At 40.6% G+C, this 144,179-nt stretch overlaps 1 protein-coding gene across 1 annotated transcript; it reads left to right on the forward strand.

Moving 5' to 3' along the window:
• Positions 1-26,062: 26,062 nt before the first annotated feature.
• On the forward strand, positions 26,063-120,362 carry PRDM1 (PR/SET domain 1). Its single transcript, XM_067546759.1, has 7 exons — positions 26,063-26,078; positions 94,517-94,765; positions 101,805-101,924; positions 107,434-107,683; positions 115,316-116,421; positions 116,812-116,940; positions 117,218-120,362. Exons 1-7 carry the CDS (start codon positions 26,076-26,078, stop codon positions 117,791-117,793), a joined length of 2,433 nt encoding a protein of 810 aa, XP_067402860.1. The 5' UTR covers positions 26,063-26,075; the 3' UTR covers positions 117,794-120,362.
• Positions 120,363-144,179: the final 23,817 nt, after the last annotated feature.

Here is a 144,179-nt window from a genome sequence, read left to right on the forward strand (position 1 = left end):
TGGCCCAGCTGCATAAAGAATGGGAACATCTGTACTCCATATTCAGGCATTTGGTCAGTGTTCCAGCATTCAATAGACCAAATACTGGGGTTAGGTTTAAAAGTTTCTACATGGTATTAACTTTATTAAAAATGATATTGTAACTGCTTAGGAGTCAGGATCATCTGATAGGCTGTATGGGAGAACCTGGTCCTTGCAATGATATGGAAATGTCCATCCACAGGTGGAGTTCCTGATATATCTAAAGCAGTACAAGACTCTGACATTGCAGAGAGAGGAGCTGCTACAAAATATGTTTAATAAAGCCATTTTATAATTGCTGTCAGCAGTATGGTAAGGGCCATATACTACCCTCGTTCTGTGAATGGAATTACACTGGCCTCAATGGGAGTTCTGCATAACATAATGGATCCGATGTTCCTTTTCATACAATGTAATAAAATCTGAGTTTCCAGAGGACATAAATCTCATTAAAACAACAGATTTCTGAGATGGCTGTTTGCTGATTTCATGTGGTTAGGGAGGCAGACTTAGCACAGTTAATTAAGGGAGACTGGGAAACAGGGAGTGTAGAATCAACCTTGTCCCAGAGCATTTTCCTGTAGGTTTCCAGTTCTCTTCAGAAGGAAATGCTACTCACAGTGATGCATGCCACAGTCCACAGGCATACATCAAGCAGGAACAAGGATTGTGGGTATTCCAGGATAGAAATACATTTAATGTATCCTTGTCTTCTGGTTTTTAATTCTGGCAAATGGCAGTATTGCTAAATGGAAATCATGGATCAGCACATCAGACTGAGCCTTGCTTTAGTTCATCCCGAATAGGTTGGCTCAGTCACACAGTGCACCTTGACTGGCAAATGCAGGCCATTTCACCTTGGATTCCAATCCACTCTTCTTCTGATATGAGTATTGGAACCCTGTAAGTATGAGGTGCAGAAATTCCTTAGTCTGATAGTCACACACTTCTTTGAGACCCTTTTCCCAATGTTAAAGCAAAACAAACAAACAAACATTATGGATGTAACTTCATACATTTTAGGCCCAAGTTTATCATCCTAAGTACAAATGTTTTTTCTTGTTATTTTAAATATTTAATATAAAAACACTAGGTCAAGAAAACAAGGTTACATACAAATGAGTTAATTTCTTTTTTAAAACTTAAACCAAAAATTTTAAAGCTCCTTCCTCTCACTTTCCGTTGTGTCCTCCTTTTTCTTTTCAGTCTTCCATTCAGCTGAAGGTCGAAAGGTATGACAAAAATGCAATTGAGGAACAATATAATGTTCTTCCTAAAATAACCATGACCCTTGTGCTGTTTGACTAGGATTGTTTTAATCTTTTCACAAAATCAGATGATAGGCCTGACAGACTGCCTGACTCATCTATTCACTCTCCCTGCAGAGGTGTTTTATCTGGGTTGCTCTTGATCATGTTCAGTGTTTCAATTATTGTTAAGATATTTCCTTTTCCAACCTCAAGCCATTAGTCCTGTTTAGTGAGTATATTAAGATTACAGATGGAGGGAGACAGGAGCACCATATAATTAGAGCAAGATTCTGCCCGATACTCAGTGAGTAGTATCTTACTCTGAGTGAGCCTATTTATTTCATTGGGAGGTCTAGCAGAGTAAGATACTACTCAATGTGAGTAAAGGTGGCAGAATTTGGTCCTGTGTTTGAAATGGGAAGATTAAAGGATTATATGATGGAATTATGAATGGGATGGAGTAGGACTCTTGGGTGCTCTGAATGAAAGTTCCAAATATTAAAAGGACATTAGAGAATACTAAAATTAAAAGGTACTCAATTTAAAACAATTTAAAGGGAATATTTGTTTACACAAAACATAATTAATTAATGGATCTCCCTGCAACAGGATATTGTTGAGGCACTACCAAACAGTCCAAAAAACAAAAACAAAAAACCCAAACATTTATGAACAAGTTTCATTTTCAGTAACTAAGATACAAATGACAAAAAGTATCTAATGGTTCCAAGCATAAACTGGGTCAGAGAAAAAATATCCTATGGTAAAATATTATAATATATGTTATCTGAGATTTTCTGAAGTTGATGTCATTGACTAGTGTTGCAGATGGGAATCTATATTATATAGACTTTAGTATTTTCATGGCATTAGTGTACTCAAAACCATGATGCAAGGTTATTTTACCTGTTCATGGAGTTTAAAACTTTTCAGAAATTGCTGTTTCTCAACAGTAGTCTTATCTGACATGGAGCAAAATTTTAGTGCACTTCAGTGTCTTACAACATGCTCATGCCTCTGCTCACAACTTTACTGCTGTGTTTATGATGAGGTCCCAGGGGAATGTGGCTGAAGGCTACTTCATTAAAGGCGATGAAGGTGAGATGTGCCATGTTTGGCGATTGCTGATAGAATGACAGAAAGGAAGAATTTAGATAAAAGCATTAATAATCAGATGCCAATTGACTCACCCAAGGCATCATGTTCTCTCTGAATGTTGCATGTGAGATAATAATTAACAAAATAAGCACTATCATAGCTTTGTATAATTGTTGAGAAATATCCTCTCTGTTATTGGCCACTGACCTGACCACCTACCGTTATCAATTTAAATGTAGTGCAAGTAAGCGTAATTTCAGAGGAAGTGCAAGAATTGTTGAATGGAGGAGGGATACTGCCCACTTCAATTTCTTTCCACTCCCAGGAGGCTCCTCCTACCAATTGAATGCCAACAATTCAACGAAGGATTCTGAAAATATTTCCCCCTTAACACTTGATAAACTCAGTATACCATAAAATGAGGTCGCTTGCAGTGAAAAGAGGGAGAATCTAATAATTCCTTTTCCCATTTAAACAAAACCACTATGTCAGAACCAAGGAGGACATCTGACATACTTGTATTAAAGTGCACATGCTGGAAATATTTACACTTAGCTCCAAAAAATTATACTGGGCCAGATTCATTCCTAGTAGAAACGGGTCACTGAGTGTATTGTTAGAGTAGCATCCTGTTGGATCTGAGCAATCTTGGGTGTGCGAAGGGCGGGAGAGAGGTGAGGAAGACCTCGAAAAGAGATCTAAGGTACTCTTGCATGGGAAACCTTTTGAAAATATCTGATGCGATTTGCTATTCAGAAGGCAGAGCATTTGCTCTCCAGCTGGATTGTTATCAGCCCTTAAGATAAACCCTTGCCGGCAGAGATGATTAAGTAGTTTCCAGAGTCGGGGTGAGTTCCATCAGAAAGCAAGGAAATCATTCCAATCCAGCCTTCAATTTGGTCCTGGAATATTAATTAAGGCCCCCCCCGCAAGCTTCCTCCAGCACATCACGGGGAGGCTTCCCACCAGCAGGCTCCTATAAGTCTCCACGCCTCCTTCCACCCATCTTCCTTTTTTCCCCTTCTATTTAAAGTAAGAAAATGTGCTTTACTGCAGCAACTCCCAGCCCCAGGGCTGTAACCTCTGCGGGGGCAGCACAGCTAAGACGGTGCCACATGCAACCTCGCTGTGCGCCCGGGCTCGGGGAGCGGGCTTGTAGCTCCAGCTGTACTGACAGCAGGACGCCAGCTGGGAAGTGAGGGCAGTTTTCAGGGCTCATCACTCCCCATCACCCCGATCTTTTGGGGGCAATTTTTTACCCCTCCCCCCCCACACACCTCCTTGCTGCCCCAGTCCCATTGGACACCGACTCCTGCCCCCTCCCTAAGAGACACTGTCCCTTTCCCAGACACCCACCCGCGCCCAGAGGCTGGCACCACACCCACTCCTCCCCCTCCCCCTCGCAGCCAGCCGCCCTCAGCTCCCCTGGGATCCATCCTCGCTTCGCAGCGGGACCGAAGTGAAAGTGAAGCAGTTCCAGAGAAAGGGGGGGGGGGGGGCAAGGCAAGGGCCACGTGACAGCTGGGAAGCTGCCCAATCACAAGGGGCTGGGCAGGGTGACGGGGGAGATTTGGGGAGCTGGCGGCTGCCCCCCTCCCGGTCCATGAAGTAGCCGCGGGCCGGGGCAGAGGGACAGGCGCGCGGCGGCGTGCGACTGAGGCGGCGGCTGGGTGCAGCCAGTGCTGCTCTCGCGCCACCCCCCGCCCGGAGTCACCCCGCAGGGCAAGGGGCCGGTGCCCCCCACAGAGGCGAGGCGGAGCAAGCCCCGCCGCGGGGAGAGCATGAGAGCGCGAGTCCCCCCGGGCAGCAGCAGCAGCAGCCGCCGCCCCCCGCTCTGAGGAGGGACTGGTCCGCCCCAGGCTGAGCACCGGGATTGATCCGCTCTCGGGGGCTGTTTCGCTCCTGGGGTGGCGCCTGCTCTCCCCCGCCCCCAGTGGGCTCGGTTCCTTTGCGCCCGCTGCGCGGGGAGCGATGAGGCAGGGGGCTCCCCGTCCCCCGCAGCCGCAGCCTCCGCCCGCCCCGCGGGCCCCGCAGGTAAGTTCGGAGCGGGGCGGGCGGGGGGAGCTGGGGCCAGCGGCCAAGCAGGGGCAAGTGGGCGGCGGGGGCTGGGTGGCCCTAAAGCCCCAGCCCCCCCGCTCCTCCAACCACAGCCCTAGCTGCAGGAAAGTCTCTTGGCTCAGTCGCTCTGACAAACTTTCTGGAGCATCTGCCCCTTCCCAGCTTGTTCCTAGTGTTTTAACCCCCCCCCCCTTCCCCCCACCTCCCATTAAAGCTGCCCAGGGCGTGTTCCCCGGGGGAGGGATGTCATTCCCCTCTCCTCATTCCTTCTCCCTCCCCCCACCACAACCCCCTTTGCATTTATTTCTGGTTTCTGAGGGATTTCTCTCCAACCTGTCTGTAGGTAGGCTTGTGTAACCAGACACTGAGAGTAGCTGTCTGCTGGAGAATTAACTCCCCCCAGCTTCGTTTGCATTCAATAGAGGTGTTTGTTTTTCAGGTTTAAACCTCCAGACGGGTTGAAGAAATCGCCCGAAAGGAACCCCTTGGATGAGTTTGTTTCCTCCTGTAAAATCCCACTAGACTTGAGCAGGTGGGGGATGCTTTTGTGAGGGGCTGCCTGGGGGTTGGGGGGAATGAAAGTGGAGAGAGATGCTGGAGTAGTTTTCCTCCTCCTGAACGCAAGGAAGATAGATCAAGGTTTTTACTGTTGATTTTTAAAAATAAATAATACAGATGTTGGCAGATCTGTTAGTTTTAGAGAAGTGGATTATCTCCAGGATTAACGTAAAATGTTGATGTTTGAGGAACTGCTGTTGCTCAACCCGTAAATAAAGTGGAGATGTTGACAGATTGTCTAGCCTCTGGTAAAAGAGAACAAAAACATTTCATTTCTTAAAGGACATCAGCAGTTGGGAGGGTGGAAGAGAGAGGAAGGAGTTTAACTATTAACCTTTATCTGGGTTTATAAATGAGTTGAAACTCTTGTCACTGATTCTTTTTTTATATATTTGCCTTTCCATTCTCCCCTCCTCCCCCCAAAGATAGTGAAAGGCACATGAAAACGCTGATGCTCACATTAATTGGACAACGGGGTGATTTTATTGCTCACTAGTAAAAATAAATGTCACGGGAAAGTTGCTGTTTGTGGTTCAAACGGTGAGAAACTAGTCTGGACAAAATCTTAAAAAGTGGATGGTTGGATTCAAATTCTGCGCTGTTACAGTGGGAGTTTGTTTTTATTTTTCTAGATCATTCCCTTGAAAACGCTGGAGGACGATTTGCAAAAAGGTAAGACACGTTTTCACCAAAGATTAAAATTCAAGGCCATATCGTGTGGCTACATGGGTATTTGTCATGCAGCTGAGGCCCATTGTCTACGCAAAACTCATATATTTGTTCAACTGAACTCCTGATGAATAGGGTAATGCTGACCCATTACTGACTGGGCACTATTTGAACAAATGGGGTAATATAAAGTATTTAGCAAACATGTCGTTTGTTTTAGCTATACACCGGGATGTTAGTTAGAACTGAGGAATTCTTTCTGTCCAAAGAGAATACACTTTTTCTTTAACAAGGACTTAAAGATGATGAAAAACATGTTTTCATTGTTTCAATTGTTTTTCCACGCGTGAAATTGACGTCTAACTTCCCACACACAGTCCTCAAGATGTCTCAAATATACACTTAACTTTAGTTTTGGTATAAATTGAAAGGAACAGGTTGTGCTTAAAATACCTTCGTCGCAGATTTACAATGCCTTAAGAAAATACTTTGTATAACTACTGTACACTGCTTGGTAGCATCAATCTTATCTTGATTCAAATTAAAATAGAAACAAATGTGTTAGTTTTAATTTTTATTTCTTTTGAGGCGGCTTGATTTAAACTTAACTTGTAACAAAATCATTGGAATCACCAGGATTTTTCTGCTTTCCATAGTGAAAGCAAGAGGTTTTTTAGGGGGATGGTAAAAATCAGACAAAGCAACTGTTGGTTTATAATTGCAACTTTAAGATAACTGAAACTTAGTACTACTTTGTGTAAATGAATTTCAGAATGAAAGCCCTAACATTTTTATGCTTTCCCATTTTTACTATTTAGGAAGATAGTGTCTTTTACTTGACTCTGGTAGTTTTGCCTTTCTCCTCTCTACTAACCGAAAGCATAAGGAGTGCTGATCGTTTATTTTGAAAGAGAAGTCTGTATAGTGTGTTCAGACCCGAGGGAGTTCCTCTCTCTCTTTGCCAGCAACAAGTGCGTTGATACACTGATCTGAAGAACTTGGGCATAATGCCAACTCAAGCAATTTAAACGGCATGGTTATTAGTATCTATCCCGTCCTTATCACACAGTAGTTGTCTTTAATAAACTGAATGTCCTTCCAAGTGATAATCGTGACTGACAAATTAGTTCAAATCTTAACTCTCTCTTCCAAGTGAATTCTGTTTTGCCTTTAGTTGATATACATTAAAAATTAATTCCAACAGCTCTATCAGAATTTGCAAAATACAGAGAGCATTTTGAGGAGGTTTTCTTACAAAAAAGACCAAATTGCATTAATGACAAATTTTCTTTTTAATTATATTATATTTATAATGTTTTTACCTCTAAACAATTTATATTTCTGCATTTGCAAGAAGTAGTTGTTACTGAATCCCACAAATTAATACTTAGCCAAAAAAAAAATTAAAAGAGCAAACAATTTTGTTTGGAAAAAATATTTAAGCAGGTGTGACATGCAAAACGTAACAAATTGTATAACTTTTGTAAAGTGTTGTAGCTAGAAGAGATAATGAGTACAATCTATAGTAGCTTCACTTTGAATAACTAGTTGCACAATCCATATTTTAAAAAAAACAAACAAAAAAACCAGGGTTTATTTTCTTCATCACTCAGCTAGGAATGCGTGGTTTAAGAAACTATTAAATTTTCCAACTGAAATAACAGTGAATTTATTTCTAGAAAGCAATTAATAGAATTTCAGAGAACTATACATTTTTCTTTATATGATTCTAACCAACAATAAGAATTTAAAAAAAAAAAAAACACTAAAGGACTTATGGGGGCTGTAATTTTTCAGTATTCCGCATGTTCACATGTAATTTTTCCTTGTAGAATTACTAGGGAGCATTACAATCCAATGTAAAAGTATGTGGAAGGGGATGTATTAATAAAAGTAGTGAACTGTAAAATACAGAAATAGTAACTGAGCATAACTTAGGATATGAGATTTGTTACAGAAGTACCTCACTAATTCTCAATTTGCTGATCCACAAACTTGCTAAAGCTTGCCAGAAGCTTCAGTATCACTCATGTTCTCAGCGAATGGTTAATAGCAGAGTGCTGTAGTGAGGTCTCATGTTTCTAAATCTTCCTTACATTTACAAGATACACTACAGTACATTTACTATTATGCTTGGAAATAGTCTTATAAACAGCCTAAGTTATATTTTTTCAACTTGAATGAACAAAACTACATTTCTGTGACGCTGAATTCTGATTATGTGTGTACAGATACTTGATCTCATGTTTATTATTTGCAAAATTCACACCAGTGATTAGAAGACAAATGCAAATTAACTAGGTTCTATTATATGTCTTAAAAGCAGCAATGGTCAATTAATAAAATTTATCAATTACTTCTCTACAAACGGTGTATTGATGAAAGAATTTTTACCATATTTTTACCAGCTTTATATTAAGCTAATCAATCATACATAGCCACAACAAATGGTACAATTCTAAATGTTAACTTTTTTAAAAGTTTAAATCCAAAACAAAGTAGTTATTGTTGAAATACTACAATGAAATTCCTGGAACCCCCAAAATAGCACAGATAAAAGTAACTAGCATTGTGTAGCAGATATATTTATTTGTTTCAGTCATTAATGCTACTGATGCAGTGATCCCAAAGGATTTTTAGGAAGATAACGGAAAATATTTAGGTACTGCATTTACAACTGGAACTTTGAATATATTATAAGTTGCTACAATTTTTTTAATTAAAATTATGACCATGGTTTTCTAGCCTTTGGGTGCTTAAGTAAGTAAATAACTAACCATCACTGATATTTGGCTTCATTTTTTGCAAACCTCTGAGGGCTGGCAGCTAATTTAGTTTCATAACTGGCATCCTTTTCCATTTTTTGCTTTGAATATTAGACAAAATGTTTGTTTCTATAGTTATTATTATACTTTTCAGTGCACGGGATATATGCCTAAGCATGAAAACACATTGGAGCTGCTATTAAGAATTTTTGCCACTATTCTTAATTCCTTCACCTTATTCAAGTCACTTTAAGGGCACATCTTCACTAAGTGTGTCATACTAGAATCCATCAATAGTTCCATCCATGTTCACTATCATATTCTAACATGATAAAAATTTGCAAAGACAAGGCTTTAAAGATCCTCTTCTGTAGTGTCATATTCAAAAAAATGTATGTTAAGCCCCCCAAAACACATACAAAATGTATTTTGATCCACAAAAATGTATGTATGACTACATTGAGTAATCATACTATCATATCTCTGTAACTTGTGTTTTTCTGTTTTGGTCTCCTCTCTTGTTTGCCAAGTTAATCACCTGCTACAGCTTACAATATGACCATAGTTCTTGCTACTGTGAGGCACTCCACTGAAGTCAATGGGACTACTTTTGATAATAAGCAATACACTTGGTAGGATTTGTAGAATGGTGGCCCTTATACCATAAGATGTGCAGGGCAGAAACCTGTTTTTGCTGTATTTTCTGTAAGCCACCTGGCACTCCTGTAGGTGCTATAAAATAATAAATATTGATAATGTGCTTAGGTTTGTATCTTTCAGGGCACGTGCTTATAAAGCTATTTAAAGCAAAAAGAAAAACACTGCACAAAGTGGCTTCTAGCTAGAGCAAGATGTGCTTTAACTGCTATGGAAGCCTTGATTCTAAAGAAATCACAATTTTAATAGATAGTACCTTCTGTAAAACCATTGGGACACATCCTCAGCTGGTGTAAATTAGCATAGATCATAGAAGTCAGTGGAACTATGCCAGTTTACACGAGATGATGTTAGTGTCCTTCTGGCTTTGACAGTTTTCCTTTAATCTTCTTGTCACTTAAAGTTTTACTATAATCTACCCACATTCCAGAAGCATGGAAGAATGAAGATGGGACAACATTTTTCTTATTTCCCTCCTCCATTCAGCCTTTGGTGGCTTTTCTCCTATAATAGAGTGTATGTTTTATTAACCATGTACGTTGTAATCCACCTCAGAGCTCTTAAATGTATTTGTCCTCCTTAAAATCAGATATTTTTAATCACATCTGAATAGGAGTGTCATTGTATTTAGAAACATTCCAGTCTTGTCTAGTTTAGGATATGTAGGTGTGTTATAAATAGCTTCCTGATGATACTACATTTGTGATTAAAGGTTCCTAAGCACTGTTGTTGGCAACCCTCTTATTAACAGCTCATTTGATGTAGAGGAGTTTGGAAAGGGTGCCCCTCGACACCCACTTCTCCCCCAAAATGATTTTACTGTGTTTGCCAAATTCTTAACACTATTCCTAACCAGGCTGCAGCATCAGTAGTAATAAATTACAAATTTGAATCTGTACATCTTATGCATTAAGAAGAGTAAGCACTACTTTGTCAGTGAAGTGGAGAAATAATTTATTCTCTTTATCTGTCATCTGGCTAGTGAGCGTTTGTGAGGACTCTGTTACTAAAATAGTTCATTTTCAATGGTTCAGGCTGAAGTTTTCTTTCCCATTGAAAGTATAATGTAATTTGGCAGATTGCTGCCTACGTACTTTTAACAATGCTTTAGACAAAAAAAAAGTTATTTTTCTTAGCAAAATGAAGTATTACTACATGAAGTAGATATTGTCTTTAGACAGGTTGTCAGAATTCTTGGTTTTGGAGAGCAGACTGAGTTTCAGGGATTTTGTGTCCGTGTGTGTCCAAATTTGAAAAAGGGGTCTGGGACTAATAAAAAAAAAATCTTCCCCATTTTTTCCCCACCAACAGCCGTGTGAAGAGGGGATATTTCATAAATATCTACTTTTTTAAATCAGCCCCCAGTTATTCCTTGTGTTTATAAACAATAACAACTTCAAGGGAAAAAGTATAGCAAGATTAAGATACGGTGGCCCAGGTACCATAGTGATGAAGGCTATGTAAGTACTGTATAGGTAGATAAAGAGTATGCATAAAAACACTGTGATAGTAGGTGCTCCAAGCAGATATGAGCATACTCAGTGAGTTTCCTTTTTTTAAGCTGACTATCAGTTTACTTTACCCTTTCTGACTTTCCTATTCCTTCAGACTTATAAAAATATTATAATAATATAGTATTAATTAATTAACTTTAGCAAAATAATTTTAATAAAAAGTTAGTGAAATAATTATTAATCAGGAAATGTATGAAACTACAAAATTTCAACTGGCTGCATATGGAAATATAGATAACCAATACTATATGTAGTATATATATTTTTTTCTCACTCAAGTGTGACATGACACAGGCACATGTACAGATTTCCCTTTTCATTCTTAGTAAAAAACTCTGTGGGTAGAAACTGTGCTGCAAAAGGCCGTGAGTTGGTGCCTTTCATTTTTCACTTTAAACTTTTCAATGCATGTCTAGACTCAATTTTCTCCTGGTGATGTGGTTTGCCGGTGAGATAAAATGGACTTACTACATTCTAAATTTAAGGGTAATGCTGTCAAATTGATTTTGAGTGGGACAGTATCAGAAATGTCTGTCTTTTCAATTCAGTATACTTAAAATCTATTTAGGATGGGGAAAAAAAAGCTTTCAATCCTTCTTGCCTATTTTTTCTGTGAGTAAACACTTTGTGTGTTATTTTACCTCACTTACTTTTAAGGGAGCAATAGAACTATGACAATTTACATCAGCTGAGGATCTGCCCTAAGACATGGTACTTGATAGCTAAGGACCCAAGCCTGTTTACATTCACATGCAATGAAATGATACTTAGGTAGAGAACATTTTATTGTATGCAGAATTGGACCCTTAGATTATAGTCTAACACAATTTCCAGAAATCACTAAGGTATAAAAAATAATTTGATATCAAAGTGAAAGTCTTGTTATTTCATTATTTTCATGATTCTCTTGAATTTATGTATGTTATTTGGCATCCTCTAGTTAAGAGAGATCATGCTGGCTAGATTAAAAGTTAAGGGACATAAACTTGCATCATAGATTTCTGTGCTGACATTGTGTCTTTTGGCTGTAAAAGGTTGCCTTGGGATTTAATATGTATACTGATAAGATAAATCACTTTTGTGTTCAGTTCTTTAAGAATGTAACTGTAAGAAAACAGTAGCTGATGCAATGGAGAATAATTTCTATAACAGTGATACTATGAATGCAACTTTTTCTTCTCTTTTTAATTTATGAAACTACATGAATATAGAGGGATGTGGGAAATGCATTTTGTAATTGATAGTGGGTTTTTTTGTAAAAAGAGTAAAATTTCAAAACAAACAGCTTTTACAGAAAAATAGTATTTATTAAAATGAGAAATGATTAGACTTTTATGTGAATTTTGGAGAATACTTTTGAAAAGGTTTTTTAATTTTGGAAAGAAATGTTGAAGCCATTTTTTAAAAGTAACAGAAGAAATTATGCATCTAATCCCAGATTGCTTTTCTCTGCAATTATTTATTCAGGGATTGATCTTGTAGGCCTATATCAATTTACAACCTAATGGCATGATTCTCTAACACCCCTCTACCCTCCCACCCCCGCACACACACTCGTTCATATAATTAATTCTTACATATATAACCTGTGCAAGGCCCACTCCCAAGCCTCAGTCTTGTAAATACTCAGAATGAAATCTTGATCCCACTGTAGTCAATAGCAAAACTCTCATTGACTTCAGTGGGATCAGAATTTAACTCTTAGTGCCTCATTCTGATCTGGTGTGCTCCTGGCAATAGAACTTCAGCAGCTTGTTGTGCTCCTGGCAGGCACTTCCTCTGCTGAAGGTCCCTCATGGGCAGATGCAACGGGTGGTCCCCAAAAGCCAGACTCTCCTAGTGAAGCCTCAAGTGCTCCAGGCAGAAGGCGGCCATTCAGGTGAGGTAGGCCTTGGCAGCCACTGCCTCTGAGCAGCTATCCCAGACCACCTCGAAGCTGCTCAAGTCCCAGCCTTGGAGCTCTGGAATTGCTCTGCCACCTGGCACAGCACTGTGTTCTTCAGCATGGTTCCAGTTGTATGAAGGGGCCTAACTCTGGTGATTTGAACCCACTGAGGCACAATCATAAAGTTATTTGGGTGTGGATGTGTTTGCAGGATTAGAGCCTTGCCTTGTAACTCCTTCCTCACAATTTCAAAGTTAAAGCACATCAGATTCTAAAGAAAAGTTTAAAAAAAACAAAAAAAAAAAACAAGTACTTTTAGATCAATCTGTCATGTGTTTGATTGAATCCTAAATATTCTACTTGGATGCTTCTCTGCTGTTACTTACATGCTTTAATATGTCTTCTATGGAATTCATTAATGCAATAAAAGGAAATACCAGGATATTTGACTAATTGCTGGAAAGAACATTGTTCCATAAGATACCTAATTTAAAAAAAAAAAATTGGTATTTTATTGAGGTAAAAAAAAAAAAAAAAAAAAGGTAATAGCTTTCTTCTCTCCTTTAGTTATTCAAGGGGGAAAAAAATTGAACAATAGGTGCTGTTTACAGTCAGGAGCTACCCTTCTAACCTCTGCAGCTCTTAAAATGCCTGCAGGGGTTTTTAGATGGTGGCTTTTATACTTGTAATTCAACTTTTGTTTAAAAAAACAAATACAAAAAGAGTAATGATAGGAGTACAATACCAAACTGCTGATAGACATGGAATAAAATTGTTAGAGAGGAAAGTTGGTTATTGACTCCTCTTAGTGGTCTCTCTCTTTTCTCTCCTTTCCTGTATTGACATTTATTATTTCTGAGGTTTTTAAAAGAGAGGGGGAAAGTACTGCCCCCGCTATAAAGCAATTAAACAGGAGATTGACCTTAAAAAAGGTAGGCCCACATCTCTGGTTTTGTTTTTTTAAACATCCACCACCCAAAAGAGCAGTAGTTTCTACATGAGTCTTGGAAAATATGTTGCATGCTGTTTCTAAATAGTTTTTTTGTGTGTGTGTGTGTGTGTGAAGGTCTGTGGAAGTAGTCTTTTCTTCCCACGCCATTTTTTAGAGGTAGGAGTCTGAGTATCCATTTCCAAAATCCTTTCCAGTCGAAAGAGATGGGGACAGCATATTGTAAAAGTGGGCCAGCTTGAGGTAGTTGCTTTTTAATTACTCTTTCAAATATTCCTTTCAAATATACTGTGCATGAGTATAAGAAACTGAGGCATCTCAGAAGCATGTATAGAAGAGCACTTCTTGATACAGTAGGAACAATGATTTTCTTCTGTGTGTGTTATACACTTGGCGCTTATATAGTATTTCACTTTTTCTGAGCCCTGTAAAACACTATGTACAAACATATGGATGGATGGATATGAATATCCTTAACATTCACACAATATATTAAACTATTAAAAATAAGACTGGGGAGACGAAGTGACTTTTTTACCTGACTGTCTAAACTGTTGAAAACTGTTGCCTAAAAGGATATTTTCACATATGCTAAAGCACTCATCCATATTTCTAGAGGCTAACAGTGCCATTGCCAACTCTTCTTGAACAGACATGAGCATGTCAAGTTAGCCTTGAGCCCAAGTCTCCTCAATATATAAAATCCAATAGGCTGGCCCAGGAGCAGATTCTTTTCTCATGCTTTGCACTACCTTATTCTGCAAGTCGCTCCAGACTGTCTGCAAAGTAAGCTATTACTCAACGTGAGTAAAAGTAGTAAAACAGATTGGTCCTATCCTTGTACATTGTGCTTTATGCCATGTAATGTCAAACAGGCTGTGTGTGTTTAAAGTATGATACTTACGCTGATACTTTGTTTTCTGACACTGGTATGATCTGAGGCAAGAAAGGATCACTTTTTTTAAAGTACCGATTTTTCAGTGCAGATGAAGGCAGTGGAATGTAACAGTTTTAGGAATGTACACCTGTGAATATAATAGGAAAGTATCTGTTTGTGTATTTTCACCACTGACATTTAGATCAAAGGTCCTCAAGGTGTTGCTGTAGTGAGAAAAGGGAAAGGGGCCGCTGTGCAGCTTACCCACCCTGACCTTTCAACTTGCTCATTGTTGGCAAGTTTTCACTAGAAAACCAATCACAACTCTGCTTGGATTTGGGATGACTTTCTTTCAGGGATTTGCTTATTATGTATGTGTATTCAATTCAGGATGTGGCAGATTGAAGGCTCCTAAGTAATTAAAAGGAAAAAAAAAACCTAGCACAAAAACCTCTAGTCAAATATTGAAACTGATGCCTAATCTTTCAACGGAGTACCTTGACCTATTGTCAGAAGGACTTAAAACCATTTTGTTCAGAGGCAATGAACATTACCATGGTACTAATGATGTTAGAAAGGCTAGTGAGTAGCCTTTCACAAATATATGTGCAAGCTAAAACAAAATAGCTAAAGAGGAAACTAGCTTCTTGTATTCCAGTTTGCTTAAAATTAAAAAAAGCCTGTTGCAAAAAGGAGGAGGATTTCTTAGTTTCTTGCAGTAGTTTAATTAAATCACAACTTTCAAGCTTGCTCATTACTTAGCTTTCTGTTACTTTTTTCTCTTTCCTCGGATAATGGAGAAAGATGATCACGTGAAAGAAATGGTGACATTTGTTAAAACTTCTCCTTCCATTCTTTGAGTCGTATTTAAAAAAACTAAATTAAATTAGAGTTAAAACAATATGGTTATAACCCTGTTTCATTTCTTTTATTTTTCTATCTAAAGTATACTGGATTTGTGCTATTTAAATCTTTAAAATGTTTGACCAATACTTCTCTCTGTCCTACTCAAACTTACTTTTTTAAAGCAGAGGTTTTACCTATTAATTATTATTATTATTTAGCGCAAATTTTTTACACTTCACTGTCAAATGTTTGCTTGTTATGATGGTATGTCTGAATGGATTTCTATACAATATGGATATCTTACATGAGAATTGAGGTTGTTCACGGTCACAAGTGATTTCCTACTGGCATTACATCAGGGTCATTTGGCCATTTTGGTCATGATGGACTTCTGGACAGCTTTTGATGTGATTGATCAGTTTTTGTTGCTTCCGCAATAGGGCCTTGTCAACACTAGGAAATTATAGGAAAAAATTCTTTCCAAGTGTGGCAACATGGACTTTGAAAATAAATTCTAGAGTAGACATGACCTAAGGGAAACACCTTGTATGTCTGGAATTGTCCTCAAATGGTTCCAGACATACCTGCAAGGAAGGAGTAAATCGTGGTGCTTAGACAGCTGGATGTGCCATCACTCAGTATTTGAATTGCTGTTCTCAGCAAGGGTCTTTTCTACTTTCCATGTTCAATATATAGGAGATCTTTTGACAACTTTTCTAAACATTCTAATCATAAAACAGAGTATTATCCATGTGCTGATGATACACAACTTTGTCTTTCTTTCCCAATGAACTCTGCAAGTTCAGTCTCTGCTCCTGATGAATTCTTGGACAATATTGCCTGCTGGATGCATTCAAGCCCAGGAAATCTGGAGTCTTGCTGGTGGGCTACTGCTGGATGCTTTTCCCAAGGGGACTCTTTCAGACATTGTGAGTCAGATTAAGCATCTTGGTCTCACTTTTGTTCACATCCTTCCCATGGAAAATTCTGTGTTGGAAAATGATTAGCAAGTGTTTGTTTCAGCTGCTGCAGTCTGCATGATGCGTACCCATAGCTCATGACAACTTTGCAACAGTAACACATGTTGGTGTGATCACGAGGCTGGATTATTGTAATTCCCTCTTAGTGGAGATTTCAGCAGGGCTTCTCCATTGCTTGCCACTTGTTCAGAAAGCAACAGCATGTATGGTCACTGGCTTGAGCTACTGTAATCTTATTATGCCAACATTGGCTGCCTATGAAGTGGTGGGTTGACTTTAAGCTGGCACTACTGTGTGTTTTGTTTCCTTTTTGTTTGTTTGTTTCAAACCCTTAATATTGTAGGCCCTGGCTTATATTCAAGAACAGCTGAGGGGGCCGCTCAGTGACGTGATCGGGGGGGAGGAGAGGGATGCGCTAGGCAGGCTCATCCCCGAGAGCCCAGCTGCGGCTACTCCCCCACCCCCTGGTGCGCTGGGCTCCAAGCCCCTTGAGGCACGAAGCCTAGCGCAGGATGTGGAGGGTAGCCTCCCCACCACTTGCAGGGAGCCAAGCCCAGCTGTAGGCTACCCCCCCCCTTCCCCGGAGGCGCATTTAACGGTTCTATTTTAGAATGTTTAAACAGATTTTTTAATGGGCTTGCAAGGGCTGGTGTTAGATTTGCCGGGGTCTGGGGCTGAAGCTGAAGCCCAAGGGCTTCAGCCCTGGGCAGCGGGGCTCAGGCTTTGGCTTGGGCCCTGGGCAGAGGGGCTCAGGCTTACCAGCCCAGGGCTGAAGCCTTCAGACGTCAGCTTCATCGCCCCCCCACCAGAAAGGTTCAGGCGTCAGCTTTGGGCCTCCCCTGCTTGAGGCGACAGGACTCGGGCTCAGGCTTCAGTTCCCCTTCCCGGGATCATGTTGCAATTTTTGTTCTCAGAAGGGGGTCATGGTGCAATGAAGTTTGAGAGTAGCTGAGATAGGTTATCAACCTTTGCTGTGCTGGGCCCGAAGGTGCTTATTCTACCCAAGAAATCTTTCCGCTCATTCCATCTTTTCCCCTTACTTAGAACCTTGTTACTCCAAACTTGAATTCTAGTTTAATCACTTCTGGCACTCAGATACTTTTTCTTCCCCCTTTCAACCTTTTATTTTAGAACCTCTCTCCCACCTTCACTGTTTTTACCTACATTTTTAGAGGGTGGTGTTTTATTATGTGTCTGTAGACATAATGGGGAGGAGGCATTTCGTAAATTGAGTGCTATGGAAACAAGGTAATTTTTAAAAGCTTCTGTACAAACAAAAACAAAATAATTCTTGATGTCTCAAATATTTTCCTAAAATTCCTTATGGCAGCTAGGGACCAAGGCCTGATCTACAGATAGTTATAGTGGTACAAAAACTACGGGGGGGGGGGGGACGACTAATTTAAAAAATAAAAATAGTTATACCAGTGCATTCCCTTACGTGGGCACAGTTATACCAGTATAAAGGTGCCTTATACCTTATTCCTCTTTCCTTACCTGCTAACCTTTATACCAGTATAATTGCATCCACACTAGGAGGCTTGTACCATTTTAACTATGCCAGTATGATTAATACAGTATAATTTTGTATTAGACAAGCTCTAAGAACAAGCTTTCAGTCAGTCTAGCTGTACACTGCTGCAATTCCCACTTACTGTGAAAAACTTAGCAATACCAGGGACTGACACAGCTACAACACCAGCGTAGGCATTTCAGTTGAAACAAAAAAACTTTATTTGCACTATTTACATACAGTGACATGTTTTTTTCTGGAGGAATGTGCCACTGACATGTTTCATTCTTATAATAATCAGCAAAGGGAAAAAACCATGAGGCTGTGCCCCTTACAGCTTGTTAATAAACTAAGGAAGGTTTAAAACAGGTGTAGTCAATTATTTTTTGTCAGGGTCCAAATTTCTTAGTCAAGGTATAGTCAAGGTCCAGACTCCAAAGAAAATAACTTTTAAAAAAATGATAATCATAAGTAAATAAAAAGATTTCAGGGTCTGTTTAAAAGCAACTGGAGGTCCGGATTTGGCCTGCAATCTACCTATTGACGACACCTGGTCTAAAAGGTTTCTGCTTGTATGTTCCTTTTAAATATAAAAATTGTCAGGTTTTGTCTTTCCTGGTTTTGCTGAGGTGTCAGTGAAGGACCAGAGAACTAAAGTAGGAGTTTTCTCAGTCTGTAAGTGTGGGAATTTTGAATCTTTAATTAATAATGTGCTTTTCTTATTTTGGTCAGGAGTTTGAGTTAAATAATTGGCCAAAAATAACCACCCAGACAAATGAAAACCAGAGTTTTAAACAGTCTGATTACAAATCTCTTCTCCTCTCAATTGCTCAGATTTCACTTCCTTAATATCTATGATGTTAAAAAGCAACAAAATAGCTATTCATTCAGAGAGTCTTCTAGGGAAAAAAAAGAGGGTAGGCAATCCTGAATTTCTAATATAAAAATAAACCCAGAGAAAATACTTTTAAAAAGTCTTGCATCTTCTTTATACGAGAGAATGATACTAAAAAGCACACAAGCCCATTATATCCCTTTAAAGGACTTTGCTGTACTCTAAACGAGTGCACAATAAAAGTGATTTTTAGACTTAAATACATAGTTGGATTTCTCTCATTAGACAATCAGAGTGACATACATTCAAGAAATCTCTCTGCTTCATTTAAACATCCTACCTTATCAAAACTCCATTTGCATGAATGATGGATCTTGGCTCTTGATGGGAGAGTGAAGTATTCAATTACCTTATTTTCATGTGCTAATGAAGCAGAATGTGGCTTTAGGGGTTTTCTTTTCAGTGAGGTAGCCTGTTTGGTTATGCACATGCCGCCTTCTTATGTTTCCTTCCATGTCTCTGTCTACACTCAAATGGTGGTCTTAATGGGTAACAGTGGCTAATCAGTCTGCTTGACAACAAGCCTTCACCCTTCTCAGCTCAGCAGGAGCAGCACTGGCCTGTAATTAGTGGAGTCATCAAACCAACTGTTTGGCTCAAAGTGATTTCTTCTGGCACTTCTTACAACAACTTTAGATGCAGAAAATCTGTGACGTTTTTGCTTAATTTTTTTTACATGCCACATAAACTAAGGTAGACTGCTAAATCCTCAGCATAAGTGGCAGGCTTAATATACAAAAAAAACCAAAAAACTGAATAGCTGCACAAACAAGTGGAAATACAAAGCTTAAGTGCTGGCAAACATTACTAACTGAGATTGAAAGTGCAGGTGTACTAATGATTGAAACTCAAATGAGAAAGTCAAGAATTTTAAAATCATGTAACACTGACTTTGATCCAGATGAAGTGTATACAATACATTCAGGCAGAATATTCCTGTTCAGTAGTGAGGCCTGGATCCTGCAAAAACTTAAGCACCTTTTCTCCCATGAGTAGTACCAGGAAATGTATGGGACTACTCATGTGCTTAAAGCTAAGCATGTACTAAAGTACTTTGCTGGAACAAGAGCTGATTGCTGCTCAGCACCTTACATGACTGAGCCCTAAACACAGTGGCAAGTTCTGGTAGTACTCCATAATGAAGGAAAACACTGGGGTTTTCCTAGCAACTGTATGCTAGGAACTGTTATATCCGTTTTCACCACAATGGATGATTGGGGAAATAACTACTCTGAAATTACTCATTGCCAGTTATGAAGGTGAGGAATTGGCAGAAAGTGATGAATTTCCCTTTCCTCCTGCACAAGAAAAAAAGGGGAACAGGGAAAACTTTAGAAAGTACATGGTAACCAATATCGAAGTCTGAATTTTACTCATTTGAGTTCTAAGAAAGTGAGGAACTAGATAGTTGAGCTACTGACAAAATAAGTGACATAAATTAGTAACAGCTGTTGTCACAGAGGACCAAAGGTTTGATAGCTTGACATACACTGTTTGAAGATTTGCTAAGGATTATACTATAGCTCTGTGAGTCTCCAGTACCAATCATTAAAAACAGCTAGTAAGTAGAAAGATGGAATGTAATAGTAGAGAGTGGAGACAGATCAGCATTTCTGTAAGAACAAATCATGCCACTAATCTGTTAGGATTCTTTAAAAGGATAAAGAAAAAGAAAAGGGGAACAAATTAATATAATTTGAGTCTTTCAGAGGTCTGTTCATAGTCCTTCATAACAGACTATTAAATAAATGTAGTAAATACTGGGTCAGAGGTAAAGTCCTGTAATGGATTAAAAACAGGTTAAGGGATAGGAAGCGAGTAGTAATAGGTGGCCTAGTCTCAGCATTGAAGGAGGGGAATATAGAGGGTGCTGTAGGAAGCTGTGCTAAGAATGATGATCAGTATGTTGAACAATGACCTAGAACCCGATAACTCATGTTGGAAGGAACCATTTACATTATTTTTCTCCCTCAACAAACAAGACAAATTCTATGTTCCATTGTGACCCCTTTGCGCCACTTTCAAGTACAAAAAGCCATAAACCCAGCAGAATGGTCCACAGGAAATTCCTGTGGTGTAGGCGATATTTCCATTCTCCTCCCATTCCCTTCTACAGGAGGAATTCCCCAGTGGTATAGAACCTATGTATCAGCTCTGTGCTACCCCACCCCCAGCATAGGAGCATTCTTAGTAAAAATGGGATGTGTGTAGGGTGCTGCTGAACTCTGGCCATCAGAATGGCCTTTTTGGGGTCAGAAGCAGCTGGGCACAAGCTAGAGCAACCCTACTATCCCCTGCATAGCTCCTTTTGCCCACCCTTTCCTGCACTGAGTGGAACTCAACCAGAACAATTCCAGAGGAGTAGCCGTGTTAGTCTGTATACAGCAAAAACAATGAGAGTCCTGTAGCACTTTAAAGACTAACACATTTCTGCAGGCATAAGCTTTGTTAGTCTTTAAAGTGCTACAGGACTCTCGTTGTTTCAACCAGAACAATGTATCTGGTCTAATATCTTAGCTTAGACTCACAGTATTCTATAGCAAACTGTTTGAGAGAACTTGTGATACACTGGGGGAAAATAAAGACAAACTTCTTAGTGGAATATCTCCTGACTTGAAAAAATAAACTATTCCTGGACACTGCTGGGTTCTCATTTCGAGTTATAATGACTCAAGAGAGATTTATCATGAAGGACAGCTCACTGAAAACATATATCAAGATGCAACAAGATCTTGTATTAGATTAAAAGGACACTGTCAATTATAAAATCTGTATCTATAACTTTTATGTACTTACCTGCTTTACAGATAATACCTTATTTTACAAAAACTGACATTTAAAAGAACCGAATTCACTGCTGTTGTTCAGGCAGTTAATTTACTTTTTGCATTTCTCTCAATTTGGATAATACTGCTAAATTATGCATTTTCGCTCCTGTCAGTTTCACTTTCTAGTCCTCACACACTTAGCATAATGCTTCAATATTTGGGTTGCAAACACTGCAGGTGGTGTTTACTTTACAAATGTTTCTGTTGGAATTAAAAAAAAGTATGAAAACATTTCAATCAGTTTCATATTTTTTAAAAGTTTTGTACAAAATCAAAATTTTGCACCCAATTGTCACCGTAACATTGCTTTTAAAAAGGGGGATAGGCCCAGATCCACAAATTCTGAGATAGGCCCAGATTTAGGCACCTAAAGTACCTTTGTGGATCTAGGTCTATCCCCCTTTTTTAAAGTCCCAGTTTTGGCTCCAGTGTGATCTACAGAACTTCTGCTGAACCCTGTAGGTGCCTAGACTCACTCAGTGCCTAAGTTTTCAAAGTAAAAGTTCCCTCAGTGCCTCTGTTTCTGCCTTTGAACATGCACACTGCTGTCTCTCTCTAGGCATCCAGATGCTTCTCTTTCACCTAAGCCCCAGAGTGAGTCACAAACTGGGAAACACAGGCAATTGGTCACCTAAGTTATGTGTGGGGCCTAATCCATTAGGTGTACTCAGAAGTTACCTCATGGGTCAACTCCCATTCAAAATCTGGCAAGTGGTGCCCATCTTACACTTTTTTGCCAAGTGATTCGAGCACTTGCCTGAGATGTGAGAGATCCAGGTTCAACTCCCCATTCTCTGCCAGAGAGGGAGAAAAGATATGAACGAGGGGCCCCCACATCTCAGGAGAGTGCTCTAGCTATGGGGCACTGGAATATTCAGGAATGGGGCTCCTTCAGTCTCTCCTGTTGCATCTGCTCCACTGTGGATAAATAATGAGAGTGATTTGAGCAGAGGAACTTTATCCTAGGTCTTCTACTTCATGGATGGGTGCCCTAACCACTGGGCCACAATCTCTCTGTGTGAGAGTGGGGACTGAACATATATCTCCCACATCCCAGGCAAATGCTCTAATCAGTGGGCATGGACTGAGGTGCCTATCTTTGAAAGAGGGGCAGGGATTAGCACACACCCCTCTGGTTGGCATTTCCCATTAGCTAGCTTAGGTAGCTCCCCTTCCCCCCCCAGTTTGTTAGCTTTTGTGGGTCGCATGCTTAGGCACCTATCTCTCTCCCCATTAATCGTATACGGAGCCTCGGTGCCTAACGTGGCTTTGTGGATCACGTTGTTCCCATGATTTTTCTAGGAACCTAAAAGTTAGGTGCTGTCATGCTCAGCATTGCAACACCTAGGTTCCTGTGTGGATCCTATTCATAAAACATGCAGTGGAAAATATTCTATGATTATATAAATGGCACCTTCTCCTCCTCCTCACAGCCCTCACCTTGATTCTTGAGCTAAGTGTTGGGTCAACTTATTTCAAGGAGAGGAGTTAAGTTTATTTTACAATGGAATGTAGTATGTTTGCTAAGATTTACCCTTGTATATTTGAATTAACTACATCTGTTGGTGGACTTCAGGGTTGGAAGCAGTTATGTAACTGCATTAGTAGAATACTAGTAAAGTATAAGTATCTTTCTACAATACTTACAATTTTATGTGTAGTTTGCTTGCAATGTTCAGTGTCTGTTTTTAACTTTTTATATGTGTCTTGTGTGTATTTTTGCTTCATTGTTAAACAGACAAGCAAGCAGCCTGTCATCTGCCTGGTAATGTTGCCTGTAAAACTATTTCATGTTAAAAACATTAAAAAAATACAAAACAGATACCTCTCACTGACACACCAGAAATAGAAACAGTCCAGAAAACAGCATTAAAAATAATTAGAGGCATGTTGGGTATGGGAGAGTTTCCATAGGTGAGGTGACTACCAAGCTAGGATTAAGGCCCTGATCATGAAAACACTTGCATGTGATATGAATAACCTCATGCAGATGTGTAGTGCCATTGAACTCTTTGACACTGAGAGACAGTCTCTCTCATGTACCCCAGACCTTTAAAAACTTTAAAAATCAATACCACTGCCTTGAATTCTACTTGAAAGCACTTAGGCAATATAAACATAAAGCTCCACTTAATAAGAAGTCTGCCACGTTTTAGATTTTGCTTCAGCTTCTGAATTGTCTTAAGGTATAGCCCAAGTACAACACATTGCAGTATCCTACTCCTGAGGTGTCAATAGCATGGGTAAATGTGGCACATCCACATTTGAAACAAAAGGTCACGCTCACCTTATCGAGCACAGATAGCAGTTGCACTGAAGAGAGAGTTTTTTCTATCTGGATATCTAGTAGCTGCAGGCCTAAGAAGAACCCCAAAGTGCAAACTGAATTCATGTATAATGGTTGCATCATCAATTAGTAGTGTTGATATAATAGTAGCCTAGTCTTCCTGTTGCTTTCCCCCAGTACAACAGTATGATCTCTATCCTGAGTGGTTCAAGCATCAGGCAGCTAGCCATCATCCAAGCCCCAATCACCATCAGACACTGGGTCCCAGTCACAGCAGCAGCGATGATAAACACTGGGTAGCATCCATATTTTTTTTTACTAACCTTTTTAGTGGCCTTGCATACACATTGAAGAACAGTGGGGATACAGCAAACCCTGCACTATGCCACAGCCCTTCACGTGGATAAACAATAGCTGACAATCACCCTGTGGTTCTATTGTGTATGTATAAATTAAAAGCAAAAGGCAAAGCCACTTCAAAGCAGTTCCTTTTACTCCTTCTCCCCCAAGCTTCATCCCCTGCAAACCTCAACACTTTCCCCTCCCATAACTAGAACTCTGCCTTTCTCTACCCCTCACAATGAGCTCCACCCTCTACAACAACCAGCCCTTCCTAACCTTTGCAGAAAATTCTGCCCCTTCATAGCCCCAGCACTGCCTCCAGCCCAACCTCCAGCAGCTTCTGTTCTTCCTGCACTATCTGCATACCAGGTACTTGCGAGTCCCCTCTACTCCTTTCCCCATATACAACCCTGCTTTCCCCAGAGTCCCCTCCTACCTTCTGCTCCTCATAAGCTTTCTTTAAGGGAAATGACTGGGTTTTGGCATATCTAACTTGACAACATATGACTGGTCCATTTCTATCGTAAAACTTTTTCTGGAGGTTATATTAAAGAGCTTTAATACACATTAAAATAAAACTTGGCATAAAAGCCCAAGTGCAATTTTTTATAGGCAGCATGTCATATGGTGGATCAGTGATGGGGAGATTCACTCAGAGGCTTTAGCATAGGCAGCTCTCCTAAAAACAAGGTATGCGGCCTATATGCCTAATTTTCACTCTCCTCCCCATTACTCCTTCCTTTGTACTTCACCTCCACTTTTGCCCTTCACCTGTACTTTCTCCCCACTCTTCTTCTAGTAGTTGTATCACTTAGGAAAATAGTTCACTAAGATTCTAAAAGCAGGTTAGCTATTTATTAGACTAACCACTATCCTTGCAGTTATGCTAGCTAATTTAAACAGTTACATAGGTTTATGCTGCAAGGGAGAAGCAGAGTGCCAGCTGGGGTTAAGAAGGAACAACACATTCATAGATATCCATTATGCAACTGGCCAGGTGCAGTATGAGTTTCCCATTTGCCTCTAGCCTAAGGGTGCAATCCACTATAGCACCAACTGCAGTTTTATAAACAGACATGATCACCTTAACCATTTACAAATAACATGGTCCTGTTTGGTTCCATACAGCAACTTTCTGCCACCATAATTGTATGCATGTCCATATTCACCATGCTTCACTATGGTGATTTTATCACTGCTTTCTAGAAAAATCTGGGCCGCTATCCTATAGTGCCTCTGCAGAGGACAGAATGCCCGAGGAACACGCACACGATGCAGTACAAGGAACACAACAGGCAATCCACTCTGAAATGTCCTACTGGGCAGACATCTGGAAAGAAGGAGGGCCAATCAGACTAGTTATACTCTTCTGTACTTCTTTAGAAATCACTTTTTAGTTGTAAGAAATTATTCAACGTAACAGTCTGCCTGGCCACTCACACAGGGACCCAATGACACTTCAAAAGACACAATCATCTGGCTCCATTAAGGCAACAAAGTGCAACATTTGGACCTCAAAAGAGGAAGTGAACTTATAACTGCTAGCTCTTGCACCCCTGTGGGGAGTAAAATGCTGGAAAAAGAGCAGGGAGTGGTGTGGTTTTAGCCCTACCCCCCTGACTCATGAAGCAAGGCAGCTCACCAGGTAGAGCAATATTCAAATACTGTACTGAGGTCTCATGCTATTAACATTATATTTTTCAAAATGTAACAGTCTATTTACTAGCATATAAAATACAGTCTGAAGAATTAGTATAAATAATTACAACTACAGCTGTCACAATGAATAAAGTCCATTTTGTGAGGCATTTAGTGATGTATTTTGCTTTTTAATCATTCACTTGCTAATTCACAAAACGTTTGCAATGGGACTCCCAGTCATTAGAATGAATTAGTGAAGGCCCACTGCTTTAGGTGGACTTTTCTTATGTTTTTGTTTGTTTGTCTTAACTCAATTAAGTGTGAATTTAAAGATGTTGATGCTACCTAGAACCAAATAGCTCTGTTTCACCCTGATTGGATTAAAGGCCTCTCTCTCTCCCTCCAGTCCTGTTCTTGAGAGTGAGAGCAAAGTGACAATCAAATGGTAGGTAACATGCCTGACTTCTGATCTTAGCTGGTACAGTGGCAACAGGTGCGCTTTGACTTAGTCACTTTCCACAGCTGAAGCTGTAAACTATATAGCAACCAAAATAGGAAAAAGGTTCAGGGAGTTCAAAAGACAGCCTCCTGATCTGTGTGTAGTGGATTCCTTCTAACCCTTAAGCAGGTCTGCATTAAGCAAAACAGAACTCTTAGATGTCACTTGTCAACCAGTTGTTTTCCCAAGTGTTCCTCTCACTGCAACAGTAACACAAGCAGAGGGAGGCTGCATTTCTTCTTTTCTTTTACAAGGTAATAATGGCTTGGCTGCTGATTGAAATAATGTCCTGTTGCAAAAAGAGATTCACACATTGTTGCACTAATCCACAAAATCTTGTAATCTTTTCTTTTTAATGTTTTTTTTTTTTTAATTTTTGTTTATACACTAGAATTGTTATCCCTGTAATATATCCATTAAAATCCCATGCAGCCAAAGCAATTTGACTCCTTCTAGATCAGTTGCACAGACACCTCAGTTTGTAGTTTACATTAAAGATTTACACACACTACACAGTCCCCATCCACCATATGCTAAAAGTGATGTGAAGTAGTGATGGCTGGGTGGATCTGGGTTTTGTCCTTTATCTCTTTAAAGGACATGTGAGAAGCTGAGGGAACTACTAGCTCAGCTCTGTCAGCTTTGAAGCAGCACTGACCTTGTTTGTTTAGAACTAGTTTTCAGATTAAGAAAGTGTCTACGTTTCTTTCCTCTCTTTTTAGATTGATGGGTGTACGTTGTGCCTGCAATTTTGCTATTTTCAAAACAAAATATTTGAGCTGAAAGATAATATTTATGGCTGCCATTTCATAGAAAACACTCCTGCCCTGTGTGTGTGTGTGATGTGTGTGTGTTTTCGCACACAGTAACTCCCTTCTGGGTTTGACCTGTAATTGCTGTGACTTCAACTGACTTCACCTTTTATCCTTTCCCCACCAAAATGAATCATTTTAAGAAAGCAGTTAAGTTTAGCACAAGGGGAAGCCGGGTGCAGGGAAGTTCATGGCAGGACCTTGCCATTCTGACCCTGGGCAAATGTCCCCTCATTCCACAGTGATGGATAGTGCAGCAGTTCAGCTCATGTCAGTTTGAACTCTGAAGGTCATCCATGGGAACTTATTCTCTCTTTAGAAAGAGATCCCAAAGAGATGTTGATTTAGTTACATCTAGCAAGGATTGACCCTGTCAATCAGTGTGATAATGTTGTAGCAAGGGATGACATTAGCATTGGGTCACTAGATCTAAAGCAGGAGAAAATATTGGTTGGACTACATAAAACCACTTCTCCTGGGGATGTTGATTGGGCCTAGCAGGTGGGAAGAGGTTATTTTGGATTAGACAGCTGGTAGAAGACAGCAACTGCAATCTCCTTCACACCTCCACTCTACTGCAGTAGCAAGTAGTGCAGTTAAGTCAGAACTTCCAAATTTAGTTCCAAATGGGTTTACAAACTTTTTCTCAGGAAAAGGCATTGGTGTCCCTAGAAATGCCTAAGATAGCTAACTAACTAGCTAGAAATAGTTTGCATGAATATGTAGGCTTTGAACTTCAAAAGGCTTTGGTTTTGAAGAAACCTAATTTTCCAGTGTTTGAATCTCATTGTAAATCTATAGATGTGGTTTGTTTATGGGTTTTGCTGGAACCAGAAATGAGACTAGTGAATTTACTGAATTTTAAGGTGGAGACAGGAGAGGTGTTTTTAGGGAGAACACCTTAAAAAGAAATTCTCACACTATTAAAAATAAATAAATGTGGAGAGGAGCAGGAGAGTAGTATATGAGGTGGAATGATACCTACTGCAACTGTTGCTTCTGGAGCCAGATGGAACAAACACAGGCTAAATCAAAGACAATTCTGATTTCTTTCCACCATTCCCCAAAATTGGGATCAGAAGTCTTAACAAAACAGCACCTACCTGAGAAACTATGTTTCTGCTAGCCATAGATTTAGACTACTTAAATATAGAAGTGTATGTGACTTTTCACCAGCAAAATGTAACAAGGAACAGCAGCCTCAAAATGATCAGATATCTCAATACAGAAAAAAATTTGCATTTCACAAGCATTCCAGAATGCTAACGAAGGTCAGGTGAACCACTACTGGTTCACAAATCCAAGTCAAAATCTATACAAGGTTGATTTTGAGTAAGTTTAAACTGAATACTGAAGTAACCACAGCTTTATTTAGACTGGACAGCAGTGCATCTTTATTGCAGACACTTCAGCAGAAGGCTATGTACATTAAGTATGAACTTCCTTGGTACAGTGGGGAAAATTTCAACGGAAGTTTCATTTATTAGCTTTTCTGACAAATGAATGGATTCACAGTAATAGTTTAAGAAAACTGATGGGGAAATCAAGGATTTCTGCACACTGAAGAACCATTCTTGTGTGCTTGTAGCATTCTTGTATTCAGTAACCAAACTGAAATAAGTGCTACTCTCTTACCTGTCCTTTCAAGAATACAACTGACATGAAGATTTCTCCGCTCCTTTACCTTTTAACCAGGGGATTATTATAATTTCTTCTCTTTCTTGTAACTCTCCTTTTCTGCAAAGAAGATATAATAAAGTATAGACGTTTTACTTACTAAATGTACTAACCTTAACTTTGTCTTCCTTGAATTTCACTGCTTTTTTCATTTCTCCCTTTCCCTCCTTCCATCTCAATTTTTCATTCTCTCTCTCCTATTGTTTTCATTTCCTTTTCCTTCTTTTGGTCTAAAGAGTGCTCTTATCTCTCTCCTGTTCCTCTCTCTCTTTTATTCTTGAAAATAAGAAATTCTCACTGTTTTCTTCTTTTTCATTCTTTGTGTGCTTTTTTCCACTCCCCTTGTTCTTTCTTTCCTGTTTCCTCCATGTTCTAACATGTCTTCCCTTCCTCTTCCTCTGCTTTTCAACTGTTCTTTGACCATATCCTATTCCTTGTCTCTAGTTTCTTACCTACCCAGGCTCCATGTTTTCTCAGCCTCCTCACCTTAGTTTAAAGGATTTTGGTGTCTGGTCAAGCTGCTTCTACTAGGGCCCAGTGCTATTGGTGTGCTGTCTGCAGGCTGACAAAACATCCTTATCCTCTCAACCCTTTCTTGGAACCCACCCAAGCACAAATGTACTGCTTTCCTCTGTGGTGGCCAATTTTTCCTCTTTCAATTGGACCTCAATGTTGCTGTGTACATTATGGGACATTCCAGATGAATTCCCATGGAATAGCATTGAGAAAGTCTCTGGTGGATTCTCTGTACCTTGAAGTCTTTAAACCATGATTTGAGGACTTCAATAACTCAGTCATAGGTTAGGGGTTAATTACAGGAGTGGGTGGGTGAGGTTCTGTGGCCTGCCATGTGCAGGAGGTCAGACTAGATGAACATAATGGTCCCTTCTGACCTTAAAGTCTATGAGTCATGGGATTTTGCAGTGGGACAGGAGGTGGAAGGAGAGGAGAGAAACGGTTTCACAGCCTTTATGCAGATGCCTGGACTGTCCTGCAAAGTGAAAGAGCAGGCTACCAAAGAGGCATGCACAATGTGAGTAGGAGATGGAAGGAACAAGTGACAGAATGCTTTACTGATGCAGTGGTTTATTTTGAGCCCTTACGTAATTGTGCCTGAAAGTTTGCAGGTGGTGACTGAGGGGTCTGTGCTGTGGTGAAGGGCTATGTATGTTTAAGGTTATTGTGGGTGCTGGTTGTTTTGTGAGATTCATGTTTATTTGGGCCCAATTACCGCTTGCACAAAGAAACATGAATCTCACAAAACAACCAGCAATACAATTGTTTCATACAAATTAGCTGTAAAGTAAGAGTGATGATAGGTTGAGTAGCTTCTGATATCACAATGGTCTAGAACTCTTGCAGGCATAGATACATGTCATACTGTAGCTGCACACCACCCAGGTGTAATTCATAGAGTTAAAATGTCTGAGAACTTAAAAACTGGACAGTGACATCCAGTGAAACTGTGAAATCCAGCAATGATATTCTGAATAAAAAAATTTTTTTAAAAAGCCATCATCCTTGCTTCTAGCTGCTTCCATCACTTCATACTGCCTCAATAGACGTTTTAAGCTTCAGAGAGACATTCCTGGAATCTTATAGATGAGTGAAGAAATAGCAGAAAGGAAAAATATAAAAATAGCAGAAAGGAAAAATTACTTTCTTACAATTAATGTTTCTGTAAACAGAATGATTGATTCTGTAAACAAACATGGCAAGCAACTCCCTAAAGTCAGAAAACTTCATGTTTCCTGTAATAGTACTTTATGTTTATAAGGGGTCCCTTCTGGTCCTGGAAAGTGTTTGAGCAATACAAAATACTGGAAATCACAGGCTTCTGAAAGTCTTCTATCTTTCTCATTTTCTCAAATACTGCCCTGTATTTCCTGTGTCTCATTGTCACATTGTCATGATGGAGCCTTTCTTTACAATTGCTAATTATACTCAATCTTATATTGTCCTTTCTTTTAAATTGTATCTAGTATGGACATTCTCTACTGCAACAATGTTTTCCTTAAGTTGCAGTTTTATTTATTATTGTACTTTTTCCACCTCATTGCCATTCTTTATTTAAATTTCAGCAGTGCCAGTCATATTGGTGACCATTATGCTAGACACTGTCCAAACAGTCCCTGTCCCCAGAAGCTCACAATCTGAGTAAACAAGACACACAGAGGATGCGAGGAATGAAGTATTTTGCCTATTTTACAGTTGTGACATTGAGGAATAGAGAGATGAAAATCCCAATTCACAGCTCAGATGTAATTGAGAGTGGCACTGTCTGATATAAATTAGAAACAAGAAGGTTCCTGCTCTAAGTTATTGTGAGAATCATAGACTTATTAACGGGATCTGGTCAGACTTCTAGGTTGACTGGGTGGTATTTACCCCAGGGCCTTAAAGGTTCTGGACCCACACTGTTCATTGAAAGAAATGTGAGTTGGTACCAGTCTTTAGTTTATAAATGTTATTAGTACTTCTAAAGAAAAGAAAATATATTATCAAAGCTAAGTCTAAGAAGGTGGCTGTTTGGTTATAAATTCCCACCAAAGAATTTTACCAAGGTCAATCAAGTGTATAATTTAAATCTAGTTAAGTAGCTCAATACTGAATTCAAATTGTTTGATATCTGAACCACAACCTCAGAGCCAATTATTACAACAAAAAATAGAAAAGGAAAAATAAAATAATTAAAATTATAGGGAGTTCATAAATTCTTCAGCTCTCAGTCTTCTGAACTCTCATAGAATAGGAGCTGGAACTACAGCCAGCCAGATATTGGTGATCTGCTAGCACAGCAATTCTCGATAGCAGGCCTCCTTTGGGTGCAGGGAAAGATTGGTCAGAGGCTAGAGTGGCCTGGTTGTTGATGTCATGACTTCTTCTCCTCAAGGTGATCAGTCTTGGAGATTTGGGGATTCAGTCTTCCCTTGATGGCTTGTTGATTGAAAGGCATTGCTGTTGACAATTATGGTTTATGAATTTTATTTGTTTCACCTTGCAGCACTTCCTTCCAAAGTCTTTGGACAAATCAAGTGTGAGGCCTACCTTGAAGCCGTGAAACTCAGTCCAGTCAAGTTTGAATTAAGTCATCAATAGCAAGCATCAACTCGAAAGAGTCCCCCTTAACGTAGCCATTTGTTATTTTCCATATCATAGAGACTTAGTCCCAGATTTTTAAAGGTAATTAGGCATTTCTGCACCCAGCGTTGCAATGCCTAACTGATTTAAGAGCCGAAGTCTCATTTTCAAAAGGTATTTAGGAACTTGGAGTCAATTCTATTGACAGAAGCAATGCCTAAATAAGTTTTAAAAATCTGAGCCTTGGTAGACTGTGACCCCCACAAAAAAACCAGAAAAATAAAACCACTGTTGAGGAAGCTGTCATGGTCTCCTCTGGATCAAATGTCTTTTAGGGGGGAAAAAAGACATTATGTCACAAGTTTTACAGTATAAATTTTTTACCAGAAAATTCATTATAAACCCCTTGTAAAAATAACTAATGGAAAAAATCCTGGCACAACAAAACCAGTCGCTCAAATATTCATTCATCAGCAAAATAAAAATAAATTCAGACACAATAAATTTTATCATCTCCACTTCTCCTCTGTTAATCTAACAGACAAATATTTTTATTTGGTTTCCAAACAAGGTAATTCCAGTAACCTTCTTATTTTGGAATTCCATCTTATTCCATTTTATTCTCTGAAATCTAAATCTTGATAGAGCACAGTTGCTTTAAAGTCATCAAGACAAAATCTGTTTAATTCTATGTTTAATTTGATAAATTTATTAAGCACTATGTGAAGTAAAACTGTATTCTTTCTTTAGTTGTAACAGCCAGGGCATAGGCAACCAACCCAGTAGTGTCTGCTGGTCTGGGATTGAAGGCAAGAGTCAGAAATAGTTATCAAGCTGAGTTAGAAGGTCAAACTGGGCTAGGGTCCAAGGTAGGAGTTGGGAGCAGAACAGCACAGGACAAAAGGCAAAGTCTGTAGCAATAGCAAGCCAGACCCTGTATTGTTGCTCCCTATGCCAAATTCCTGGTTTAAATAATTGGTGTGGATCAATCAACTGGTCTGCAGGGTTCTGTTGTCTGGCCTCTTTGGGTGGGCTGTGGTGCTTATCCCTCCAGTAATTGTTGGGTGCTACTCCACGTAGCGTCCCCGTCACACAATGTGGAGGCACTGGTTACTCAGGACTTCTCACCTCTGGGTTCTAGCCCCTTGGATCCTCGCATCAGGGAGACCATAACAGAATTTATATGGAACAATGCTATGTGGTTAATGCATTTGGAAGGGCGGGAGAAGTGGGTTTATGTACTGCATGTATTAAGAGCAGCACTGTATTCTTTTATCCAGGTTAAAATGTTACTTTTAGCTAGATATAAACTAGGTCCCAATCCAGCAAACAGTTAATGCAGTTACTCATGGTAGCAAAGTTAAGCATGTCCATGTTTGCAGGATCAGGGCATTAGCGTATGCCATCATTCATAACTGTTTCTTTGTTTGCCCACAAATGCTATAGTTTGGGCTCTCTAATTCTGTGTTGAACATACATGGATGCAACTAACCTATGTTCTGAGATAAGAACAGTGTGGTTACACTTGGAAAACATGTCTTAGATTATGTTTTGTCTTGAAATTATCAATTGGCACAAATCAATGGCTGAGATCAATGGGACTGCTCACAGTAGCAAAGTTAAGCAAGTGCATAAGTATTTCTGTGATTGAGGCCTAATATAGGAAATCATCATTCTAGAGTTAGTTGTTTGGCTACTCTTGCAGCATAGTTTCAGAATGCCTCAGTGTTCTGCTTGTTAGCATACATTTTACAAATAAAGTACCTTCCATGTTTCTTGTTAATTTAATATTCCTGTCAGAAAACCATAGAAATTAGGGATAAAAAAACTATGAAATCATCTAGAACATCCTCTTTCTTTTGCAAAATTGTTTCCTTTATTCCCAACTTCCTCTAATAAAATTGTTCTGATACTTATATTTGAATATTTTACAGTATTTGCTTTTGTATATTTTATAGTTTTATAGCTTATCAGTTATCTGTCACCAAAAAGATAATTAGACAAAGGAGTTTATTTGGGAAGAATAGAGTCACAAAAATTCTTCAACTCCCTTAATCTCAAGATGTTAGTAATGTGATTAAAGTTCACAAAGTGCTGTTTTTCCTATAGAAAGGGACTGTTAGCTACGCTGTTTTAAAAGCTACCAAGAAGGCGTAAAACCCCATACAGTTCTGACTGTTCCTCCGTACGTGGAAAGTACAAAATAATTTAAGAACTGCATTTCTCTTTTTTACTCAGTTGATCTTCCAAATACGATTTTAGTTTTGCTCTTGTGACACAGCAAAAAATAACTGTCTGAAGACTGCCTTTTTTTTTTCACATAGGCATTGGAGTTACCCAATTAATCTCTGTAAATTCTACATTTCTTTGGATATTATTTGTTTGTCTGTCTGTCGTGAGCTTTCTGAACACACAGTACAAATTAGGTCTTTAAAAACAAAGTCTCTCTTAAGAATGGCTGTATTTTAGTTCTGACAAAAGAAGGGAAAACACAAGTGTGCATACTAAATCAAGTAGTCAAATGTGTGTAATCTGATGCCAAGTGTAAACATGTATGGACTTTATAGGCTTGCTGATACTAGATACTCTGATTTTCTTTATTTTAAAAATGTGCTTTGACTTCACAGAAGTGGTTACAAGGGATAGGCAGAATCCAAAAGTGAATGATAGCAGATTTATACAATCTGCTCCTGTAGAGCCACGGTAATTTTCGTAACGTGCACACTAGTTTCAACTTGATAGTGGGATGATTCTAGCTTGAGTCTGCTGTGGTTCTTTTCCCTTTGACTTCTTAGCAAAGAGTTGCTTAGATATATGTAGTACTGTAAAAAGTTACTAAAGAGTAAAAATATAATAAATATAAATATAAACCAACAAAACCATACAGACCTTTTCCTTTTTCACTAAAGAAAAACTGGACCGTAGAGGTTAAAAATGTACCAAATTAAAAAGCTGTCTTGTCTTCACTGGTATAGTATTAGATTACTATACCAAATCATAGAATTACTGCATCTGGGCAGAAGTTCTTCTGAAAAACTGTATGTTCTCAGACTACTTAACATTTGGACTAAGTTGTTTGAGCTATGTAAACTACATAACTGTAATAGCCACAACTGTAGCATCATCTGTGTATCTAGGTACTTATTTTGCCCACATCACTGTGGTATCTGAGTGCTAAAAATGTTATGTTCCAAGTTCAGTAAGAGGAACTTGTATTCTTCAGTCTTCACTCTAATTATGCCACACAAATGTAAAACAAAAGGGTGTTTCATTTTGTTCTCTGTCTAGAGGAATGTCACCAGAGCATTCTGATATTATTATTCTGGGGAGGCAAGTACACTGAGTTTGTCAGTGATTGACATAAACTTTATATAGCACCTTAAGCTCCTTGCCAGAGATCAATCTGGGTGGCACTCAATTTGCAAGGAGGCCATGTCCTTTTGGGATTTGCCATGATGATAATAAAGTGCAATGAGATGTTTATACCTTTTCTCTGAAAGTGGTAAGACCTTGGGTTGTCTTTATCTCTGGTGCAATGGTATATAACTAAAATGCAGCAATACGGTACTAACTTTTCTATGCAATAATACAAAATATTACAGGATGGATCCTCTGGGTGCTCCAGAGCTCCACCTGATGCACCAGAGGTGAGGGGAAGCAAAGATGATATTACCCAGTCTTTACAACTGCTATCCTAGGGACTGGTTCCGTCCTCTGTGTAAATTAGAGCAGTCACAAGGCTGTTCTAAATTATACCAACTGGAACAGTCCCTTTTAACTTAATTTTCAGAAGAGCTGACATCCACAACTTCAAATGACATCAATAGGAGCTGCAAGCACCCATCAGCTCTGAAAATCAGGTCCCTTTGGGACTGTTTCCATGGCACTGGATTGTCAGAGTGCAACATGCTCTGGCTACACCCCTGACATACTCCTTATGTGGGCGTGGGTAGAAAAGGGCTAGCTATGCTGGTTTTATACCATGAAGTAGATTTCCCTAGGGCAGAGGATTTCCCACCTGCCACTTTAGAGTAGCTAAGCTTGCTTTGCATCACTCTGGTGGCACAAAGAATACTTATTCTGGGCTACAGATCTGGGTCTCTGTGTGACTGAGGATGGAGGGAGCTACTAGTACCTCCTCATTAAAAGTGTGTGTATGCACACGTGCATGCACACACAAATTCACACACAATGGGTTAATAGGTCAGTAGGCTTTCTCAAGAAGATGACAACCAATAGAGAGGAGCTAGGACTAATAAGAGAGGTTGGCTGTTATGTTGCTGACCTCTCTTGCTCATTTTCCCAGAGCTGGGAAAGGAAAAGAAGATCATGGTAAATTCTGAAAGATCAGAGAAAATTCTTTGGAAAAATCTCAGGGAATTTCCTCTTCCCTCCTCCAGCTTCTTCCCATTGAAAAGGGGAGAGTAGCTACTAAAGGTCACTAAAATGCATATGCACCCTTGAGAGAGTCACTTGGCCCCAGGAATCCCAGTTTATTTGGAAAACTGCTCCATGAAAAAAGATATGAATATTTAGCTTGATTCAGAGGCAATGGAGAGAATTTCTTTGGCTTTGTGCGCTTTGAATCAGGCGTACTAGTGATGAATAACAAAATGCTGGTTCTGGTGCAGCAAACCTTTTTAAAGTCCTGTTTCAAAATCTGCTTGTAAGCTTTCAGGTCTTGGTGAAGAGAGGGGGAGGAAAGCAGTACAAGCTAGATTTGAGCCTTCAGTTTGTAATGAAATCTCTCCCTTCTCCAAAGTGTTTGATATTACTGCACTCTCTCTAAGGCTGGTAAGTGTTGTAATTTTACCTGGAATGCCAAATTTTTTTTTTCTGTTGCACATATTGTAGATATTTGTAACCACTTAGAATCAGAATAATGAGTAACTATGCCAAGGACTTCTGATGCTTTTCATTTTATTCTTTGATTATCTCAGTTACTCCAGTTAGTTTGGTCCTCTGAGCTCTCTAGGTCTTCACAGTCAGTATAAAAACTTACTGCATTCAAGGAGAGAATGTATATGAAATGTGAAGTTTGTCTAAGGACATATTTAATATATTAATATTAATAGATCACGTCTTCTAACACACTAGTGTGATATAGAAATTTGATATTACTTACTTAACACCTTTGCATCCAAATTTTTACAAAGTATAGTAAATACATACTGCACTTGTTTTGACACAAAACCATAGCCATCTCTGAGATGGAGTGGGTCTGTAGACAACTGGCCCAGAGTGCCGGCACAGAAGTTTTGGGGAGGGAAATCATTCTGAGCTAGGGTATCTGAACAAATCACTGCTCTTACAAAAATGTCATGAGAGTTTTAAAGTCAAGGCAGAGGAAACAGGACCTTTGTTTTTCTGAGCTCATCTCAATTATCACCAACCCCAAGCATTTAAAAATTGTAAGTCAGGCCACCAGTCAGGAGACTGGCTAAAAATCATTAACGTTGGGTTCTTTTTGTTAACCTTCTGTTTGTTGAGCATTAGAGATCACATTTTCAAGCTCTTCTCCACAGCCAGGGAGGGCTAGAAACTTACTTTTTAAAGGAAGCTGAAATTCCCACATACTCACATGGCTCCAGAAACCTGGGGCTTTACAAAAAGCACACAAAATCACAAAGACTTATATGCTAAAATCTCAAGAGTTTGCAACACTGGATTTGTATAAAACACTGCCTGATGGTGGCAGAGGGTGCAGGGGGATATCCAGTTTTTCCCAAACTCCCATTCTATCGATTCTGTGCTCCCCCCAGTATCACATGTGCCAGACTACAGTGTCACATCACCTGGCACCTGACATTTGCCTCCACCCCCAGTCCCACACAGTCTCTGCTCCTTCTGAAGCCCTGAAGAGTCTTCATCCCACCCACCACTAGGCCTGGCCTGCAGTTCCAAGGGGGAGGTCCTCTTATCCCCCTTCCCAGGCCTGGTGCTGCACATATTGAGAGAATGAAAAGGGAGGGGAGAGCTGAGAGAAGCTGACCCATTTGACACCAGAGACAGGGGAAGGAGGGAATAGAGTCACCTTGAGCTGCCGAACCCTTTTTACTCCCGCTTTCCCTCTCCCCTCTATAATCAGCTTCTCCCTTTCCTCCAAAAACTTCTGTTGGCTCCTGAGGGGAGGAGGAGGAGGAGGGCTCTTACAGCAACTGTAATTGATTGTCTTTCCCTAGGAGGCAAGGAAGTGGGAAAGGCAGCCAGTCGTAGGGGCTTTTCCCTTTGGCAGGTGTGGAAAGCCTATGAAAGCTGAAGCTTTTCAGGTGATCTAAGAGAGTTGGGAATATAGAACATTGCATCTAAAAGACTGAAACACCCACAAAGTAAACTGCATATAACTCTATTTACCTAACAGCAATGAAGGGCTCAACTGAGTCTGATGCTGGGACCAAACCTATGGTTTCAGAGAATGTAGATATTTCAAATATAAACCATAAACTACTAATTTATGACTTCTACTATTTTCTGTAGTCTCATGGCTAGGGCAGTAGGGCTTGATTAAGGCATAAGCACTGCAGGCCTATCCCTCACTCCTGGAGTCATGTGGTTACAGCAGACTCTTTGTTTTCATCTAAAAAAAAAGAGTAAGTTTCCAGACTTCCTGGTTGTGAAGAAAATCTTGAAAATGTGACCCAAGTATAATTAATACAGTGAAGTCATCATGAGTCTGCAGGAAACCTGAAAAATAGCTCTGAGATGTGTGAATTGCACGAGGCATATCAATGGGGTGCTAAGACCCAATCCTCAAGCTGCCCTGCCAATACCACTCCAGACTCTGCATGTTCCAGGAGGAGAGGCGTGTAGCAGGCCTAGCCCACCCACCCCAACAGATACAACCTGACTGCTGAGATAATTACTTGGTGGATCCCCATCTCCCTGGGGCCTCTGCTGCTCTCAAAGGAAGGTAGGCACTGAACACCCTCTTACGGGTGATAAAGGGACCCATTCTGATCCTAACTCTGAAAAGAAAGTCTCAATCCAAGCTTGGGAAAGAGGGGAGGGGAGTAAAGGAGGGAGAATCACAATGTGGGTGTGGGACCATGGGCATGGGCATGGTGTACCTCAAGCACCAGATTATCTTAATCCAGCCCTTGCTGGAATTGTTTCTTGGAAGCCCCTTATAAAAATATGTTCCCCAATTGGAGTATATATTTTTTTGGCTTTTATATTGTTCCTATCACCATGGTAACTAAGCACAACATCTGGGGTGATTTCCCTGCCTCTTGCAATGATTGTGAATCCATTCCTGATTAATGGCAAATGTGTTTTTAAAATGGTCTTTTTGCCTCTAGATGTCCAGTAACAGCTTGCTGTGTTATAGTAATATTAACATCCATTCTTTAAAACTTTATTTTCCTCAAAACAGAGGATTATTTGCCCTCTCCATTGTTTCGGAATAAAGCAGGAGTTTGTATTTGCGTGTAGTTATTGATAATAAATACAGAAATGGGGAGGCCTAAGAAGGGTAAATGAAGATCAAGATAATCATAAAGGAGATAAATGGTGAGAAGGGGTAAACAGAAAACTCTCCACTTCTGTGGGAAAACTTGGAGAAGCAAAACCACAAACAGGAAAGAAAATGCTGAATCTAAACATTGAGTCGAAGCAGTGAGTTGTAGTGAATGTGATTTTAAAGAACACAGCGTTCACAGCAGACATGCGTCACAGCTGAACATCAAATACACCAACAATGCTTCTCCATTTCCCCACACCCCATCCCTTCTTCCATAGCCCAACCTCTGCTCTCCACCGTATTACTTCAGCAGTGGACTTCATGCCATTGATTCAGTTCTCATTAAACTGATTTACTGGGCTCGCTGGCTCTGCTCAGCTTCAGTTTATTCCTACTTTGTTTAAAATTCGGGAAGTGCTGGGGGAGGGGACAGGACACTAATGGCTGCACTTGTGCAAATGGAGTGGCAGCTGATTTATTGCAAAGGTTATAAAGGAAAAGTATTAAGTGTGTTCCATTCTGCTTGGCAAAGCCATCCTGCACAATGTCCAACAAAACCCTGAAAGCACTGTTCTGCAAAAAAAAGGGGGTGGGGGGATGGTGAAAAGCTCCACCAAAGATGTGCTCTTCTTCTTTTGAGCATTAATTAAGACTGTAAATCACAGGCAACATGAAACAACTGTATCCGACAGAATGTGGACAGTTGTGGAGTTTCTGCTGCGCTTGTGTGATCAGCTTGAATACCTACACTGAAGCACTAATGGGAGGGCAAACTTCAAAGAGAAATTTTGGCATGAGGGAGAGGTCTGCAGGATCATTACATGGATAAAGTTGTAAAATAGACTCCTCCATGCAAATTGGATCGGGAGGGGGAATGAAAGTTTGAAAGGTTTATAGGAACTCAGACCTTTTTTTCTTTAAAGCACAAAATAAGTCCCATATTGATTTGTCATTAAACACTCTTTAGATATGTTTATTTATGTTTTGATTATACAATGAGGGGAAAAAAGAGAAAGAATCTGAATATGATAATCAGACATTATATTGATAGTCTCTAAAAATAAGTTGCTTTTCTATTTAAATAATTTGATAAGCATTTTCCACTGTTTTGGCACATTGTGGGCATAGTGGTTCAAAGTCTCATTCCTTTCATAGATTTATTGAATTTAAGGACAGAAGGAATCAATAGGATTATCTAGTCTGATCTGCATAACACAGGCCATATAATTTCACCCTGTAATTCCTGCATCAAGATCATGTCTTGTGATCAAGTTAGAGCTTATCTTTTAGAAAGACATACAGTCCTAATTTAAAGACTTCAAGTGATATGGAACCCACAACATCCTTTAGTAGGTGGTTCCAATGGTTAACTACCCTCATGATTAAAACTTTGCACCTTATTTTAGCCTGAGTTTATCTATCTTCAGCTTCTTCCAGTCATTCTGACTCCACTAGACTTCAGCAGAATTGCTCCAGTGTAACTGAGAAGAGAATTTTGGCCATTCCATCACTTACTATTCATTTTACTTTAGAGTATAGTTGTTTGTTATATGTAGTACATTGATGATTAATGGCTTGTCCTTAATAGTTAAGTCACACGTAACGTATTTTCCAGTACAACGTATTTTCATCATAAGTAAACTGTTGTCCAAATAACTAGTGTCCTTAATTCCTCAGAGCATTTTTGGTCTGCTAAGTGTGGTTTTTTCTAGAAATAATTTGCAACACTGGGGATTCCAGATTGGCTGATGAGGTTAGTTTCCCTTCTAATAGAACATTCCATTATAACAGAGATGTTCCCCTTAATTATACAGGATGTATGGAAAAAATTGTAAAAACACTTACTCTGGAGGGGAAAAAAAACATGGGATGATTTATAGTTAGTATATGGCATTCAGGAGACATCTTAGCAAGTTTCCAGTTGTTTGCAGTACATCCGTCACTCCCATTGAGCCTTGTAGTTTTATACCACTCATAGGACAACACTCTGACACCATAACAATACCCCAGGAATATCCATTTGAAAATATATATACAATATAATTCTTATAATTGTTTATGTGTAATGAGAAAGAACAAAGATTTTTTCCTAATATAGGAATGGCTATGCTAAAGGGTTTCAGGAGTGGGAATGAGAATACAAGAGCCTCAGACCAAAAGAAGGGTACACAGTTATTGGATTTATTGTAACTTGCTGAAAAAGCCAATCTAGGTGTACTATTTATGTTGTCATAGAAAGTACTCTTTGAGACAGAAAGCACCACGCATCCTTTCTTTTAGTATGACCAGGGTTACTTCAAAGCAAAATCCACATTGTATCGCTCACCTTAATGGTAGAAAAGAACACTACTTATCTTTTTACATTTAAAATAGCATTCTCGTTATTATTTGGGATGCAGAGCATTAGTGGATTAGTGTACTGTGCCTTCATTGGTGATATCTGAATATTAATAGTCCAATGCTCGGACAAGAATAAAAATATTCTTCTGTGTGTTAAATAGTAGAATCCTCTCCTTCTACTGAGTTAGAAAGGCTTGTGCTTTGATGCCTAGTTGTAAATATTTTAAAGGGTGCCCAGTGCTTGTATTGCACCATACTGGAAGAAACTTTGTCTAGCAGATTAGAACAATCTATGAGTTGTGCTATTTTCCTCTTTTCCTGCCCCAAAGTTGTTAAAACCTCTTTTTCAGAAAAGCAGTATACAGTGTCCTTAAAAGTGTTTCATTTGTGTTGTGTTCATAAAAAAGTCTCAAATGCATTGTGAAATTTGTGTAGTAATAATAAAACCCAGCCCTGCTATAGCATATTTCATCAATAGATCTGAAAACATTTTACAAGAGAGGTCATTATCTCTGTTTTACAGAAGAAGAAACTGAGGTACAGAGAGGCAAAGTGACTTGCATAAGGTCACCTAGTGCCATGACCAGGCTCAATGCCGGGGTAACTGTGAGAAAATTAATGGCCTTTGATATATAGGAGGTCAGACAAGATGACCAAATGGTCCCTTTTGGCCTTAAACTCTATGAAAGTAGAAAAGTGTTTTATAAGAGCTAAATAAATGTTGCTAAATTGCATTTTTAAACAGTTCAATTGTTGTTTATATTATCACAGAGAATAGATGGGCCTGATCCTGCAAACATTTATGCACATGAGTAACCTTACCCACGCAAGTGGAAGAATGGTCCAGTGGCTAGGGTACTGGTCTGAGACTTTGAAGACCTAGGTTAAAAGCCCAGCTCTACCACAGACTTCCTGGGTGACCCTAGGCAAGTCACTTAGCTTCTCTGTGCCTCAGTTCTTCATCTGTCAAATCGGGGTGACGGTACTGTCTGCCTCAAGGGGTGCTGTGAAGATAAATGCATTAAAGTGTGTGGGGTACTCAGATGCTATGGTAATGAAGACCATGTTAGTTCCTGATAGATGAGTGGTCCGTTTAACTAGGATTACTCATCTGAAGAAAATGATCTGTATGCATAAGTGTTTGCAGAAATGGTCCCTTAATTTGTACCAGTGAGTTGCTGTCACTTGCACTGGCTTCCTTATTTAGACATATCCCTTTTTGACTTATTTTTTTCATTGTTTGACAGTGACCCTTACTGAAAGTTAGATACTTGTTGATTTTGATCAGCATTAGCTATGGTCCACTCAGTTGTGAGATAGAGACAAGTTTCAGAGGAAAAAACTCCAACTCCCTTTTCACACAAGCCTTGATTTAAAAAAAAAAAAATTAAATTAACATTAAATGAACATTTCTGTTGGTCTTAGGAGCTTTAACTTACTATTGCTTTATGAAAATTTAGTGCACTAGTTTCCTTTTCTCTGTCCTATAATGTTCCTGGCTTTCGTAACTTGATAATGAATTTCTTCAAATAATAGACATTGCATACTGAGCTGGCTAGAGAAAATACATAAGTTTACTAAGGCCATATCAACACTGCAAAAATGAGTTGACCTAACTTACATGAGCATACAGCTGCTTTAGTAATTACATCGTTTGTGGGTGTCTACACTTTGCTCCATATGTCAGCGGTGCGCATCATCACCAGGAGCGCTTGTATCGATTGTACTGTCAGCATGACGCATTGTGGGATGGCTCTTAAAAGCCAGTAATAGTCAATGTAAGCAACGCAGCGTCTGCACTGACACTACGTCGACCTAACTACATCAACCTTGACTCTATACTGCTCATGGAGGTGGAATTATTAAGTCAGTGTAGTGGGGCAGATATGTCAGAAGGAGCGAAATATAAGTGTAGACACTTGCATAGTTAGATTGACATAAGTTGCCTTGCATCGACCTAGCTCTGAAGCGTAGAACAGGGGTAAGAAATGGCCTCATAATCTGAATTTATTTTCAGCTGTACAACCATAGCATTTTGGGGATGGGAGAGGCCCTATCAAACCATATGTCATTGTTCTTCTAATTCTGGGGCCATGGTTTCTATCAACTACAAAGGCCAGCCCCGAACAGGGGAAACTGTTAATAACCTGTGATCTTTGCAAACCAATTACATGTTTTCACTGCTATCTATTTTGTTGGCTTTGGTTTATACTTTCAAGGCTGTCTTCCCAGGAAAAGAGCTCAGAAAACTGACTAGTGTATTTTAAAAAGAAAAGCAGCAAGTTGTCCTTATGTGTCCCCCAGAGCGGGAGGGAATTGTCAGGCCCCACTGGCTTCTTTTGGGCTTTGTCCTGTACAGAAAGCTACTCGAGATTAAAGATGGACTTGAATAGGTGTGATCCATCTACGCCTAGGGTGGCCCATGTGAAAATGCCAAGGTCTGGGCAGGCCGCAAAAAGGAGAGCAGATTCTCCCAAACTTTGAGAGGAGCTGGACTTCCAGGATGATACAGTTTCTTCTGTTCTTTGATTTGAGTTTGAGTCTGGCAAGTTCTGCTTCAGCTGGCAGCAGTTCCATTCACCTCCTATCAGCTTCTTTTTCCAGCCGGGTCAGGGCTTCCGTCTCTTCCATTCAAAGTTCTGCCATTTCTCTCTCATGCTGAAGACACTGGCTGTCTCGCAGGGCTTGCAGTTTGATTGCTTCATATGATTGTGGATCATTCATCTTGACTAACTTTAACCTTTAACACTCTCAGTATCAAATTTTAAATTTGGAATAGCATGGGGTTCTGATCCAAAACTCAAATGATCTGATTCTGTGGATCCTGCTATGACTACGCCAATGTGACCCGTCCGTGCCTAGGGTAGCCCACTTGAAAATGCCAAGGTCAGGGCAGGCTGCAAAGTAGAGCAGATTCTCCCAGAACTAGTGGGCAACATGAAGTTAGATTCCCCAACCAGTCACAAACACTGATCATGATTTCCCTCACTGGTTATCAGAAAGCTACAACAAGAAATACACAGCCCCCTTTATTGCATTTCAGTCTCTGCCTCCCAGTCAGCAACTAGATCCAGTAAAGAGATAAGGTATTTAAACTCTATTCCTTTACCAAAATGTTCTCCTGATGCCCAAAGGGTCAGCCACATTGCCAGATCAATATAAGTTTGGATCTTACCCAAACCACCACGCTGCCAGCCAATCCGTTAGTAACTAAAACTAAAGGTTTATTATAAAAGGAAAGAAACAAACGAGAGAAAGTAAATGGTCAAAGCAATCAGATACATACAAATGATTTCCAAGTCCGTATATATGACATTCTCAGCAGAATTACAGTGGCGTACTGAGATGGGGGGCAGGAGGGGGCCATGCCCCCGGGCTCCAGCCAGGCGGGGAGGGGGGCATGCTGGCTGGGCCCTCAGAGGAGGAGCCGTCCCCCACTGACATCCCTGGTGGCCCTACCGACCCCAGCTCAGGCCTGCCGGCGGCCAAGGGTTCCCACTGTGGGGAAGAGTAAGCATCATCCTAGCCCCTTTGACCCCACGCTGGGCACAACAAGGAAGCTGTGGAGACCCTGGCCTCACAGGCACCAGGCAGCCCTGCCTCCACCCTTCATTGCTGAGCAGCTCGGCAGCATCTGCCCCTGTCATTCCCGCTCCCCGCCTCACCTGCCGCCCCCACAGCAGGGGTGTGTGGGGGAGAGCAGGAAATGGGCCCGCAGACCCCCCCCCCAACCCCACGGGGCGTTGCCGCTGCTGTCACCAAAAGGAGTGGGCACAAATACAAGTATTGCCTTCCAGGAGCTGAAGACCCACGGTACACCACTTCAGAATTGTGGAGTTTGCAGGCTTGTACATAGTTCCTCTGGTGTACATCCAGTACTGGATGGGCCTCAGTCCTTTGTTTCACAGCTTCTGATGTAAAGTAGTTGGTCCAGAGGTAGGAAGCAGGAATGAAGACAAGATGGAGATGGTGCAGCTGCATTTTATAGTTTCTGCCATGAGGTTTGTACTTCCTTTGTCCCAAACAGCCACACAGCACATGGCATGGAAAAGCCTTAGAGTCCTTTGAGTTCTTTCACTGGATTTATTGTACATTTGAGTTTCCTTGATGGGCCATTAAGCAGGCTTAGTATTGCTGCCATCCTATCTGCAGGTGTGACCCAGAAACATAGCACAAGTTTGAAATACTTATACCATATATTTAGAACTCATAATATAAAACTGATTAAACATGCTTATTAATCTTATTGAATCATGACTTTTCCATTGATACCTGGCATGGCATCTCTTGCAAGAATCATTGCAATTTTGTCATATTAGTATTATTATATTATAAATGGTTACTCATATTCCAGACAGCATCACAATGGGATTCTGGAAAATGTAGCTATTTCCAAATAGCCAGTTAATAAAATGTAAAGTGGATGGCCTGAAAATGCCACTGCCAACTAGAGATGGCCTGTGTAGTTCAGAATATTGGCCTCAGAGAGCCCTGGAATAAAAGGTCTCCTTAAAAACCCCAGGCCAATCCTTACTTAGATAATAATCATACTGATGCCCAAGGGAGTTTTGCAAGATGAAAGATTACAGGGTAGGGCCCCACTTTTTTAACACGTACTGCCAGCAACTGTTTTCTTTTTAGCTTTCAATATGACACTTAAGACTGTACGTTCCAAGTTGGATTTTCAAAAGCACACTCTGCTGGGCGAATAGTGTGCTCCCACTGCATTCAATCAGAGTTCTAGCATTGACTTCAATGGCAGCAGAGTTGGGTCAATGCTGAGGGCTTTCTGAAAAAGTCTCTCTAAATTTAGAATGGAGAAGTGCCCCCCTGAAAATGTTGCTGGAAAGAGGACTTCAATTTATAAACATAAGCCGCAAAGGCAGTCAAGCTTTCCATACATACACACTGTCCTGTGACTGTGAGGCAAGTCAGACCTGGATGGGTTGTTTCTATGGATATCTCAGTCTACATGCCCATCACTTCATGGTGCAGCTCCCGGACTAATTTTTTCCTCTACTGAACACTTGGCTCCACTTCTTGGCGTGCCAGGGTAGGATAGAGCACATCACTAATGTCTATGATTCTGTAATTACTCATGATTAGTTGTATGACCAAAACAGGTCAGATGTTACAATATTTGCCTTCTAAAACACACCCTTCTTAGTATGTCCCACATTTTCCATTTTCTTGTGTAAGAGTTCAAGGTAGCCACTTGGATCAGTGAATGTGGCCTCATTTCATCATCTAGAAGTTGACTGGTTAAAATCTAACCAGTAACTTCACACCTGATATATTTAGTAACACATGACAAGAACTGCAAGCTAAATCAGTTTCTAAAGGCTGTAAGAAGATAAAAATTCCCTGCTCTGTCATAGAATGGAAATGAGTATACTTCAACTGCCATCCCTCCTAATCTGTTAGCCAGTCTTTAGCAGCTTACCAAGCCTGTATTTAACCTATTTCCCTAATGGCAATTAAGAAATGTTTTCATTTCACAGAGAGAGGATTGCCAATGAAATCCCTTGTCCCCCTCTCTCTCTTGCACTTGCTCTCTCCGTCCCTCTGCCCCTTCGTCCTTAGCCCCAAGCATCCAAAGCATTCCTGGTGTGTTTGGGCAGCATGCAGTAAGGAAGAAATGATTAAGCAGCTGAATGTTTGAAATCCAGCTAAATGTGCTGATTATTATCTGCTTAGGGCTTTCTTATCTTGAACTGTGTGGTGCTTAATGGCAGGCCCATTGTTTTCAGCTCAAAGGTATTAATGAAGGAATCAGGGCAGCAGGCTGATGTCATAGGTGGCTGAAAGGTGACCTGTTGGACTGATATCTCTTACTCCACCCCTTTCTAAGACCTTCCCCACTATTTCAGTAGAAGGGTTAGTATTTTTAGACATTAAAAAAAAAGTCAGGTTGTATTTGTGTGTCTGGTAAAAGGATTGAAGAAGCTCCTAAATATCCTGCTTAAAAGATGTACTCTTAGCTTCTGCTCTACTTTCTCACTTGATAAAGACTCTCACAAGCTTGCATGTGGCTCAGTGCAAAAGCTGTCTGCCCCTGTTCACACCTTTAGTAGAAACTGGCCAGTAGACTGCAGTGACGTCCTGAGCTATGTGAAAGGTGAGGTTTACAGTTTGTTTTCACTTTGAAGAAAAAGCTTTTAAAAGTAGATGTTACCAACGACTTACTTTTTGACAAAGGAGTTTTTGCTTTTAGACAGTCCCTCTCCCTTCAGTAGATGATAGGATTAAAAATTGTGTTTACATAACCAAGTGTCAACTTTACTTTTTACAACTTCAGATGGGTAAAATTGCATTTGTTTCAAAATGTACACAGTTATTAAAAACATTTCAGTATATTTTGGAAGATCATATTCCTCCATTATATTTGAGGTTATGTTGTTAGTATAATCAATTTACCATTACATAACATGACCAGGGGGAGTGTGAAAAATCTGAAGTATTTTACAATTCATCCTGTATGGCTTTGTGTGTATTTTTACATACACTTTGATCTTTGTAATTGTGTATGTGACACACCATAACAAATCTTACCCCTCTTCCATTTATTTACACTTCTGTTTTACTTCATTTTGAACCAAACTAATCCATGCTGCTTATTCTTACCTTTTAACTTTGCACAATAACGCCTTCTTAAAAGTGATAAATATGAACAAGAAGACTTTATTAGATTTTTCCATTTACCTAGTTAAGAATTTTTTTTAAAAAATGTATTACCAAAAGCAGACATCTAAGTTCTTGTGGTCTGGAACTGGAACAAATAAAGAACAAAATTATTTTTATGTTGTGGTGTCATAAGGTAGCAGATCAAGAGCTTGTGTGTGTGTGTGTATGTGTGTGTCCAAGTGAGCCTCAGACCAGAATGAAAAACCATGCATCTTTCTTTTTTTGCCTTTTAATGAGACAGCCTTTTTCTGTAACACATAATTTAATCTGTATCTTTGTAACTACACTTAAAGTTAATGTCTGTGCTGGTGTGTGATTAGTGAGCTAGCTAGGGCTTTGTCTTATATAAATGAATGAGTGAAGAGTCTACTCCTTTTTTGGTTCTTCCGTTTTAGTTCAATTTCAGCCTGTTGAAGGTTTGACCACCCATTGCAAAACTTAGTGCTCATTTGAAGGACCCCTCTGCTCATTAGGAAACACTAGATAGCAGAAGAGAAAGTGGAGGCAGGAAAAGAGAGTGGCACTAAATATTAATAGGTGAGTAGAAGCTGGCCAGATTAATACAACATGTTTAATAATAGCTTTACAAAATAGTCCAGTGGAATTATTTGTTTTTTATATGACAAGGAAAGTAAAGAACTGGATTACAATAGATTTAACTTATTTTTTTTATAATTATTTCTTGCATTTGTTACCAGAGTGTCTACAAATTACCTTCTATCTGTTCACATTTTAAGTTAGACAAATGAAAAGAGAGAGGATTTAAAAAAATGAGTCATTGTGGATTGCAATCTATTAAAAACATTATTTTAGGCCAAATAATAACTGATCAAAATCTGCAATATTCCATGTCTCTCGTTTAATCCTATATTTTCCTAAGAATCAGCAGTAAAAAGCTATTGAAATGTAAGATTACCAAACTGAAGCAATCAGTCTGAAGCAATTAAGGAAGAGGACCAGCCTTTTTCTGAGATGACCAAAAGTCATCTTAGTCAGAGTTTCTTATCTTGAAACAGTTATTTCACAACTGGGTTTTAAAAAACAACAACCAAAAACCTGTTTTTCTTATTAATTAAAATCTGAGAAAGCATACTTTACATCATATTTACTATTACCTTAGCATCTAAAATATTGAATCAGTATTTCTTCACAAAATTGCATTGGGATTTTCAAAGGAAAAGGTGCTTTATTACTTATTCAGTAGTTTAACTGATTATGTATCAACACAGTTGGTGAAATTTTTGTCTCTTGAATTTATATTAAACCTAAATAGGGAAGGAAGGTTCAAGGTAAAGGTCAAAATGTTTCAGGATTTGAATCTAATGTAATTTTTACTTCATTCCCCTACTCTACTCAAGAAGTGAGACTTAGAAGTTTTTTAAATGTTTTACGTTTTATTTAGTTTGGATTAAAATAATTTAAATAATTTTAATTATTAGATTAATTAAATATCAAAGTAAATTTTACAGCATCCTATGTACAAAAATATCACTCTGGGTAGACATACCACATTTGGGGTGGAGGGGAATTCGAGAGCTGGCAAAATTCAATAAAGATATCTTAATGATAATTAATGTAGATAGTATCAAACATGGGTGCTTGGTGCCTTACAGGCAGTTAAGACCCTTGTTTCTGCTTCAAAGATTTTATAGTCCAAGGCTTTGATTCTGCAAGCATTTATTCATGTCAATAGTCCTAAAGAATTCAATTAGACTAATCTGTGTAAAGTTACTCACCTGCATAAGTGTATGCAGGATCCAGCCCTTAATGGGTGTTCATGCACAGTATACATCCTTATTTACATTAACTTTTAATGTATTTAACTGATATTCAGTAATCTGGCTGTTTATAATATACTAAATATATTGAAGAATTGTTATGATTTGGGATTTGAAATTAAAATACAGCTGCTTCTTTTCCTTAAGCAAGTTGAGGACTGTGTGGTGTTTTTAGCTTGACAGGGTACATACAGACAGACTAGTTCTGGTTATTTTCTTCTGTGTAAGGAATAACTGTCAAGCTGACTTAGTTTATTTGAAGTTACATTTATTTGCTTATCATTCAAGATGGGAAGAAAACAGGGATGATCAAATTATGTGATAATCTGAAGGGAAAAGTGTTATCCCCTTCTTCATTTGTCATGATGCTGGTCTTGGGTTAAATTAAGAGCATTGCCACTGAAATTACTTTCAAGTCTGGAAAATTTAATCAGCAAAGGCCTTGGTAGCTATAAATTTGTGGCAGCAGTCCCTAATTCATCTTGTAATTCTATGACAGGCTCCCAATTGCCCGTATTTGGACAGAGATCACCTCAGTGAACAGTTAATGAAAGAGTAGAGGGAACATGAAGGTCAATTGTACTGAATTTTTCTCAGTTTTTATTGTAACAGATATTGATTTATTATCATTTATTTAACAGAGCTCCTTTTGTTTCATAGATACTGAAAGGTGAATTATTTTGCTCTTGGTTTATGTCCCTTTTTTTTTCCTCCCCGTATTTACAAAATATTCCAGACTAGAAGCTCCCCATAGTCAAACTATATACCTCGAAACAGCTAACCAAAATCACACTTTTAGCCTGATAGCTTTAAATTTCTATCTTTATTATGGTATAAAAATAAAACTTTCACTGACTGCATTGGATGTTGCACATGCACATGTATCTGACAACAGAATTTGGCCTAACGTGCATGCATCTGAAAACCAGCTACATGCATCAGCTGAATGAATCCACAAACCTCAAAGAATACTTTAGAATCCCTTGTTTAACTAGTTACATGGTAAAAATTTTAAGTGATGAATCCCCCATTTGAGTAAAAGTAAATCAAGAGATTCTGTTCAAACTAACAACAGAAAATGGCATTAGGAAATCCTAAACTCTGATTGGGCAATATCTGGGTCAACTTTTGTTTACTGAGCCACATCACAAGTGACCTCCACAACTAATGGCTGCTGACCAGACAAAATGCAAGATTTTTCTAGTGACCTTTATAACACGATGGTTCAATTTAATAGTGGGTTATTAACAACCGTTGGGTAAATAATAACGTCAGGTGACCTTGTCTCTTTCCTGCAATATATCACCTTCCTGCTTTCCTAGTTTGGGTGTTCAAAAATGTGAGTTTGTTAACTCTACTTTCTCTTTTTCAGGATCCCTTCTTTCTCTGGATGGCAACAGCCTTACCTCTTCTTCTCCCTAGTTAGCTCTCCTCCACCAACTCCCTTTCTCTCTTGCTCTTCTCTCCTTGGCTTCTTGCTCTCCTGCTTTTATCCTTTCAGCTTCCTCTTGTTGCGCTTCTCTTCTCCTTCCATTTGGATTCCACTCCTTCCTAGAAGGCTTTTTTGGTTGATTTTTTGTTTTAGAAGTGCAATACCTTACCACCTCTGATTCACTCTGTGTGTGTGCATGCACATGCACAGGTGTGCACATGCTAAGTCAGTGTTTTGTCAGAATGGGTAATTGTGGAGCTCACCACAACTGAAGATTTGTTGGTAGCAAGTATATTGTGTGACTGGAAGAGAAACACTGGAAAAGTAAAAGCAGTGGTCATTCCATGCTTCAGCTTCAAGGGTCAATTCAGTCACAGCAAGAAGCCCTGCTACTTCTGATGAAGCTGAATCAGGAATCTCTTACCAACTTCAGAGTCAGCTCTCGTCCTATTAAATTAAAGCTAAAAGTTACTTTTCAGGGAAAGATGGAAGGTGAGGGACGTGAGTGTAGAAGGCCACTTTCTTCCTGAGATGCAAAGAAAGCTGTGAAGAGAGTTTAGAGTGAGTTTATTTTTCTAGGTACATGTAATTTACCTTCCCCCTAAGAAATATATTTAAAAGGGAATGGATAATTTAAAACAAAAACAAAAAAAATGTGTTTCTTTTTCTCTCAAAATTATCCATTATTCAAAAAAGTGCAATGTATTATCCTTAGTATAATACCTTAGTAGGGTGGATATAGCATCATTCGTTAGTTGCAATAACACACAACTGATTGGGTGTGACATAATTGATATTATTACTTCAACCTCCCAGGCTATGCTGATACCCTACCACAACACATCTTCTGTTGTGTCCTATTGGTTAAGTAAAGATTCAGCTTTATTCCCCAAGGAATCTCTCTCATACAACCTGCAGCAGGGACACAGGGACTAAAGAGATGAAAAAATTAACTATAAGACTTGTCTGTTGTTTATCACTGTAGTTAGTGTGTAGTCAAGGGTTACCTCCATGTAAACTCTTTAAAAATAGCTGTACACAACAAGCTCTCACTGCTGGTGAATTTAGAATTTCACTTAATTTTTTAAATAGGCTGTTGAATCACACACAAATTTACCAGCTCTAGTACAGCGGTGGTCATTCAAGGGTCAACATTCACCAACGGTTACCATGCCACAGTGTCTGAGACAGAAGCAGAGCTGTGCAGGTACTGGAATGTCTTTTGTGGGAAATTATGTGTTTTCAAATTTTGTTTAGTTCTAAACTGGGACAAAAGCAAGGAATTTCAAAATTTCCTGAAAAATAAAAAGTCTTAAAATATTTAGTTTTTCGGTCAATCTAAACAAGTCACTTCAATTTTGACATTTAAAAAACATAAAATGAATACATAATAAAATACATTTCTAAATGAAAAGTCATTTTGAACCTAAAAATCAAAACATTCCGTTCCAAAAATGACAAAACAAAATGCTTTGGCTTTATCAAAATGCATTTCTTCAAAATAAATAAACAGACAAACAAACCCCAAAATGAAATTTTGTTGAAAGTGACACATCCCACAGAAATTTTTGTTTAAATGAAACAGCATTTTCCAGTGGAAAAACTCAGTTGGGTGACCGTCTCATCCCTTGGGCACCTACTATGTATATTGGCACATACCTAATACAACAGTCATACAAAAGAGTCTACTAAAAAGATCTACTCATCCTACCTTCAAATATACATGAATACATATCTATCAGCAAATAGAATAATAAAACAAACTTGTAGCACACAAAATAAACCTACCAACCCTCAACCTGTCCCTTCCCTAAAGCTTGGGGGAAAAAGGATGGGTCTTGCAATGAGATCATAAGGGTAACAATTCTAAGCTCTGGCAGACCAAGGCAAGAATGAATTCCTAAATCAATGATCCCTCATAGAGAATTCCCAGCCTTTGTCACCTCATTTATATAAGGAGAGCTCCAGTTCAAGTACATTTGTGGATCACAGGTGGCAGTGTGGCATGAGAAGAAAGGTAGTCCCTTAGGACCAGTCCTACAATTGAATCTGCACTGGTGAAGCTTTGTGCCTGCATGGAGCCCTTTAGAAGTTAATGGCACAGAGGTCCACCCATGTGAACTCAGTGGCAAGACCGTGGCCTTTGGTAGTAAGGATATACTGCCCTTGATTCATACATGCAACCCTCAGGAGCTGCACAGACTTAGCATTGTCTATAGCCCTATATTGGCCAGCACATTATATCAATCAAATCCTTGTTGATTACAAATTATCTTTGTTCTGCTTCAGGTGAATGAGAGGAAAGTGAAATGTTATTGCCAGCTCACCTCCTTACCGCATTAAAACATGGCTTTATTCACTGATAACATGTATCTTCAACTATGCATCTCCTGAATTCTCACAAAAAGCCAGCCTAAGAAAGTTGGGAAACCTTACTAGAAGTGACTAGGATCTGTGCATCTCGTTCTTGCATATTTTTGTGTGAATAGCTTATAGCATTAGATCTTTTATGTAAAGTTAGTATGAAGAAATAATTTCAAAGTAGAAAAACTGCTTACAGAAAAACTTAGAAATGTTTTGTTTGTTTGTTTTGGCACCCATTAACTATAGCCTTAAATAAACACCTAATGCCTTAACACCAGTCACTTATAAAATAATAATTCATAAAAAAAATAAAAATAAATATTCCTCAGTGTGAGAAGACAGAAAAGTATCAGTGTTGATACTGGCAGGGTTTCTTTTTACAAGCTGATTCCTCTGTGGAATGCTAATCAAGTCCATTCAGAAAAGACTTAATTAATTTAATTAAAATCTGTCAGATCAAACTGATTAGCCTGACATCTCAGCCTGGATAGAGGAAGTGGGCTTCTGGATGGTGCTTCTGTTGCTGCTGCTGTTGAAGTGGGCTTGCTTTCAGCAGTTAAAGATGGATAGTCTCTAAAGTGATCAAAGCACTCTATCTTTCATTACTATTGGAATAAATGTTATAGTTCCCCAGGCCAGTGATCCAGTTTCTTTTTGTTAGAGAGCATTCTATAATTCAACAGGACCAACAGTTCAGGTAATGGCAGGTAGCCAGCTCTAGTATGATTGAAGGAAAGAGAGGGGTGACCTTTCTTACCCTTTTGACAGCTGGAATACAGATTAAACATTTTTCATCCCTTTGCGATCCCCTGTCTTAATCATTGGCCATGACCACTGCCACACTTGCAGGAAAGAGACAAAGGCCATGTCATGTGACCCTCCTGCTATTACTATTGACACAGAAGGCTTTGAGATCCCCATTTTAGAGTGGCAGAACAGTGAGTGGCCTCTCTGCTGTGAAGAGGGAAAGCATTGCTCAAGTGCAGCGCTCTCCTGAATGCTCTGGGGATCAAATACTATTAGAAGCTTCTTGAGGGGAAAAGTGAGTATTCATCTGACAGTAGGCAATGTCCTTTTTCCATCTATGACAAAAAACAAGTGGGAAGGAAGAGAGGGAGGAGAGTGAATTTTCTATTTATTGAAGGAGGTAATCAGCTAACAACTTTCTTCTGTATCCTGACTGATTTCTGTAATCCACTATTACAGTGAAACATTTTATACTCGTAACAATGATAAAAAGTGAGCAGTACCAAATCAGTACATGTGAGCTTGCAAATTTTCTTTGCTTCTTAGTAGATCAGAAATATATTGTGGAATTCTGAGTAAGTAGGGAAGACACAAGATAAATACTGAAGCCTGATTTTTCCCCCCCTAATAATACAGGCTTCCATATAACAGTCTGTCTGACTGAGATGTCTACATTTACTAAAATGCATAATGCTGAACATATTAGGACAACTAGAGTATGAATAAAATATCCATTAGGATGTATTTGGAAATATTGCTAGATTGTTCTGCTTTACAGACATTTAAAGTATTAATTTGGGTTGATAAATATATCCTTCTCACTTAAAGTATACCAGTGAAAGTTTAGTTCTAAGCTGTTCTTTTATTTTATTTACTTATTTCATGTGTTTAGACGGAGGATGGGGGATATTACAATTATGCAAAATGGAGAAATAATTTAACAGTTTAAGGAATACCTGTTGTGTTTCTCAGTTTTTTTCATATACAAGTTGTTGCAAGTGTGTCTATGTCAGAGCTGTCCACTGCAGAAAATACTTCATGCACATGGGGAAATAGTTTATCTTAATTTCAGAGACTAAACCGAGCTTGAAGTTGAGGAGTTGCATCCTTTAAAATTTGATTGAGCCTGTCTACTGAAAATGTGAGCTACTTCTTCAAATACATAAAGCTTCACAATCCTACAGCTGTTAATAATGATTTGTAGTTTCCATGGCAAACATCAGGCCAGTCAATACATCTGTTTTTCTACCCTTCTCTCCCTCCACTCGCCTTGTCCAACATCCACACTTAGCACTTACATTTTTCATCTTCAAAGCACTTTGTAAACATTTTTATATCCACCAGTTATGGGCTGGATTCATCAAAAGGATAATGGCTGGTAGCTCTTCAGAATTTGGGCCCTGATTCTGCCAAGATTTGCACTTGTGTTTTAACTTTATGTACTGCACGTAATTCCATCAGCTTCAGTGGAACTACTCATAGCTCATAAAGTTAAGCACATATGTGGCCTTTGCAGGATGGGGGTTGTAGTGAGTAAATAGTATTCCTATTCAGTAAAAAATCTCAGCCTAGATAAAATAATTCTATTGTGTACCAATTTACTCTGTTTATAGAAAGCCAGCACTTCCCGGCAAGGGTAAAAAGTTGATATTTAGGAAGCACCAGTAATATATAAATGTTTGTAATTATTTGTTGGGATGATTCATCTACTTTTAGAACTTTAATGATCAGAAATGCCATTTGTATAAAAGTGGAAGCTGTCCAGTCAGACGAATACAAGGCATGTAGTATTGTGAATGGATGCTCAAGTGTTTGATAGAAACATAAATAACTTTAGTACTTGGGTTTAAACAAGCTTTTTGTCAATATAATTCTACAGCTGCATTGTTGGCAAAAGCAGAAATATGTCTATATTTCATCTGCAGCTATATTCCCTGGCTCCTAACTTTCTAGCTTTATGGCAGTGGCAGTCTAATTGATATGGATATCTTTGAAACAAGCAAGGTAGCTTTAATTTGAACAGCGAACCCTGCAGTGAAGAGAGTATGTTTGGTCAGGGTAAGATCTTATCATGGGAGAGACGTGTTATTGAACATATGAGGGTCAGAAGGGTAGGGCAGGGAAATGCCTCAGAAAGTAAAGAAATTGGTAAATGTATTTATCTTTCTTAAAACATTGTATTCTTCTTTGAGTGCTTGCTCATGTCTATTCCCAATTAGGTGTGTGTGTGCCACATGCACTGGTGCTGGAAATTTTCCCCCTATTGGTATCCATAGTGCTGGCTCTTCCGCCGTCTGCAGCAGCATGCGTGCGCCAGTATATAGGGTGCTGCCGGCTCCCCTCCCTCTCAGTTCCTTCTTCCTGCTTGTGACAGTGCTGGAATGTTCTCTTGCTGCAGCAGTTTTCCAACCTAGTGATTTTCATCATACCTAGTGTATGTAGTTTAGTTTGCTAGTTGTTCAGTGTTAATGCAGATAGTTTTAGGTTAGAGTTCGCCCAGAGATGGGGCATTCCCTGGTCTCCAGGTTTTTAAACCCTGGGCTTTAACCCCAGCCTTAAACCCTAAGAAGCCTATGCCAATTAATGACCCACAGCAGAGCTGCTTAAAGTGCTGGGGAGAGGCTCACGTGTGAGAGAAGTGCAGAATTTGTAAAAGCTTCAGGCCCCATACCAAGAAGGATTGGGACATTAGATTAAGGTCACTTTTAATGGAGTCGGCACTTAGAACAGCATCAGAACCAGACCGGATGGACTCAGCGCTGAGTACGTCGGCTTGGGTGCGGAGTACCCCTTCAGTGTTGTCATCTTCCCGGCACCGATCGCCATCTCCAGTGCTGAAGAAGAGAGCGAAGAAGACGCATGCCGAATTGTGGGGGCATTTGCAGGCGCTGAAGAAGGATAAGAAGGACACAGGGGATCAAGCAAGACACACACCAGGCTACCTGTCCCCACAAATCCTCAGGGTGCCCTCACCCATTCGGGTCTCAAGCCCTGCCCGGGGCCCACTACACCAGAGGCATTCCAGACAGCGAAACACCTCTTGGCAATCCCCATGCCTCTGGCACATTAGGAAGAGAGGCCCCTGCACTGGGACCAAGAGCCATCTTCGACCGTGGGGCCCTCCACTCCCACTGTAGTGGAGAAGAGCAAGCAGCTTCGGCACCTCCATGATCCCCAAGGAGCAGCTCGGACTCTGAAGGGGAGGAGGTGACCCTGTCCAAAGGGCAGTTTGCTGCTGCAGCTGAGGGCTTCCCCGTGTCACCCCCAATGGAGATCTGGCCACAAGGACAATGGCTATGCCGTGGCTGGATTAGAATCCATGAGGATTCCCTCTGGCTGTAGGTTCACAAAGACAATCACATTCCAGAGTCTTGGTGCCACGGTCATCGGCGGCCATTTGCCTGGCACTGGATCTGGATGTGGAGTCGGACCAGGAGGAGGTTCCCACAGTGGACCCTGAAGGGACTATCTCAGCTAGGGATGATGACCCCATTCCTCTGTCTCTACCAGCCTCCTTCTCCTCCTTCTCCTCACCTGATGAAGCCATGACCGGACCCTCTACCACAGTCCCACTTGATGACTTCAGGGCTCACCAGGAGCTGCTCAAGTGGGTGTTGTCAAATCTGGGTCTCAAGGTGGAGGAACTAAAAGAACCTGCAGATGACCTTTTGGCATCCTGTTAGCAGTATCCCCATCCAGAGTTGCCCTCCCGGTCCACGAGGGAGTGGTAAAATTGGCAAAAGCCCTGTGGCAGACCCCAGTCTCCCAGCCTCCTACATCTAAGCGGGCAGAAAAAGAATTACTATGTACCTGAGAAAGGGTTTGAATACCTCTACACCCACCCCTCTCCAGGCTTGTTGGTGGTGACAGCGGCCAACAAAAGGGACAGTCGGGGGCAGGCAATTTCCACCCCAAAACACAAGGAGGCTAAAATGCTGGACCTTTTTGGACAAAAGGTTTATTCCACGGCAAGCCTGCAGTTATGCATATCTAACCAACAATCCCTGTTAGGTAGAAAATTTTCAGACTCCCTGCCTCACACCTCCAAACAAGAGTTCAAGGCTATCATGGAGGAAGGAAAGGCAGTAGCCAAGACCTTCCTTTAGGCCGCCTCAGATGCGGCTGATTCTGTGGCCAGAAGTATGGTGTCTGCAGTGTCATTGAGGAGGGTGTCATGGCTCCAATCATCTGGCCTTTCGTCAGAGGTCCAACAGTCCATCCAGGACCTTCCCTTCAATGGTGCAGCCCTGTTCATGGACCAGATGGACACCAGGCTTCACAGATTAAAAGACTCTAGGGATACATCCCATCATCCACCAGATGGCATTTTAGACCCTAGCAGCCACAGAGATTTGGGGGCCAGCCTCAAGGAGACCCCGACATAAAGAAAAGGGGTTATAAGAGGCGCCCGGGCTAATCCTCAGCCGCTGCTCAGCAGTCAGGCTCAAGCCGTTACCACCCTGGGGGCAAATGGAACTTTTGAATGTGTGCTGGAGAGCAACCAACCAGTCATTATCCAGGATCCAGACTCCCCTTTATTTTCATACCACCTCGTTCCTTTCCTCCCAGCCTGGGTTGGTATAACATTGGACAGTTGGGTACTGAGCGCAGTAACAGCCAGGTATACCCTTCATTTTACCTTGCTCCCTCCTTCCTACCCACCGTCCTCTCTTCAGGGATCCTTCTCATGAGCAACTCCTCATTCAGGAGTTTCAAGCCCTCCTGCGGTTAGGTGCTGTGGAGGAAGTTCCTCGAGAACTGAGGGGAAGAGGATTTTATTCCCACTACTTTTTGATACCAAAGGCAAAAGGGGACTAGAGCCCCATTCTGGATTTGTGGGGCCTCAACAGATATCCCAAGAAGCTTGGAGTTTTGTATGGTCTCTAGCCTCATCATCCCCTCTTTAAATCCTGGGGACTGGTACACTGCCCTCGATTTAAAAGATGCCTATTTCCATATCTTCCTAGGCCATTGGAGTGTCCTATGCTTCATAGTCAGCAAGCAGCACTATCAGTTCACTGTGCTCCCCTTTGGCCTATCAACTGCGCCACGCGTGTTCATCAAATGCACGGCAGTGGTTGCAGCCTATCTCAGGTGGCAGGGCATACAGGTCTTCCCTTAGCTGGACAACTGGCTCATCAAGGGTCGCTGAAGGATGCACGTACAACACAGTGTCAAAGTCATCCAGGCCGCCTGCCAAGCAGTAGGCCTGTTAATAAACTAACAAAAGTCAAAGCTTATTCAGGTACAGAGGATAGTTTATCGGCGTGATCGTAAACTCCAACTGAGCCAAATCACTCTTACCAGAAGCCCGGTTCCTGGCCATGACGGAGCTTATAGCCTGAGTGTCAGCCCACCCTCTCACCACAGCAAGAGGGTATGCCTCAGGCTACTGGGTCATATGGCAGCCTGGACTTACATGGTGCGGCATGCCAGGCTGCACCTCAGAGCTTTGTAAATGTGGCTGGTGATGGTATATTCCCCATCCAAGCACCATCTGGACATGGTCCTTACAGTCCCTCCACTGATATTTACCTCCCTATCGTGGTGGACAAAGCTGCATCATGTACTGAAAGGAGTATATTTTGCGGCCCCGTGGCCAACACTGTCGCTGGTCTCAGATGCTTCAGATCTGGGGTTGGGGACTCACCTCAGTACCTTCAAAACTCAGGGCCTCTGAGCCAGGGAAGAGCTGACATTGCATGTAAATATCAGGGAGCTCAGGGTGATCTGACTGGCCTGTGAGGTGTTCCTCCCTCAGCTGTCCAGCAAGGTGGTTCAAATATTGACAGACAACACAGCTTCAATTTACTATATCAATAGGCAAGCAGAAGCCAGGTCCCCGGCTCTTTGGCAAGAGGCCCTGTGGAGCTTCTGGGTGGATCACAACATCCACCTAGAAGTTGTGCACCTCCTGGAGGTCAGGAATACATTAGCTGTTTGCCTCAGCAGATCCTTTTCCTCTCGCCACGAATGGTCCTTGCATCTGGAAGTGCAAATTCATCTTCCAAAAGTGGGGCACTCCCCAGGTGGACCTATTCGCTACCAGGTGGAACAAGAAGTGCAATCAATTCTGCTCCCTGCAAGGGCTCGACAACTCGCTGTCCGACACCTTCCTCCTGACATGGTCAGACTAACTCATGAACACCTCTTACTAATTCCACTGATCCACAAGGTCCTCATAAAGATCAAGAGGGACAAGGCAAGAGTCATCCTGGTAGCCCTGGCGTGGCCGTGCCAGCACTGATTTGGGATGCTGCTTGATCTGTCCATAGCCCATCCTGGGACACTCCCTCGTGACTGGACCTCCTCTCTCAGGACCACTGCCGACTGCTTCATTTGGACCTTGCCTCCCTACACCTAACAGCATGGATTCTCCATGACTAAGCCTGGAAGATCGGTCCTGCTCTGCACGGGTCCTGCAAGTCCTGCTAGAAAGCAGGAAACTTTCCTTCAGAGCGTATTACCTGGCCAAGTGGAAATGCTTCACCTGCTGGGCAACTCTCTGTAATATCTCCCCATCTAAATTGTTGATCCAGGGTATATTAGACTACCTCCTCCATCTGAATCATGAAGGTTTGACCCCATTGTCCATTAAAGTACACCTAGCGGCCATATCAGATTTTAATCCCCCATAGAGGGCTGGATGGTCTTCTCGCATGAGATGATGGCCAGATTCCTCAGGGGCCTGGAAAGGCTCTTTCTCTCAGTGAGGGACCCAATCCATCAATGGGGCCTTAACCTGGTCCTATCTAGGCTCACTGGGCCTCCCTTTGAGCCCCAAGTATTCTGCTGCCTTTGGCACCTGTCCTGGAAGGTTGTGTTCTTGGTGGCAATTACGTCGGCAAGATGAGTTTTGGAAATCATGGCCCTGACCTCTGAGCCCCCTTACACAGTTTTTTATAAGGACAAGGTCCAACTGCGACTGCATCCAAGTTTCCTGCCAAAGGTGAGATATCTTAATTTCTTATCAACCAGGCTATTTTCCTACTGGTCTTCTTTCCGAAGTGTCACAAGTCCAACGAGGAGAAGCAGCTCTACACTCTCGATGTCAGGAGAGCTCTGGCATTCTACATCAAATTGCCTAAACCCTTTCATAGATCCACGCCACTCTTCGTTGCAATTGCTGAATGAATGAAAGGGCTGCCAGTGTCATCCCAGAGAATTTCATCCTGGATCACGCCTTGCAACTGACCGAGCCTGTTATGAACAGTTAGGAGTTGCACCTTCGGCGTTGCTGACAGCCCACTTAACAAGAGTGCAGGCATCCTCAGCAGCCTTCCTGACCCAGGTCCCAATACAAGATATCTGTAGGGCCACTACCTGGTCTTCAGTACGTAGCTTTGCATCCCATTGTGCCATTATGCAGCAGGCCCGGGATGACGCTGGCTTTGGTAGAGCCGTGTTACATTCAGCACGCCCATACACTCATGCCCCACTCCAGGGACACTGCTGGTAAGTCATCTAATTGGGAATGGACATGAGCAAGAACTCAAAGAAGAAAGAATGGTTACTTACCTTTGTAACTGTTGTTTTTTGAGATGTGTTGTTCATATCTATTCCACAACCCACACTCCTTCCCCTCAACCGGAGTTCCAGCAAGAAGGAATTATATACTTATATTGGTGCATATGCGTGCTGCTGCAGAGGGCACTAGAGCCAGCCCTACAAATTCCACTAGGGGAAAAATTTCTGGCACTGGTGCATGTGGTGCACACACATCTAATTGGGAATGGACATGAGCAACACATCTTGAAGAACAGACCTTCGTAACTGTTGTTCTTTATTTTCCTTTCTCTGCTTTATAATGATGTATTTCTGCCACGTCGGGAAATCTTGGAGTCTCTCTGTGGATTTCTGAGGCCCTGATCCTGCAATGAGCTCTGTATGAGCACAGGGACCCAGCCACAAGGAACTCATTGCACTAAAGGGGATTAAGTTGGTAGTATCTTCAGTGATGTCTACTGATGATGGCTATGTTTTGGCGTGAGGAGTTTGCTCTCACTGGCCCCTTTTGGTGAAAGAGATAAGTTTTGGAGCTTACACAGCGTTCTTCTTCAGTATTTAGGTTTAACTAACCACATGCACAAACAAGAAGCTGGTGTCCACGCTTAGTTCAGTGGGCATTTGTTTGCAGTATTGTTGTTTGTGATTTTCACTGTTGGGCACTGTGATTTTTCAATATGTTGTGCCAATTCGTTTATGTGCTGCCATTCTGAGTAACACAGGTGGTTGCCCTAAACTGCACATGAGTTTAAAAACATGTTAACAAGCACACATTGCAAGTGTAATTTGATCACTATAGCATTTTGTTAATGGTTAGCTGTCCCTACTGAACCTGTGCTCCTTAAACAAACACGGCTCCTGTGAGATGAGCCACTTTTCTCCCTCCCCCCTCACTGCTTTTCCCCCAGCAGAGAGACCTAGCAAGGCTGGGAGACTGGGGCTTTCCTCTTAGCACCCAAGTAGGAGAAGACAGCAGCAATGCAGCAGGAGGGCTTTCACTGTCTCTTCAAAAGATAAGGAAGGCATCATGTTCCTAGAATTGCAGGCTAGTTCTATAGGCTACAAAATAAAGACAGGAGGGATGGGTGTGCCGGGGTCTTCTATATGTCCTGAAATTCACAGGGTAACTGACCTCACTCAGCTGTTCTTTTGCTTGTTTAATTGACTGGTGTCTGAACAGGTGCCCAATGCAGTAAAAGGCTGATTGGGATAGCTGGCATAACTTTGCTTTCACACTTCAAAAAAAAGGGAAAGAAAAAAGCAAAAACATGCTTTGCACAGGAAGTGACTGTGTAAGGGGCTATATAGTGATGAAGCTCTGCACTTTCTATATATATAGGTCAGGTAAGTTGAAGGTCTGTGGAACTTAAAGCTATTTAAAGCTGTTTGCTATGAAAACAAAGAGAGGCTGTGTGCTGATTATCAAATAATCATGTTTCTTGAACTTATTGTATATGATGGCAGAACTTCAGAACTCAGTTACAAGGGAGATTTCCCACCAGACTACATTTTTGAACAGCAATAGCATTGCGTTACCAGCTTGCTCAGCAGAAGAGGTTTAGATAAGGGGTTGGTCTGCACCAAAACCCAGTCTGAACAACCCTCAAACTTTGCAGAAACCTTGGATCTGGAGCTAATTGTTACAATTTAGGGCTATCTTTTAGTTAAACTTATTTTTAAAATAGAGTAGTAAATCAATTTTACACACATGAAATAAGGAATTATGATTCTTGCTTAATGTTTCCAAACTCTTACTTTCTATATGTAATTCAATGTGAAATATCACTGTTGGCTTTAAAACAGGTCTAGGATAAAACCAGTGTATTTCAGTCTTTTTAAAATTTTGGCCAAAATAATTTGGTGTTCCAGCTTTGTGATTTTGGGTAGTGGTATAGGATAGAGCTCAGCTAGCCTGCAAACTACATCCTATATTTGCTTATGACTTCCTGACTTTAGACTGTATAGCCTAAAATTATAACTATGTAGCCTCCACAACTGACAAAAGAAACAGCTTTTCAGAAGAAAACTTTAAAATGTAATTGGAATTTGATAAGTTAAAGGCATATTTACTATCAAGATAAAAATTCCTTGTCTGTTAGTATGCTACAGTCTGAGGGCCTGATTCTTTTCTCGTTTAGACTACTTGTATAACTACATTTAATTCAATGGAGTTACTCCTCACTGTTATTAGTGAGAAAATGATCAAGTCATAAGAAAATAATAAAATATCTAGCTTACTTTTCACAATTTATGCTGTTTATTTACTGTACTCTTCATTTCACTCAGTTTGCACAATGAAACTAGACTGGTTGGTTTCACTATTGTTAATAGTTTTACTCTCTATTTATCATGTTATTGACGCTACAATGCTCACAGTGAATGTCTAAATAACACTTTTAGAAAGCAAAACCTAAATTTGGGAACCAAAATTACTTTATGGTAGAATCATATTATCTGGACAGACTATTCATACATGACTTATTTAATATGACGACTAAAAGCATTGAATTGATGTAAAATAGAGAATGAAATAAAGGCAAATGTGTGTATCTGACGTGGATCAAACAGGATTATTGCCAGTCCTAAAACATAACTGATCTTTCTTTTGTTAATTACAAGTGATTTTTGCTTAATTTAGGAGGAAGACATAGTACATTATTCAGGAGATATGCATTATTCTATGAGTTTCAGATTTAGTTTAAGTAAGTTTGTACAATAAGGGTAATGCATGAAAGCAAACTAAAGTGAGTCTGAGATTAAGAATCTGAAATAAGAAAATGTCTTTGGCCTAAATATTTATTTCTTCTTTGTTTATTAAACAAATCGATCTTGAATCTTGATCCTAATTTTTGCTATTTAGCTCAGAATTGCAATTTATTAAGCATATCTTTAAAGCATGCTATCTTGAATACTGTTCTGTCTGAGGCCATTTTACTTCGATTAAAAAGAACAAAGTCGAGATTATTATGGAAATTTACTTTTTGAATATAAATGTCTTTACTAACATTTGTTTTATGGCTATTTCATTATTTGCAGTGTACCTTCCTAAGATTTATAATGCTTTCCCTGGGTGGAAAGTTCATCTGAAATCTCTAACCTTCACAGAGCAGAGAGAGGTCCTAAAGACTGTCTGGAGTACAGAGGTTATGTACTGCTTTAAAATATCTCCAGAATAAAAGTCCACTTAGGCCATGACTGCAAGAAAACATCACTATTAGGTTTGGACACTTCTCTTCCTTCACCCGCCCACCCCAAATGAGATTGCATGTTCTGAAGAACCTTGCTGGGTCTAAAAAAAAACAAGAACAAATATGAGATGATTGATAGAGCATCCCTTTACAACATTTTCTTTATTGAGCTTAACACCATGAAGAGTAACAAATGCATTCCAGGTACTGTATATGGGCCTCATCCTGTGCCCATCGGTCAATGGAAATCTTTCCATTGATACCAATAGGATTTATATGGGGCCTAAGGCCCAGATTTTTAAAGGCATTTAGGCATTGCTTTGCTCACCATTACAAGGCCTAACAGTGGGATTTTCAGATATGCACTTTTGAAAATTCCACTATAGCCAATTTAGACAGCTAAATCCCACTTTCAAAAGTGCCTTGGGCACCACTGATTTCAGTGGGAGTTAGGCACCTAAATACCTTTGAGGCATTTTTAAAAATTCCGTTAGGCGTCTATCTGCATTCTTGGGTGACTAAACACCTTTTAAAAATCTGGGTTTAAATATACATCTATTTGGAAAGCCCTCTTGCAAAGGAGCTTTATGACCCAGAGACAACAATCATTTTCCATAGTTCTTTATAAACAAACAGTTCTATGAGTTCATTTGCTGTTTGCCACAAGCATGCAAACTTCCGTAACACATCCTCTTCTGCCCCCATTTTTAATGCTCCAGAAAATAAACTTGTGTCTGGTAAAATTTTATAAATAAAACCTGAGTGGAGGAATTGCATGTCCTTTCAGTTTATAACATAATAAATATCGTTCATCTCCCTTTACTGTTTTGTTGGGAGAGGAGGAGGGAAGTTAACTGAAATTTAATATAAAGTTCTAAAACAATCTATTTGACAGTAGCAATATCTGTACACCAGCTAACACTTTTTAACAGTCAGTAATTGATCACGTGGCCTCTTTAACATAATATGGTCCTGATCCAAAGCCCACTGAAGTCATTGACTTCAACGGGCTTTGGAACAAGGTCTTTAGTGACCACCTGTTAAATCTGTCCCTCAGAAGTAGATGATTGATGATTCCTCTGTGAACGTACGTCTCAATGCTGGAGGGTCCTGAGTACCCTTACCAACATGATTCAGAGTTCTGGGTGCTAAGCATCTTACAGGATTGGGCCCATTAGTTTTAAATTAAAGGGTCATTTTGTGGAACATGCAATTCCCAGATATGTCTGCTGAGCAGTATAAATTGGAATAGGAGGGATAGTATGTTCCATGTAAATCTAGTTTTGTTGCAGTTGAGGAGCTTAATTTGCAGCGTCTTAACCAAATGTGGAAAATTGCTATAGAAGGAGGTTTTTGATAATATTTAGCCCTTATTATTTTAACACCGCTTTGCAACATACACATTAATGAATGAGTAGCTCTTAAAGAGACTCTTAAACACCAGTTTCTTACAGACCTCTAATCTAAAGTTATTCATTCAGTTCTGTGAATATGAGTCCTGCAGAAAGCAAGTAGAATGGCACATCAGCGCTAATAATTCTTAAAGGGCTTTGTGTCCCCCAGTGCTTGCCAATATCTGTTTGTTGAGTGATGCAACAGTTTGCTAATTAAACAGCTCACAGTGGTGTTTGGAGCAGAACTTGTGGACATTTAGCCAATTGAACAATTTATTGCTGTAATTGAGGAGGTTAGTTGGTGTTTATTAACTAGCCTTCCTGTCATGTTTACTGATGAATCATGGGAATAATCCTTGGCCCCTGACTTTTGTATTTAAATGTTCCATAGGTATTATTGACATTTCAGTCGTCAGTATTCGAAGTTGTTACTCCAAGGTCACACCTTTATTTAATCCCATTTTGCAAATTCAGCAAATGTATTTGCTTGTTTTTGCTGGAGTGGAGGTATTGTATGAGATGGGCTACTATCCATTTTAGCACAAAAAGGAGTTTTTATTTAGAAAAACAGTAAAAATCCCTTTTGCTGGTCTGGAGATTGGTCGGGTTTCTTTTTGACAAAGCTGAAACTGCTTATTGTTGGGAAAATTAGTTTTAGTCCACATAGTCTTAATGTAGCGGTTTATTTTCCTTATTCAAGCACTGTCACTTCTGCTATCTCCATCATGATTAAAGCGATCACATTTAACTCACTCAATAGAACGCAAGAGAAATTGATGGGAAGGAAGTAGGCTTAATACAGTCAGAATACTTGCTGTCAGTTTCATAGTCAGTAAAGGAAACATTTGCTTCCTTCTTTGTTTTTTTTTTAATTAGAAAGCAGGGTCAGAATTATTCTGAATTAAAATTAGAGATGTAATTCAATTTAATTGATTTTTCTCATGATTCTATATTCAGCACTATGGCCCATTTCTTCCCCAGCTTTCATTGTTTGTTTATTTTTGCATTTAATTTTTCTTCATCCCACCTCATGCTGGGCACACTGCCAAGTATAATGGAGCCCTGATCCCTGACTGGGCCTTCTAAGCTCAACCACAATACAACCATTAAATAGTGATAATTAATAGGTTTCTGGTATTTGGATTCAAGAAGTGCTTGAGAAACTTGGGCCAGATCCTCATCTGCTATAAGTTGGTATAGCTGCTTTGCAGCTTGTGTAAATCAGTTTAGCTCAATGGATTTGGGCCCTTGAGTTCAGCAAAACATTCATTATGAATTGCTAACAGAGTTCAATCTGAATCTGCAGACAGCTGTGCTAAGTGAGCTTTATCCTTAGAACTAGACAAGGAAATTTGTATTTCCTGTTTTAATTAGAAAGGACTTTCACAATACAAGAATAAAAAACAAAGCCTACCCCAAAGACATGCATCTGTTTTACATAAAATGAATACAGTATAAGTGTGATAAATTGCTCAGAGATGGTCTTGATATTGAGAATATGCAGTGTATGTACTTCATAGTCAGCTGTGGCTTTCTTTGCCAATAAGGTTAGGAACGTCTATAATTTTTAGTCTGCTCTGAGAAGCGTGTTAATGATACTTCCAGAAGGATGCAAAAGTCTAGACTTCTGTGATATTTCTTAGAAGTGTGAGAAGGTAGGTGAATAAAGGAAAGGGAGCTGCTCCCTTTTTTAGGTTTAGAGTAGCTTCGCAGCATGGCCAGCCTGACCGCAGTGACTTTGTTGTTGTTCATGTTAGAAGGCAGGGGCCAGAGGTGTATGTTTGCCTATGGACCAGTGAGGGGTTAATCTGGCCCTGGTTGTGGGAACCAGATCATTCAGCTTGATGTCAAAACTAAGTAAAAATGATACAGTTTTGCAAATTGGTGACTTAAATTATCTGAATTACCCAACACTGAATGAAAAGCTTGTTAAAGCCCCTGTGTGTGAACTGTGTGTGGTTGTCACTTACTACATTATGTTGCTTTCACCTCCCCACTCTTATTATATGCAAAAAATGGAGCACAATGAAGACCTTTGTTCCCTCTTGTTTAACCCGAAGGAGTTTATGTAGGTTTTAATCATAATTTGATAATGTTTTCATTCCTATTCAAAACTTCGGTATTAGCAAGTTATTTCAAACCTATGTGTGCAGTAATATTTCATAATTGCATTAAGATGTTCTTTCTCTTACAATTTTGGAAAGTAATAATAATAATGAGGAAAAAAAACCTACCCCTTCTTGCTCTTACTCATTAACAATATGCTCTGGCTTCTGCCATCTGAGCAGAAAATCGCTGATCAAAATAAAATGTTATCTAAATATGTATTAACATAGTATTGATGGAACGCTGTAGCTACTCGCAGTGCAACTGCAAAGAAGCAAGAGAATGAATAATAGCTACCACTGTCCTGAGTTTGAAAAGTCAGAGGAAATGGCAACAAGAAAAAGCAAATGAAGATGGATGAAACCCCAAAAGGGTGAAGGAGATGTCCTCCACAGTGGACAAGGATGGACGACTGACTCCTGGGGCACCTCAGCTGTTGCTTTTCATAGTGGTGTTTTGAAAGGGCAGTGTTTCAGAGGAGTGCTTCCTGTGACCGTCTCACAGCACTTACAAATTCTGTGTGTCGGTCAGTCAGAGGTCACTGCAAGTTGACTCAACACCTCGGATGGAGAGAAAGCTCTAGGGAATAAACCATTTAATATCACTGTGTCTCAAAGGCACTCTGATAATTCAGATACACTTATTTAATATTTTTTCCAAATAAAGTTTTTTTAATGCTAGGGACCTATGGTCTAGTTCTTTGGCTTCTCTTTCTGCCGAAAAGACTGATCCAGAATTGATTTGGTTTCTCCTAACTTCATGTTTTGTTTTTCTCTTTTAGAGATGGATAGATTTATTTTCTTTAGTTTGTCCTTTTGAAACTCTGGGGCCAGTTCTGGCCTCTGTTGCAGCCCTGAGGTGGTACTGTGATGGCACATGGGGGTAGATCCCGGTGCAGGACTTTTTTAATCCCGCCCTGCTCCGCAGTACCCCCTCACCCGCTCCCAAGTTGTTTCTTCCATTTTTATAACACTCCCACCTGCAAAAACCTTCGATTCTGCAAATCCCCCAAGAGAGACAGACTTCCCCATGCTATTTTAAAAAAAATTTGGTCAGTTAATATTTTATATATGTAAATGGCATTCAGACACAATTTTTACCACTAAAATAATAAAATAGGTCTTGCTTTTGTTTGAACCTTTTAAAAAAAACAAACTTGCTTTACATTGCTGAAATTCTATTTATGACAAACTGCTGTCATGTATATATCACACAGAATATCAAACAAATTGCACCACAATTTTGCCTTAAAAGGTGCAGTTTTTTTTAATGATTATAAAAAGTAAGTTGTTTAAAAAAACCTGGAACTTTAAAAAATGCTTAAGCACCATTTTTAGAACTTTGAAATATACCATTCAAGTTATTTATATGTCAGGATTGTTATTGCTTTTTGTAAAACATTTAACAGAATGTTAATTTAAAATACATTTTAAAAAGATGCTCAAACTAAATGCAGGTTTATGCTACTGCTTAAATTGATCTAACTTACGTCTTTCAGAGGGGTGAAAAAGATACCCCCTGAGCAACACAAATTACAGCAAGCTAAGCACTGTCCACGCTGGCGCTATGTCAGCTGGAGATGCTCTCCCGTCAACATAGCTTCCTCCTCTCGTGGAGGTAGAGTAATTATGCCGACAGGACAGCACTCTCCCATCAGCATACAATGAAGCTCTTCTAGCGTAGACCTGCCCTAAGCGATTGATAATAAGGTCAACTTAAACAGCAGGGGTAGCTAAACGTGCATTTTGTTTTCCTGCAAATTACTGCAGTCTGTTTTTTTTTTTTGCCCACCCAATCCTGCCCTCAACAAAATACATTTTACCCACACCTGCTATTATGGCAGCGGGTCTTGCAGGACCCCCAGGATCCCAGTCCTGCTGCAGAGTTCTACTTGGGGGCATACTAGAGCTGTATGGGGCGAGTGGGGGAGCAGGAGCAGCATACCCTTCACCTTTGCACCTAGACAGCATGCCGGGCCAGAGTGTATCAATGGCAGCATATAGTGCCTAATGCTAGAGAAATTCTGAACAGCTGTGCAAGCCGTAGACAGCCTTGAAGAGGTTGCCATAACCCCATACAGCTGCCCAGAATCCAGAGTGCGTGAAGGAGGTGCAGCACACTCTATATTGTACTGTATGTAGAAAATATAGACAATTAAAATGTAGGTTGTAAAATTATGAAATCAAAATTAGAAATTACTTGTGCTGTGTCTGATCTTTGTGTATATAATGAAAGTCCCATATATGTATTCTGTGGCAAGCCAGTCTAGATTCTGCAGCTCTTTTATGTTGCAGGCTGGAAGTAAAGCAACTTCATTCAAATAAAATAAAATTAAAATAATAAATAAATAAATATGAAAATAAATGATAGAAACAGTACAATACGCTGTTACTTACTTTTATATCGATTTCAGTGTATTTTATACTGCTCCCTCATTTTTGATTTTCAATGTGTTGAAGCCCTGGTCCAAATGGGGCCCTAGGTCGATATCGCTGCATTGATTGCTATTGGGTCACATTCCACAACCAGGAGGGCTAAAGACCTAATTTGTTACAATATAAACTTGGGTTCTAAACACGAGAATTGGAAAAGTTTGGATTCTGAAGCAATAGGGTTGAAATCTACAGCGAAGTCTGCTGTTCACAAACTACACTGTCCCTGTGAGTAACTCTTTTTTGTAGGTACTGTATATGTACATAGATCAATAGACACTTTCAAAAATATTTTCTTGTGTTTTCAATAAAAGTATTCCATTAACTAAACTTCTTCAGAAAAAAAGCTTACAAAATGTTAGACTTCACATTTCCTTGGCAAATTATTTATAGGGGAAGTAACAGAGCCTGACAAGATTATGGTGTTGATGCTGTACATTTCCTTTATTCTTGTAGTTAAAAGGAAATTATAACATGTTATTACGTCAAAGCATGGCCTGTGAAGTTGAACTAAAAAGAACTTTTTTTTAATGGACTAAAATTCCCCTTTTGGTAAAAGAGGAAAATGCACAGCAGAGACACAGGATATCTTTAATTTAAAAAGTTGGTTTAGGTATATTAATTTGAGTTCAAAGCATCTTTCAAAGAGTATGATGCCCACATTTTTAATTTTACCTAATACTGAGCATCTGGTGTGGACTAGTTTGTGGTACTGAGAACAAAAGGAAATACATTATTCATAGATGAAAGGAGTCAGAGAGAATCACTGTCTTGACTAAAAATAGCTTTTTTCCACCAGTTAATATCAGCTGGAGGTTTGATTAAACAGTAAATGTCTAAAAAGAGACAATAATTAAGTGTAACTGTTTCCTCTCGGACGCCAGGCCCAGTGGTGAAAGTTAAGTATTGTCCTTCAGATAAGGTCCTGAAAGCAGTTTTCCTGGATGTCCATTCAGCACTTCTGTAAAATGTCCTCTCTGGGTGCTGAGCTGCAGACAGACATAATCCAGGCCTATTCACAGGGCAGCAACAGCTTTTGGAGATGTAACACTGGAGGATTTTATGGCTACATATCAGATGCAAGCTGCCTCACCTCTTTGGCTACAACGCTAACCAACCAGTTTAGATTCCAAGAGACAAATGGGTTTAAATTAAGAAATGGCACTGATGTCTATAAAAATCAGAGCATGTCTAGTAGGCAACATGAGTAATAAGACTATAACATTATATCTAAAAGGGATATTGGAAAGCTCTCTATGAATCCAGCTTCAGGTGTGGATCTGCAGGATCAAAACCAAGGGAAGGGGAAATTAGTTAAACAAGCTTTTCCTGTTTTATAGTTCAAACTCTTACAATATTTTTTTTAAATGTATATTTTGCTTTCAGTACAAATACTGTGCTTTACCTTGTATGCCTCCCAATATTCCAATGCACAGGTAACTGGCACAGATATTTTTAGATACAGTGATTATACTACTTAATATTTCTGTAGTGCTTTCTCTCTAAAGGACATCCTAGTGCTTTATAAGCATTAATATGTTGCACTTACATAGCACTTCTCATATTACAAGTATTTAAAGATCAACTGATTAATCTTTGCAAAAACCCTCTGAGCCAAGGAAGTATAAATGCTCCTGTTTTACAGATGGGGACACTGAATCATAGGGAGGTTAAGTAACTTGCTCAAAAGCCACGGAAAAAATCAGTGTTAGTACTCCGATTAAAAATTAGGACTTCATGATTCTCAAGCCTGATTTTAAACCGCTAAACTACACTGCTCTCACAGCACTTCTTTGAGGGAGGTAAGATTATTCCCATTTTATAGATGAGGAAACTGAGGCACAGGGAGGTTAAGTGACACACCAAAAGCCACACAGGAATTCTGAGCTAAAGCTGAGCACCAATCACAGATCTGAATTCAGGGCCTGTGTTTTAACTACTAGACTCTATGCCCTCCTGTTATATTATAAAGTATTCACAGACAGGGTGCCTATTAAATGCAAAAGTAAAGACCCATTGTTACTTGTGCCAGTGTTTTCACGCATTCTCATTAAACCTGAAAAAAAGCTCATTTGAACTCTCATCTATACCTATAGAACTTAGATCTAAATTTTTCAAAATAGTTGGCTTGACTGTGAAGGCCAGTCTGGAAAACTTAGTAAAACTCTAGCCTTCTGCTACCTACAGATCAGAAGGATAAAATCTGAGAATGCCCACTGAGAATATAATTTATGTCTGCAGGGTGTCCAAAGATTTCTTCACCTCAACAAGCTATTGGGTGTTTAGAACCTTTGGAACCTGGGACTCTCAATGCAGGTACAGCACATTATGCTGTACATATCTAAATTAACAAATACTGACTACTTTAAAAAGTGGGAAGGGAGACTGAAGGCTGTTAAATAACAGTGGAAAGGTGATTAGTTTGTCAGTTTCCTTAATGTTTGTCATCCAATTATATGTCATAAGGTCCTATTAGATTTTGAAACAATTTTCGAAATGCATCTTTTTAATTACTCATGAAAAGCAAATATTTTACTGGGCTTCTCACTCAATAATCTCTTATAAATATTGTTGAAAATTACATTATTTCATCTATATTTATCAGCTTATTTGAATAAAATCTGGGTCAATAAGCCCTCGGATAAGAGGTTAAAATAAAGGAAGATTGAGGGTCAATTGCTTCCATATTTTGAGCCTATGACTTCCAAAATCAAAGGCCTGCCCTAGTAATCCTAATGGATTGACTTCCAAAATTCCTTGGATTTGTATTGCTGGACTTGCCTCTCTCTCCAGGGCTTAGCTGGATCCCCGCAGATAGATTTTCAGGTTTATATGCTGTAATACCACTTAGTCCAGCTGTAAATTTGTGGTGGCTAAATTAATACAACGTTATAGGAAAGACCCTGGTATACCTAGGAAAGTCCTAGCTTGTATTTCAAATACACAAGGGAAAAAATGGGTTTTTCAATTAGTTGCTTGTGTGGCTTGATTGAAGAACAGCCCCATGGCTAACAAAGCTTTGTCTATAGTATCAGCTTGCTCCTCAGCCAACAGGACAAATAGTGATTCTGTGGTTGGTCATTAACGGGCTAGCCATCGGGTGGGGGTTTTGTTCTTAAATGGGGACTTTGTCTTATCCCTGCTGTTTAAGCCCCCTCCAAGCCCTCCTCACCTGTCATATCTGTCATACATTTAATTCATCACGCTCTCTGGTCAAAAGCTACACTGATAGTATCAAAAGGCGAGGAGGGGGCTTCTTATAACTTTAGTGATCAAAGAAGATTACCAAGCAAATAAGATTTTAATGAAGGAGGCAGGTTTTTTAAAAAGAATTTACTGTGTTGTGATTCACTAACGTATAAAGGTTCATTTTATCCCTGGCATTGCAAAATTGTATTCCAAACTACTATGAAACAGGGGTGGTTGGATTTTGTTTGTGATTTTTAACTGAAAACTGGATTGGACAGGATAGGAGACAGGTTTATTTCCACTACTAAAAACTCCGTTTTTTGGGTTTCTTTTTCTGTAAAAGTGTAAGCAAACTCTTTAAAAAAAATAACAAGTATGTTACAAGGATGACAAAGGCACCAGCAATAATTTGCCATCAGACCCTCATCAGCATGCCCATACTCTCTTTGCTCTTTGGCCTAGCTTTCTAGAATATTAGTCTCAGTATCTATGTAACCTTGGCAACACTGTAATCACTTCAGAGACAAACCAAATGGGCAATTTCCAGTTCCAGACTTGGGCACCAAGATATTGCTGTGATGAGTACATTACAAAGCCCACAGATGAAGAAATGTACCTTCTGTGTTTGCCAATATTTTGTCAGGAAATTAATCTTATAAAGAATAAGTGAGGGTATTGGGTGCCTTTTGCTTACCTGTTTACAATGGAAAAGCACCATCAGCATTCTTGCTAATTTTGTGTGCTTTTTAGTAAGCTCAAATATGTAATATTCACAGTACAGTGATTCAGGCTTCATTTCAACTGAAATTTTAGTCTTTCCATCGTGTGCCTACCTAACTCTAGGCTAGCACTCCAAAACAGTTTACTCCATTTTCTAATAATTTTAAAACAGCCATTGGTGGGTTATCTATAACAGATGCTGATGCTGCTACTTGAGTGGAGTAGTAGAGTACTGAGTGGCCAGAGTCATTCAAAAATTCAATTCACTGCAGAGATATTAAACTGAAAATGTAAAACGGAGATTCTGTAACTATTTAATCTCACTACAGTACATTGCCAAACATGCATGTCAACCTCAGAACTACTTAATTTATTTTAAAGCTTTGCATTGTGATAAATAATTATCTAAATGCTAAGTGTAAATAAAGGAAAGAACTGTTACGTGTACTACCACAATGGTTATCATCTTTTATGGAAAGATGGGTAAACTTATCGAATAGTCTCTATATAGAATTTAAAATATACAGTCCAGATCCTCAGACCTTGAAATCAATAGAGCTATGCCAATTTACAACAGTTGAGGGTCTGGCCCATGTAGTTTTTTAATGTGGTATTGTCTAAGTCTAGTTAAATGTGTGAGGAATGTGAAGGAGGGGATAATGAAAGCCTTGTGGGGCTTGTCATTCCTTATCATTTCAGGGGTGGCAACTTTGATTCTCACTTTCCATCCAAACACACTCAGAAACCACACAATTTGCAGGACTTTAACCTGAATATGGATTACTTTATCTATTTAAGGGTTTAAACTTTGTGGACTAAGGGCCAGACTTTTAAAGGTTAGGTGCCTAATAAATACTTCTAAAAATCTGGCCTCAGGTCCTCAGCTCATGTAAACTGGAGTAACTTCAATAAGATCAACAGAACTATGCTGATTTACCCCACCTGAGGATCTGGACCTAAACATCTTGCTAGATTTGTTGCTGACTTCATGTGATTTTGCTGAAGCTGAAACCTAACTTGAGTCAACTGCTATGTCAATTTTCAATAGCTCCTGGAAGGCCCTTTTACACTATAAATGAAACCAAGTCTCACAGTGGCTGCTGTAAGAGGTATGAAAAACTGTACTGTGGCCTGAGTATCTGAGCCCTTGTCTGCAGTAGGGAATTTTATCCATAGGTGACAACAGGTACAGCTGAACCAGAACTGATAGTAGTTTTATTTATAAGTATTTACAAGATCAAACCGTGTTCAGCACCATTTCAGAAATCATGGTTGAGCCGTACTTGGAGTAAGGTATACTGGGTCTTTCTTATAATGTCACACTTATTCAGCTGCCTCAAGTTTATGGCTGAACTAAGTGGAAGCAAGGCATGTTTTGGTCATGTCTACTCTCGCAGCTAAACTGTTTCCAGAAATGGTTTAGCTAAACTCATTGCTACTAATAATGTATGGATGGGAGGGCTCAGGGATTTTTACCACCATGTCAGTCAGACCTGCTTAGAGTAAAGCCGTGTCTCCATGAGAATACTATGGATTAAACTAAATCAGTTTAGATGAAGTTCAGAAACTGATGTGATCTAAATAAGAGCGTTTACACAAAGGGGTTGCACCAATTTTAGTCAAATAGCTTCTAAACCAATGTAGTTAATAAAAAAAATTGTGCAGACAAAGGCTAAGCTTAACTAACACAGAAGCTGCCAGAGATCTGTCTTCACTAGGGTTCTCACCAGCACCAACACTGATTTAAATGAACTGGTATTAGCACCAATGGGAATTGTTCAGTAAAATTATCTGATGTAAACACAGACAATGTGTGTGCTAGCCACACACACAATATATTTAATAAATGCAGTTGTATGGATTTTCCAGCTTTAATTCACAAGGAAAACCTATTTTCTTTTTCTAAATACAGTATATGTAACGGCACCAGTGTTTAAATTACAACATAGATTTCCTCATTCTCAAGTTAGGAGCACAGTTAAGTTACATGGTACTTTGTTTGTGGACTAACAGTCCTAAACTCTTTTGTTCTGATTGTTGGTCTTAATAAATATTGGCAGGACTGAACTATTTATGTTAGGGAGTGCCTTTTAAAGAAATGAAAGTTTACATGTCAACATATAAAAATCAAATGACAAAATGATTGACTTTGCCTATATCTACAAACTTAGTCTTTTTCAGTAAGTTCCTAAAATGTTCTTTGATTGGAGTTTCCTGGAAGGACTTTATTTTAAAATCACTTTCTCGCCAAGTTAAATCTATCTACAGAAAATGTACTCTGTGTGTTTTGAAAACTAAAAAGAAAGTTTAATCATATATCTGTTCAAAACAATAATTTACCCCCCAGCCAGGAAGGGAGTGACGTGGTTTGAAATTATCTTCTGAAATTAGGCAAAAGTTTTCTTCTTCAGCAGAACAAAGTCACTGTGCCAACCCTCAGTAATGCAACCCATCAACTGTTCTTACAGGTCATACTTTATTCTCTGTAGCAAAGCTTTGATGGAGGGAAAAAAAAAAACAGAGAGAGCGAGAGAGAGAGAGACAAGCTCTTCAGAGCCTTTAATGACGCGTGCCAAACACGTGGAAGGTAAATCCCCTAATTCAGTCTATTCTTCCAGCATTCCCTGGCGGGCAGCCAAGCTAAATATTTCTGCTGGATAAAAAATGCACTCTTGTGCGCAGCACTCTCTTAACAGGGTGGCTGTCTACTGTAGCAGAAGGAGCTTCTCCACGGGGAAAGCACCGCGAGAGCCAACATGTGTGTTCTCTTATCTATTTATTTATTTTATTAAAAGGGGTCTTTATGGGCTGTGATTGGATTAACTTATTGAACCCTGGGGGAAGAGAAAAAACAAATTGGGAAACTGGTTTAGCGCCCCCACCTTTTTTGTCATCTTCTTTTGGGATTTCCTGGCTGGCTGCCACCTTGAGTTTGTTGAATGTTCTTTAGATAAATCAATTAAAAAGGCTTTAATATTTGGGTGATTGGAACACAACATATGGACTGCTGATGCTAGTGTCATGTGGTGCTTGCAGTTAATTGAAATGATTTACAGAGGTGTTAGTTTCTTTAAGACAAATTGAAGAACAGAATATAATTGGAAGCATGGACTTTAATACCATTGTTGCTGGAGCGTTTTTAACAAATGCCCCTTGAAGTTATTATGCTTTTGTAAAAAGTTACTATATGCAGTGATGTGCAGAATACCCTGTGCTATAAATTGGGGAGTGGGGAGAGGGGGACAGAGTTTTTATGTAAATTCATCTGAAAAAATAACTTTTTAGGGGTGAGGGAAGGATTATGTTTCAGCAACCAGCATATGCTCTAAGTTTGATATTCTGTCATCTTTAGATCCTTGTACAGTGATTGGACTTAATAATGAGGTTGGTAAACCAGTTCACTTGTGGGGCTACAGCATACAGCGCTGGGAAACCTAGCTCCAGAATCTGAACTGGATTTCCAGAATCTGAACTGGAAGTCTCTAGGGCTTCTACTGGTGTCCTTAGTGGAGCAGTGCCCATTTACACCTGCTGAGGATCTGACCCACCAGTTTCTAAGCATGCCTCAAAGATAGCAAGAACAGACATTTAAGAGTAAATGCTAACTAGGCTGCATTACTGAACACTTTGTCAGTTTGCCCATGGTTTGATACCCACTGCTGCTGGCATCTTTTCCAGAAGGAGCCAGATGTCTGTACTGATGGCTTGCAAAGTAGTGAACTTTATTGCCAGAAACAGACATGACATGGGATAAATTCAGGGGGTTAGAATGAAAACATGTCCTCACTTAGGACTGATCTACATATAGATTTTGTACTGATTTAATTATCTTGATTAGGAGTATGATTTTTACAAAACTAGTTAAATCAGTTCAACCCCTAGTGTGGATGCAGATATACCAGTTGAAAGGAACTTTATATTCGTACAGGTTATTCATCTTTCCTTGTGGAATAAGAACCTTTACCCGCTATAACTGCATCCTCATGAGCAGGGGTTATGCTGCTTTAAGTATACCAATATCATTTTGTGTCTAGACAAGCTCTACGTACCAGCTGATTGTTTTACCAGTTATAAATACTTTCCTCTGTATCTGTGTCTATTGTATTGGTCGTGACTGGTGAAATTCAAACTTCATCTGAACCACAAAAGTCATTTGTTGGTTTTAGCCAAAACTTTTGAGATTTGTTTTAATTCTTACTTTCACTTTGTGTCCTGATCTCAAGAGAGAGAGAGAGATCCACAAAGTTTCCTTTCCCAACTCTTTTCACCTGCCTTCTCTCTTCCTCTTTCTGTCTGCTCATATCAAGCTTTTGGTTGTTAACCCGTCCATCGTAAGATCTGGTAGTGTGGCAAATCGGCATAAAACTAGTTCGCTGTAAATCTTACACTGAAAGGGCTTCCCCAATCAGAGGTATCCCAGAGTTAATTGCATCTATTATGTATATACCTCTCTGTATATCTTTGGCTATACAGTAGCATTCTTCACATCAGCATTCTACATGCTAAACCTGTAAATTAGGCCTGTGTAGTGATAGTCCATAGTGAATTCTGCAATCCAACCTTTCCAAGTTCCAGAGAGCTCTCTGCTTGTTCTTCCTCCCCACCCTCAAATCATTATTTTGATTACTATGGGAAAGATTTAGAAAAATGGCAAATACTGCAGCATGCTGTAAAAGCAATTAGACTTTGGGTGAATGTAATTCTCCTCTATGGCCTCATGTAGACTAGGATTTGGAAGGTGCCAGCTATCACATGTTAACACTCCATGACCAATTTAACACATGTAAAAAGCATACTGCCTTGTCTACACTAAGTTGTTAACATGTCCCAAATCCTAGTCTAGACAAGGTTTGATAGACCATTTCACAAGAAGTTAATCTACTTGACTGAGAGTGCTGTATTTTCAGATCTCACATGCTTTGCCCTTGGTTTTGCTACCTGCCTTGTCCAAGAAGAGAAAAGCTGTCCTGGTTAACCATGGGTGGAGGGTTACCCTCAGATATTGCTGGTTTGTGATCTATTGGTGGCCTTGAATTGGCATCAGAAAGGACGTGGCAGCCAATGGAGGGCATGGAGCAGTGGTGCTCTGTGACTTACCTTGCTGAAGAGGTGGACCACCACGAAGCTAACAAGAGAAGGTCAGAGAGTGTGAGACATTCACATCAGGAGCATAAAGGCAAGAAACTGTCTGAGCTGCTGGACTCCACAATAGGAAGGATAGGGAACAGCTACTACAGAAAATATTTGCTTATGGATTATTTAAAGAGTGAAGGGTGTGACTTGAATAGGGGGGTATGGATCTGTTAGAAGTTGTATAGATAAGAAAGGAAGACAAGACAGGAGATGGGATTTTCATCCAAACAAAACCAAAAACATTCAGATTTAGGAAAACACCTAAAATTTGAGATTTATTCTCATAGAGACTTAAAGCCTTGTCTTCGCCTTTGCCCACCCTTTCTCTAATAGGAGAAGCATATTCATTTAAAAAAAATCACATTTTAGGTCAGAACTGTCCTCGTGGAAGACACTTGCAGATCATCTTATTGTTTTTGTTTGCATATCATAGAATCAATCACAGAAGATTAGGGTTGGAAGGGACCTCAGGAGGTCACCTAGAATATGAAGGATAAACTATTTCAGACTAAACTTTTGAAACCCTTTTTAACTAATCATTTCGATGGCAAAATTGGGCATTTTAGGACACTGATTTAGCAAACAGACTTCTGCTATTGGATTCTCATTCATTTCAAGAAATATATTATTTTACTTTACGAATATTAGCACTTTGACTGCATCCCTGTGATCAGGTCAGGAGTTTATTGGGCTACACTGACTTTTCTAAATATTATTGTTTTTACGTATATTTTGGGAATCCTCTGCCATGGACATAGAAGACACTTTTTAAACAAATATTTAAACATTTTTGGTTAAACAAGAAAGCAGAAATTAGTGCATGACCACGTTTACTTTATGACTTTATGACTATTATGTGAAGGTTAAAGTACTAAAGACTCAATTCTGCAATTTGATTCATGCAAGTTGGTTCTTATGCCCATGCTGAGCAATGGGGCTGTGCAGGAGTCCACAATAGTTATTATAGGATTGTAAGCCAAAATTGAAAACTCTTTGAGGCTGGGAGCTTCATCTCCTATATCTGTGTATGGAACCGTGGAGTATTTTATAATTAATCTCACCTAATTCTAGTGTGTTTAACTGAAACTATAAAAAGAAGACTAGCAGCCTGAGGAAACTAGATTTGTATATATCCAAGTCTTCCTATTGTAAGACCCTGCTTTCAGTTATTTATAACTGTGCTAATTTTTAACCATTTGGTCTGAAAGTTTCCATGCTGGAAGTCTGCCTCAAGATGATGGGATTGTGGGGGGAATATTTCAGTCAAACCAGGTCAGCCATTTCGGAGAACAATGGAGCAGATACTTGACACTGAGGTGGCCTTTGTGTCAGGGATGTGCCTTTTGACCTCCTCCTGAAAATCCACCCAAATTTGGCCAAGTTATAACTCTTTGAAAAATTGCAGTTCACTCATGCTCAGTAGTGACTTAGATTTTAGCAGCTAAATTCCTCAAACATTCTGCATGCACCAGGTATGCTCCAGCCCAGCACTGATCAGGACTTTCCCTGCAATTGCACCTCTTGTGCTGATGCAGACCATGTTGGGTCTCAGTCATGGCACCTGATCAGAGAGGAGGGAAATTGTCCTGTCCTGTCAGTGACCCCGATTAGGCCCACGCAATGTGGAGGAGGAGGAAGCTGCCTGATTTCAATGCAGAGGGAAAAAGAGCAAGATCTAGGGGGAGGACAGGGGTGAATACATTGAGATAAGGAGCCACAGGGTTGGACAGGTGGAAATTGGGAGTGGAGGCTGACAGGGTCGGGGAAGAAGTAACTGAGAGTTGGGAAGAGACTGCGTTTGGCTGGACATGGCAATGACTGAGCACTGGGGACAGAAACTGAGACTGGGAGCCAGGAGAAGGACTACAACTGACTGGACAAGGAGACTTGAGACTAGGAGCTGGGGAGGGGGATGAGGACTGAAAGCCAGTAGTTGGTGGGGAAGGCTGAGATTGCATGAGGTGCTGGTGAGACAGGGACTGGCTGGACAAGGAGACTGAGAACCAGCGGAGCAGGGGAAAGGAGGTAAGATAGAGGGAAGACAGATCTGACAAGGAACCAGGATGCGAGGGGGAGAACTGTGACTGAGAGCAAAGAGACTGAGGCAGTGAGCTGAAAGAAAGGGAACACTGGGATTGGGTGAAACAGAGAAAGAGATTGGGACTGGGAGTCTGGGGGTATGTGGAACGTGAGTGGGGAGGACAACTGGAGCCCGGCATGGGTAGAGAAACAGATGAGGAGCTGAAGTGGGTGAGGTTTGGGAATGGCTGGGCCAGGGGACAGGGAGCTTGCAGGTGAGGAAGGGGAAACTGGGAATGGGGTCTGGTTTGCAGAAGTGCTGAACACTCACAGCTGCTAATAAGACAATGGGACCTGTGCTTTGAACATACAAAGTGTTATATATTGCTTAGTACTCTGAAAAATCAGGTTTCAGGCATCTCAGATTGGGCACCCAAAATTAGTGGATAATTTGAACTTAGTCTCTGGTCTCCTGCTCCCCATCTGTAAAATGAGGTTAATAATAGTCCCTCATTTCACAGGGGTGTTGTGAAAATAAATTCATTGATGTTTTTGATGCACTCAGCCACTGTAGTGACAAGTGACATAGAAAAGCCCAGAAGGAAATTTATAATTCTGTCTTCATAGCATGGCTTGAATATTGGGCAGTAAACAAGGTCTAGTGCCACACATTGAATAACAAGGAGAAAACAAAATATTGAAGAGCTGCTGATTTAATTGAATACTATCATATATGTATATATTCACAGAATTAAAGTTACACATGCAGCTGTATATCTGGCATTTCCTAAATTTTGAGTGCTTTTGACTCAGCAATGCTTTTGACTTAGCAGCCTTAATAATGTCCTTTTAATGTAGTTTTTTATGTGTAATTTTATTATAAAACATGGCTTTTTATATTAGGCTACTCTTTTACACATCTGATGGCTAATTACAAGTCTTTATATAACATTGACTCAAGGAGGAAAAAGCAGAAAAATTAACTGCTGAAAGTTGAAACTCCTCTTTCCTTGTGTTTGTGCAGTCCGCTTTATTTTTAACCCTTTTGAAATCACACTTGTTGATGTCTTTCTGCTCAGAAAAATACCTTTGTGCAAATATTGTTGACTCCCGATGGAAATAAAATCTGTAAATTAAAGAAATACACCTACCTTATCAGAAGATGTACAGTTGCAGCAGTACTCTGACAATGAGAGTAGTAATAAATCCTTTAAAAAAGGACTTTAGCTTTCCATTCCTTTTACATTTTTTTTATTTCAGTTGTTGCTGTAGTTTAAATAATTGGTGAGATGACCTCTTAAAAGACACCTACTTCATTCAGTTTATATATATATATATATATTTGGAGGCTAGAATATTCATTCAATCTATATAAAATTGGAGTTGAACAACTGTCACAAAACAGATCACTTAATCAATTCTGTTTTGGTTTTTTGGTTTTTTTTGTTCATGAATTCTCCGTGAGCAGATTACAGTTTTCACAAACATATTCAAAACATTTAGCTAAATAACTAACAATCATTTGTTTGGTCTGGCGGGTATTTGTGAATAGTCGTTGCGAGTATTAAAAATCTGAACCATTAGTTAGTTTTGGTTGGACACATTGATATCATGTTTCTGTTCCCTTAGTGCTGAGCATCACTCTTAGAATTTTGTTTTAACATGTTTACCAATTCAAGATTTGCTTCAGGCAAATATCCTCAATGGGCCTGATCCAGAACCCAGGGAAATCAGAGGGTTTTTTCAGCAATTTCACTGGGCATTAGATCAGTTCCTCTGATGTTTTTGTGACATTCCTGACAGTCAAGTCATTCAACTTTACTAAAGTATTGGTGGAAAGTGAATGGAAAGCAGGTGCAAACACAGCAGAACAATTTTTGAGGCATTAGCCATCAGTGCTGGGCCATGGGTCAACAGGTAGGGAAAAGACAACTACTCAAACTCCAACCCATATTTTACATCTCACATTATATTCTTTGGGTCACCAGATAGTTCAATACAGAAAAAAATATATGTAGCATATGTGTATTAGTGTGATAATATCTAAGCAACTGTACACTAATATATCAGTGAAAACAACAAGTATAAGACAGTTGAGCCAACAAAGACATTTTTTATCTTTAAATTCAGAAAAGATATTTTTAATTAAAGGTGTTATTGAATAAATCCTATTGGTCATATAAAACAATGGGGGTAATTAGGTGCAAAAAGGGTATTGTGCAATTTTTTAATTTACCTTCATTTTAAACCGTCTTGCAGATCTTAAAACATTATGACAATCAGAATTATCAGGCCACCGGGATGAGAGGAGTTTGTTTTGTTAATTGCTCTTGCTAAGCCTAATTACTTCATGGGGTGGAGTAGATGTGAAGGGGAGGGGAAATCTGCTAGCAAGAGGAAATTCTAAAATCCTAGGAGCTGTTTCAGGGAGGGTTAGATGAGAATGTGTGTGCGAGAGTGAGAGCGCGGGTGTGGTGTGTATGTGGGTGTGCATGTGAGTGAATGATAGACATTCCACGGAGACTAAAATCCTGGGATGTACAAACTGGAGACTGGGAACCTGTTCCGGGTAGATACATGGAGGTACAACTAAACAAGATGTGCTGTATTTGTTTTTGCGCATTAGCTAATATCATGTAACATTATGACTACCTACTTTAATATTAGTTTCATGTTTAGTTTCATGTTAGAAAGGCCTGTTAAATGATGTACTGTGATATTAACTCTTGATATTACTGAGTTGCTGGGATTAGTTTGATTTATATGTAGTTATTGATTTATATTGGCATTACATATTTCCTTCAACTATTTTTCCTTACCACTCTTATTGTAGCAAAGAGACACTTCACTAAATAATTGTAATTGTTTAGAATGATTTATAATGAAAAGTAACTATCCAAAAAGCCCTTAGTGCTTGGTAGTGTATTTATTAGTTTGAATGTCTTGTATTATACAGTTAGAGGAGTTCTGAAGTGTGCTTGAATAGTATTGTATGACTGCTTTTTCCCCTGGGATCTTCATGGGTAAAAGCACTGTATCTGATAAGGCTGTCCCAGCAAGCAAAACTGTAAGTAAACTATTATATAACAATTATATGCTCTTCTTAGGGTATGTTACCTTACTTGTTTGCTGCAAGGCGGCTTTATTGCTTTGGTTATTGTGTGGAGGGAGGAGACTGGAACAGCAGAGGAGTCACCCTCTTGTTTTGTTTAATTATAATGTATGCTTTTAATATACTCTTTTAGTGACATGAATAAAATGTCATAATAACATAGGAGAAGAAAATGCTACTGTTGCAGCTGCGACAGTTGAGTGGCGAGGGTAGGTATGGAACTCAGAGGCTTTTCTTTGCTTGCTGGAGATACTACTGCGCAAATGTGTTTACTTTTTCCTTAGTATTTATACTAGTTAATGTGTTGCATCAGATAAATCTATTTCCTGAGTCCATCTTTCAGCTTGCTCCCTTCACTCCCTGGTTGACAAATGGCTTGTGTTTGACACAGTTTTATCAGTTGAGCCCCTGCTGGGTGCTGCATGCCTGCCTGTTTATGCTTTATCATGAAAAGTGAATTATCTGCAATATTTTGTTACCATTCTAACTAGCAGTTGGCAGGCTCCTAGTGCAAGGACTGATTTAAACTCCTTAAGAAGAGTCTGTTGTCTTTCTTTGCAAAAGCCAGTTGTTAGTGTACAGGGAAACAAAAGATTCAGAGCTTTCTATATTGCAATCTGCTGCTGTCCCACTTTTTGGTGGGGTGTTTTATTTTTTGTTTACAGCTTCATATGCTAAAATGAAAAAACTGAGTGGACATGTGCAATATCCTAAACTGCAATCTCAAAGACTTTGTGTTTGTTTAGGATGACTTGAATTATTTTGTGAGGGCCTCTGGAATGTTTTGAACTAGGTATAAGATTACAAGCAAAAGGGAAAACATCAGCATCTTAAAAGTGGAAGTTGCCTAAGGAAGGGCTGTCAGGCGAGGAACTCTACTGACTTATTTCAAGTGGGCTCCAAATGCTTTAGGAATTAATTAATATTAATGGAGTAGCTGTTTCCTGCATTCAGCTGATACAACCCACACACTAGGTTTTGGGATTCTTTTTTTAAGAGTAACCTTGACTCCAGTTTTAACACTTATTCACATTAATAAAAGGACGATAAGCTAAAGTTAAACAGACAGAGACCCCTGAGTGTGTGAGGTCGGCCTCTAAGAGTTCTGGAATTTAATGCTATATTTTACATACAGAGAGTGGAAAACTCTTGAGTGAAACCTTCAGGGCAGTTCGTGAAGAGGTAGGAGAGAGGATCTGCTAGATATAATTTTACCAGAGGAAATTATTGTGGGGCAGAAACCAGCTCTGTGTGGTGAGTGAAAAGTCATTATCAAAATTATTTTTAAGGGTTGCTAACTTCAAATGTTCTAAAACCAGAAGTAATATTTCCAACCTCGTGTGTTCAAAAACCATGTCAGGGCCTAAAAGAAACCATGAGATTGGCTGAAAACTCATGAGGATTGTTTCTGTTTTGTTTTGTTTCGTTTTTTTATGTGGGGTCTTTCTATATGCCTCTTTGAGTCATTAGCGTTCATTTTTAAACTTTTCTCTGCCACAGGAGGGCTAAAAGCATACTTAAAAAAAAAAAACTACATCTGAGAGTTTCATGTAATAACATGACATGGGGCTTTAAGAAAAACACCAAATATCATGAGACTCATGGTTAAATTGTGAGAGTTGGCAACACTTTCTGATCATGTAAAGTGACCTCCTGCAGAACAAACAAAATAACAAAATAAGTAAGACAGCAGTAAGACAGCAGATACAAGTCCAGCCCACAAGTTTGGTAGCTAGGATTGATACAGTGATTTGAATGGTCAGTGTGCGTCTGCTCCGCTTGTTGAGCCTAATGAAAAGTACAGTTTAATCACGGGTGTGCCAAATTGAGCATGATTAGCTGTTATTGCAGATTAGTGCATTGTCTAGAGCTCCAGAATTATTGATCTGGGTGCTGTGTTCTGATGTTTTCCTTGCCCTCTACACTAACCCTCCTCAGTGCTTAGAGGGGAAGCGGTGTAAGATGAGGAAAGAGGTCCAGATGGGAAGAAAACAGGTCCTGAAAAAACCACATAGGAACTAGGTCAGGTACTCTGGAGATTAAAGAAGCATGTTTCATCCCTATGTGCAGGAGGCAGGGACAAGTAGCATACAATTACGAGGAATTAGAACAGCAACAAGTAGTGCAGATTTATCGGCTTTAATTGTCTATTGTCAGGACAGAGCCCTTCTTGTAGATCAGGCCACAGCCAATGCCTTAATACCTTTAATGGACTCTCTATTGTGGGATTATCTCTCCTAAGGACAATGTCTTTCTTTAAAACTAGTTGTTTAAAAAAAAAATAGCTTCAGCCCTTGGTTTTTTCTCTTTGATTTGTTGCATTCTGCAGGAAGTACGCTGAGAGCCCAGTGTTGCTGTTCTGTCAGCGGCAGTATTCCTTTAGGGAAACTGAGAGATACCTATTGAACATTAACTCCCCTGCTCCACCTACTTTGAGGAGTCCCATCAGGAAACAATAGGCTGTTGATAAAGAGCAGATAAGCAAGGACACATGGCTTAAGAGTCTCTCTGCTCTCTTTATTTTAAAAGCCTTCCTGGGTTTTGCAAAGTAAACATTACAACATTTAAAGAAGGATAAGGTGTCAACTATTTAATGGGAATTGTGTTTAATAGCAGATTAATTCTTCTTCTCTCCCCTCCCTGCATACATCAAGTACACAAGAATGAAAAGGCTGTCATTCACTGCTGTTGGATATGATGGAGTACGAAGTGGCAACTATATGCCTGATAGCGAATAGCAAGTGCAACTCCATCTTTTCAACAGCCCTGGTAGCCATTCAATTTTCAGCATATAGTTGCTACTTCAGACCTCTTCAGTCATAAATGAGTTAATTTCTACTTTAAGCTTCTTTATGGTGTGTATCTTTTGTTTTGTTCACCTGTTCTGAAACGCACTCTGTGGGCCAGATCTTCAGCTGGTATAAATTAGCATAGCTCCATTCACGGCAAGAAAAATGGATCTGGCCCTTTTCACCTAATGTGTCCATCCCTACTAGTTCAAATAAAAGCAAAATTGGGCAAGGAGGAAAATTAGGTCCATCACACTGTGGTTCAAGTGACTGTTACTGGTTTATTGGGAGGTGTGTGGGATGGGTCCTGGAAAAAACCCATAAGCTTAAAATTAGGAAAAAGGCCTGCTGGGTTCAGTACATGCCTTTTGCCCACTCCCCCAAGACAATCATCTCCACTATACGTCCTCCCTCTGAGAAGCTTCAGATCCAGTATCACAGAGGCCTGGCAGCATACATGATCTTTCCTCCCTTATGGGATATGGAGGTGACTTATTCAATCCTTTTCCTCCTCTTTCTCTCCCTCGCTACCCAGAATTCTATGCCCCTCTCCCCACCCTAAAATAGAAGTTCTATGGCAAGGTCTTTCCTGAGATTTCTTCCCCAACGCCCTCACCTTAAACTGCACAAAGGAAAATTAGGGAGGGATAGCCTCTTCCAGCCCTTTTTTTGCCCCTCCACTGCACCCACACCAGATAGACTCAAAAGGGATGCCTTTCACAGCTAATTCTTGCCCTCCATGAGGAAAGAGATGTAGAAAGGTAGTCCCATTCAGTCAGATCTCTCCCCAGTTGAAGGTCTCTGAGGCATTGATTCTGTCTTCTTTCTGTTTCAAGAGAGGGACCTTTTCCCATAAGTGGTTGATGAGGGCTGTTTTGAATTGATCCTAAGTAATCTGAACCATATTTGGTTTTAATAATGCTCAAGTGAAAACAAAAAGTAATAAAATACTTCATTTGATTTTTTTAAAGAGGGATTTTTTTAAACAGGTGGAAGAACATTGAAATAAAGAGAGAGATTCAATCTTGCACTAAGCTATAACCAAGAGCGTACCCAATATTGCACAGCAGAGTCAAAAATAAAGGGGAAGGAATTTGGAAGCCTTACAAGGTAATGACCATGGTGCTCTGTAATTAAAGGCCATCCCTGAAAGCTGTATATATTAATTCAACAGCCTCCCAGCTACAATACACACCACTCTAAACTTCCTTACAAAAACACTCCATATAGATTTAAATGTAATTTAATTTCTCTCCTTGTTGGCAGCATCACACTGAAGTAGTCCAGGACATAGATAGAGCCTTTCAGAGCATATCTGAGGCCTGTTGCATGTGCTTCTGCAAAGTCAAGACAGTATGCAGTGTGAGCACAAGGTTTTAACTTTACCCATTGCAAATTTCACTATATGGTGACCATCTCTTTTTTCTTTGCATCAACTTCTGGTCAGGCTTTCAAAAATGTAGGCAAAACTGAGTGAGTCTAAGAGGAACAGCAATGGAAGAAGTCCTTCTTTGGGCCTTATTTCTAAAGTGACTTTTAAGAAATGTGTAATGGTCCAAAGACCCCGTATTTTTCTTCAGATTAATGACCACAGTTGGTCCCCAAATGTTTACAGGGGGTGGAGGAAGATATCTACATACAGGAAGTGGGAAATGGGGGTGGGTCTGGTTATTACTATTGATGTGGTCTGTCTGTCACTGACCTTGTTTGGGTAAGGAAGGGGAGGATGTGAAAATGAGATTGTGCTTTAATCTCTTGTGTGCATTTTTATCTCCCCTCCAACTTTCTAAAGAAGTTTATTCTATTGGAGCCAGCTTCTCATTCCCCCTCCCTCCTTCTTTCCTCTACACTTACACAATCTCACAGACATAGAGAAATAAGCAGCAGCAGCTGAAGCTGAGTACCATCAGTTTGTTGTTGAGCTGAAGTGGTGATAGCATCAAAGGAAATGGATGGGGATTTCTGAGATCAGAGCTGTTAGAGCCATTCATGATTTGTTGCCAGGCTGAGTGCTGCTGCAAGACAGATCTCTGCCTGAGAAATGCTGATTAATAAGGTAATTGAGGTTTTCTATGAGCGAGAAGGGAAAAAATGAAAATATGACTAAAAATGTTCTTTTTGAAATGAACAACATTTTGAGATTGCAAATTCCAGACAATAGCAGCAGCTACTGCTGAACGATTTCTATACAAAAGCAGCAAACTGCCAGTCGAGTAAGATGTCTTTTTATGTGTCTCTGTAGGGAGGAAGGTCAGAAGGTCAGTGTCTATTTTTTTTTCATGGTAAAGTTCTCCTCGTGCTTGTTACTTTAATACAGAATCTTTACTATTCGTCTTTATGTCCATCTCTGCTTTCCTTAACATGAGAAGCTTATTCAGTTTAATTCCAGATCATTAGAACAAGACCTACATGAAAGTGAAATCCCATCTCCTAAACTACTGTAGTTCTACTCAAAGGCCTTTCTTAGCTCTGCTGAAACACCTGGAGCTAATTTCAGGGTTGCTTTGCTGAGCGCCACAAAACTATTTGAAGTGCGTATGCTCCATAAATTCCAGCCTGCTCCATCATCTCTGAAGGTGAATTAAAACTGAATTGGATCAGTGGCATCCTCCTATCATCCAAATAAATATTTGGCTTGATTCAATCTCTCTCCTTCCTCTTCCTCTGAAAAAGTAGCCTCATTTCCTTGAGGCAGACTTACCTGTCCCATTTTATTTCTCTTTAAGTTGATCAGCCCTTGAATTGTGTGTGGGTTATCTTGGAACACACAGGTTTTTTTAATGCTGATAGGGAAGTGAAAAGCACTGAAACATCTGCAGCTCAAAATGAGACTATTTTGTGTGCATGTGTGTGTGCGTGTGCAAAAGAACCACTTCAGTATGACTACATTGTTTTTCTGCGCTATGTGGTATGACTCAGCATCAGTTAATTAACTCAATCAAGTAGGCCAGATTTCTCCTCTTTCTATTTCAGAGCTTTCCTAGACCTCATTTTGAATGTGCTTTGGTTTTCCCTGTATATCCAATTACATTTATACTCATCAGCACCAGTGCCCTTGCCACCTCTCTTATGGAATTACACACTGGTAGCAGTTAAGCCAGGACACTCACTCGCAGCAGTTGCCCTACTTACATCCAGTGGTATGAGCTCTACTGCATTAGAACATGCGGAAGGTCTTTACACAGATATACTATTCTCAGCGTTGCAAAACCTAGAGAGGCAAATAATCCTTTCCACCCTTCTTTTTATCAGCAGAACTTGGAGTGGGTGGGGGGTGAGAAGGAGGTGTGTATACACTTGAGACAGCTAGCCATCTGATTTCACAAAATAGTACTTTTCTGAAAAGAAATATGAAATACCCGCATAGGCCTAAACATATAAACATGTGTTTGTGGAGCGTGGGGGCGGGGAGTAAAACACACTGCATCCTTACTAAGAGGAAAGAAATTATAAATATGTCTGCAGATGTGAGGCAAGAAGGAAAAGTAGGAGACTAGCCCTTCAGAGAGCCAACAGGCCTTTGTAATAGGGTGGCTGATTATAAATGGAATTGTGCATCATTGTTTCTCCAAGCTGGAGGATTCCTCGCTGAAGACACAGGACCACTGAAGGAAGTAAGGCATCTGGTTGTTTTGTAATGAGAAGCAGGAATGCTCTTAATAATAAACAAACAGGACATTGTATGCCATCATCACAGGATGTCCTTCCTTCAGCCACACACTGACTTGGAGAGAAGGAAAAAATTGACAAAGGCTCAAGGCCCATTAATTACTATACCAATCTTTCTTTCACTAGCAGCACACTCTGAAGTGATCAGTTGAATGCTGTCTAATACAAGTTAGGTGCTGAATTTTTTTTTTGACACGTAATGAAAATTTGTTGCATGAACTTTTTTTTTTTACTAAGTATTGTTTTGTATGTATTTAATAACTTCCTCATTTATTAGTTAGAGTGAAGGAAGCTGCTATCTTTTTAAAAAGTGATGTATTTTTCCTAACTTCTTTACTAAATATCAATATAAAGAGCTTTAAACATAAAATTAACTTGTAGCCCTCGCTTTTTGTAAGAAATCATCTAAATCGTGAGACTCTTGAATTGTATCAAATAAGAGACAACAATTGTTTAGATTTATTTGTTGGAAGCTTCCAATAATATTTTTATATTCTGTAATCTGGAAAGGATTTTTTTAATTGCTAGTTTAATGGCACCTCATTTTTATTTACGCTAGATGGGAAAATTATCTATGTCCTTCAGACCTCACAGTTCAAAACAGTCAGGTAATGAATGTATTTCTTGTGGAAACTAGATGAGAGAGCCATAATAACACTAAGGTCATATGGAATGCTAATATCCATATGTATATGTAGTAAGAGGAAAAACTGTGAAATTTTGTCAGAAAGAAAAAAATTCCCCTTGGTTGGATCAGAGTTTCATTGGCTAATCTCCGTATGAGTTACAGGTATAGCCCCACCCTCTGCTTTTGGCAGCCGTGACTGTGAGTAAATCCAAACGAGTGGCTAATAGGAAATCTGAAACAGGGAGGGGAAAGGAACAGGCTCTTTAGTGAACACAGACTGAAAGTATTGTAACACTCAGCCCTCCAGTGTTTCTGAGAGGCAAAAGCAGTAAGTGCAGCAGCACCTGTCTGACAGAAAAAGAGAGAGACACAAGCAAAAGGAGTTAACGCTTTAGGTGTGAGTCAGTCTTACTCTAACATAGCAAGTGGAAGGAAGGAGAAATGTTTACTTGGTCGATATGAGCGAGACTTATCTTAAACGTGGAGCTTCTGTTTGGAAACATTTGTGGACTCTACCTTGGTAAGGAACTTGATTCCTTTTTCACCCCTGAATCTGTTATTGATCTTTTAGTGCTGTGTTAATCAATGTATTAATTTAAACACTCAGAATAAATAACAAAAGTTTCTTGTTAGACTTTTCAGTGTTCAGATTTGGAAGACGTAGGTATTAACCCTTTCACTTCTAGATGTAACTGTCAGTTCACTGAAGTTTCAGTATTAGTCCTTATTTTCATCTTGATATTCATAGTCACTAAATATTTAGCTGTTGATTTGATTTGGCTTTAAATTAGACCAAATCTTAAAGAACCAGTCTTTTCAACCCTATAAAGGTAGTGGGAGGCATTATTGTCAAAAAATTAAATGTTGTGATGCAGCATAAATGGGGTAAACTTTTTGTTCTCAAATATTTTACCTTGTGTAAAACATTTTTTGACATGTATGCACGTTATCAGAAAGAAAGTCTGGATGTGGCTACTTGGTGTTTTGTTTTAACTAGGAGTCAGAGACTGACAGGGTTAAGTTCTCAATCCTTTTCCCCCAAAATTGTTCTTTTTATTTTATAATCTGTTTGTTTTTTTTGGGGGGGGGGGGGGTTGGGGGGGGGGGATTTGGAAGGGGGAGATAGAGGAGTAAAGGGAGGAAATTCCATAATGGTTGAATATTTTTAAAGGAAAAATTAGTTTTTGATCCTGGATTTGGAAACCATTTACAACTACCAGTTTAAACAGAGACTACATTCTTTAGTTCTACAGATCTTGCAGAAAGATGATGTTGTAATACCTATTTGACAATTTGATATTGTTTCTGTCCTAAATAGAAATAGGCAGTCACTGTCTCGATGGCATTGTCTCATGAGGATTCTATTTAGTGCCTTAAGCTTATAATTCGGTGAGATGTTATCAAGACAAAGAAACATAAAAACATGGTTTGTTTTCTTTTATTTTGGGCCAGATGAATGTTTTCTAGTGACTTGTGAAAAGCTGTTGCTTCAATGATGTTGGCAGGATGTAGGTTTTTTCAGCCTTCCATGCCAAAGGATAAGAGGACGTCAGAAGGGGGGCCAGGTTGTTTTGAGAGTTGTTTGTGTGTTGGAAGCCGGTGGGAAAGTTCAGGCTTCCCCATTTGGAAAAGGCAAGGCTGGGTTCCGCTCTTCCAACATGCGCTTTCCATTTTTAGCTTCATTCAGACGCGGACAACAGCTCCTTCCTCTTCCTCTCCTTGTTTGTGACACTTCTCTGAGGCAGCTTTTCCACTGGCACTAAGTGGTCTTGCGGCCATGACCCCAGATCTTTTTGGGCACAATATTGGCCTTGCAGAATTTCTTCTGTGAGGTGTTAAGAAAAGGATCTGAGAAAGGTAATGCAGATGCTGATCTTAGGGATTTTCCCCCATTCTTTTGGTTCCTTCATTATTATTATTATTACTAAGGCTGGCATTTTAAGACATTGCTTCAGTAAAGGCAACTTAGTTTTATATTGCTTTTTTTGGCTATTACTCAACTGTACCAACTATCCTGCATATGCTTTTAAAGTGCCATAGACTACTGTATTAGTCACACCGTCTCAAAAGAAACCACAGAAACTGAAGGACAATGAGGATTAAAAGCTTTTTTCTTCTTTTCCAGGCTGCCACACACTGTAGTTCGGACGTTGTGAATCTCCAAACACTGGTGAAAGGGGCAGAGTGGAAAATGAAAATGGACATGGAAGATGCTGACATGACTTTGTGGACAGAGGCTGATTTTGAAGAGAAATGCACATACATCGTAAATGATCACCCCTGGGATTCCAGCGCCGATGGAGGCACCATAACTCAGGCGGAGGCTTCCTTGCCAAGGAACTTGACTTTCAAATATGCATCCAACTGCAAAGAGGTAAGCAGCTGTTTGCTGGGGAAGGTTAAAGCCGACAGCCAAATCACAGTGCTTTGGAAAGTGACTGGCTCATTACGCTTCCACTCTCCAACACCTAAAAAAAATGCCACTGGCATTTTAGACAAACCCTTATAATTCTTTAAGAAACTGTAAATATATATCCATCACTCCATTGCTAAGTAAAACGTCCCTAAAACTGGTTCCATACCAACTAGCCAACAGTTAAATCTTCAGACAACTGCATAAACATGTTTAAAGTGTGGGTAGTCCTGTGTGCCAATTTTTAGACTGCTTTTGGCTAGTCCATTCATTGCCTCTGGCCCAGAGATTAAAGTGCCTAAATTGTACAATAGCTTTGAAAAGGAAAAAAAAATTCTGGAAATGTTTAATCATTTTTCTCTTCTGTTACGAAATTGCTTTATTCTTTTGATGATCTTGCTTTATTTGCAACTTCCTAAATTCTCAAAACTCTGGCCTATCTGTTAATGAAGTGATGGAAAACAATTGCAAGATTCACGTAACACTGTCCAATGTCTGCATGTCTTAAATTAACTATTGTTTATCTGGGGCAATACCTTTACTTGTAGCTAGACATGCAGGTATCCTTATCTCTGGAGTGGGTACATTCTTTGTTGTTGTTTCAGAAGGGCTGGAAAAAAATGAGCCTGGATGAGCAATTGGTCGTGTGTTTACTCCATATACACTAGCTATTATAGCTAGGTGTGATGTTCAAATGGATAATAATCCTAGGGACAACCCTTAATTTCTCGTTGTCCTGCGACTTGTGGTGGAGCAGCTATTACCTGTGCTGCTACTATGGCTAAATATACTGACCACAGAGCTGAAAAGGGATGTAATTTCTTTTTTGTCTAACTATCAAACGTGTCCTCCCAAAACAAGTACCATGCAGATGAATTAATTTGTTTAATCCTCTATACAGAGATAGGGCCAGATCCTCTACTGAAGTAAATGGATGTAGCAGAATTCGACCCTACAGTCCTGAATAGAACACATAGTAGTTTGGCAGCAGGTTAAGGCTAAACATCAATTGGGAGTGGGAAAGGTTATCCTCTAGAAATTTGAGGGGGGAAAAGGAAACTTAAAAAAAGAGAAAAGCCAAAAACAAAAACTGCTCCTCATTTGTATTTTAGTTTAGTTTAGGGGTTTTTTTTTGTTTGTTTTGTTTTTTTTTGTTTGTTTGTTTGTTTGTTTTTTGTTAAATATTTTTGTGGTTTGCAAGATGAAGCTGTAACTGTGATAAACACATTTCCATATTAACTCTTTGTCGCTGACATCGAGTATGCAGTAAGACAGCTCACTTGTATAATAGACAACAACTGTTTGGCCACTAAAATTCTTTGTTCTCCTGCCTCAATTTAGTATTTCTACCAAAACACAAGAAGTCTGAGAAATATTTTAAATTTCCTGTAATGTGTTAAGGAACACCAACATGTAGAAGTCAAGAATAATTTTCTTACACATAGCACAGCTTATTTAATCAGTTTGGGATTGTTATGAGTTTTAATTTTTTAAAAGTTGTTGAAAAGTTTTTCCACAATTCTTTCTTATAAAATATCACCAACTGGGGTCCTTTACTAGAGGGAGTCAGAATACAGAACACTCTCTTTTTGTTTACCAAAGTTCCTCATTCTACTTGGCTTGTGCTGAGCAGCTCATAGAGTAAGAAACAAAAGGAACTTTTGGTTCCTCTCACTTTATTCCAGAGCTCTGACTGAAAGAGACGATTTGATGATCCCCTTCTATTGAAGCTATAATACTACATTTATAGGCTTGTGATCCACTAGTCACTTGTCAACATATTAAATAGTTACAAATTGCATGAGTCACCTTCATCACAGTACCTTTTATTAATTTGGCTCTAAACATTTCTTTTTCTATCTGATTTTAAGGTTTCAATTTGCTCTTCTGCCCTCAATTTTTGTAACCTGGTTTACATGCTTAAGTGTTTGAAGGATCAGACCCTAATAGAGGGAGGGAGAAGGGAAGAGAAAGGAAGCTTGATTCTGATCTTACCTCACATGCCAAATCAATGTAACTCTAATGATTCTAATAGTTATTTCTGATTTACAAAGCGGCGAGGTAAGAACTGGGGTTTCTGTGTGTGGGTGCATGAACATGGACCTAAGGATTTTTCAACTGAGTTGTCTTCATTGTTAACTTTGGGAAATGATTGCATCTTTATCTTGAGGAAGGATGTGAGCACTGAGCCAATTTATTGACAAAAACACAGTACATGGTTTATGAAATACTAAAGCTCTCATGATTAGATCTGTATTCCATAATCCATTTCCTAAGGGACTAGGAATACTACTGTGTTGTGTGTGCAGACATGTGTTTTGTTTGTTTGGGTGGGGAGTCTTGGGGGTTATTTTATTTTTCATGCATCTCGTAGCTTGCTAATTTAGTAACTCCTCCTTAAAGACTTTTATTGTCTTATATGGCAAGAAATTCCCTGACACATCATACTTTTGTTTATTCTTGGACTTTGCTCGGGAATTTTTTTTTTTTTAAAGGACACATTTTTCAACTATGAACTCAGAATATATGTCAGTATCTTTGTAAAATAAATTGCTTCTGCTCTTAACATTTGGAGCTGTAGATTTACATGAAGAGAGCTGTATGTTTTTATGTGGCAGTTAGCTCTTCTGCGGCAATTAATGAAAAATATATGAAGAACAAAGTGATCATATTCTTTGCAATATTAGGTGTGACTAATCTTTTTTTAAGATGATCATTTTAAAACAATTTTTCAGAAAATTTCCTTCTGCCTCAATCCTTTTAACCCGCCCCCAAGCACTTTTAGTATAAGATATCAATTTGAAGTTTGGGACCGTCAACACACAATTTATCCTGTTGTTTTTACTGAAACTGGAGAAGCATAAATTATGAGGCATTCACAGAACCCATTACCTGTAGCAAAAGATCCTTACTGCAGTACTTTCTATAATAAGGCTACTCTTCAAAGGGATTAGTACTGGATTCCGAGCTGTTTTGACCAAGTCTATTAGAAACCACTTTAAATATATACCTCGCTAATCTCATGCACTTGCCTTTTTACAGATAATTCACTGAAACTGTGTTTTATTTCTATTCTAGATAATTAAGGAGGAAATAATCTGAAATAATTTCTTCTCATTTTACCACTTTTAAAAGATAAATCGCAAGCTGCAGGTCTTGATTCAGCTGCAGTTTTCTTCCAGTCAATTTAATTAAAATGTTTGTATGTCTCAAAACAAAATGCTAACTGAACAACCATTCCAGATTTACATTTAAAATGATGAAAAAAGCCTATAATAGATTAAATGGGGATAGAAAAACCCATACAATTTATCAGATTTAGTTAAGAGCATCCCCTTTTCTCACAACTAATATGTTTTAGTGGTTAACTCACTGCCCCTACCCCAAATAAAGGAGTGTAGTGCTCCTCAATTTTTTTAAAATATCAAAATGAGAATCTAAGGGATACTGTTTTTTGTCTGGGAGCCATGACTTGTCAGGATGTGCTTTGTGACCCAGTCCATTGACAAAGATGGATATGCTAAAATGGCAGGGAGGTCGGTGCTGCTCATAAAGTATCTAGTGGAATGGCTTCTGTGGGGGTAGATGAAGCATGAAAGTGTTGAAGCTTTTCAACTTCTCACTGATGTGTTTATAGAAGGCATACAGCAGCCTGCCCTAGCAGTAATTCATTAGGACCCTGGTCAGTTCCAATGGTGTTTCCTTCCTGGGTTAGGTGAACACCGTCATTTAAATGGCCTTTTGAACAAACTTGAGTTCAAGCAGAGTAGAAAAAGCAACTCTTTAACTTCTACATATAATGCACCAATCAAAATATTGCAGTGCTTTCCTTGCAGAAGATACTCGCCAGGACTACTGAAGATTCTGACGCTGCTTGTTTGCAAGGAAGCAGCTGTCTTCTCTCCTAAATGCTGGCACCTGGTTCTCTTAGCACACATGCATTGTGTTCATCCTATCACACACTAAGTGGGGTGAAAGTGTCTTAACTCACTTTAGTACTGAAGGAGCATGGCTTATATACCTCACATAGAAGTTATTTCAACTCACGAGTCTTAAATTAATATGAAAAAATATGTTTTAATGTAGAAATGTTGATTTTCTGATAATGGAATCAATGATGTGTGTCTGGCAGTATTGAGAGATTTAAAGTGGCTATAGCTTTAAGAGAAAGAAAAATAATATTTTTCAAAAAACGTATTTTGAAAACATATTTATTTTGTCACAAAGTTTTAAATTTTAGAACCAAGGATAAAAGAAATTACTTAAATCCTTTAAGTTTTTAGTAGTAGCTTAATTGTGAGAGGAGAGCTCATTATCAGGCTAATGTTCATCCACAAGAAGTGGTGACTTCAAACAGTATCATCACAGTGCACAAGGAGTGTGCTGAAGGACACCTTGTGGAGAGAAGTTTGAAAAGTCTGCTTTGTGTCTGCTTTTGGCAACTAAGGCCAAACTTCCTTTCTGCTTTTGATCTGTAGCATTTTTTTCTGATTTGTGTATAGTCCTTGGTAACCTTGATTACCAACAAGCAATGAAGTACAGTAACTAAATCCCACTACACTATGGCATGGCAAGAGTCTCTTTGATCTTGATTATGGCACAGGACCAGCCTCCTGTCTGGCATGAGATTTAGAACCCAGAGTTGTCTTAGTGTCATCAATGTTCCTTTGCTGACTTGTGATTCCGAATTTAATGCTCCTTATTCATAACAGACATAATTTATACTATACACTCTGACCAGAAACCATAGGAGCCAAAAAGTAGATGAGCAAGTTTAGTCTGGTAGTTAAAAAAACAAAAAAGGATGTTCACACATGCATGTGCGCACACACACACACACACACACACGCTTCTAATATATAGGCTGCTAAAAGAGCTGCAATTAATCAGATGATAAACCATAGTAAGGTTTTATATATTGGGGAAGAATAAAAAGCGGTATACAGTAAATATCAGAAAGTATCTGCTGTGTCAGAGAAGCCAATACAGTAAATGTTTCAAGTTGACTAGTTCAAGCAGTAGTGATTTCTAGACATTATGAGAATTTCATTAGCTGTTTTAATTAAGAGCAAGATATTTTAAAACTCTGAAAGAGCTAAACTGTACTTTGCAGTTAAACTACATTAGCTGTGAACTTTTCTTGAAAGGGCAGATGGATGTAAATTAAGGTAGATGGGGAAGATGAGAGAGAACATCTGCCTTTTTCAGCTCTCTACGAGAAATGTACAAGTAGGATAAAAATAAAACTGGGCCACAGAACATGTTTCAACTTGTGGTAGGTGTAGGACAATTTCTGGAAGTCCCTTTTTTCTCTCTTTCCAGTCCAGATGCACAAATCAATGGAGCATTTAGCTGCATTAGCTGCTGGTGGTTTTTATTTTTTATTTTTATTTTTTCTAATGTGCTAAAACACGTGCAAGAAACTTGCAAAACAAGTATTACCATCTACCACATAGTCACCATTCCACTTCCCAATGGACTGTGTGCTTGATTCCTCAGTATTTCTTGTTCACTTCTGTTTGGAATTTCACATAAAACTTTGCTAAGAGTGAGTTAGTTGTCTGTATTGCCAATGAGCTGTCTTGGTAATATTTATCCATAGACAACATACAATAGAACCCAGAATATTTGCTAGTGCATTATGAAGTACTTCAAGTAAATCTAAATGCTTACTCATATGGACAAAATACATAATTATGATAATTAATTAATTTAGTTAATTGTATTTTATTTACTTGTGAATTCTGCAAATTTACAAATCTACAATGGGCTTCCGATTATCAGTGCAAATCAGCAAGGTTCTGCTGTAGTTCTGTGGGTTTCATGAGTTTGGCTTGCATAATGAGAGTTATTAATTAGTAAGGTATATGAGAGGAATATGCTTAATTGGCTTTACCATGAAAGTTTAGTAAGGTCATCAAACCAATGGCCTGTTTATTTCCCCTCCCTGCTTCTTAAACAGTAGCATCAGTCTTGCAAAGTCCTGGTTTTTGGTTTACAAATTACTCTGCTTATAACAGATTGTTTAAATACATGAAAATTAAGAGGACTAATGGTGATCGGGGAGGGACAAAACCAATAACTCAGCAGTGTGTTGTAAAGGGTTACTCAAAGGCACGTTCTTCAGAATAATGATGAATTGCTTCCTGATTTGTGGTCAGTGACTTTTTTAGTATAATTACTGTCAAGGAGGAAGCTGAACAGCTAGTATATGTATCTTAAACTTTGTACAGCAGAGCATTTTCGCCAAAACCTTACACTTCCTTGGGTAGACCCACGTAACACATATTACAGGAACTTGTGTCTCTTTTAAAGACCGTAATCTATGAGTACACTTTCCCAAAATCAGTTCATATTGTTTGTTAATTTTCATTGTATGTTAGTGGAAGAGTTGTAGGTTTTGGATGTTCTCTTCCCAGCCATTCAGCAAGGTACAAGAACAATAAAAGGGTTTCATTTAGATCTAGAAATAGAGAGTGCAGCGAACCCATTTTTCTAGAAAACTACAAGAGAGATGTGCCTTCAGCACATTCAAGGGCTTATTATTGAATACTATTGGTTTCTGAGACTAGAATTTTGATACTCACCTTTGATAAGAAAAGCTACATCTATAAGTGGTTGCGAGTGGTATTAGAAGGTAAGAATTCTTTAACTTGCTGATCTTTTTCTTAACTCTGAAACACCTGACCCTCGTTTTTAAAAGAAAAAGTTGCTTTCAGTGATACTTGCTGTTTCTTCTTACAAATACAAACAAATTGTCACAAGGCAGTTTTTCATTATTTATGCACCTGAAGCACTATGCTCTACTGGCCTTCATATCTTTCAATGAGATACTGTAAATTGACAGTTTTTCATCTCAGCTATCAATGTGGCTGTTAGTTTATTGCTGCTTTGCTGACCTCTCATCAAAAATATGTTGGGCTTGGGGGTTTTAGTAAGAATAGGACTGACTTTTGTTTTCTGTTGAAGATGGGCTGATCCTGTGCTTTTCTCCTTGCAGGTTACTGGAGTTGTAAGCAAAGAGTACATCCCGAAAGGAACACGTTTTGGACCCCTGGTAGGAGAGATCTATACCAATGATACAGTTCCCAAGAATGCAAACAGAAAATACTTCTGGCGGGTAAGCAGGAAAAAAACAGCTCCATGTTGATGCAGTAATCAGATCACTAAATGAGTACAGCTGAAAAGCTGGGTCACTTCCTGTTTCAGACCTGTGTGAGTGCAGGGGGCAACTCCTTTACTCTACCATATATGAACAGAATTCTGAGTGAACGTGGTGAACTAAGCTGAGTAAACGTCTGGCCCTCTTGGAAATGGGGACGGTGTGGGTGGAGAGTGAAGGAGATGCATGACAGCTCTTGGCTCTGCCTTCTGCAACACATCAGTGCTTGATCATATAAAGAAATAGCTCTGCTGCTTGCTGCCAGGGTAGGTTGATTTGCATTTCTATACAGGGAAATAGTAACAAGTCCTTCTTTAAAACTAAGAATGTCATGTATCCTAGATTTCTAGCTGATACATGCTTGAGACTAAGTAATGGCATAATAAGTATTACATAATCTTTTACTCTGGAATTATTAAAACCTGAATAACTTTTGAAACATGTTTCAAATTCAACTATTGTAAAACAATGTTTATCTTTTCAATATGTATCTTTGAAATTAACAGACGTTTCTAGGGCAGCTGAGAAAATGTCAAATTGGCTGCCTCGGTGTGCCCATGCACCACACTAATGGCAGGCAGAAATGTTAATGTGATGTTTACTGCTCATGTGGTAGTGCCGCTTGGAGTAGGACTAGGAGTCTGTGTGTGTTGAGTGAGCACTCTGAATTGATAACTTAGGCACCCTGGGGGGAGAGAGGATATTTTCCTTCCCCCCGCTCCCCTCCATTTATCTCCCACCATCCCTTTCACTCAATCCTAGTTCGGGTGCTTTGAATATTCCTTCCTTCTCCTATTAATCAGGAAACCTCAGTAAACTACTCCCCCAACTTCCTCCACAAACACTTTACCAGTTCTGAATACATCATCCATTCTGCTCCACCCCGCTCCATGGAACTAAATTTGTTGCCCCCAAATCACTAAGCAGGTCTGTCACAGGAATTTGATGCAAGGGTGGATGAATGGGAAAAGAGTTTTTGTACTCTGTATTGGAGCCTTGCCACTGGGAACCTAATCAAATGGCTTCACCCTAGGCCCCAGGTGTGCGCTAATTGCCATGGCACTTGCATGCATTCTTTTTATAGAAAGACTACTGCTACATTATGTATGTATAAAAGCATAACTTTACTTTTAGGCGTCGTCTGCATTGGCGGTGGTATGTAGTGTACCCTTTGGTGGAAAGCGGACTGCCTCCACACTATGATGTTGTAGCTACATGCAACAGTGAAAGGCTCTAGGAGGGAGAAGGCAGTGGGAAAGGGCTCTGGCAGCAAGAGACAAGTGGGACACTACACTATTAAAAATAGTAGTGTAGACATGGGAGGCACGGCTTGGGCATATAGAGAGCCATGTATGGTACATACCCTAATGTTCTGGTATGTCTTAACTTGCCTAAGCAGTGCCTCGTCATTTGCGGTACTGTTTATACCTGCGCTGGGGGGCATGCAGCGTAGGTACTCCACATCAGTGTAGACGTAGCCTTAATGAGATTTTCGATAGCTCTTCTCAAGGTCTCTTAATTTTTCCTAAGTTAATTAATTATCCCATTTGGGGTTTCTTTATACTTTCTCCCACACAATTTTACTCATTGTCACATGGGTAATAATTAACATGAACATTTACACAAGGTGCATGAGGGTTTTCACATTTGTGTGACCAAGATTTTGTACTTAGTTACCAGGGGCTAGGTCCATGAAGGGACTACGGGTATGTGCACTCTGCCATGGTGGCAGGGATTGATGCAGTGGCATCGATTGAGCGGGTCTGTGTAGACCTGCTCAGTTGATCGGATAGCACTCTCTGGTCAACTCATTTAGTCCAAAGGAGTAAGGCTGCGTCGATGGGAGGGCGTCTCCCGTCGACACAGTGCTGTGAAGACGCCACAGTATGGCAACATGGATTGTATATCTACCGTTGACCGCCGCCACCAGTGTAGCCCAGCCATTAAGTGTGGCAACACAGAGTGTTGTAACATCTAACTTTTAGATGCCCTGCTGCCCAGTGGAATCCTCAGCCCTGAGTTAGGTGGCCAGGCTCCCTAAACAATACATAGGTTGAGTTAGGTGCCAAAGCAAGGGTTTCACAGAAGCCAGCCGGCTGAGTGGGGAGCTACTTAAACTAGCCAATAGGAAATGCTGAGAAGAGGAATGTTGCCTAAGCCCATAGGTGCTGGAACTAAGAATGGGGGGGATAACCCCAGCTTGAAGTGGATTCTATTATATACAAGGTTTACAGTTTGGTTAAGGACTCAAAAAAGAACTTCATGGAGGATAGGTACATCAATGGAGGTTACCCAGGATGGGCAGGGTGAAAACCATGCTATGAGTGTCCCTAGCCTCTGTTTTCCAGAAGCTGGGAATGGGCAATAGGGGATGGAGAACTTGATGATTACCTGTTCTGTTCATTCCCTCTGAAGCACCTGGCATTGGCCACTGTCAAGTCAGGATACCATTGGTCTGACCCAGTATGGTCGTTCTTATGTTCAATGGCTCTCAGCACTCCCACTATAAAAACTGTTCAAGCACCCCTGCCTGAGACCTGCCCCTGAAAGGTATTTAGGTACCTGTCTCCACTCAGTCTTCTTCTGAGTTAGGCATCTAAGCCAGGTCAGCCCTTTCTCATGGAAAAAGCAGAGACACACAGTCACGCACCCTACCCCATTATAGCCAACTGTCCAATGGCTAGGAATTTAGGTATGGTATCCCAGATGAGTTCCCATAACCACTGGGCTTTACGGAATACATTTTCTCTTTCTGAAGAGAATATTTAATTATTTTATACAAAGTGGAACAGCTCCAACAGGAGAGATTGCGCACCCCTTACTCCAGAATAGCCAATAGTCTGGAGGTCAGGGTACTCACCTGGGATATGAGAGACTTGGAGTCAAGTCTCTGCTCAAATTTGGCACCATGGGGATTTGGAAACAGGTCTCCTGCATCCCGGGTAAGTACCTAACCACCAAAATATTGGGCATTCTAGGACAATCATATGCCAGCCAGCCACACAAATTCCTGATCTGATCCCTGCTGGCTGTCTTTTGTGCAAGGCCCAGTCCAGTAGGCATGGTCTGAAAGGGCTTCTCAGATCTGGCCCCACAGGCACGGAAGTGGCTGGTTTTTGACGTAGGCATGAGGTAGGGTGCCAAGCAGCATCAGGCTTTAAGCAATTTTGCACATGGCCAGCAGCAGGAACTTCGGTGCCAGGGGACTCTGCCAGCAGAAAGTTGGGCACATGGGGAATTTGGGTGCCTAAAGGATTATGTGGAAGCTGATTGGGTGTTCTGAGGATCTCAGTGGAGCCTAAATGTTGGACTTGGCCCCACAAAGGCACTCAGGCAGCTAAGTCCAACACCTGGAGAGAGGAATACACTTGCCTAATATTACCCGTGGGGAATAATTCAGCAAATATTCAGAGAGGGTTTTAACTATCTTCCAGGATTTTAGTCATATATGCTGTAAGAAAGATTACCTCATTTTTGTGATGTTACTTTGTTTTAATGTAAAGCTTCTTGGAAATAATATAGGAGCCTTCTAAGAGTCATTAAATTTACTATTATAATCCCTTGATTCAGTACAGACACACTGCCGTAACTCAAATGAATTCCTTCCTCAGGGTCTGAAACGGTCTTGCACATGCAAAGGAAGCTGTGGGAGATAACTTCCCACATGTTATAAAAGGCATCCTGATTTTGCTGGCAGGAACAGGAACATCTGCTCTGTGTGAACATAAATGTTCCATGCAAATTACACACAGAGATAGGAGAAGAGGGACGTGAGGGCTGTGTAAACCTCAGAGTGACATCATTTCTTGTAACTGTACTATGACTCAGCACATTTTTAATCTTCTTGATAATATATGGAAATCTGGTGAGATGGCAGAATAAGGTTTTGTGGGGGTGTGTATGTGACCTCAAGACACTATTTTCTTTTTTTAAAAGAAGTACAGTAAATTGTACTATCTATGGAAGGGTGACTGGAAGCCCTTCAGTATAGCTTTAGAAAGCAGCTTCCGTCTCTAGTAGAAGTGCACAGCAATGGAACCCCAAGTTCCTGGAAGTTTGCAGATCAGAGTAAACAAAGAAACTTGAAAACTCCTCTTGATAGCAGAATTCACCCGGCTCTGTTCCATTTTCTCATAACAAACACACCGCAAAATCTCTCACTAGCTTCTTTGATGAAGCCACATGTATTTCCCCCTTCTCAATTTACAGGAAGTTACTCTTAAAAGAAAGTGATTCTGGTGTTTATTGCCTGCATTAAAGGGCCAGGCTGTCTTTTTTCCTTTTTTTTTTTTTTTTTTTTTTAATAGTTTCTCAGTTGATTCTTGCAATTACTGCTCAAATGAAAAAGAAACTAGTATGATGAGCATAGAGACAGGGATATGTATTTCACTGATGAGATCGAATTTATCTGGTCTGTTCTTTAGAAAGAGAGAGTTCCTGCCTCAAAGAAATTGGAATCTAAAATCCAAATTGCTCAGTCTAAGAGAAACTTTTACCTGATAACTTATAACACAGGCTTTCTTAAATAGATTATTTCATCAAGTAGTTGCTGAACTAATTCTTTCCACAAATAAGAGAACTTAATTCTAAAGGACATATTTGTTGAGTTCATTAGATTTTTGTTAATTTTCATATTCTTATAACTTTAACAAATGACATCTTCACTCACTGCATTGGTTCTTTTTCTTGCACACGTTGCCAAGCAGTTTTATATGTAATTTTTTTAAAAAGTACAAACCTAACCAATACCACTGAGAGGAAAAGTGACTTCTCATGGATTGTCAAATGCTGGCCCCTTTCCAGGTCTTCAGTTATGGCAGGTGAAGTTCACCTTTGCCCCACCCAAGCCTTTCCACAAAAGGGCTACATTCCAAGTGTGAGCAAGTATTACTTTAGGACTGTTTGGGGGGGGAAAGGAGGGGGAGTAGAGGATGTTTGCATAGTTTAAGCCTTTGGGCGGGGGTGGTAGGAAACTGCAAGTACAGAGGCCATAGAAAAAGCCGAGAAAGAGACTGTGTTTGACGTAGCATAGCTAGTCAGTCTTATACACAGGTGACTCAAAGCATTAATGCAAGCACACACTCAGACCTGAAGTCAACAGTATCCCGCACTTGTTGGATCATAGCTGCAGAAAAAGAACTCTAAGGTAGACTTAATTCAGAGAACTCTTCACGTTCTGTGTCTTTCATGTGTGTACATTAATAGAGGGACATGCTGACTAAACATAAATGAAAAGGCAACTGGGAGAGCGTACCTAATCTAGAGTGAACTTTATTTCTCTTAATGCTGAGAATGCCTTACTTGGAAAGGGGATACCCATTTCTGTCTTTATTTTGTTAGCATCTGGTTGATCATGGTTTTTTAAAACAAAACAAAACTCTTATGTACAGTATGTACTCTGTGTGTGTGTATGTAAATATACAATAGATATAGAGATATATTCATATGCTCTTCTGCTCTCATCTAGATCTATTCCAGTGGTGAGCTTCACCATTTCATTGATGGGTTTAATGAGGACAAGAGCAACTGGATGCGCTATGTGAACCCAGCCCATTCTGTTCACGAACAGAATTTGGCTGCTTGTCAGAATGGAATGAACATCTATTTCTACACTATCAAACCCATCCCTGCCAATCAAGAACTACTTGTGTGGTATTGTCGGGACTTTGCAGAGAGACTGCACTATCCTTCCTCCAGAGAGCTGATGATGAATCTCAGTAAGTGGATTACAGTATAAACAAAGAATGCTAGTAATGTCTCTTCTGCCCATGTGATCTAATAATATGTTGTATAATTATATAGCTGAATCATCTGTTGTGTGTCAGTAGGTAGTTTGGAGTAGAAAGAAGGAATTAAAAAAAAAAAAAAAGAGTTCCTTGTGCTGTTTAAATGCAAACAGATAATTAACAATTCAAACAGTTATTGGTTTATAATCTGAGAATTATTTGATGAAATCCTACACAGACAATTTCTCTCCCCCTACCCTCCCTTAAAATAATTGACATGCTGAGATGTTAAAGATTCCAGGTTTCATGGGTCTATTTACATTTTCAAAGCAGATTTTTTTTTTTAAAACAAAGGAATGTATATTTAGGTTCCAAATGGACTGTCCTTACTGTGTAAGGAACTGGACCAGGCCATGTGCATATCTTCCAAACTGTATGTTGAACTGATAGTTTTTTCTAACTTTTATGTCTAACTTCATTTCTGATAACAACAAAACTCAGTAGTCTCTCCAATTAGTTTTAGTGTAGTTGCTTAATATTTAATGTTTGATTTTTTTTTAAATTTCTTTGCTGTATATTTAAATTTTCGCCTTGTGTGTCAAAATAGCTAATGGTGGGAAGATTCATTCCCTTTTGTTTAGCTGTGTGTTCTACCATGGTTTCTGACCATCTCCATCTTTAGTCTTTAAGCCCTAGCTTTGATACATTACTAGGGTCTCATCCAGAGTTCATTGAAATCAGCAGAAAGACTCCAATTGGCTTTAATCAGACTCTTAGTAGATTCATTTCCTATGAACCTATTTAGGATGAAGCAGACCATTCTTTTTCAGGCCTCAGATGTCTAGGTAGGAGTTAGAAACAAAAATTGTAATGCATTTATTTTATTTTAAATGGAGGCGCACTGGCATCAGTGCTATCTGGTGGCAGAGAATGGGCTCTAAAATGTCAGTATTAGTTTGGGGGTGTATCAGGAGAAATGCAGTCCCCCTCTCTGTACACAACACAGACTGGTCAGATATAGGCCGAATACCTTTCTCTTCCTTCCTACTTTCATTAGTTGCTTCCCACCCCCTTACTGATTACAAAGCATGTTTGCTCTTTTGAAACATTAGAAATGCTTTTGTAGGTACTAAGGGTCTGAAGCTCCTGTGTTCCTTTCTCCAACAACACCTTATCTCAAATGTTATTTCATTATTCACCATGCAATTTGGTCTCCTGTGACGCTGCCCTGTGCAGTCCTATCCATGTGTCATGAGTGGGACATGTCAACAACATTAGAGGTTCATTGGTTCACATGTAAAATTAGTTTGCCAATATATAATTAATCATTTCAAAATGTATCTATGCATCCATCTATTTTTTTCCATCTCTGCTGGTTTTTTAAGTTACCTTTACTCCCCACTGATACAGCAAGGTATTTGTAAAGTGTTGACAGATACTGACTATTGCCCAGATCTCTGTGTGTGTCTGGAAGCATGGCATCTGTATCTTTATTAAACTATTCCATAAAAGTAGGTTTCATACCTGGATTGGAAGAGAGTGTACTATTTCCTAACAGTACTGTGTACTTGAAAATAGACTTCAGAGAACAATCCCGTATTGGCATGTGGCTGGGCATAAAGGCTACAAAAATCTCTTCCACTTCTGATTTTTAACATTCCTTATAAACTCTGATCATTTTTTAAAATGAATTATATTTAAATTAGAGATTTTCCTTACCATACACTCATTTTTTGTATTGCTGAACTGTTGATGTGCAAGTCCTTTAGTTTTTTAAATTGGCTTCCTTCCATTATTAGCACTGGCCCTCTGATGTTGAATCAGATCTTTTCCACACTTTTCCCCATTCTATCCTGCCCTGCATCCCTGTGACAAATGTATTTGGGCATGGAGGCCTACAGTTAGGCAAGAAAGCATTTAGACTAGGTATAGAGCTGTCATTGGAATCTTCAACAACTTTTCTCACAAACTCTTGGAAAAATTCCATACAGCCATCAAAGATGGAGCATCTAGTTTGTGGTCTGGTTATTGAAGAGCTAAATGTAGCATTGCAAATTATATTTCTCCAGATTTAATATTAGAGCCAGGTGAATTTCAAGATAGTGCTGTACCAGCACTAATTCAGCTAACAGATGCTCCAGCTTTCCTCTTGCCCCCCGTCCCCCTGCCCCCCGCTTCTTCAGCTGCCAGCTCTTGCAAGTTAAAATTAGCAGAGACCAACCAACCTCTCCAGCCTTCCAGAGACAGCTCAACAGATGTGGGAACTCTCACCTCAGTGGCAGTCTCAAATCTAGGAAAAAATCCAGAAGGCCTTCTCCTGGATTGTGAAGATCCTGAACAAGCTATAAAGTTTAGACTTTCAACATCTCCAGTGATAAAATAATCAAAGAATTTCCTCTAGCTTAACTGAAGCTCTTAATTGAAGGATGTTATCAGAACCACCACTTAGAACACACATATATAGAAACACCCACCTATTAACACCCTCTTGCCTTCACGATGACAAATTTTTAACTTAAATATTATCTCTCAAGTTAGCTCATTTAGGCTCCAATTCAGTAAAGCATATGTATTCAGGACAGCATTTAAGCATGTGCTTAATTATAGGTTTAAGCACGTGATTTAGCACTTTCCTGAATCAAGCCATAGGCCCCAGTTCTGCAAACATTTATGCACAGTGGGACCACTCATTGTAGTAAAGTTGAGCATATGCATAAGTGTTTGCAAGACTATACAAGGTGTTTGTAGGATCAGGGCCCTGATTTATCTTAGGAGGAAGAAGTGTAATCTTATCATTGAAGTATTTCCGTCTTCCTCTTTCCTTAATCTATTGACATTGTTTTGAATTAAGGTTGGAGTAATAATAACAAAGAAAATCACCTTCAAATAGTGCCTTGGGTATCCGTTGTGCAATAAATGGTTGTAGGTGTGGTGACATGATTTCTACTTTCTGTTGACCAAGAAAATAATTTCCACTATGTCATCAAACCTGCTGCTTGCTAAGTAATGATTCCAAATGAATCCTCACAGTCATATATTGAAGCATGATAGTGTTTGGACTAATTGGCCTAACTTCTGAGGATCATCTTAATTTTAGAGTTGTGTTGTGGTTTGGTGAGGTTCTGTTTCGTTTGTTTTGTTGTTTTTCTTAACTTCTCCCAAAATAGAATCACATTGAATCAGGACATGACTGTGTGATACAATGTCCTTGTATTGCATCATAAAGTGATGCAACAGCCTACTGTCATGACAAGTTTGTCCTATCAGACAAACCCAGGAAGGTGACAGCCTATTTTGAAAAAAACCTGTGCAAGAGGTTTGAGTATATAATTTGCAGACCTAACAAAAGCCTTTATAACTGAGAAAAAAAAGTTAAGGGGACACGGGCTGGTTTAAAAAGAAATCCATACCTGTGCTACCAGTGTTAACATTTAATCAAAGCATTTTCTTTAAAAAAATATCTAATCTCCTTTTCATTCTTTATTTCTCTTTGCTTAAACAGTTAAAATGGGCTAGTTATTTTCCCTTTTGTTTATTGTCAGTTTCACTTTCTGGTTTTCATGTACTAGCACAATGCTACAATGTTTGAGTTGGCAGGAAATAGTTAAAAAACACCATTGGAATCTTAAAAAAGATAATGGAAAGATTTTATGTTGGTTTTAGGTTTAGTTAGAGCTTGATTTTACAAAACCTAAATTTTGAGCTAAATTTGACTATGTCCCTTTAAAATGTGCAGAATTAAGTTCAGGCTCCTTTCAAAGACCTTCCTTATGCAAAATGTTTTTACAAAATCAAGCCACACAGTCTTGGACCCATTTAGAAAACAGATGATCAAATTATATACTTGTAAATGTTGGTCTCCATTCTCGGTTTGAGTGGAAACGTTTTTTGTTTTGCCTACTTCAGAACTTCTAGGTTCTCTTTCTACTAGCAAAGGAGGTTCTTAATTTAGATCGAAAATGTGAATCGGCATAATTAAACTTCACCACTCGAAGTTTTCAGTAGCATTTTGCTCTTGAAATGACTCTACCCGCCTACAACGGTTTTTCAAGTTTTTAGAAAAAACAGACCTTTTGTTTTTATTAAATCTATCTAAAGATATCAGCTAGGAGAGGCATAAATGAGAGCAGAACTGACAGCTATTCAGCTATTTGTGAAAATAGGCACCAAACACAGGGTCTTCAGACATATCCTTTCTTAAACATTGTGTTAAAAGTTTTCGGGAACAAGTTTTGCCTCTCTCTCTTTCTGTTCTAAGACCTGATCCAATATCCATTGAAGTGAGGTTGATGTCTTTCCACTGATTTCAGTGTGAACTAGCTCAGCCCCTTATGAGAGGAGCATCTTTTTGTTAGCTCAGTAACTTAATGAGGCATAGAATCATAGAAGATTAGGGTTGGAAAGGACCTCAGGAGGTCACATAGTCCAACCCCTTGCTCAAAGCAATCCTATGGTTCCTGTTTGTTACAAACCTATCAACTATTTTGTCTTAGACCAGAGAATTTGGATAGATGTGTGATAGTGCGTGTGTGTGTGTGTACAGTAGGTGTCATCACCAATAATGGCAAGGAATAATACAATTTATGGGTACTTTCAAGAATAAAAATTACAAACCTCCAAGTCAGCTTCAACTCAGGTTTCAATCTAGATTGCCCAGTCTGACATATGTGGGCAACTACAGAAAGACTCCTTATAACGCTTGCTTTACAGAACATTGATGCACTTATTTATGTGTTTCATCTGTCAGTTATCTCCCACTGGTGTGCTCAGATGAGAAGGCAAGGAGAAAAGGCAAATAAGGATTTATGAGAGAAAGATGACATGCAAATTAGAGAGATTGCATGGTTATACTTGAAAATAATCCTTAAATAGTTGAGGCTCCTGTCTACACATTTAAATTAGTAGGAGGGAAAGTATTAATCAGATCCCTGAAGGGAAATGGCAGTTAAGTTCAGTCTGTCAGGTGGCAATGTTGAACTATTGTGCAAAGAAAATTACATTCCCTGAATAGTCTTTCTTGTGCTCACTCCTACACACAACACACGTACCTTACACACCCTAATTGTTTAATCTCATCACACTGGAAGATTCATGAACAGGAACAGTCTGGGTTCCTATGTCATTTTTCCAGCAGAGCTGTCTCTTCTTCTTCCTCTACCTTTTTTCTTTAAAAAACAGAAGTGACAATTTGAACTTCCTGCTTGACAGGCTTTACTGATATGGGCCTGATAAGCTGATATTTTTTGTCTAGTGGCTTGACGAGCCCTTCTTCTCTACCAGCTTTCAATAACTCCTGGTCAGCATCTTTTCTGATAGTGTCACTCTGAATGTTTGCTCTCTGCTGCTGGCTCAGCAGGAGCAACTGATGATAAGACAGAGATAACATTCTCCTAAAACTCCACTAGGGAGATAAGGGAGCTCTTGAACCTAGCAAACTAGTATATTGATATTGAGATTTAAAACTCTGTTGGGTGGTGGGGCGGGGGAGGGAATTATATAATTGATTACTAGTCCATGAAGACAGACACAATTTCAAATAAAACATAGATTTTATACAAGATAATGTGACTTTAAAAATGAATAAGTATAGCTATCTCTAGCTTTTTATTTTATATTTTAAGAGGATGACTGATATCTTACAGGGATAAGCCAGGCTCTTAGTTGCCTGAGTCATCGCCCAGAAATGTTGGCCAAGGAGAAAAAGGAGAATTCTTGCTGTTATGAAAAGTGGCTTGGGATGTTAAAAGTCCTCACATAATAGATGAGGCTTTTTTTTTTTTTTTTTTTTTTTTTTTTTTTTAAGGATCTCATCAAAGATACACTAACTTTCACACTACTGCAAGGTACTTACCCTACACCTTTAAAGGTTGAGAGTGCCTTATTAATTAATTATTATGATTATTATTAAAGAAGTTGTGAAGGCTTGAACAATTAAACATCAGTCTACAAAGACAATTTGGAAGCTAGCTGATTATAAAGTACTCCCCATACTTATGTGTGTGTTTTTTATATATGGTATTCCAATTTAAAGCATTTGATGCTTAAGTATATGGATATCTCTGTGCTTCCAATAAATTTTAAAGTATAAAAGCTGCTCATATTTTTGGAATTGTCATTGAAAACACCAGATATGACTGATGCTAGTCTTTTGCTGCAACTTTGAGAATTAATTGTTCTAAGTGGAATAATACTTTGAAAGGTCCTTTTTTTTAACCCCAATATTTTTAAATAAAGAATCATATTTTGCTTCACTGCAAATTATAGATTCATTGAATGGTGCTCAGAGTACAGACAAGAAATCTATGACAAAAGGGGTAATGCTTACTTCCTCTTAGTATATTGCCTACAAGTTTTAGCTGATCCACCAAAAATAAGTGAAGTTTGTTGCTAACCTGATCAGTTAAGAAAAAAATAAATAAGTAGAAACTCTGAGAAAAGGCTGTAATGTTATCAAATAGCACTGCTTCCTAATGTCAGTTGATAGTAATTTACCACTGGGGATGCAAAAACGTAGGCACAAACAGTTGTGAATATATCATCATTATTTGTACTACCATGGTTCTTAGTAGCCCTAGTCATGATTATATAAAGCTTCTCTAGGGCTTTATCCTGTAATAAAACGTCTTACAAACAATCACTTATATAATTACTAACTTTAGGAGATTAACTAACGAAAATTTCTTTCTACTGAGGTGTCTTTTCTGGTAATTTTTATTTCACATGTTTCTGGAGAAGTATAAAGAGATTGTGACATTAGATAACAAGCTAAAATGGCTGTTCTGAACAGATTTAAATGGACACTAGCAAGTATTTGTTTCAAAATGTGGATTTCTGCAGGGAAAAAAGTTGACTTAAGCTGGAGCCATGATTCTTGCTTTCCTTTGCTCCACTTCAGTGTAGTCTTTATAAAGTCCAGCTGCAAGTAAAGGAGTTTTGCACAACTGAATGCCATAGAAAATCTGCAGTAAATAGTCTGCTTTGTTGTAGATGTTACTAGGCAGTATATTGAATGACTAATGATCTGTTTACTGATGTAGAATACCTTCTTTTTGAAGAAGGCTTTCATCCTAGCCAGTCCCATATTTTTTGGTACTGTAAGTAATTGAACTGGCTGGTGAAGTGCCTGTTGTGGTTTGGCAAAGGTTGATTTGTCGTGCCTCGCTATTCCAACGAGAAGCGTTTCTAAGAGCTCAAGCTCTCCAAAGGCTTTCTGTTAAATCTATATTATTAACAAATGCTTATTTATCCCAGTTATTGGAAAACTATTGTATGTAGGGAATTTATAGTGGATCTAATCAAATTCAGGGGAGAGGGAATACATCAATTTGAAAATTGATGACTGCCACTCTTAGAACAAATCATCATCAGACAGCACTTGCTCTGTGTATTCTTAATGATTTCCCTTATGTTAACAGTGTATATCTGACGTGCTTTTTGTTAACTCTTTGCACCCCAAAGTAGTCCTCCTTTACAAAGAAGCTAACTTTTTGGACAAGTTTAGAAGATTGTACTTGACAAGAGTCACCTATTCTTCTGACTTTCTAGTTAAACTTGTACTTCAAAATGAGGAATTTTTTTTATATTGGCTTCTTAAATAATCATTGCTTTGTCTTTGTCTTTCAGCACAAAGTCACATTAATCCAAAGCAGCAAAGCACTGATAAAGATGAGCTTTATCAGAAAAATATCCCAAAGAGAGAGCACAGCGTGAAAGAAATCCTCAAAGCTGAATCTAACCATTCAAAAGGAAAGAACTTATTCCAGACTAACATTTCACCACTTACTCCAGAAAAACACTTGGATGACTTGAGAAAAAACTATAGTCCTGAAAGGTCTTTCTTTCCTCGCGTTGTCTATCCAATCCGACCACACATTCCAGAAGATTATTTGAAAGCTTCCCTAGTTTATGGGATGGAAAGACCTAGCTATATTACTCACTCACCCATTCAGTCTTCTACCACACCAAGTCCTTCAGCAAGGAGCAGCCCAGACCAAAGCTTAAAAAGCTCAAGCCCTCATAGCAGTCCGGGGGTCACAGTTTCACCTCTGGCACCTACTTCTCAAGAACACAGAGAATCTTACCCGTACTTGAATGGACCCTTTGGCTCAGAAGGATTGGGGTCTTATCCTGGATATGCACCTCCTAGCCATCTCTCATCAGCCTTTTTATCCTCTTATAATTCCCATTATCCAAAATTCTTGTTACCTCCATACAATATGAGCTGTAATAACCTGAGCTCTTTGAACAATATCAATGGCATCAACAATTTCAATCTGTTCCCAAGGATGTATCCTCTCTATAGCAACCTACTCAGTGGAGGAAGCCTTTCCCATCACGTGCTGAGCCCAGTTCCTCTTCCAAGTTCATTGCCACCTGAAGGAGGCCGTAGATTGTTACAACCTGATCATCCAAAAGACTCTCTCATACCAGCACCTAACAGTGCCTTTTCCATCACCGGCGCTGCTGCCAGCATGAAAGACAAACCATGCAGCCCCACCAGTGGGTCCCCCACAGCTGGCACAGCAGCCACTTCAGAACACACAATGCAACCTAAACCTACCTCAGCAGTGTTGGCTGCCACCAGTGAAGAAGCCATGAATCTCATTAAAAGTAAGAGGAACGTGACGGGTTACAAAACCCTTCCATATCCCCTGAAGAAGCAGAATGGGAAGATCAAGTATGAATGCAATGTTTGTTCCAAGACCTTTGGCCAGCTCTCCAATCTGAAGGTAGGCATTAAGGCAACAGCCTAATTATGAGGAAAACATTACCATCTTTAACAAAATATTAAATTTCCACCATGGTTGGAAGGCTTATATTTTTCCCTGTAACTTACCTAGGAACCATGCTTGCTTGGTTTTTAGAGACAACCAATCTACCTAGGTGTCATGCTACACTTATCTTCATGGTTCTAAACATGATGGCTTTAATATTTTTTACACTTATTTATTTTTTTTTAAGGTTGAAGTGGCTTAAAAAAGTAACTTGATAATTTCCATGCAACGTGTTCTGCCTGTTGGATGCCTCTAGTAACTTTGCAAGTGTTTGAGGGTTTTTGTTTTTAAAGTACTAACTTTGTAGTTATTGGAAACTTCAGTAAATGTTTTGTTTCTCATTAGGTCCATCTCAGAGTACATAGTGGAGAGAGACCATTCAAATGTCAGACTTGCAATAAAGGGTTCACTCAGCTGGCTCATCTCCAGAAGCATTATCTGGTACACACTGGAGAAAAGCCTCATGAGTGTCAGGTATGTAGCACTTCATGCACTGTGAGATTACCTGCTTCACTTTTTGCCTGCTACAGTGTCTGCCAGACTTGGTTCTGCAACAAGCTGTAGTCCAAATGCTACTCAACAAGATTAAAAAGTTAATTTGGGGATGTTTGTTTTAAATATGACAGTTCAAAGGTGCAGTGATGGCAAGTGGCTTTTTCAACATGCTGTGCTTTCCTATCTATCTGCAACTAAAAACAAAAAAACCCTCCTACTCATTCACTGTTTTTTTTTCTGTTGCCTCCAAAATTAGGTTTGCCATAAACGATTCAGCAGCACTAGCAATCTAAAGACCCATTTGCGACTCCACTCTGGAGAAAAGCCTTATCAGTGCAAGCTGTGTCCTGCTAAGTTCACCCAGTTTGTGCACCTGAAGCTGCACAAGCGTCTTCATACCAGGGAACGTCCACACAAGTGTGTCCACTGCCACAAGAGCTACATTCACCTCTGCAGCCTCAAAGTCCATTTGAAAGGCAATTGCCCTGTAGCCCCTGCCTCTGGCCTCTCAATGGAGGACCTGAATCGTATCAATGAAGAGATTGAGAAGTTTGACATCAGTGACAGTGCTGACAGATTAGAAGAGGTGGAGGACAATATCGATATGGCATCTGTTGTCGAAAAAGAAATACTGACCATGCTCAGAAGAGAGATAGAAGGAGCTAATCTTAAAGTATCTTTGCAGAGGAACATGGGAAATGGACTTATCTCCTCAGGATGTCACCTTTATGAATCTTCAGACATGTCAATTATGAAGTTGCCTCACGGTCATCCACTACCTCTGTTACCTATAAAGGTCAAGCAAGAAACAGTTGAACCAATGGACCCTTAAGACTTCTTTTTCCCCCCCAAAGAAGTGATTTTTATTTATGACTTGGCAAGTCAGGGTGCCTGTAGCAATTGCTTGTACATAATTTCAATGCTGCAAAGCAATCTTGGCTTACAGTAGTTTCCCTCATCCTCCAGTTGAAAGAAGGAACTCCAAAGTTACTGTATTCTCAGGGCATGAAAAGAGGCAAGGACTGTGTATTGCCTCCCCACTTACTAAAAGACAATCATCAATCCATAATTACTTTTTCAATGACAGACCTTCATAATTTATTATGCAATTTACCATTCTAAAAGCAATAATTAGCAAATGTTTACAATGACCAGAAAATTCATTGTAATTTTGAATATAAATCTTTATATTTTTGTCTTGTGGCCATTCTTTGTAGATAACTTTTTTTTTCTCTGCACATCTGTTTTAAAAACCTAAGATTGGGGAGGGAAGTTACTTCAGTAAATATGTCTATGTACCAGTGGTTTCAAAAATGAGGTTTTTGTATTGCCAAAGGTGGGTATATAACATGTTGAATAGTAGATCAATTGGTTTGAAAAGTGCTGTGTACTTTCATGGAATAGGTAGATGTGCAAAATCACCCCCCAAAAAATTGACTAGCAGTGAACAGGGAAAAGAATACCATACCTGCCTAGCTGTGGGTTGTAGAGCAATTCTTCTACCTGCAGCACTACCCATAACAGATGTGGGATAACAAATACCCAGCCTCCCATAAATAATACAACAGACAAGCTTTCAGAAAACAATAGTAGCCACATGTTACATTCTGCAACTTTGTAACTCAAAGCAATGCATCAATGAAAATGTGAAAAGTGGCTGTTTTTAAAAATGACTATTAAACTTTTTGCAAAAGCAGTTTAAAAGTCAAACATTTTAAGATATCCCAAATGTGCTGCCTACAAGAAGTGTTTGGCTGAGATTTTATTGCCAGAGTTTTCTGGGGATCAAAAGATGATCAGATTCCCTGAGAAATAATGTTTTTTTGTTTTTATTTTTATTTTTCTCCCTACTTTCCTTGGGCAGAAGGGAATAATGAAGTCCTTTCCTGGCACATTTTTTTTCCTTCCTGTACGATTCAAATTTTCCTCAGTATTTGTGTTTGTACATTTTATGGTTAATTTAATTAAAGATGAAAAGGGCATTGCAAAGTTGTTGAACAACAATTACCTCATTGCGTGTGTCCAGTGGTGCAGAAAATGCTGTTTTATCTAATGCTTTGCTACTTTAGAGAAGAAACCAAATGTTCACAGAAAAGATAGAATGCACATTCTTTTATCTCTTTGTTTTGCTAAGCCCAAAGATATCATGTTGGCATTGGAGGTGTAGCAAAGAATACATGTATATTTATAGATATATTTATACCACTATACCATATATGTATATAGATATATATTTATACCACTTAAGTTGTGAGCCAAACCATGTAATAAAACCTATTTTTCATCTAAGTGTGAAAAACAATGTTAACCAATTGCATATCATCTGATGACTCCAACATCAGAATGCTGTGCGAAGGCATTTATCGCTTGCTAGTACACATGTACAGTTGCTCATTTGGGGCCTGATCTTGCAAACACTTTCATGAATAACTTTACTGATGTGTAGTCTCACAGAATTCAGTGGGATTACACACTTCAATTCACAGTGTTTTGCAGGACTGGGATCTGGATCTCCTTATATCTTTGCTATGTTTTTTGTTTTTCTTGTTTATTTCAAAGAACAAAACAACCAGAAAGTTTAACTGAAAATAAACCAAAAGAAATCAAAATCTCACCCATGTATGGTATAAATATAATACACAATGGTGAAGAGTTGAATGAACTATTTAAAGTAATTTGGGATGACCCTAACATCTTAGTTTGCTCTGTCCCTTAAGAGTTACATGGTCACATGCAACTTCCAAAAAGTAAATAGATTATTACACCCTTTTGCCACTGTATATATTCTATCTTTCTATCTATTTATAGTCTTATAAATTATAGCTTTAAATAGACCACTTCATAAAACCAGGGTTTTGTTTAGGTTTCTTTTTTTAAAAAAATCCATTCTAATGCCTTCTACTAATAATTAAATAAACCCCAAACCTAATAAAATTTAAGGAAGTTTCTAAATATAGCTTTTGAAGGATTACCGTTGTATGTTCATTACATTTCTGCTCCTATAAATTGTGAGGCTGACATCCTTTAATGTAGCAATGGTTCCCAAAAATAGTACTTAAGTGTAGGATAAACCAAAGTATCACTACTGTCACTGGGCACACACTTCTCCTTTTATTTGCCTGTAGTGCTTTCTTTTATTTAAATTTTACACAGATTTATATGCATCAGCTTTAAGAAATTGTTACTCCTCTTTACTATTTTTTTCCACTTCTCTTAGAACTTTTACATGTGAATGTAGCAACAATCAACAGTGTTTTTTCTCTCTTAAGAAAGACTCTGACCAAAGTTAATGGGCTTTTTACTTTGCTAGAACAAAAACTATCTTATGTTTACGTACTGGTTTACATCGTTATTTATGTGCGAATTGTCAAAATGTAAATTAAATATAAATGTAAATTGCTTTATTAATGCTTCACTTGTCTTCGATGTCTTACACTGTCTGCACACACAACGTATTTTCAGACTACAGTCCCACCCTTAGCCACAAACACATTGCTTACTGATAACTATGATGTCTTGAATAATACTGACTTCTACCTTTTGTAAGGGTTTATTTTTTTTCTATAATTCAAATGCAACATACAACAATGCCAGGGTTGAGTACAATATTTTCTTAATTAAATCACTATCTCTTGGTTTTAGTCAATAACACTTTTTTTTTCTTTAGAATTTCAAAGGTTATGATGAAAGCATTTTTACAGTATCTCCCTTTTGGAGACATGACCAGGGTTTTAATATTACATTTTTTCCAAATGCTTATCATTTCTGTCCTGAAACTGTAACCACTGGGACCACAATGAGACAATCACAATGTTAGCATGAGACCACTTAATCCTGTATTAACATGGTGGGAACTATGTTCAAAACAAATGCGAATCTCACAAAATAGATGTGCTTATGAGCTAATTCTAGAAAAAGTTTGAGCTCTCTCAGCCAAAATTGAATAATACAGGGGGACCTTTCACAAAGTTAATTCCATGTTTGCTACTTCCATCAGCCACTACTAGATCTAAAACAGAATAGGCCATGTGGTGTCCTTTCATACCCGAACGTTAAAGAAATAACGTTCCTTACACTCAACACTGTATGATGGTTTAAAAGTATTTCAGTGTCCTCTTTAAATTCATTTAAACATCTGTCTCAAGAATTTGAAATATTGCCAACAGCGAACTGTGGAGTTAAGAAAACCAGAGCACTGTTGTCATAAATGTGCCAAATGGTGCATGTTATACTCTTATATTCTACAGAGCAATTGCTGTAATATTTTTTTTTAAAGTAGGATAACAATTACCACCATAAATCATAATTCATTACTTGGCAAAGCAGTGCTGTGTGCGGGAGAGTTATGTCCTGGGGACACTGGTAAGCTTTAGAAGATGTTTAATAAACCACATTACATAAAAAGACAATGCACATTATACCTCGCAGCCTCATTAGCCTGAAGTCAGCAGCTGTTGCATTTGTTTTTGGTGAAACTGAAGCTAGTTAGCGGGCATTAAAAGGCGCATATTGTGACCAGAAATACAGTGAGTTTAAAAAAAAAAAAAAAAAACCCAAAAAACACCAGGGTTATCAACTGTGTAAGAAGCAAACTGCAGGTAACAGAAATGTTTCCTTCTTATTGCTTCATATGGACCCCGTCCTGCAAGGTATTTAGAGCTGCCTAGCAAGATGCTGAGTATCTACAATTACCACTGAAGCAGTGGGGTGCTTGTTTACTGTACTTTGTCAGTTAATGTTCTTACAAAAGGCTGATTCTGGAATTTAATTTTAAATATTATGGGGGGGAACCTCTGCTTTCCAACATTTTGCCAGCTGCCCATGGTCTAACTCCACAAAGGGACCAGGGGCATTGCAACCTGGGAGAGGAGAAACCCATGTTCAAATGCCTGCACCACATCAGACAGAGGGAAGAACTGAACCAGGGTCTCCGCAGTCTGAGGTACGTGCCCTAACTAGGGGGCTAAAGGCAGGAAGCCGCCATCTCCTCCTCTGTGCTCTGAGCACACCTACTCAATCAGGCCCTGTAGGCAAAGTAGGTGGGGCAATGCCTAGTTTGTGGGGCTGCTGGAGCTTAGCAAAAAGCCCGGCACTGAGCTGGTGGGTGAAGTGAGGCCTGAGGCCGCTGTGCACGTACCCAACCACCAGAATATAAGTGTGTAGGGACCCTAATGGCAAACATTTAGATGCTGAATGTCCAGGTGCTTCAGGTGCCTACAGCGTTAGACTGCAGGCAGTAGCTAAGCCATGGCTTTAAGGCTCTCAGACATTTCTACACAGTGGCGTACCATGGGTCTCCGGTGCCCCGGGGCCGATACTTACCTTTGTGGTCTCTCCCGCCATCAGTGGCAGCGACAGCAGCACCCCACCGGGGAGGAGGGGGGGGCTGCAGGCCCATTTCCCGCTCTCCCCAACTCTGCCCCTCTCCTTCTCCACTGTCAGGGTGGTGGGTACAGCAGCAAGTAACAGGCAGATGCCCCCAGGCCATCCAGTGTTTGGGGGGAGGAGGTGACAGTCTCTGGTCCCTGCTGCTCCCTCATTGCACCCAGCATGGGGGTAGAGGGGCTGGGAGGACATTTGTTCCCCCCTCCCACAGTGGGAGCCTTTGGCTGCTGGCAGACCTGAGCTGGGGTTGGCACTGCCGCCGGGCCCAGGCTGTGGTGCCTGAGACAGTGGGGAGCGGCGCCCCTGCTAGGCCTGTGCCCAGAGGCATGCCCTCCCCCGCCCCACCCTCAGTACGTCACTGTGCCTACATGTTGGACTTGGCACCTAAAATGGCACTTAGGCACCTAAGTCCTTTCATGGACCGAGCCCTGTCTGCTTGCCATGAGTATTAATGCTTGAGACAAGAGGAAATTATGTCTAAGCTCAATTCAAATAAAGCTTTAAAAATGATTTTGCCATCACTACTGAATTGTAGAGACCTATATCTCACAAGTCAGCTCCAGGATAGAAATGAATTAATCCCATATGGCTGGTAAGTATGAACTAGACAAGTGAAAAAGGAAGGAGTGACCCAGTGAGTTATCATTAGACTATGAAGCCTTTCACGTGTAGGTTATTAGTTTGAAGTCAGTGGACTACCATACAGCTGCAGAGGTCCCCGGGCACAGTGTTCATTCCAGGATTGGGGCCTACGACCTGTTGTCCAGAGGCATTAAAGTAGAAAATTGTTGCGCATATAATTAGAGTTAGCCATGAAACTCTCGGCTCAGTACTGCGTATGATAAAACAGAATGGATTCTATGAATGTAAATTATGTCCCTATAGTTTGCTAGCATTCTTAGAAAATAGAAAACAATCATGAAGCAAGGACACTACATTGGTATAATTTATTTGGAATCTCAGAAGGATTGTTAATAAAATAATGATTATACAAGGCACAAGAGACAACGAAGGAAATATAACTGTGCTGTGATATGGACTAGTGATAGCTCTTAAAATGATTAGGAGCTGGGGAAAATATAAAGAATGATTGGCTAATTCTTAAGGGCGAAAGAAGGGAGTGGTGGCATTCACTATTTTACAACCTGCACGAGGAAGTGACTTGCTAAGTAGCAAACTTCAGTGATGACAATTCTCACTGAAGTCCATGAGGAACTCCAGAAGGACCTAAATATTCAAGAAATGCAGTAACCCCAAAGCAGGTGAAGCTCAATATAGGCAGGTGTAAGGAAATGTGCATTGGAAGGAGGAACACGTCACTGCTGGCCTCACCTCCTCCCTGCTGGTGACCACTTGTTCTTTCTAGGCTACCCTATGCTGTGAGCTGCCATGCTTGATTTGAAAACCAGTAGCTGATAGGTCAGTGCAGTAGCAGGTGGGGGTGAGGGTGAGGGAGGCAAGCATGTTCTCTGCTGAAGAGAGAGGCTACCGGAAACACTTGTCTACTCAGAGGCTGAAGGGGAGCGAACCACTTTTTAGTAGCCATAGTGGGGCTTATGAAGGGCCAGATGAAAGAGGGAGTGGGGCCATTTTAAAGAGGGGAGCAATTGTGCAGCTGTGTCCTACAAGTTTGCCTACAATTTTACATAAGTGCCATTTCCCTTGACCATGCTGTGGACAAATATAAGAGCCAGAGCACTGAGGAACTGGGAAGTAAGCAAAAGTATTAACAGTTTCAAAAGAACCTGCCTGTAAATCAGTACAAAAACTGCATGTACACCAGGCTTAGGCAATTCTTCAGAAGAGCATACTGGATGGTATCAGCAGTTCCTTTTGCATAGCTGATTATCTTTTTACAGGTGGGGAATTGAAGCCACGAGAGATGACGTGCCCATGGTTAAACTGCAAATCAGAGGCAGAATGGGATAGAAGCCAGGTATTTATGCTCTAAGCAAGGTTCTAACTACTCAAGCATGCCTCGTGTTTCTGCACCACTGGCTGCTGGCGACTACATTAAAAGGCACTGATTGCCTGCCTCTGTTAACTTTACCAACCAAATGGGCGGAAGAGCCTGGATTTGCTGCTAGGCCACAAAAGCCATTAGAACTACTTTAGCGCTCGGTAGGGTTATTAGTTAGTGCTTTTGAGAGAAGAAAAACTTGGAGCCAAGCCAGTCTTAGGAAGAACAGCTGCCACCTCATAGGGCACTGTCTCTCTCAGTGGAAGGAGCTACACTTTACCTCTCTGCAGGTCACGTGAGCACCTCCGACCTCTAAAAGAGCCAGATAAACATCAGGGAGTATGGGAAGAGAGAACGAAACCAGCCCTCAAGCCATGAAACAACTGAGAAAAACCTGCAGCTGAGGGGTGGGGAGGTGAGAAGTGGAACCCAGAAGCACATGGAAGCTCAAGGGGTACAGCAAAACAAAGCCTCTGCTGGGGCTAAAGCCTAGCAATTAAGGCATAGCTTAGATAATGGGATCTTGACTTGGGTGGTGAGGTTGGAAAGTTGATGTTTTCATTTTGGGGTTGTCCCCTCCACAAGGAAAACTTAGAAGTAGGAAGGATAGAGGTATAGGACAGAGACGTTTTTCTCTTAAAAGACTAGCTGGCCCGCAAGAAGTGGAGTAGAAAATACAACAAAGGGACTGGGCAAAACAGAAAACATACATGAAGTGGTACCACGTGTGCCCCCACCTTTCAACCTTTTAATGTAAAGCACCTATTTTTAATTCTGAAGAGGGGCAGGATGGCCTTTAGGATGACAGGAAGTATCACTGTGATGATGATGATAATAATAATAACAACAATGGCAAAGAATCTCAGAAAGTCACTTTCCTTCAGTCACTGAACAAGGATGGCTCTTTTAGTAGAATGACAAATAGAAACTAGGTTAAAAGAATGTTAAGGTTGCAAAATCAAGCACAGAAAAGTTAGAAAATGCCAGTATTAATGTTGCCTGTGTGACCTTAATTCAGCCCTCTTGTGCATATGGATTAAGATGCAGTGTTTAAATGATCACATACTATACTTTCCACAGGACCGCTGCCTCATTCACTGTGTGCACCACTCATACACCCTGCCCCTACCACATCCCCTGCTGCAGCTATCTTCTGCACCTATCGTCTCCCTCGCCCACCTCTGCTCCTCACTCCTCTGTACTCCAGTCAGACCATTCCTTCCAACTCCTCCTAGCTGCCTGGCCACCAGTAGTAGGAACACTGAGGGAACAGGAAAGTCAGTCACCCTGATCTTAGATCTAGAAATACCCTTTGGGCTTATGACTTTTAACAGAACTTAAGCAGGGTCATGGCTGGTGAGTGCTTGGATGGGAAACTCTGTCCACTTCAGGAAGTGGTGGAGTTATTTTGGTAGATACCGTAGCACACTGCCCACTAAATTAAAGCCCTAGGTTAGTGTCTGAGTCACTGTGCTGGAGGTTCTGTCTATCCAATCAAGTTCCTGACTATAACTATATCATAACTATAAGAGGCCCTGTGGCACTTTCTTCAAGAGTAGGGCTGTTATTCCCTGTGTTCTGCCTAAATTTCAGTTTCTGTAATTCTGCCTCCCTAAATACCTGTAGTTTCAGTTGGATACACCATTCTTCTTCACTTCCTTTCCTCAACTATCTTGTTTTGAGGCTCAGGGTGATTATGTCTGGACTGGCTTTTTTTTAATAAGGAAGTTGGGTGTTGCAACTTCACACTTGTGGTAGGAGTCTGCATCTCGAGACCTCAAGTTTGGAGCATAGTCTCTCTTCCACTTATTCTCTAGTAGGACTTGGGAAGACAGTTGGGATTCCAGGACACCTAGGTAGGTGTGAACAAATAACCATATCTAAGCAAACCAAACCATTGTGCAATGATTAGAAAAGGCATCTCGCTATGGAACCTTAACCCAGGCCTATGTGTCTTTTTCTATTAATTGTGAATAACCAGGTCCTTGCTTAATTTCCTCATCCAAGTACTGAATGAGATTCCGTACAGCATGCCAGCCCTTTAGTGGCAACAGGGCTGGGAATTAGTTGTAGTCATGAAACATGAGGTTTAGAAATAGAGCACAGAATTTAGCTAGGAAAGGTTATGGCCTTCAATCTTGCAGCATGCAGTGCATTTGCCAGTATGATGATGTATTTAAGTACAGTGAAACCTAGCTGAAGCGAACATTCAAGGGAGTAACAGAAAGCAGTTTCTTAGCAGAGAGAAGGTGGTGGTTAAGAGCCGTGCACCGGACTCGCTGGGTTCAGTTCCCAACTTTACCACAGACTTTCTGTATGACTTTAAGCAAGTCACCAAAGCATTCTGTGCCTCAATTCCCCATCTTTAAAATAGGGATAACGTTTGCTTTCTCTCACCCTTTGTCTGTCTTGTGCCCTTAGATTACATGCTCTTTGGAACAGATTCTCTCTCTCTCTCTCTCTCTCACTGTGTGTGTTCATATGGACTAGCACAAAGGGCCCCTGATCTCAGTTGGGCCTTGAGGCCCCGACCATGCTGCAATTAATAATCATTAATAGAGATGGATCTTTAGTAAAAGGTAAGATTTCTGTTCATTGTGTTCTGGGTACACTGGGGGAAGTCCCTTAAGGCAGGGGGCTGCCTCATGATGTCTTTCACTTTATTTGCATCTGATAATGAAAAAAAACAAAAGTTAAACATTTTGTGTAAACTGTAACCAGGTGTGAAAGGGTCACAAGAGACACGAAAAGTGAAAATTTGTCTTTTAACTAAACTGTTAAAAATTATTTGAGTGTTCAAGAGGGAAAAAAGTACATGTGCTTCTAGTCATTTAGAGAAATCTTTTTGTTCATGGGTCCCCAGAGCTGCAGAATGAGACTCCTCATCTAACCTATATTGCAACAATTAGTGCACATCTGTAGCTGTGGGTGTTATGTATTTTCTACTTTACTGGTAAGTTTCAATTTGATTCTTTTTCAGAAAGATGTGGGGGCATTTTGCACTTGTCTTATCACTTCAGAACACAAATAACAGGACTTTATAACGTACCCTGCCCTATCGACACTGCAAAACAGATAACATTCTCTTTAAATATAGAACATAAAAATGACCCAACTAACAACCAAACTGTTTCTCTTCCCCCCCTCCACCCCACACAGGGACTCAGGAATTATAACTTACACTTACCAATACCTAAAGAGGTGTTCCCTCCAATTTCTTGGCTCGGTACCTGAAACATGCTGCTGTCTTCACAAATGACATTTCAGGTCTACTTGACGTCTCCACAGGAGATACATGTATATGCATGTGAGGAGAAGAGCCACCTAAACATAAGACAGGTCAGTAGAGCTGGACTGGGAGAGAAGAGCTCCAGGAATAGCAGAGAAAAGGCCTATCAAGGGAGGGCAGTGCAGCAGGCCTATGCTTTATCTCCTCACCACCATTTCCTAGGAGCCAGAATTGGTCTTTTCTCCCTTCAGATAAAGAGTTAGAAATGCACTACTGCTGCTTCTCACTGTGATTCTCTTGAGCCTATGTTATGTGTCATGAGGTGGGATCTGAGACACTGTGCTACACTCAAACCCAAACGGCAGCAAACAGTTGGAAGACAGCAGGCCAGACACTGAGGGTATGTCTAACACTCGGACTGCTGCCTTCCAACTGTTCCCTGTGGTTTGGGTTTGAATGTAGCACACTGTCTCAGATCCCACCTCATGATGCATTACCCAGTAGTTTGCTAAATTTCAAACACACGAGGGGAAAGAAGACACCAGCCCTGTCTTCTCCTGAACTCTTTCTTCTACCAGTGGGGGCTGTGGTGGTGGATCTGTGTTCTGTTGAGCATTTTAGCCCCTGCCAGTTAGGACACAGTTCCACAAAGAAACAGGATCTTTGTTTAGACTGCCACTGTTTGGTGGGGTTTGTGGGCCTCCCAAGAAATTTCCCCGCAGGCCACTCCAAGCCTATGGCAAGGGAAACCAGGTACTTTCCTGTCATGAATCCCCAGAGTAATCAAGGCATACATTATGGCTTTAAGCCATAGCTTTGTGTGGGTGCAACGGGTCTCCATAGGTATTTATATTGGCTCCGTCAGTGTACCATCTGAGTACTTCAGAGATATATATGAATTAACCCTCACAACACTCTTGTTAAGTAGGAGATGAATATCCCCTACTTTGCAGAGAAGGAACTCAGAGAGACAGAGGTGAAGGCTGGGATTTTGAGATGAGCCAATGGAGTTTGATGCCCAAAACACAATCAGAATCACTGACACCTGGCCACAAACGCTCTTCGATTCCTTTGAAAATACCAGCCTAAATCGCTCACCTAAATTCACACAGGAAGTCTGTGGTAAAGCCTCCAATTAAACATAATTGTCTCAAGTCCCACTTTGGTACCTTATTAACAGGATCGGCCTCCCTCCCACACACTCACACTTTGTAAAAGGTTCCAAGCATTAAAAAGAGAATGCCTCAAACACATGAGAACGCTAAATCCATAAACACTAGCAGTGATGGCCCCAAGCCACAAAGTTCAGATCAAGATCTGAATTTCCCCAAAGTTTAGAGAGTTCAGATCTGGGATCTTCAGTCAGTTCTATCTCTAGTTCACTTCTCTGCACTGAACCTAAACAGCAAGGTAAAAGAAGCAGTTAGAGGCAAAAAGACATCCTTTAAAAAGTGGAAGTTAAAACCCATTGAGGAAAATAGAAAGGAGCATAAACTCTGGCCAGTGAAGTGTAAAAAAATAATTAGGAAGGCCAAAAATGAATTTGAATAACAGCTAGTCAAAAACTCAAAAAGTAACAGCAAAAAAATAAAGTACTTCAGAAGCAGGAAGCCTGCTAAACAACCAGGGGGGGGGGGGGGGCCACTGGATGATTGAGATCCTAAAGGAGCATTCAAGGAAGATAAGGCTATTGCAGAGAAACTGAATGAATTCTTTGTATTTGGTCTCCACGGCTGAGGATGTGAGGGAGATTCCCAAACCTGAATCATTCTTTTTAGGTGACAAATCTGAGGAACTGTCCCAGACTGAGGTGTCATTAGAGGATGTTTTGGAACAAATTGATAAATTAAACAGTAATAAGTCACCAGGACCAGATGGTATCCACCCAAGCGTTGTGAAGGAACTCAAATGTGAAATGCAGAACTACTAACTGTGATATGTAATCTATCCTTTAAATCAGCTTGACTGAAGGATAGCTAATGTGACACCAAATTTTAAAAAAAACTCCAGAGGCAATCCTGGCAATTACAGGCCAGTAAGCCTAACTTCAGTACCAGGAAAATTGGTTGAAATTATAGAAAGAACATAACTATCAGACACATAGATTAATACAATTTGTTGGGAGAGAGTCAACATGGTTTTTGTAAAGAGAAATCATACCTCACCACTCTTCTAAAATTCTTTCAGGGGTCAACATGCACGTGGACAAGGGTGATCCAGTGGATATAGTGCACTTAGATTTTCAGAAAACCTTTGACAAGGTCCCTCACCAAAGGCTCTTAAGCAAAGTAAGCAATCATGGGATAAGAGGGAAGGTCCTCTCCTGGATCAGTAACTAGTTAAAAATATTTAAAAATGGATAGGAATGAATTATCTGTTTTCAGAATGGAGAGATTCAAATAGTGGTGTCCCCCAGGGGTCTGTACTGGAACCAGTACTGTTCAACATATTCATAAGTGATCTGGAAAAAGGGGTGAACAGTGAGGTGGCAAAATTTGCATATGATACAAAACTACTCAAGAGAGTTAAGTCCGAAGCAGACTGTGAAGAGTTACAAAGGGATCTCACAAAACTGGGTGACTGGGCAACAAAATGGCAGATGAAATTCAATGTTGATAAATGCAACGTAACGCACATTGGAAAACATAATCCCAATTATAAATAGAAAATGATGGGGTCTAAGTTAGTTGTTACCACTCAATAAAGAGATCTTGGAGTCATTGTGGATAGTTCTCTGAAAACATCCACTCAATGTGCAGCAGCAGCCAAAAAAGCTAACAATGTTGGGAATCATTAGGAAAGGGATAGATAATAAGACAGAAAATATTGTATTGCCTCTGTATAAATCCATGGGACCCCCATATCTTGAATACAGCATGCAGATCTGGTTGCCTCATCTCAAAAAGAAGAGTTGGAAAAGGTACAGAAAAGGGCAACTAAAATGATTAGGGGAATGAAAAAGCTTCCATATGAGGAAAGATTAATAAAACTGGGATTTTCAGATTGGAAAAGAGATGACTAATGGAGGATATGACAGAGGTCTATAAAATCCTGACTGGTATGGAGATAGTAAATAAGGAAGTGTTATTTACTCCTTCTCATATTTACTCCTTCTCACAAGAAGCAGGAGTCACCAAATGAAATTAATAGGCAGCAGATTTAAAATGAACAAAAGGAAGTATTTCTTCACATAATGCACAGTCAACCTATGGAACTCCTTGCCAGAGGATGTTGTGAAGGCCAAGACTATAACGGGATTCAGAAAAGAACTAGATAAGTTCATGGAGGATAGGTCCATCAATGGCTATTAGCCAGGACAGGCAGGGATTGCTGTTTGCCAGGGGCTAGGAATGGCCGACAGGATGGATCGCTTGATGATTGCCTGTTCTATTCATTCCCTCTGAAGTACCTGGCATTGGCCACTGTCGGAAGACAATATATGGGCTATATGGATCATTGGTCTGATCTAGTATGTCCATTCCTATGTTCTTATGTTATGTTAACCTGAACATTTATGCAGTAGTCTACTGATTACATCTGGGATATCTGTAGTCCAAATATACACAATATTGTGGATTTCTGTGCATATCTGTTCTCCTCTGTAGCATGGGTATAAAGATTCATGCAAGTTCTCGTGTGAGGCTAAACTAACTGGGCTTTGAGATCATCTGATGTAATGCACTATGTAATTGAAAGTGTTTTTACTATTCCTATATGAAATAGGGTACTGAAAAATCTGTTGGTTGGGTGCAGAGCTTAAATGTCATCTCATCTCATTCCCAAAAAATAATTAAGTATGAGATGACACTCCCAGTTGCAAAAGGTAGTCAGATCTCACCTGATTTATTTAATTGTTTTGGACTGCAGTTTTGAAACACAAGAGGGACATAAGCCCAATTCAAGCAAATTAATTTAAATTTCAAATGAATACTTACAGGCTTTTTTTTTTGCTTTTTTTTTTTTTGTGGTATTTGCCCATATCTACTTAGGACTCTGTGGGAAGCTGAAGAGATATCTTTGCTTTTGCAGAAATTAATAGGCTGTGGAGAGCTGTTTCCTTTTCTGCAGCTCAAATAACATTTACCACTTAGGCTGCATGCAAATAACTTCTGCAGGATCTTAACTACTCTACCACTTAAATACAGATAGAAGGTTAGAAATGGCAGTTCACTTTTTATCATCTTTTTATAAAAACAGTGAAAGCTCAGTACTGAACAGCCTCCACTAGAATTTTTTGAACCTTTTAAAAACAGTCTTCTGTTAGAGCACAATAGTAATAAACATTACAAGAGATTTATAGTTTCATGGGACTGAACTGATAGCGTTCATCTTCTTTGGTCTGATCTACATGTGGGTTCCAGGCTGAAACTGACATTATCTAAAGAAAAGCGTTCGATATTTTTTCATATAAACTACAGCTGGTCAACAACTAATCCCAGCTTTAAATATAATATATTATCTCTCATCCGTTGCCAGAAATATTATCCACCATTAAAAGGCTGGGCCTCCAGAAAATGTGCTAAAACTGAGTGGGTCGTCACTTCACTTAGCTTAGAAGCAAACTGATATTGGAAAAGACATTTATCTTTAGATATCTAGTGCAGAGAGAGAACATTATTACACACATAAGTTAAAAGAACATTATTAAGGTTGCAAAATCAAGCACTCAATAATTAGGAGATGCGAGAGTTAAGGTTGTCCATGCATATGCATTATGATACAGTCTTTAATTATATGATCAAATACTACTTTTTCCCAGGAGCCCTGCCTTATTCAGTGCACAGAACTGACAGAGCTCACTTAATGAGCAGTTCTTCAATATTTTGTTTTATCATTGTTTAGTGTTTTGGCCTTAAGCCTTATTTACAGCATTCTATTCAAACCCTGTTTGAAGACAGTATTATTAATTTTCTCTTGAGCTTTTCTATGGCCCACTCATCATTATAGTATCTGCATGCAGGATGGATAAAAATAGATAATTTTTTTAAAAAGCCAATGTTCTTTTTATTTATATCAGATTTTTTTTATTTAAACTGAATGTTTTACATTTAATTTTTTTAAAAATAAACCTATTTAAAATTAATTTGAAATTATGACAATAAATTTAGGTCTTACCATAGGTTATCTATTAAAATCGTTTGACTTAAATAAAAAAAATAATATTAAGCACTACATGTTTGCTGCCCAAGTTTTAAGGAAATTGAAACCACTGACCTAGTGGAAGTCACTGGCTAAGCGCCTGGAACCAGAGTTTGTTGAAGTGGTAAATCAGCTTTAGACAGCAATCGCTTCTTCTACTGGTGCAGAGATATTTTCTTCATTTGAGTTTATTCAACTAGTTCGGTTCAATGATTAGTTTATTCAAAAAAGCCAATAGGAGTTGAAAAAGCAGAGAAGCTTGTTTTTCTCTTCCCATCTCAGAATAAAAATTAGGTGCGAGAGAGTCAGATCTACTAGTTCTAAAATCTTGAAGGACATGGTGACCAGAAATAATCAGTTCAGTTCACTAAATACAGATAATACTTCCTCTGTTTAATAAATCTATGAGTTTTAAATGCTAAACACGTTCTGATAAGGGAAAAAATTATCATAAAGTTTATGTAACCATCACATTTAAGATAGCTTTATTTAAATAATTAAAAAACGTTTAAAGTGATAGTTTTGTGCCTTTTTAACTAAATTTGAATTTCCATCCAAATAGACCTTGACACAAATCAGAAGTAAAAAATTAATCTAGTAAATAAGAAATCCATCATTCATCTTCTAACAATTAAAATATAAAGATTAAGAATCTGAAGAAATGTAAATGAAGCTATATAAAACAAGGTTACTTACCAGTAACTGCTGTTCTTTGTGATGTGTTGCTCATGTCCATTCCATTATAGGTGTATGCATGCCTCCATGCACAGTTACCGGAACTTTTTTCCCCTTAGCAGATCCCGTAGGGCCAGCTCCGGCGCCCCCTGGAGTCTCATGCACATGCTGCAGTACATGAGGCGCTGCCAGCTCCTCAGTCCTTCTTTCCGCCAACCAAGCAGCAGGGGTGGGGGGGTGGGTCATGGAATGGATACAAGCAAAACATCTCAAAGAACAGCAGTTACTGGTAAGTAACTTTGTTTTCTTCTTCGAGTGATGCTCATGTCCATTCCAATATTGGTGACTAACAAGCAATACCTTGGAGGTGGGTTGCAGTTACCGATGGGCTGCCCGCAGCACTGCTCCTCCAAAGCCTTCGTCATTCCGCTCCTGCTGGACAATGGCGTAGTGGGACGTAAAGGTATGCACCGACGACCAGGTGGCGGCTCTACAGATGTCCTGCACGAGCACTCTCTCCAGGAAGGCTGTAGACAAATTTGAGTTCTGGTTGAGTGCACTGTGATGGCTCCAGGAAGTGGCACCTTCGCTTGCTCGTAGCAGAACTTGATGTAGGATGTGCACTGGATGGAGACAGGTGAGCCTTTCATCCAGTCGGACACTGCGACAAAGAGCTGCATCAATCTCTGGAATGGCTGCGAGCGCTCGATGTAGAAAGCCAGGGCCCATCTCACGTCCAGCGAGTGCCACCTCCTTTATACCTTCGAACCGTGAGGTTTGGGAAAAAACACAGGGAGAAAAATATCCTGGTTACAATGAAATTGGGAAACCACCTAGGGCAGAAAGGCCTTTATAGAACACCGTATAAGGGGGCTTCAAGGTCAGCGCCCTAATCTCAGAGACCCTCATTGCAGAGGTAATGGCCACCAGGAAGGCCACCTTCCAGGAAAGCAGGAGCAGAGGGCATGAAACCATGGTTCAAAGGGGGGCCCTGTGAGTCGTGAGAGGACCAGGCTGAGATCCCAGGCAGGCACTGGGTCACGGACCTGAGGATGGAGCTTCTCCACTTTGAGGAACCTAACTGACATCGGGTGGGAGAACAGGGATCTCCCCTCTAGCGGCTGATGGAAGGCCAAATTAGCCACTAGGTGAACCTTCAGGGAGGCCACCGCCAGTCCCTGGAGCTTTTGCTGAAGCAAATACTCCAGGATTGCCTGTATAGGTGAGAGGCTAGGTGGGATACCCCAGGACTCCACCCAACAGGTAAACCGTCTCCACTTAGCCCATTACACGACCTGCATAGAAGGCTTCCTGCTACCAAGCAGGACTTGTTGGACCTGCACCGAGCAGGCTCACTCACCTTCGGTCAGCCACAGAGCCTCCACGCCATGAGGTGCAGGAAATCCAGGTTCAGGTGCAACAGGTGACCATCATCCTGGGACGGGAGATCGTGCCATCTTGGGAGCTCCAGAGGAGGGTCGATCGAGAGGTCCAGCAGCATGCTGAACCAATGCTGGCATGGCCAGGCTGGAGCGATCAAGATAACGTTCACTTTGTCCCTCTTGATCTTTAGCAGGACTCTGAGCAGGAGAGGAATGGGCGGCAACATGTACATGAGGCTCCCTGAGCAGTCATCATTCCTCACCCCCGGGAGGCGAGAGGCTATCATGTGGAAATTGTATCTCACCATAAAGTCCCATAGATGGATAGCTTCTCTGCAGAGAACTGAGGAGCAGGCTCCCCCCTGCCTGTTGATGTAGTACATGGCTCCCGTATTGTCTGTCAGCATCTGTACCAAGGAAGCGGAGGAACACCCTGCACGTGAGGCGAAACCCGCAGTTCCTTCACATTGATGTGCAGGCGCCTCTCCTCCCTCGACCAGATCCCTTGTGTTCCGAGGTTGGCATTGATATGGGCCCCCCACCCTATATCTGAGGCATCCGAGATTAGGGTAACCGAGGGGATTAGCTCCTCGAATGGAATGACCTTTAACATTGCCCGAGGGGTCCTCCACCAGTCTAGGGAGGCTAGGATGGGAGAGGGAACTGTGACCACCCAATCCAGGGGGTGTCTGCTCGGAATGTATACTGAGGCCAGCCACACTTGAAGCGGTCTGAGCTTCAGGAGAGTGAGCCTCACCACATAGGTCACATGGCGGTCTGCATCTAATAGCTGCAGGCAATGCCTGGCTGTTGTCATAGGGCATTGGTGCAGATAGGCAATAATGGAGTTCATTGCCTCAAAGTGCAGTTCGGGCAGAAGCGTTCAGGATTGCGCCAATGAACTCTATGCGCTGCACTGGACTTAACATGGACTTTTGTTTGTTTATCAACAGCCCCAGCCAGCAGGAAGTGACACATGTGAGGGTCACATTGCTCTGAACTTGGGACCTGGACTTGCCCCTGATTAGCCAATCATCCAGTATGGGAAAATTTGTACATCCTTTCACCTCAGGTGCGCAGCCACTTCCACCATGCATTTGGTAAACACCCTCAGGGCCAAAGACGGGCCAAAGGGTAAAGCTGTAAATTGATAATGGAAGATGGCCACCATGAAGCAAAGGAAGCACCCGTGGCTGGGCAGGGTAGATATGAGAAAGTATGCGTCCTTACGATCGAGGGCGGCATACCAGTCTCCTGGATCCTGGACAGGGATTATGGAAGCTAGGGAGACCATGCAAAACTTGAGCCTCTTGATATATTTGTGGAGACGACACAGGACTAGTATATGCCTTAGACCCCCTTTCGCTTTGGGAATGAGGAAGTACCTCGAGTAGAATCCTCTTCCTGCTATGCCCTGAGGGACCTTTTCCACTGCTCCCAGGTTGAAGAAGGTTTCCACCTCCTGAATGAGGAGATGCTCATGAGAGGGGTCCCCAAAGAGGAATGGAAGGGGAGGGTTGTTGGGGGGAAAAAGAGACAAACTGGAGGACATAGCCCACTGAAACTATACCAAGAACCGAGCAGTCTGAAGTAATTTTGCCCCACTCAGCGTGGAAGGGCGCTAGTCAGTTTAAAAAGGGGCAGGAGGATCCAAGAAAATAGTTGGGGTGCCACCCTTGGGCACACCATCAAAAGGGCCTCCTTTGGTTGCCCAACCACCTGGAGGACCCCTGCTGAGGGGCTGAGGAGGAACTTGGGGGCGGATTGCATCTCCTAGACCCCATATTTCTGTCCTGTTGCCTATAGCTTGAGAACAGTCGAGGTTGAAACCTCTGTTGCTGCAGTGCCTGGGGACGTGACTGACACCTAGATGCCTGCGACATGTAAAGGCCCAAGGAGCGAAGCATGGCCCTTGAGTCCTTCAGACCATGCAACTTAGCATCAGTCTGGTCTGAGAACAAGGCCGACCCATCGAAGGGAAGGTCCTGGATGGACTACTGGATCTCTTGGGACATCCCGGAAGATTGGAGCCACAAGCGTCTGCGCATGCAGATGGCAGAGGCTATGGCTCTGCCCGCCGAGTCAGCCGCATCTGAGAATGCCTGGAGTGCTGATCTAGCCACTGTGGTACCTTCTTCCATGATGGTATTAAAGTCAAGTGCCTGGTCTTGGGGCAGGGCCTCAGCAAAGCGTCTCAGTGAGTCCCACAGGTTAAAATTATACCTATGTAGGAGAGCCTGCTGACTGGCAATGCTAAACTGTAGGCTTGCTGTGGAATAAATCTTCCTACCAAACAAGGCCAGTTTTCTGTTGTCCTTGTTTTTTGGAGTAGACCCTGACTGCCCCTGCCTATCCCTCTGGTTGGCGGTGTACACCACCAGAGTCCCAGGGGTGGCATGGGTAAACAGATACTCAAACCCCTTGGCGGGGACGTAGTATTTCTTCTTGGCTCCTTTAGATGACGGGCACACAGAAGAGGGAGTTTGCCACAAGGCCTTCACTATTTTGAGTACCCCTTCATGGACAGGCAAGGCTACTTGAGCTGGGGCAGCTGCTACAAGTACATTAAAGACGCTTTCCGACATCTCTTTTAGTTCCTCCACCTCAAGCCCCAAGTTGGAGGCCACCCTTTTAAGCAGCTCCTGGTGCACCCTGAAATCATCCAGAGGCGCTGAGTGACCTTGGGACACTGCTTCATCCGGTGAGAAGGAGAAAGATTGGAGGGGTACAGCGGAGTTGTCACCCCTTCCCGCCAATGAGCAGTCCCCACAAAGGTCCCCTCCCGTGGGTCCGAATCATCCTCCAAGGGCGAGTGGTGAGCCTTCTCCAGTACCAGTCTTGGCACTGACTGTAACCCCAAGGACTTAATGGATTGGGGCCCCAGTCCCACCAAGAAACACTGCTCTTGAGGCCATCTAGGGGCTACCTGTGCTGGGGGCTCCATAACCTTTTGTTGATGGTGACTCGCCTGGCAACTACCCTCCCGGGAGGACACCGAGGCACCATCTGAGGCCTCCAAGGCTCCCACTGTGTGGTACTGGGCCAGGGGGGAGCAGAGCCCTGAGCCATGGGTGCTTCGTCGTTCCAGAGAATGTCCTCTTGATGCCGCCAACCTTGACAACAACGAGAAATGTCATCAGCACCAGGATCGGTGCCGGTGCACGGAACCACACTCCGAGGAGCTGGATGTTCTGCAGCGTCACCTCGGTACCAATGACTTGCAGCGCTGCTTGCCTCTCGGTGCCACATCAGGCTTCAGCGACTGGGTTCAGTGCTGACTCGGTGCAAGCGAGCTCCTCGGTGCTGAGTCTGTCTCCAATGACCGGGTTCTGCATTGCCTAGATGCAGGCAAACTCTTCGGTGCTGGGAATCAGGAACAGCGGGATCCATCTGTGGATCAGCACCCAGTGGGCAACTGCAACCAGTGCCGTCTCCTGGATTGGGCTTCTCCCGGTGCTGAGGATCGAGACCGGCTTCGGGAGGGTGACTCCATTTCCCATCTCAGCGCAGGTCAGCCTGACAACCGCGACCTGGAACTGTTTCTAGGGGAGTGGCACTGCTCTACCCTAGGCAATGGCCCACAGGAGATCTTCCTCCCCGCACCGGGAATCTCCTGAGCCATTCAGGGGGACCCAACGTGGACTTCCCCTGCAACACCGGCCCCTTCTCCCTCAGTGGAGGCTGCGGCGGAGGGAAGGCCAACAAGGCTCTTGCCATCTGAAAAGCCTCCAGTGTTGATGGCGCCGGCAGGTGTAGAGGGGATCTTCACCTTCCCATAGTCGGGGGTGGCTCCCTGACTGGAGACGCTGGCTCTGGTGAACGTGTATCCGTGGTCCGGCTCCGGTGCGGCTCTGTGCTCGACCCTGCCTGTTTGGACAGTGCGGGGAAGTGTCTGCATTCCGAGTGCTGCTTCCCCTTCTTCTTCAGTACGGAGAAGATGTGTGGTGTCAAGTCAAGGCCAGTACTGACAGTGCACTCTGCACCGACCCCACATTCGGTACTGAGGTGGAGCAGGTCGGCTCAGAGACTGGACAAAGCACTGCCTCCATGAGCAAGGCTTTTAAATGGATTTCTCTGTCCTTCTGAGTCCTTGGTTTGAAAGTCTTGCAGATCTTACACTTCTCCTTGCGATGGGCTTCCCCCAAGCACTTCAGGCAGCTGTCATGGGGGTCACTGAGCAGGAAAGTCTTCCCGCAGGAGGCACATGGCTTGAAGCCTAGTGACCAGAGCATACCCCGGTCTCAGCTAAGTCCCAGCCGGGACTGCCTTAGGTACTAACTACCACTATTCACAGTGCTTAATCTAACTACCAGAAATAACAATGATAACAATTCAACGACGGGGAATGAAGCACTTGAGAAGCAAGCAAAGGCAGTTCCAGCAACCGTCACGGACGGAAAGAAGGAATGAGGGGGCGTAGAGCCGGCAGCACCTCATGTACTGCGGTATGTGGCAGGGCTCCAGGGGGCGCCGGAGCCAGCCCTACGGGATCTGCTTAGGGGAAAAAAGTTCCGGTAACCGTGCATGGAGGCATGCACACACCTATAATGGAATGGACATGAGCAATCACTCGAAGAAGAAGAATTGCTTAAATAAATGTTTATAGATATAGTGTATCCTTCTGGTTAGCAAACAGACTAGCCAAACAATGTAAAAGCTACGTTTAGTTGCAAACCAGTGTGTTTTAACAGTCATTCACCAATGACAATTAACCTTTCTTTGGGAAAATAACTTAGTACAAACACAAATCAAGATTAAAATCAATTATTTAAATCTAGATCTCCTGCTTGCTTGCTGATTGAAATTATGATTAAAATTAGTGATTAAAATCAATCCACCTTGTCTGAATGCTTTACAAACATGAATTAATTCATCTTCAAAACACCCCTGTGGGATGAGGCGATGGTATTATCCACATTTTACATTTGGGGACCTGATGCACAGAGATAAAGGCCAAAGTATTCACTAATTTTGAATGCCCAATCTGAGACATCTAGGAGCTGATTTTTTGAAGTATTTATTATTATACAGCACTTTATATGTTCCAAGCACAGCTCCCACTGACTTCAGTTACAGTTATGGATGCTCAGCTGGTGCAAATCAGATCCCCAGCATCTTAACTCAGTCACCCAGACAATTAGCAAACACCTGTTAAAAGTTTGGTTTAAGTGATTTACAGAACATCACATAGGAACTCTTCAACAGAAGCAGCGATAGAACCCAGGCCTCCAGGATAGCATTCAACTGCCTTAACCATGAGACCAGCCTTTTTACTTCCTACAGTTCCCTTCCCTGACACCTTCCCTCTCCACTTGTGACTCTTCGGATAGGACTTCTTGTTGCGCCTAACTACACCTGCCTCTGGCCTACTAAGCTGCCTGCCTCTCTCCCACCCACCTGAGGATTGCAGTTGTATTCTACCACAAGCGCACGTGCCCTCTTGGACTTTCCTTTCACCTCTTCCTCTCAGTTTGCATTGAACTGGTAGACCTCCTCCTCTTCCCCTTGCTGCCTACCTCTCTTGCAGTTTGCTGCCCCTCCACAGCTTTGCATGGTCTCTTTCTCCCTTTACAGCTCACCACTCCTAATGTCTGCTCCCCCTATTCCTGCATGGTCCCCTATTCCTTTACAGTTCACCACTTCCCCACTTCATGTAGTCCTCCTCCCTGTTATATTAAATCCTTGGAAAGTACTTCTATTCAGAGAGAAATCAGCATGGAAAACAGAGAGATGCAAACCCATGAAAAGTCTTTATTGAACTACACTAAAACCAGCCTGGCTGAGCTATCCCGGAATAGTCTAACTCTATTGCTATGGCAACAAGCTAAACTGTTGCTAGGGCAACCTAGGCAATAAGGCAAGCCCTAGAATACACAACACTCCCTCTTGTGGTTCCTTGCAACCTGTCTCGTGTGGTCCGTGGTCCCCCTCTCCCTTGCAGGTTCTTTCCCTTCCCCTGTTTCATGTGGTCCCCTCGTTTTCCCCTGCTTCCCATATTTTGTTGCCTACTTCCATTGCCCCACCAGGACTTCCCCCCTTGTTGTTTGTTACCTGTCTCCTCTGTCTCTTCCAGGGCCCCCTTCCTTTGTATTTGTTGCCTGCCTCCCTTGCTCTGCCTACCCTCCCCCATTGTTTGTCGCCTGCCTCCCACACCTCCCCTTCACTGTTTGTTGCTTGCCTCCTCTGCCCCACCTGGCCCCACTTGCCCTGTGCACCTGCGTACTCACCTGCGTACTCCCTGCACTTGTGATCGCCCATTTTGTTTGATCCACAATGCACTCCTGCCCCCTCCCCCGCGCACACATATCTGTCCCTCACTCCCAGTGCAGGGGAAGGACGTGGTTTTCCTCCCAAAACTGCCTCCTGTGACTCCCCACCTTCCTTTATTTGCTCCATTAATCCCCAGTTTCTGTCTGTGCCCTCCTGCCCCACACACAGTCCCGAGGGAAGGAACGGTTAAGCCTCTGTTTTTCCTTCAACCCCAACCCCTTCATCATTTCAGCTTTTTCCTGAGGAAATGGGAAGGGACACTGAGGGAGATGAATCTCTGGCCACCATCGTCACCCCACCTCAGCTTTCTTCCTCATCCGTCTCCATAGCTACCAACACCTCTGCCTGCACCTCAGCACCCCCACTGAGGCGGTAGCAAAAGACACAAGTAGGAACTCTGCTGCCAAGTCTCTTATCACTGCCAAACTAGTTCTCCTCAGTCAGCAAAAAGGGCCAAGGCTCCGTCTGCTGTCCCTTCCACCAGCTCGGGAAGGTGCTTGCACTTCAATCCCCAGAGCATATTCCCAAGTGGCCACAGCTCCACCTGCTTCCCCTCCACCATCTGCTGTGGCCCCTCCACTGTTGCCACTGCCGTGTCCTCTTTTATCATCAACAGCAGCTGGGGCCCCTTCCCAACTCCCACAGGAGGCATGGTGTCCGTTGCCTCCTGGTAGCCACCTCGCATGCAGATGTTGGTGCAGGTGGTGGTTTGTATTTTTCCTGGTACTGGAGGCCACTGCCCAGGAGGCAATGGAGAAGGGCATCTCCTCCTCCTTTCTCCACCTCAAGCCCCTGGAAGACCTGGGCCTATAGGTGGTACTTAACTCTGTCTTGTGCTTCCTCCCTAACACTGCCTTGTCTGGCCAGCTGGAGAAACTGGTCTCCAACATCAGCCATCTCCCCCAGGGCTGTAAGGACCCCCTTCGTCACGTCCTCTCATTCCACCAGCTAGTCACTATCCAGCTGCCACTGGTGTGTGTGGCAGAAGAACTATAGCGGGTGTCTGTATCAAGGCTCCCTCCACTGAGTGCATTACTCACCAGAGAAGGCTCAGTGCTTCTTCTGTTGGGCCTTGGGGGACACACAGAGGGACTGTCCCTTATTCTGGCAAGGAGGGACCCCCGAGAGACAGAAGGATGTCAGCCCTGACAATGCTGGCAACCTTACCTACCTGCTGCCTACCACACTCCTTCTGTGCCAGCTGACAACCCCACTCATGTACCAGGGGTGGCTGTCCCCCGCCAGCTCCCCAGTCAGGCAGCGGGTGGACCCCACTCCTGCTAAGAATGTGGCAGTGTCCGCGGAGGAGGGGGATGTGGCAATGTTAGAGAGCCTGGGAGGGGGTCCAAATCAGGGGGGTACCACCCCTTCCTCTGTTGCCCTATCCCTGCCCACCCTTGCTGGCCTGCTCTCTCAGACATCACTAATGAGGGTTGCATACTGGTATCAGGGGGCAAGTCATGGGCTAAGCCCCCTCCCAGGAGGGGGAGGAAGCCTCCGGTCTGCTGTCTGTCACCTAGGGAGGGCTGCTGCTGGGCTTACTTCCATGCTCCCTGAGAAGGTCCAGGGGGGGAAGCTGGCCGAAGGGATTCTGGCAGCAGATGGGGGTGATGCTGCCCTTCTCCTGGAGTCCCTTCTGGAGGAGCTCTTGAAGGGGGGCCTATCTGCCCTTCCAACATCTGTCCCCACGACTGGCACCCAGGTGGAACTCACCTCAGTTGTTGATGGGGATGACCCCATTTCAGCAGGTGGGGGCTTTCCAACCATCTTCGAGGAGACTGAGGTCTTGAGTCTGACCCCTGTAGCCCCGGGGAGAAGGATGCTTTGCCAATCCATCGCAGCTCCCCCTCTTCCTCATTCCCTTCCCCAGCCTCCTGCCTGGGATGCTGCCGCTGCTCTTGCTGCGGGGGTGCCTCTGCCCTTGCCACCTCCCTAGCTCTGGATGGTGCCGAGCTCCAAGGCGTTGAGTCCATTGAGGCAAAGGCCAGAGCAGAGCAGCTGGGCTTAGAGCTTCCTGGGGTGCCCCCTGCTGTAATGAAGCTGTAGTTCCTGGAGATGTTTGGGGGACCCCACCCCTTCAATGTTGCCTCTGATTTCAAGGTTGAGAGGGCCAAGCCCAACTTGGTGCCCGACTTCAGCATCATAGAGGGGGCCCCTACCCATTCGACCACTGTGCCTGGTTAAATGATGCTGCCCCTTGGCAGCTTAGCCACTGTGGACAGTAATCACACTCTCAACCCCTCCTTTTCCCCCTTCCATGCTACTGCTGCCCCTCAGGCTGTCATCCTCCCTTCCTCAGGAAATGGTATTTGTGTTTCCCTTCCCTGCTCCACTGGGGGCTGCTGTGCTCCTTCTGCCGCTCATTCCTCTGTCGGGGGAGAGGTGAAGCATGTTGGGTGGGTAGTGCTGCACCAGGGTTTTGGAACCATTGACAGGGAGGAAACCACACCCCTGCCCAAAGGCCACAGGCCAGGGACACTGAGGGAGCCATCTGGGGGATGCCTGGGAGTCTGTGGGCTCATTCAAGTTAACAGCCCCCACTGCATCTTGGGGCAAGCTTGCCAGTTCCTGGATGATTCACAAGGCTTCAGAAAGAAAGTGCAACTCGCTCTCCAGCAGTGGGGAATTTTGATCTCATCTTGCAGGGTGCAAGGGCTATTTTGGGGAAGGAAAAAAGGCCCAAGAGATGGTGCTCCGCAGTCTACCAGTGGGCTCATAGCTTCTACAATTCTCTTGTCACCTTTGGGATCGACCAGGGGTTGCTGGGTGGTTCTGCAGGGTGAGTGGTGCTGACACCTGTGATGAGGATTGTCAAATCCCCCAGTGAGACCTACCACCAGCGCATCTCTGAGCATCAGCAGCTTTAAAGTGAGTCTCTGCAAATGTCAGGTAATCTCCTTCCTTCGGGTGGGGGGATACTCCAACCTTCCTGCCGAAGACTCACTCCAATCCAGACCGCAAAGCCAGCTGGTGACTGGAGCGGAGGGACAGGGTGTACTTCGGCCATGTCACTGAGTTCTTGGGCAGGGTGCTGACCCTGTTCTCCCTGGGCCTATGGCCCAAGGTATTGTGGGTTGCCTGGACCAGCTTGTGCCTGGTTACTGGCTGCACCTCCAGGTCTGTGTGGACAGGCTGATCATCATGGGTTTAGTTTGGGAGGGGCATGGGGGGCATTACC

This window comes from Emydura macquarii, unplaced genomic scaffold (assembly GCF_026122565.2).
Source record: "Emydura macquarii macquarii isolate MOO-44397 ecotype Brisbane River unplaced genomic scaffold, CSIRO-AGI_Emac_v2 contig_1146, whole genome shotgun sequence".
Taxonomy (NCBI): domain Eukaryota; kingdom Metazoa; phylum Chordata; order Testudines; family Chelidae; genus Emydura; species Emydura macquarii.

What these genes read in the sequence shown, in the direction of transcription:
- PRDM1 (XM_067546759.1), top strand. An exon ending in ATGCATCCAACTGCAAAGAG is followed by an intron (nt 94,766 to 101,804) that starts GTAAGCAGCTGT and finishes TTCTCCTTGCAG; the next exon opens with GTTACTGGAGTTGTAAGCAA. An exon ending in GCCAGCTCTCCAATCTGAAG is followed by an intron (nt 116,422 to 116,811) that starts GTAGGCATTAAG and finishes GTTTCTCATTAG; the next exon opens with GTCCATCTCAGAGTACATAG.